Source organism: Oncorhynchus mykiss, chromosome 10 (genome assembly GCF_057628025.1).
Source record: "Oncorhynchus mykiss isolate SJ-2025 chromosome 10, ASM5762802v1, whole genome shotgun sequence".
NCBI lineage: Eukaryota > Metazoa > Chordata > Actinopteri > Salmoniformes > Salmonidae > Oncorhynchus > Oncorhynchus mykiss.
In genome coordinates, this window is record NC_143031.1 from 702,680 (window position 1) to 840,000 (window position 137,321).

Genomic DNA, 137,321 nt, shown 5'->3' on the forward strand with positions numbered 1-137,321 from the left:
CACCTACAGCACCCGATGTCACAGGGAGTCCAAAAAGATCATCATGGACAACAACCACCCAAGCCACTGCCTGTTCATCACGCTACCATCCAGAAGGCGAGGTCAGTATAGGTGCATCAAAGCTGGGACCGAGATGCTGAAAAACAGCTTCTATCTCAAGGCCATCAGACTGTTAAACAGCCATCACTAACACAGAGAGGCTGCTGCCTACATGCAGACTCAAATCATTGGCCACTTTAATAAATGGATCACTAGTGACTTTAATAATGCCATTTTAATAATGTGTACATATCTTACATTACTCATCTCTTATGTATACACTGTATTTTATACCATCTATTGCACCTCTGGCCACTCGGCCATCGCTCATCCATATATTTACATGTACATATTCTTATTCCATTCCTTTAGATGTGTGTGTATAAGGTAGTTGTTGTGAAATTGTTAGATTACTTGTTAGATATTACTGCACTGTCGGAACTAGAAGCACAAGCATTTCACTACACTGGCATTAACATCTGCTAACCATGTGTATGTGACCAATAACATTTGATTTGATTTGAGCTGTTGGCTAGAGCGCATGTGTCAATGCCAGTGTGGGCAGACTCGCTATATAACGCCCCATTTTGGTAAGACCATCTGTTGAGTTGAAAAAGCAATGGAAACCCATTTAACTAAATGTTTTATTCTGTATTTTCATGTGCACTTTGTCATCACTCACAGCCTTTTAAGTCAATTTGATGGAAACATCTCTGGTGGGAAAATGCGCATATTGTTTTCTGCAGATTTTAGGATATTTGCATGAAAATCTGCCTCCAACTGAATGGAACCCTAACTACTGTCACTGTCGGACTCCTTGTTCCTCGTGTCTCCATCCTTCTCCACTACTACTTTTCCTTTGCGTCAGACTGACGTCTGGATGCCTGTCTGATGCTCGTTGCTCCTACTTTTCTTGTTCCTCTTTGACTCCTAATTTAATGCCTTTTAACCGTTGCAAGAGCTGAGCGTCGCTCTCTAGCTAGCCTTTTTCGAGAGAGGCTTTGCTCATGCACACACACACCCTCAATGTCAAAGCTCGAGCCTTTTCGCACAAGCCCTTCTGCCACCAAGTATTACATGGGCTTTGGTGGTCAAGATGTGTTGGTATCTGTACTGATGGCGCAAAAGCTATGACAGGGAGACATAGTGGAGTGATAACGCGCATGCAAGCAGTTGCTCCCGACGCCACCTGGATACACTGCAGCATCCACTGAGAGGCTCTTGCTGCCAAGGGAATGCCTGACCGCTTGAAATACTTTTTGGACACTACAGTGAAAATGGTTAACTTTGTTAAAGCAAGGCCCCTGAACTCTCGTGTATTTTCTGCACTATTCAGTGATATGAGCAGCGACCATGTAACGCTTTTACAACATACAGAAAGAAGTGCCCTGGTTATCAAGGGACAAAGTATTGACACGTTGTTTTAAATTGAGAGACAAGCTTAAAGTTTTCTTTACTGACCATGACTTTCACTTGTCTGTCCGCTTGCATGATGATGAGTTTCTCACACGACTGATTATTTGTGCCCTGGTACCAATAGGAGGTCTTTGCAACTTCCCAAGAACCGGGTTGTGACAAAAACTCACACTCATTCTTATGTTTAATAAATGTATTGTATAGTGTGTGTGTGTGGCAGGCTTACAATGATGGCAAAAAACAACATCTGAGAGTGCGCTGACAAAGTGCTGTACAGAAACCCAGCCTAAAACCCCAAACAGCAAGCAATGCAGGTGTAGAAGAATAGTGTCTAGGAAAAACTTCCAAGAAGGCAGGAACCTACTGTAAGAAGAAACCTAGAGAGGAACCAGGCTCTTCTGGCTGTCCAGTCCTCTTCTGGCTGTGCCGGGTTTCAATTATAACAGTACATGGCCAAGATGTTCAAACGTTCATAGATGACCAGCAGAGTGAAATAATAATAATCACAGTGGTTGTGGGGAGTGCTAAGGTCAGTTAGCTTTTCATAGCCGAGCATTCAGAGTTTGAGACAGCAGGTGCGGTAGAGAGAGAGAGTCGAAAACAACAGGTCCGAGACAAAGTAGCACGTCCGGTGAACAGGTCAGGGTTCCATAGCCGCAGGCAGAACAGTTGAAACTGGAGTAGCAGCATGACCAGGTGGACTGGGGACAGCATGGAGTCAACAGGCCAGGTAGTCCTGGGAGGGAACATACTTAAATTCATACAGGACACCGGATAAGACAGGAGAATTACACCAGAAATAACAGACTGACCCTAGCCCCCCAACACAAACTAGACAAGGCTGAGTATAGCCCACGAAGATCTCCACCATGGCAAGAGGGGGGTGTGATCCCGGACAGGAAGATCACGTCAGTGACTCAACTCACTCAAGTGACGCACCCCTCCTAGGGACGGCATGGAAGAGCACTAGTAAGCCAGTGACTCAGACCCCGTAATAGGGTCAGAGGCAAAGAATCCCAGTGGAGAGAGTAGAACCGGCCAGGCAGAGACAGCAAGGGCGGTTCGTCGCTCCAGTGCCTTTCCGTTCACCTTTGTACCCCTGGACCAGACTACACTCAATCATAGGACCTACTGAAGAGATGAGTCTTCAATAAAGACTTAAAGGTAGAGACCGAGTCTGCGTCTCTCAAATGGGTAGGCAGACCATTCCATAAAAATGGAGCTCTATAGGAGAAAGCCCTGCCTCCAGCTGTTTGCTTAGAAATTCTAGGGACAATTAGGAGGCCTGTGTCTTGTGACCGTAGCGTACGTGTAGGTATGTACAGCAAAACAAAATCAGAGAGATAGGTAGGAGCAAGCCCATGTAATGCTTTGTAGGTTAGCAGTAAAACCTAGGAATTATCCCTAGCCTTAACAGTAAGCCAGTGTAGAGAGGCTAGCACTGGAGTAATATGATCACATTGTCTGGTTCTAGTCAGGATTCTAGCAGTCGTATTTAGCACTAACGGAAGTTTATTTAGTGCTTTATCCGGGTAGCCGGAAAGTAGAGCATTGCAGTAGTCTAACCTAAAAGTGACAAAAGCATGGATTAGCTTTTCTGAATCATTTTTGGACAAAAAGCTTCTGATTTTTGCAATGTTACGTAGGTAGAAAAAAGCTGTCCTTGAAAAAGTCTTGATATGTTCATCAAAAGAGAGATCAGGGTCCAGAGTAACGCTGAGGTCCTTAACAGTTTGATTTGAGACGACTGTACAACCATTAAGATTAATTGTCAGATTCAACAGAAGACCTCTTTGTTTCTTGGGACCTAGAACTAGCATCTGTTTTGTCCGAGTTTAAAAGTAAAACATTTGCTGCCATCCACTTCTATGGGGCGGCAGGGTAGCCTAGTGGTTAGAGCGTTGGACTAGTAACTGGAAGGGAAGCCTGAGACACAGGCTTCCAAGGAGGGCAATTTTGGGGCTTCACAATATTTAATCAAAATGTACAGTTGTATCGTCCGCATAGCAGTGAAAGTGGACATTGTGTGTGCGAATGACATCACCTAGAGATAGAATATATTGTGGTCAGCCACCAGGGGGAGTCTCATCGAGGCCTGGTAACAGATGGAGTATACATCACGAGGCGGTGGCTCCATCTGCTGGACGTGCCAGGTCTCGACGGGCTCTCCGGACAGGACTAATTGGGGTTTCCAATCTCTCCAAAATAATGTGGTGATCGATGGTGTCAAAAGCAGCACTAAAGTCTAGGAGCACGAGGACCGATGCAGAGCATCGGTCTGACGCATTTAAAAGGTAATTTACCACCTTCAATAGTGCAGTCTCAGACCTATGATGGGGTCTAAAACCAGACTGAAGTGTTTTGTTTACATTATTTGTCTTGAGGAAACAGCTTTTATTTTAATTGAGAGAGGAATGGTAGATTTGATATAGGCAGATAGTTTTTTACATTTTCTTGGTCAAGGTTGGGCTTTTTCAAGAGAGGCTTTATTTATTTATTACTTTATTCCACATCCGGTGGATAGAGAGCCATATATTATGTTCAACATAGGAAGGCCAACCACAGGAAGCAGCTTTTTCAGTAGATTAGTTGGAATAGGGTATGCAGCTTGAAGGTTTAGAGGCCATGACTATTTTCATGAATGTTTCAAGAAATACACTACTGGTCAAAAGTTTTAGAACGCCTACTAATTCAAGGGATTTTATTTATCCTGTTTGGGTTAGGGGGCAGCATTTTCACATTCGGATGAAAAGCGTGCCCAGAGTAAAGTGCCTGCTATTCAGGCCCAGATGTTAATATATGCATATTATTAGTAGTATTGGATAGAAAACACTCTGAAGTTTCTAAAACTGTTTGAATGATGTTTGTGAGTATAACAGAACTCATATGGCAGGCAAAAACCTGAGGAAAATCCAACCAGGAAGTGGGAAATCTGAGGTTTGTCGTTTTCAACTCATTGCCTATCAAATATACATTGTCTATGGGGTCAAATTGCACTTCCTAAGGCTTCCACTAGATGTCAACAGTCTTTAGAACCTTGTTTGAGGCTTCAACTGTGAAGTGGGGTCGAATGAGAGGGGATTGAGTAAGATCTCTCCCAGAGTGCCATGAGCTGACCACGCGCGTTCACGTGAGAGGTAGCTTGCGTTCCATTGCAATTCTAAAGACAAAGGAATTCTCCGGTTGGAACAATATTGAAGATTTATGATAAAAAAACATCCTAATGATTGATTCCATACATCGTTTGACATGTTTCTACGGAATGTAATGGAACTTTTTGACTTTTCGTCTGCACCTAGTGATCGCGCCTTATGAATTTTGATTACTGGGCTAAACGCACGAACAAAAAGGAGGTATTTAGACATAAATGATGGACTTTATCGAACAAATCAAACATTTATTGTGGAACTGGGATTCCTGGGAGTGCATTCTGATGAAGATCATCAAAGCGAAGTGAATATTTATAATGCTATTTCTTACTTCTGTTGACTACAACATGGCGGATATGTTTGGCTTGTTTTTGAGTCTGAGAGATGTACTCTGGTCATTGCATGGTGTGCTTTTTCCGTAAATTTTTTTAAAAATCTGACACAGCAGTTGCATTAAGGAGAAGTATATCTATAATTCTGTGCATAATACTTGTATCTCTTATCAAAGTTTATTATGAGTATTTCTGTAAATAGATGTGACTCTGAAAATTTGCCGGTTTTCGAGGCACAACATTAATGAACATAACGCGCCAATGTAAACTCAGATTTTTGGATATAAATATGAACTTTACGAAACAAAATATACATGTATTGTGTAACATGAAGTCCTATGAGTGTCATCTGATGAAGATCATCAGAGGTTAGTGATTCATTTTATCTCTATTTCTGCTTTTTGTGACTCCTGTCTTTGGCTGGAAAATGGCTGTATGTGTTTATGTGACTAGGCTCTGACCTAACATAATCATATGGTGTGCTTTCGCTGTTGAGCATTTTTTAAATCGCACACCATGGGTAGATTAACAAGAAGTCAAGCTTTAATTTGGTGTATTGCACGTGTGAATGTTTGAAAGTTAAATATTTCAAAAAAATAATTTTGAATTTCGCGCTCTGCCTTTTCTGTGGATGTTGTCGAGGGGTTCCTAACAAGTTATTTTTTATTATTATCTACATTGTAGAATAATATTGAAAACATCAAAACTATGTAAATAACAAATATGTAATGTGTAGTAACCAAAACATGTAACCAAAAAGCTGTCAATATTTTATATTGGAGATTGTTCAAAGTCGCCACCCTTTCGTAAAAGATCAAGTCCATATTTTGGAAGGAACAGCTCAAACAAGCAAAGAGAAATGACAGTCCATCCTTACTTTAGGACATTAAGATCAGTCAATCCGGATTTTTCAAGAACTTTGAAAGTTATGAGGACCGCCACAGGAAAGGAAGACGCAGAGTTACCTCTGCTGCAGAGGATAAGTTCATTAGAGTTACCATTCTCAGATAATGCAGCCCAAATAAATGTTTGAAAGAGTTCAAGTAACAGACACATTTTAACATCAACTGTTCAGAGGAGACTGTGTGAATCAGGCCTTTATGGTCGAATATCTGCAAAGAAACCACTACTAAAGGACACCAATTAGAATTAGACTTGCTTGGGCCAAGAAACACGAGCAATGGACATTAGACCGGTGGAAATCTGTCCTCTGGCCTTATGAGTAGAAATTTGAGACTTTTGGTTCCTACCGCTGTGTCTTTGTGAGCCGCAGAGTAGGTACAGTGCCTTGCGAAAGTATTCGGCCCCCTTGAACTTTGCGACCTTTTGCCACATTTCAGGCTTCAAACATAAAGATATAAAACTGTATTTTTTTGTGAAGAATCAACAACAAGTGGGACACAATCATGAAGTGGAACGACATTTATTGGATATTTCAAACTTTTTTAACAAATCAAAAACTGAAAAAGTGGGCGTGCAAAATTATTCAGCCCCCTTAAGTTAATACTTTGTAGCGCCACCTTTTGCTGCGATTACAGCTGTAAGTCGCTTGGGGTATGTCTCTATCAGTTTTGCACATCGAGAGACTGACATTTTTTCCCATTCCTCCTTGCAAAACAGCTCGAGCTCAGTGAGGTTGGATGGAGAGCATTTGTGAACAGCAGATTTCAGTTCTTTCCACAGATTCTCGATTGGATTCAGGTCTGGACTTTGACTTGGCCATTCTAACACCTGGATATGTTTATTTTTGAACCATTCCATTGTAGATTTTGCTTTATGTTTTGGATCATTGTCTTGTTGGAAGACAAATCTCCGTCCCAGTCTCAGGTCTTTTGCAGACTCCATCAGGTTTTCTTCCAGAATGGTCCTGTATTTGGCTCCATCCATCTTCCCATCAATTTTTAACCATCTTCCCTGTGCCTGCTGAAGAAAAGCAGGCCCAAACCATGATGCTGCCACCACCATGTTTGACAGTGGGGATGGTGTGTTCAGCTGTGTTGCTTTTACGCCAAACATAACGTTTTGCATTGTTGCCAAAAAGTTCAATTTTGGTTTCATCTGACCAGAGCACCTTCTTCCACATGTTTGGTGTGTCTCCCAGGTGGCTTGTGGCAAACTTTAACCGACACTTTTTATGGATATCTTTAAGAAATGGCTTTCTTCTTGCCACTCTTCCATAAAGGCCAGATTTGTGCAATATACGACTGATTGTTGTCCTATGGACAGAGTCTCCCACCTCAGCTGTAGATCTCTGCAGTTCATCCAGAGTGATCATGGGCCTCTTGGCTGCATCTCTGATCAGTCTTCTCCTTGTATGAGCTGAAAGTTTAGAGGGACGGCCAGGTCTTGGTAGATTTGCGGTGGTCTGATACTCCTTCCATTTCAATATTATCGCTTGCACAGTGCTCCTTGGGATGTTTAAAGCTTGGGAAATCTTTTTGTATCCAAATCCGGCTTTAAACTTCTTCACAACAGTATCTCGGACCTGCCTGGTGTGTTCCTTGTTCTTCATGATGCTCTCTGCGCTTTTAACGGACCTCTGAGACTATCACAGTGCAGGTGCATTTATACGGAGACTTGATTACACACAGGTGAATTGTATTTATCATCATTAGTCATTTAGGTCAACATTGGATCATTCAGAGATCCTCACTGAACTTCTGGAGAGAGTTTGCTGCACTGAAAGTAAAGGGGCTAAATAATTTTGCACGCCCACTTTTTCAGTTTTGATTTGTTAAAAAAGTTTGAAATATCCAATAAATGTCGTTCCACTTCATGATTGTGTCCCACTTGTTGTTGATTCTTCACAAAAAAATAAAGTTTTATATATTTATGTTTGAAGCCTGAAATGTGGCAAAAGGTCTCAAAGTTCAAGGGGGCCGAATACTTTCGCAAGGCATTGTAAATGGATGATCTCCCCATGTGTGGTTCCCACCGTGAAGAATGGAGGAGGTGGGGTGATAGTGCTTTGCTGGTGACACTGTCTGTGATTTATTTAGAATTCAAGGCACACTTAACAAGCATGGCTACCACAGCATTCTGCAGCGATATGCCGTCCCATCTGGTTTGGAATTAGTCGGACTATAATTTGTTTTTCAACAGGACAATGACCCAGGCTGTGTAAGGGCTATTTGACCAAGAAGGAGAGTGATGGAGTGCTGCATCAGATGACCTGGCCTCCACAATCCCCTGACCTCAACCAAATTGAGAAGGTTTGGAATGAGTTGGACTGCAGAGTAAAGGAAAAGCAGCCAACAAGTGCTCAGCATATGTGGAAACTCCTTCAAGACTGTTGGAAAAGTATTCCAGGTGACTTCCTCATGAAGCTGGTTGAGAGAATGCCAAGAGTGTGCAAAGCTGTCATCAAGGCAAAGGGTTGCTACTTTGAAGAATCTAAAATATATTTAGATTTGCTTCTGCCCCGGTAAACCCCTGCATTAACCCGGCTCTTTCTGTGTCCCTTGTAGCAGCTAGCTGACTAAGTTTTCAATGAATGCCTAGTCCACACGGAAAAGCAGGATATTCTCATTTTCAACAGCGGCCAGTACTGCCGAGCAACCTATGTGAAGCTAGTCACAATAGTGGAATTTGTGGTTAGCCTTCAAAATAAAAGTCCTGCATTGAAACTGATGCAAACAGATACAAATAGTTGAATTATGCCGTATCTGGATCAGATAATGCTTAACAAGTTTGGAATGTTATATAAATTCAACAAAAGACAATAATGAGTTCATTTGGTCCTGTACTGTACTTGTTTGGTCAGGCGAAGGGCAGATCAGTGAAGTTGATTTATTCCTAATTATAAGGAGAAATCTCTGTTTAGGATACTGACGTTACTGGTGTAACACAATACATACTGGTGCATTCCTTTAAAACATATGCATATTATTGTTGTATGACTATAATTCAAACAAATCACTAATATATTATAGAAGAGGCGTCACTACAGACCCTGGTTCGATTCCAGGTTGTATCACAACCGGCCGTGATTGGGAGTCCCATAGGGTGGCGTAAAATTGGCCCAGCGCCATCTGGGTTAGGGGTTGGCCGGGGTAGGCCGCCATTGTAAATAAAAATGCGTTCTTAACAGACTTGCCTAGATAAATAAAGATTAAATAATGACTGGTATATCAATCCAATCCAGTGACATCCTAACTAGCTGTAAAGTTCTCTCTCTCAGCAGGGTCAGTGGAGCATTTTCAAAACAATAATTTTATTGATAAACACAAAAGGACAAGACCATCAATAGTGTGTAGAGTTGCATTACATCTGGAGTATTGGAACAGTCAGACAGTAGTTGTAGACGGAACAGTCAGACAGTAGTTGTAGACGGAACAGTCAGTCAGTAGTTGTAGACGGAACAGTCAGACAGTAGTTGTAGACGGAACAGTCAGACAGTAGTTGTGGACGGAACAGTCAGACAGTAGCTGTAGACGGAACAGTCAGACAGTAGTTGTAGACGGAACAGTCAGACAGTAGTTGTAGACGGAACAGTCAGTCAGTAGTTGTAAACGGATGTAGACGGAACAGTCAGACAGTAGTTGTAGACGGAACAGTCAGACAGTAGTTGTAGACGGAACAGTCAGTCAGTAGTTGTAGACGGAACAGTCAGACAGTAGTTGTAGACGGAACAGTCAGACAGTAGTTGTAGACGGAGCAGTCAGACAGTAGTTGTGGACGGAACAGTCAGATAGTAGTTGTAGACGGAACAGTCAGACAGTAGTTGTGGACGGAACAGTCAGACAGTAGTTGTGGACGGAACAGTCCGACAGTAGCTGTAGACGGAACAGTCCGACAGTAGCTGCAGACGGAACAGTCCGAAGGCAGTTGTAGACGGAACAGTCCGACAGCAGCTGTAGACGGAACAGTCAGACAGTCGTTGTAGACGGAACAGTCCGACAGTAGCTGTAGACGGAAGTCCGAAAGTAGCTGTAGACGGAACAGTCAGACAGTAGTTGTAGACGGAACAGTCCGACTGTAGTTGTAGACGGAACAGTCCGACTGTAGTTGTAGACGGAACAGTCCGACTGTAGTTGTAGACGGAACAGTCCGACTGTAGTTGTAGACGGAACAGTCAGACAGTAGCTGTAGATGCAACAGTCCGACAGTAGCTGTAGACGGTACAGTCAGACAGTAGTTGTCGACGGAACAGTCCGACAGTAGTTGTAGACGGAACAGTCCGACAGTAGTTGTAGACGGAACAGTCCGACAGAAGCTGTAGACGGAACAGTCCGACAGAAGCTGTAGACGGAACAGTCCGACAGAAGCTGTAGACGGTACAGTCAGACAGTAGTTGTCGACGGAACAGTCCGACAGTAGTTGTCGATGGAACAGTCAGACAGTAGTTGTGGACGGAACAGTCAGACAGTAGTTGTAGACGGAACAGTCAGACAGTAGTTGTAGACGGAACAGTCCGACAGCAGCTGTAGACGGAACAGTCAGACAGTCGTTGTAGACGGAACAGTCCGACAGTAGCTGTAGACGGAAGTCCGAAAGTAGCTGTAGACGGAACAGTCAGACAGTAGTTGTAGACGGAACAGTCCGACTGTAGTTGTAGACGGAACAGTCCGACTGTAGTTGTAGACGGAACAGTCCGACTGTAGTTGTAGACGGAACAGTCCGACTGTAGTTGTAGACGGAACAGTCAGACAGTAGCTGTAGATGCAACAGTCCGACAGTAGCTGTAGACGGTACAGTCAGACAGTAGTTGTCGACGGAACAGTCCGACAGTAGTTGTAGACGGAACAGTCCGACAGTAGTTGTAGACGGAACAGTCCGACAGAAGCTGTAGACGGAACAGTCCGACAGAAGCTGTAGACGGAACAGTCCGACAGAAGCTGTAGACGGTACAGTCAGACAGTAGTTGTCGACGGAACAGTCCGACAGTAGTTGTCGATGGAACAGTCAGACAGTAGTTGTGGACGGAACAGTCAGACAGTAGCTGTAGACGGAGCAGTCAGACAGTAGTTGTAGACGGAACAGTCAGACAGTAGTTGTAGACGGAACAGTCAGTCAGTAGTTGTAAACGGATGTAGACGGAACAGTCAGACAGTAGTTGTAGACGGAACAGTCAGACAGTAGTTGTAGACGGAACAGTCAGTCAGTAGTTGTAGACGGAACAGTCAGACAGTAGTTGTAGACGGAACAGTCAGACAGTAGTTGTAGACGGAGCAGTCAGACAGTAGTTGTGGACGGAACAGTCAGATAGTAGTTGTAGACGGAACAGTCAGACAGTAGCTGTAGACGGAACAGTCAGACAGTAGTTGTAGACGGAACAGTCAGATAGTAGTTGTAGACGGAACAGTCAGACAGTAGTTGTGGACGGAACAGTCAGACAGTAGTTGTGGACGGAACAGTCCGACAGTAGCTGTAGACGGAACAGTCCGACAGTAGCTGCAGACGGAACAGTCCGAAGGCAGTTGTAGACGGAACAGTCCGACAGCAGCTGTAGACGGAACAGTCAGACAGTCGTTGTAGACGGAACAGTCCGACAGTAGCTGTAGACGGAAGTCCGAAAGTAGCTGTAGACGGAACAGTCAGACAGTAGTTGTAGACGGAACAGTCCGACTGTAGTTGTAGACGGAACAGTCCGACTGTAGTTGTAGACGGAACAGTCCGACTGTAGTTGTAGACGGAACAGTCCGACTGTAGTTGTAGACGGAACAGTCAGACAGTAGCTGTAGATGCAACAGTCCGACAGTAGCTGTAGACGGTACAGTCAGACAGTAGTTGTCGACGGAACAGTCCGACAGTAGTTGTAGACGGAACAGTCCGACAGTAGTTGTAGACGGAACAGTCCGACAGAAGCTGTAGACGGAACAGTCCGACAGAAGCTGTAGACGGAACAGTCCGACAGAAGCTGTAGACGGTACAGTCAGACAGTAGTTGTCGACGGAACAGTCCGACAGTAGTTGTCGACGGAACAGTCCGTCAGTAGTTGTAGACGGAACAGTCCGACTGTAGTTGTAAACGGAACAGTCCGACTGTAGTTGTAGACGGAACAGTCCGACAGAAGCTGTAGACGGAACAGTCCGACAGTAGTTGTCGACGGAACAGTCCGACAGTAGTTGTCGACGGAACAGTCCGACAGTAGTTGTCGACGGAACAGTCCGACAGAAGCGGTAGACGGAACAGTCCGACAGTAGTTGTCGACGGAACAGTCCGACAGTAGTTGTCGACGGAACAGTCCGACAGTAGTTGTCGACGGAACAGTCCGACAGTAGTTGTAGACGGAACAGTCCGACTGTAGTTGTAGACGGAACAGTCAGAGAGTAGTTGTAGACGGAACAGTCAGAGAGTAGCTGTAGAAGCAACAGTCCGACAGTAGCTGTAGACGGTACAGTCAGACAGTAGTTGTAGACGGAACAGTCAGACAGTAGTTGTAGACGGAACAGTGAGTCAGTAGTTGTAGACGGAACAGTCAGACAGTAGTTGTAGACGGAACAGTCAGACAGTAGTTGTAGACGGAACAGTCAGACAGTAGTTGTAGACGGAACAGTCAGACAGTAGTTGTAGACGGAACAGTCAGACAGTAGTTGTAGACGGGACAGTCCGACAGCAGCTGTAGACGGAACAGTCCGACAGTAGCTGTAGACGGAAGTCCGACAGTAGCTGTAGACGGAAGTCCGACAGTAGCTGTAGACGGAACAGTCCGACTGTAGCTGTAGACGGAACAGTCAGACAGTAGTTGTAGACGGAACAGTCAGACAGTAGTTGTAGACGGAACAGTCAGACAGTAGTTGTAGACGGAACAGTCAGACAGTAGCTGTAGACGGAACAGACAGACAGTAGCTGTAGACGGAACAGTGAAACAGTAGTTGTAGACGGAACAGTCCGACAGTAGCTGTAGACGGAACAGTCAGACAGTAGTTGTAGACGGAACAGTCAGACAGTAGCTGTAGACGGAACAGTCAGACAGTAGTTGTAGACGGAACAGTCAGACAGTAGTTGTAGACGGAACAGTCAGACAGTAGTTGTAGACGGAACAGTCAGACAGTAGTTGTAGACGGAACAGTCCGACTGTAGTTGTAGACGGAACAGTCCGACAGTAGCTGTAGACGGATCAGTCCGACAGTAGTTGTCGACGGAACAGTCCGACAGTAGTTGTAGATGGAACAGTCCGACAGTAGCTGTAGACGGAACAGTCAGACAGTAGCTGGAGACGGAACAGTCAGACAGTAGCTGTAGACGGAACAGTCAGACAGTAGCTGTAGACGGAACAGTCAGACAGTAGCGGTAGACGGAACAGTCAGACAGTAGCTGTAGACGGAACAGTCAGACAGTAGTTGTAGACGGAACAGTCAGACAGTAGTTGTAGACGGAACAGTCAGACAGTAGTTGTAGACGGAACAGTCAGACAGTAGTTGTAGACGGAACAGTCCGACTGTAGCTGTAGACGGAACAGTCCGACTGTAGTTGTAGACGGAACAGTCCGACTGTAGTTGTAGACGGAACAGTCAGACAGTAGTTGTAGATGGAACAGTCAGACAGTAGCTGTAGACGGAACAGACCGACAGTAGTTGTAGACGGAACAGTCCGACAGTAGTTGTAGACGGAACAGTCAGACAGTAGTTGTAGACGGAACAGTCAGACAGTAGTTGTCGACGGAACAGTCCGACAGTAGTTGTAGACGGAACAGTCAGACAGTAGTTGTAGACGGAACAGTCCGACTGTAGTTGTAGACGGAAGTCAGTCAGTAGTTGTAGACGGAACAGTCAGTCAGTAGTTGTAGACGGAACAGTCCGACTGTAGTTGTAGACGGAAGTCAGACAGTAGTTGTAGACGGAACAGTCAGACAGTAGTTGTAGACGGAACAGTCCGACAGAAGCTGTAGACGGTACAGCCAGACAGTAGTTGTCGACGGAACAGTCCAACAGTAGTTGTAGACGGAACAGTCAGAGAGTAGTTGTAGACGGAACAGTCAGAGAGTAGCTGTAGATGCAACAGTCCGACAGTAGCTGTAGACGGTACAGTCAGACAGTAGTTGTCAACGGAACAGTCCGACAGTAGTTGTAGACGGAACAGTCAGACAGTAGTTGTAGACGGAACAGTCAGACAGTAGTTGTAGACGGAACAGTCAGACAGTAGTTGTAGACGGAACAGTCAGTCAGTAGTTGTAGACGGAACAGTCAGACAGTAGTTGTAGACGGAACAGTCAGACAGTAGTTGTAGACGGAACAGTCAGACAGTAGCTGTAGACGGAACAGTCCGACAGCAGCTGTAGACGGAACAGTCCGACAGTAGCTGTAGACGGAAGTCCGACAGTAGCTGTAGACGGAACAGTCCGACTGTAGCTGTAGACGGAACAGTCAGACAGTAGTTGTAGACGGAACAGTCAGACAGTAGTTGTAGACGGAACAGTCAGTCAGTAGTTGTAGACGGAACAGTCAGTCAGTAGTTGTAGACGGAACAGTCAGTCAGTAGTTGTAGACGGAACAGTCAGACAGTAGTTGTAAACGGATGTAGACGGAACAGTCAGACAGTAGTTGTAGACGGAACAGTCAGTCAGTAGTTGTAGACGGAACAGTCAGACAGTAGTTGTAAACGGATGTAGACGGAACAGTCAGTCAGTAGTTGTAGACGGAACAGTCAGACAGTAGTTGTAGACGGAACAGTCAGACAGTAGTTGTAGACGGAACAGTCAGACAGTAGCTGTAGACGGAACAGTCAGACAGTAGTTGTAGACGGAACAGTCAGACAGTAGTTGTGGACGGAACAGTCAGACAGTAGTTGTGGACGGAACAGTCAGACAGTAGTTGTAGACGGAACAGTCCGACTGTAGTTGTAGACGGAACAGTCAGACAGTAGCTGCAGACGGAACAGTCCGAAGGCAGTTGTAGACGGAACAGTCCATCCTAGCAGGCCACTTACTGAGACAATAGACCAACTCAGCTTCTCCTCATTCTCCCTGAAGTAGGAACTCATTCACTCCCCCTACCAGATTGTCCAAAACATTGGAATGGTGTGTCTGTATGTTACAGTGTGAAGGCGCCTACTCCATAACAGTGGTAGAACACATAGACATGTCTTCTGAAGGGGTTCACTATGAGGTAGGAGAATGACTGATCCTCTTCTTCTCTGGCTGGGTAACACACACCGGATGCATCCTGAAGAGAACACAGGATAAGATACAGCTGAGAGTCTCTCTCTCTCAATTTCAATATAATTTCAATTTAAGGGGCTTTATTGGCATGGGAAACATATGTTTACATTGCCAAAGCAAGTGAAATGAACAAAAGGGAAATAAACAATAAAACAATAAAAACACACACTCATTACACAAAACATTTCAAATGTGTTATATGTCTATATTTATTATTTTACTAGGCAAGTCAGTTAAGAACAAATTCTTATTTTCAATGACGGCCTAGGAACAGTGGGTTAACTGCCTGTTCAGGGGCAGAACGACAGATTTGTACCTTGTCAGCTCGGGGATTTGATCTTCCAACCTTTCAGTTACTAGTCCAATGCTCTAACCACTAGGCTACCTGCCTCCCCAGTGTTGTAATGATGTGCAAATAGTTAAAGTACAAAAGGGAAAATAAATCAACATAAATATAGGTTGCATTTACAATGGTGTTTGATAACAATTATATTTCAATAGCAGTAATAATAATATAATGTTACCAAAGCAGAGACTTTGATGACAGTGGAAACCACACTGATCTCCTTGCTCTCTGGATTCTTCTGAACACTGGAACACAAAGCATCACAGACACCATCTACTAGTGCAGGGGTGTATGGTGTGGTGTGTGTGTGTGCATAGTGCAGTGTATATGTGTGTATGGTGTGTGTTTAGGGTGTGGGTGTATGGTGTGTTTGTGTGTTTATATGGTGTGTGTGTGAGTGTGTGTATGTGTGCTGTACGGTGTATGTTTATGGTATGGTGTGTGTGTGGGTGTATGGTATGGTGTGTGTGTGGTGTATGTTTATGGTGTGGTGTGTGTATGGTGTGGTGTATGGAATGGTGTATGGTATACGTTGTGGTGTGTATGGTGTGGTATATTGGTATACAGTGTGGTGTGTGTATGGTGTGGTGTATGGCATGGTGGATGGTATACGGTATGGTGTGTATTTATGCTGTGGTGTATGGTATACGGTATGGTGTGTGTGTGTAGTGTATGGTGTGTGCTTACGGTATGGTGTATGGTGCATGTGTACGGTGTATGTGTGGTGTATGGTGTGGTGTACGGTGTATGTTGTGGTATATTGGTATACAGTGTGGTGTGTTTATGCTGTGGTGTATGGTATACGGTATGGTGTGTATGGTGTGGTGTGTATGGGGAGTATGGTGTGGTATATGGTGTGGTGTACAGTGTGTGAGTATGGTGTGGTGTATGATGTGTGGGTGTATGGTGTGGTGTATGGTGTGGGTGTATGTGTGGTGTACGGCGTGGTGTACGGTGTGTGAGTATGGTATGGTGTATGTGTGGTGTATGGTGTGGTGTGGTGTACGGTGTGTGAGTATGGTGTGGTGTGGTGTACGGTGTGGGTGTATGGTGTATGTGTGGTGCACGGTGTGTGAGTACATTGTGTTGTACGTTGTGGGTGTATGGTGTGGGTGTATGGTATGGTGTACAGTGTGGTGTACGGTGTGTGTGGTATGGTGTACGGTGTATGGTGTGGTGTACAGTGTTTGAGTACGGTGTGATGTACGGTGTGGTGTATGGCATGGTGTACGGAGTGGTGTACGGTGAGGTGTATGGTGTGTGGCATGGTGTGGTGTACAGTGTGGTGTATGGTGTGGGTGTATGGTATGTGTGGTGCATGGTGAATGTGTGGTGTATGTTGGGGTGTATGTTGTAGTGTATGGTGTGAGTATGGTGTGGTGTACGGTGTCTGTATACCTGACCAGATCCCTATAAATGGTTCTGGTGGTGTCTATGTAGGGGTTGATGGTATCTTCATACTGACACAGCTCTCCTCCCAGAGTCATGTGTTTAAACACTAGGAACAGGAACTCTCTTCTCTCCATCACTCCATACTCCTCACTGCCATCCTCCTGCAGCATCTACACACACACACACACTATGATAGCATAATAGGAGCATAAAGACTATTAAGTTGCATAAATAGTGTTAATGTGTGTGTGTTTGTGAAGGTGTGTGTGTATTGTGTGCATATGTTACCTGTCTCAGTAGGTCGTAGTCAGGGTGTGTGTCATGGAAACATTTGGTGATGTGTCCAGAGGATGTGATGATTCCACTGGAGTAGAGAGGGTCAAACATCTCCATACTGACCTTACTGCACGGCACTACCTCTGCCTGTACACACACCACCTCACCCTCTGGAACACACACACACACTGTACTGATGGAAGATACCTGCCCTCTTACGGGCTCCTGACCAATTCTGCTATTTATTTTTTTTCTCTGCCATCATTACCTATGACTGAAAACAGCTTCTGGACATCAGAACAGCTATCACTAACCTCAATTTAGATGAAGATTTCTGCCTCAATAAGTTGGCAGCTCTGGCCATTCGGCTTACCCCGGACTCCAAAGAGGCAAGAAGGGCCGCGACAAGACAAGACTACGTCCATCTACCACACCACTGTTTTGTTGGAAAATGTGCAGTCACTGGAGAACAAACTGGGTGAGCTCCGTTCCAGACTATCTCATCAACGACACCTGAAAAACTGTAATATCCTCTGTTTCTTGGAGCCGTGGCTGAACGAGGATGTACAACTTGCTAGTTTTTCTATGCATCATCAAGATCAGACGGCAGACTCGGGTAAAGGCTAGAAAGGGAGGGGTGTGTCTTTGTTAACAATAGCTAATGTTAAGAAAGTCTCAAGATTTTGCTTGTCTGAGTTACAATACCTCATGATAAGCTGCAGACCATACTATTTACCTAGAGAGTTCAGATATATTTTTCATAGTGGTCTATTTACTACCAAGAACCGATGCTGGCACTAAGACAGGACTCAATGAGCTGTACAGGGCCAAAAGCAAACAAGGAAATGCACATTCAGATGCAGCATTTCTCATGGCCAGTGATTTTATTGCAGAACACTGAAATCTGTTTTACCTCATTTTTACCAGCATGTAACCTGTGCAACTGGAAGCGAAAAAACATGTGACGATTCTCTTCAGGGTTAGGAGAGTTTGTAAACGAATTAAGCGGAAGGCCGACAACAAGATCACACCAGAGAGAGCTCTTTCGAACAGGACAGTGCCCGAATGTTTGTTTCTAGACCCCCCCAGGCCGCAGGCGTGGTCAAGGACAGCAGGGTTCGGTACACAAATCGGGTTCTCGGTAGATCAGGGTCCAAAACCGCCAACTGGTAAGTCCAAACAGTCCAGGTCATACACGGTAAATCCATCAGATATATTATCACTTCCTCTTTCTCAATGGTTCACAGGTCCACAGCTCCTTGCTCTCTCTCTCTTCCTGGTGTGGCTTGACCCGTAATATGTGGGTCAGCCCCACCTTGCTAGCATTCCCTTTGCTTCTGGGTATTGTCGTTTTTGGCGGTCGACTATTTTGGGATCGGCTTACCCCGGACTCCAAAGAGGCAAGAAGGGCCGCGACAAGACAAGACTACGTCCATCTACCACACCACTGTTTTGTTGGAAAATGTGCAGTCACTGGAGAACAAACTGGGTGAGCTCCGTTCCAGACTATCTCATCAACGACACCTGAAAAACTGTAATATCCTCTGTTTCTTGGAGCCGTGGCTGAACGAGGATGTACAACTTGCTAGTTTTTCTATGCATCATCAAGTTCTTGTAGGGGTGGCCATTTTGTGCTTTGTAGTTCACCATCTGGCCATCCCTTAGTGAGAGGTCAGAGCCTGTGTATTAGTTCTGCCCTCAAATACAGTGCCTTGCGAAAGTATTCGCCCCCCTTGAACTTTGCGACCTTTTGCCACATTTCAGGCTTCAAACATAAAGATATAAAACTGTATTTTTTTGTGAAGAATCAACAACAAGTGGGACACAATCATGAAGTGGAACGACATTTACTGGATATTTCAAACTTTTTTAACAAATCAAAAACTGAAAAATTGTCCGTGCAAAATTATTCAGCCCCTTTACTTTCAGTGCAGCAAACTGTCTCCATAAGTTCAGTGAGGATCTCTGAATGATCCAATGTTGACCTAAATGACTAATGATGATAAATACAATCCACCTGTGTGTAATCAAGTCTCCGTATAAATGCACCTGCACTGTGATAGTCTCAGAGGTCCGTTAAAAGCGCAGAGAGCATCATGAAGAACAAGGAACACACCAGGCAGGTACGAGATACTGTTGTGAAGAAGTTTAAAGCCGGATTTGGATACAAAAAGATTTCCCAAGCTTTAAACATCCCAAGGAGCACTGTGCAAGCGATAATATTGAAATGGAAGGAGTATCAGACCACTGCAAATCTACCAAGACCTGGCCGTCCCTCTAAACTTTCAGCTCATACAAGGAGAAGACTGATCAGAGATGCAGCCAAGAGGCCCATGATCACTCTGGATGAACTGCAGAGATCTACAGCTGAGGTGGGAGACTCTGTCCATAGGACAACAATCAGTCGTATATTGCACAAATCTGGCCTTTATGGAAGAGTGGCAAGAAGAAAGCCATTTCTTAAAGATATCCATAAAAAGTGTTGTTTAAAGTTTGCCACAAGCCACTTGGGAGACACACCAAACATGTGGAAGAAGGTGCTCTGGTCAGATGAAACCAAAATTGAACTTTTTGGCAACAATGCAAAACGTTATGTTTGGCGTAAAAGCAACACAGCTGAACACACCATCCCCACTGTCAAACATGGTGGTGGCAGCATCATGGTTTGGGCCTGCTTTTCTTCAGCAGGGACAGGGAAGATGGTTAAAATTGATGGGAAGATGGATGGAGCCAAATACAGGACCATTCTGGAAGAAAACCTGATGGAGTCTGCAAAAGACCTGAGACTGGGACGGAGATTTGTCTTCCAACAAGACAATGATCCGAAACATAAAGCAAAATCTACAATGGAATGGTTCAAAAATAAACATATCCAGGTGTTAGAATGGCCAAGTCAAAGTCCAGACCTGAATCCAATCGAGAATCTGTGGAAAGAACTGAAAACTGCTGTTCACAAATGCTCTCCATCCAACCTCACTGAGCTCGAGCTGTTTTGCAAGGAGGAATGGGAAAAAATGTCAGTCTCTCGATGTGCAAAACTGATAGAGACAAAACCCAAGCGACTTACAGCTGTAATCGCAGCAAAATGTGGCGCTACAAAGTATTAACTAAAGGGGGCTGAATAATTTTGCACGCCCAATTTTTCAGTTTTTGATTTGTTAAAAAAGTTTGAAATATCCAATAAATGTTTTTCCACTTCATGATTGTGTCCCACTTGTTGTTGATTCTTCACAAAAAAATACAGTTTTATATCTTTATGTTTGAAGCCTGAAAGGTGGCAAAGGTCGCAAAGTTCAAGGGGGCCGAATACTTTCGCAAGGCACTGTATCTGCCATTTATCACTCGGCCCCCTTCTTTGCCATTAACTCTAGATCACCTTTACTACGCACACAGAAACGCATACAAGGCCCTCCCTCGCCTTCCCTTTGGCAAATCAGACCATAACGCTATCCTCCTGATTCCTGATTACAAGCAAAAACTCAAACAGGATGTACCGGAAGTGGTCCGATGAAGCGGTTGCTAAGCTACAGGACTGTTTTGCTAGCACAGACTGGAATATGTTCCAGAATTCATCCGATAATATTTACATCAGTCTCCTTCATTAATAAGTTAATCGACAACATTGTCTCCACAACAACCGTACGTACATACCCCAACCAGAAGCCATGGATTGCAGGCAGCATCCGCACTGACCAATCGATTAGAGCTGCCGCTTTCAAGGAGCGGGACATTCACCCGGACAATTATAAGAAATTACACTACGACCTCTGACGAGCCATCAAACAGGCAAAGCATCAGCAATAGTCTGGGTAGCCATTTTCCATAGATTAGGGCCTAATTAATTGATTTCAATTGACCTATTTCCTTATATGAACTATAACTCATGAAATTGTTGAAATTGTCATGTTGAGTTTATATTTTTGTTCAGTATAGATGCCTATAGGCTAAGTTAACTTATTTTCTTTGATCTGCATGTTTCTGTACTTGATTTAGTATTCTGTTTTTATTTGATTACAATTACAATGTCACTTTGATTCCTTTACTATGTCACTTTTGTTGCCATTTTACTGTGTGAGAAGCCTGTCAATAAAACATTTAATTTGACTATTTATTTTTTGTCACCTGTTGATCTAGGACTGGCCCTCACTATCTGATATTTTACACACACACACACACACACACACACACACACACACACACTAATTTCCAGTATGTATAAATACTTATAGGAAATCCCCAACTGTTTTTCAAATGAACATGGCATCCAATGTATCTTAAATAATACAAATAGATCCAAATAAGTGGTGACAGGGAGTATGCACGCCACTGGCTTGACGCTGAAAAAGCATCTTGCCTCCGATTGGCAGCTGTAGTGTAGCGGGTTGGGAGAGGGACGGTAGGCTGCGTGAGGAAAACGGCACGTGACTGGCAGGAGCAAGGCTGCTGCTTGACAAAGTGTCATATCACCCCATGAATGAGGCAATTGGCAAAAAAATCTATTGCACAGCGTGCAACCACTCTGGAGGGACGAAGGCCTTTGGATTGCTAACTGGGTAGAGGTGATAGAGGTGACATGACATACCCAGAGTAACCCAGGCTCCAGCCTCCATCTTCCTGAGGTTGGTCAGCACACAGGGGTCTCTGAAGAAACTCTGACACACACACACACACACACACAGAGACATTACTATTGGCCCTTTACAAAGTGCAGTGCCTGGAAACAAACGTGTGTGTGTGTGTTAACTCACCAGAGTAAAGTCGTGGCTGTTGTATGGGTAGAAGTTCTGGTCAAAGCTGAAGGCCTGGGCTGAGATGCGCCCTAGCATGGACCTGACACACACACACACACACAAATCCATTAGCTGGTTTCACTAGAGAACTGACACACTGATATACCTAGCTAGTTTGTCTTGTCTACATAGCTGGTCGGCTAACGTTAGTAACAGTAGCTAGCTAGGATGATGTTGATAACTATAGCTAAATAGCTATAAACATAGACAAATAAATGACACAAAACCATAAGATCTATAACGTAACCATTTCATGAGTAGTTGTAGTGTGCTTTTGTCCTGAAGGAAGGAAAATGTCTTGGTTGGGAGGAGGTTGAAGGAAAACTTAGTCTCAGATGCCATGTCGACCGTCGGGTTGTTGATGTCTATTGGTCACCATGGCGACGGAACCCCGCTCAACCAAAAGGCGCGTTCGTAAATTCTCTGGCGCTATGGAAAGCCAAAATGTTCAGATCGTCCTACAGTGAATTCGTCTTAACACTTGTAATTAACATTTTTCACAAGCTTTTTTCAGGAGTCAAAAGTAATTTTTACATGTGTTCATTACACCTGTCCAGTGTGCATTTACAGGTGATTAGAACGCTTGTTATGGTCATTTTTACATATATTCATTAAACCTGTCCAGTGTGTATTTACAGGTGATTAGAACGCTTGTTATGGGCCTTTTTACATATATTCATTAAACCTGTCCAGTGTGCATTTACAGGTGATTAGAACACTTGTTATGGCCATTTTTACAAGCGTTCATTACACCTGTCCAGTGTGCATTTACAGGTGATTAGAATGCCTGTTATGGCCATTTTTACATATATTCATTACACCTGTCCAGTGTGTATTTACAGGTGATTAGAACGCTTGTTATGGTCATTGTTACATGTGTTCATTACACCTGTCCAGTGTGCAATTACAGGTGACATTAACTCTCTAACCCAGTTACTGTGTGGGCTGAAGGGGGGGGGGGGGGGGGTACCAGGAGGTGCAACTACAGCCAGCCAGCTTCCTACCCCAGTGATATGGGGAGAGGGGAGAGATGGGGAGAGGGCCAGAGAGGGCTGAGGCTGACCCAGAAAGGGGGGCCTGACCCCCGGAAAAGGGTGCCCAACCCCGCCCATGGCCACAAGTCCAGCTAGTCGAAAACCTATCAACTAGACTCCGTAACATCATCCTTTTCAATAGAAAGTGCAAACATAACGGCATAACATTAAGTTCTTAACAGTCAAGTCATAACAATTGAAAAAGCATGACATTTTCTTTTTACTTCAGTTGTCATCCTCCTTTTAATTTTTATTTTAATTAACAGAGGACAAGTTAACAATCTCTTGCTTACAGAGTAAGCCTGTCCGGTGGCTTGCACAGTCGGCCCACCCGTGAGTAAGTATTGGCTCTGACAGGAGTAGGATTAGGGCCACGAGCTGCAGAGCTTGGTGGGGTAGAAGCCTCACCTTCAGTTGGCTCATGTCTCAATTCTGCACCCCTTACCCTTAGGCCTGGACTGTGATCCAGCTCATCTAGGTGAGTGTACGGCGTGTTCTGGTTTGTCTGCTCTGCTACGCGCAGATCCACCTGATTGCGACGATAGAGGGATCCACCAACATCCACCAGGTAAGAACGTGGTGCAACTCTCTGTAGGCATGTGCCCAGCCTCGAAAGTCCTGTGTGGTCTCCCGGCAGCGGTTTCATCCTTATCGTTTCACCCACCTCCAGCTCTGGTAGGTCTCGAGCAGTCCGGTAGAAGCACTTAGTGAGCTGCTTTCTGTGACGCAGTTTGTCCGTGATGCCAACCATGACGCAGGGCTCAAGTAGCTTGTTAGCTACGGGGATGGTAGTCTTCAGACGTCTGGACAGAAGGCGTTGTGCTGGGCTGCTGTCCATGTTTTAAGTGGGTGTAAGATCGCTTTCCATGGGTCGTTGCTGTCACGCAAGGCCCTGCTTAACAGGTTTTTTGCAATCTTGACAGCCTTGCCATTTGCTTTTGGGTGTCTTGGAGAGGAGGTCACGTGGTCAAACTCCCATTCTGAGACAAAACGCTTGAACTGTGCAGTGAATTGTGGGCCATTGTCCGTGATTACCTTGTCAGGCTGACCTTGCCTTGCAAACTGCACCTTGCAGCGCGTTCTGACCGTCTCTGCAGACAAGTCAGAGAGCAGTTCAATTTCCCAAAAGTCAGAGTAGTGATCAACGATGAGAAGATAGTCCTTTTGTCTGTGGCTGAATAAGTCCATGCTGACGATTTGCCAGGCCCTTGTGGGCAGTTCGTGTGACATCATGATTTCCTTTTGCTGTTCATGAGCGTACTCGTTGCATGTGGTACAGCTGCTGACAAAGTCTTTAATTTCTGCTTGCATGTTTGGCCAGTATAATGTTTCACGAGCCTGGCGGTAGCATGCGTCACCTCCAACGTGACTGGAGTGTATGCGGGTAAGCATCTCTGGACGTAGTGATTTGGGAATAATGACCTTCTGACCTCTGAACAAGACGCCATTTTGCACGCTGATGTCATCTCGAAAGGTCCAGTATTCTCTCACTGTGAAAGGTGTCTCCTCTTTCAGGTATGGCCAACCTGCGAGAGCCATGGACTTCAGTGACTGTAGGTGTTTGTCCTTGTCAGTGTGTTGCCTGATCTGGGCTAGGCGGTGATCTGTGACGTTTAAGTAGTCTGCCTGATTGATCTGTTGAACATCTTGTTGTTCCTGCTGTAGCGAACAGATGGCCTGCCACTGATAGACAGTGCCTCTGCCTGTACATTGTGCTGTTGCCCTGTTCAGTGTGTCGCTGATGTACATCTCTGGTCCTGGCTTGTAAATTACCTTCAGGCTGTAGTTTTGCAGAGTCAGGAGCATGCTTTGAAGCCTCTTGAGTGCGTTGAGGAGAGGTTTACTGAATATGGCAATGAATGGTTTATGGTCAGTTTCAGCGGTGACCAGCTCTCGACCATATAAGTAGTGATGGAATCGCTGGCAGGAGAAGACGATGCTGAGGCACTCTTTCTCAATTTGTACACAGTTTTGTTCGTTGGGGGTGAGCGCTCTCGAGGCAAACGCGACGGGCTGGCCTTCCTGCATAAGGCAGCATCCAAGTCCCCTTTGGCTGGAGTCGCTCTGGATTGTGACAGGCTTTGTGATGTCGTAGTAGCGCAACACTGGCATGGATGAAGCCAGAGATTTCATCTCTTGCACTGCGGCCTCGTGCTTGGGTAGCCAGTGCCATGGTGTGTCTTTGTCCAGCCATGGTGTGTCTTTGGGTCCGGCTTCAGGCCTTTTTCCGAGAGAATGTGGCCATGGAAATGGACGTCTTTCACCTTGAACTGCAACTTCTTCAGGCCAAGAAGAAGCTTAACTGATCGGCAGCGCTCCATCAGTACCAGGAGCTTCACATCATGGTCGCGTTCTGCTTCTTCGTCTGTGTCACCACAGCCTACGATAAGGACATCATCGGCGATGGGTTCAATGCCCTTGAGCCCAGCCAGTAACTCGTGCTGCTTGCGTTGGTCTACCTCAGGTGCCACTGAGACACCAAACGGGGGCTTGAGCCAGCGTTTCCGACCCCAGGGGGTCCAGAAGGTAGTCATGAAGCTGCTTTCTTCGTCCAGCTTGCATTGAAGGAATGCATCTCGGGCATCCACCAAGGTGAAAATCCTGGTCTTGGGAAGTTTATAGAGGACATCCTCTAGTGTCGGCATGTGGTGGGATCATTTCAGTGCTTGGTTCAGATGCTTTGGGTCGATGCAGACCCTCAGCTTCAGACCCTCAGCTTCTCTCTTTTTTTTCACTATGACCATATTGCTGATCCAGTTCGTTGGTTCAGTCACAGATGTCATGTGGCCATCGGCCTCATACTTGTCCAGCTGGGCCTTCACAGCCACTTTCATTGCGCAGGGCACATTGCGAGGAGTGATGCTCTCATCCACTTCAAAGTGTACCTCCCCAGGCACTTTGAAGCACATGTTGAATACATTGTCATATCTGCTGAGTAGTTGTTCTTTGGACAGGGGTCCATGCTGGACATGATCCACAATTTGCAGGTAATTTGATACAGTGAACTGCATCAGTCCCAGGCGTTCGCATGTAGAGCCTGAGAGGAGAGGATGTTGACTGGTTTTCACAATCTCAAACTCTAGCTTGTGTTTGCGTCCCCGAATAACACATTCGGTCTCAAAGGTGCTCATTAGCTCTCTTGAGTACAGCTTTAGTCTAGTATCACTGGGCAATAGATGTGTGTCAGGTGCCAGATTGAGTTTGTCTTTGTAGCTCATTACGTTGCATGTAGCACCGGAATCCAGTTGACATTGTTGTTGCTTGTTGTGTAATCGTAGTGTCACAAACCATTTCTTCCCTCTTGAGTGTACAGCCCCAATGGATTCATGCATGTAAATGTCACTTTCACTGTTCAGTTCTGAACATTGAGTGACATCATCAACACAGTGAATCTTGCCCTCACTCACCCTTCTGTTGCTTTTGAGACACACTTTTGCAAAGTGATTATTAGTTCCACAAGCTCTGCATGGTTTTATGTAGGCAGGGTAGTGCTCTTTGCCACGTGTGTGTATTCCCATAGTATTTACATGCTACGGGGCTCTCTGTGTTCACCGAACAGTATCAACGTCGGAGCGTGGGGTTTCGATTTCCAATGCTCTCATTCTCATGTCAGTGACTTCAGCAGTGCGGCACATTTCAATGGCAATTACTAATGTTAAGCCTCTCTCTCTCAGTAGACGCCGGCGCGTATCCTCATTTGCAATTCCCAGTACTATTTTGTCACGAATCAATTCATCTTTCAAACCCCCTGTATTCACAAGTGGCGGATTTTTCTCTCAAACGGGTTACAAAGTTGCGTACTGTAAATGACGTTTCTGGCGGGTTTGAAGTAATTCTCCAATGCATCCAATATAGCCTTTGCATCACACTGTTGTCGTGCTGTGAGAGTGAGATTGTGCCGGTAGATATGCCTGCATTCGTTGCCCATTAAACTCCTCAGAGTTGCCGCTTGTACCTCGTTGGGTTTCTCATGTAGACCGGTTGCCAGCGCACAGTCCTCGAATTCATCCCTGAAGTTGTCCCAATTAGTATTCCAGTCCCCTGTGAGAACCAAGGGATTTGGTGGCGGAATGTTCGCTGCCATGGCAATGGAATAGGAGATTTCTTTGTCTTCAGTCATCGAGGTAGGTAGTGATGCTAGCTAGCCAGCTAACAACGAGTTAATCAGTGTTGTGACTAGCAGTAGGAAACGGTGTGTGTTTTCATATGGAACGTAACTGCGCCTATATAAATATTAGATATTACTTGTTAGATATTACTGCACTGTCAGAGCTAAAAGCACAAGCATTTCGCTACACCCGCAAAAACATCTGCTCAACACTTGTAAGTGACCAATAAAATTTGATTTGATTTGAGACTCAAAATTGAGCTCAGGTGCATCCTGTTTGCATTGATCATCCTTGAGATGTTTCTACATCTTGATTGGCATCCACCTGTGTTAAATTCAATTGATTGGACATTATTTGGAAAGATACACACCTGTCTATATAATGCCCACAGTTAGCACATGTCAGAGCACAAACCAAGCCATGAGGTCGAAGGAATTGTCCGTAGAGCTCCAAGAAAGGATTGTGTCGATGCACAGATCTGGGAAAGGGTACCAAAAAATGTCTGCAGCATTGAAGGTCCCCAAGAACACAGTGGCCTCCATAATTCTTAAATGGAAGAAGTTTGGAACCATCAAGACTTTTCCTAGAGCTGGCCATCTGGCCAAACTGAGCAATCGGGGGAGGAGGGCCTTGATCAGGGAGGTGGCCAAGAACCCGATGGTCATTCTGACAGAGCTCCAGAGTTCATCTGTGGAGATGGGAGAACCTTCCAGAAGGACAACCGTCTCTGCAGCACTCCACCAATCAGGCCTTTATGGTAGAGTGGCCAGACGCTCTTCAGTAAAAGACACATGACAGCCCGCTTGGAGTATGCCAAAAAGCACCTAAAGACTGTCAGACCATGACCATAGGGATGGTCTGATGAAACCAAGATTGAACTCGTTGGCCTGAATGTCATGCTTCACGTCTGGAGGAAACCTGGCACCATCCCTATGGTGAAGCATGGTGGTGGCAGCATCATGCTGTGGGGATGTTTTTCAGCGGCAGGGACTGGGAGACTCATCAGGATTGAGAGAATGATTAACGGCGCAAAGCACAGAGAAACCTGCTCCAGAGTGCTCAGGACCTCAGACTGGGGCGGAGGTTCACCTTCCAACGGGATAACAACCCTAAGCACACAGCCAAGACAACGCTGGAGTGGTTTTGGGACAAGTCTCTGAATGTCCTTAAGTTGCCCAGCGAGAGCCTGGACTTGAACCCCATCAAACATCTCTGGAGAGACTTAGCTGTGCTAAGATAGCTGTGCAGCAACGCTCCCCATCCAAACTGACAAAGCTTGACAGGATCTGTAGAGAAGAATGGGAGAAACTCCCCATATACAGGTATGCCAAGCTTGTAGCGTCATACCCAAGAAGTAATCACTGCCAAAGGTGCTTCATCAAAGTACTGAGTGAAGGGTCTGAATATCTAAAAACCTGTTTTTGCTTTGTCATTATGGGGAATTGTGTGCAGATTGGAAAATAAACAATTTAATCAATTTTAGAATAAGGCTGTAACCTAACAAAATGTGTAAAAAGTCAAGGGGTCTGAATTCTTTCTGAAATCACTGTAATATATGGCACTTTATTATCTTCAGCAATTTATAGTCATTATTTTATACATTTTACATATGGGTGGTCCCGGGATTTGAACCCACTACCTTGGCGTTACAAGCTTAACCAACTGAGCTACAAAGGACCTTTAAAACCCAGGGGTGTGTTGAGCATGTGTGTGTGTCTGCTCAGTGTCAGAGTGTTGACAGTGCTGAGTGTCTCTCTGGGTGGTCTATTGTGTGTATGACTGGACTGATTCATGGATCTCCACACACACAGAGTCAATATGTTAACACTCCAGTAGAATATGTGTTGTTACCAGCCAAGAGAAAGCAGAGAGGGGTTGACATAACTGTGTATAAAATAACATTTAGCCTGGCATTCAATCCAATCGCGGTGTGACTGCTAGGAACCATTTAAAGTTTGGGACAGTCAGACAGACAACACTGCAGCATAGCGTACTTCATCAAGTGCAATTCAAAGGAGTGGGCAGTGAATTTGATATACTACTTTTCACAGAGTCTTTGTGTGAATATGTGTGTGTGGGGGGTGTGTTTGTGTGACACAGCAGTGTTTATATTTAGATTGCAGGGTTTGTTCTGTTCTGAGGAAGACTAAACAGAATTACAGCTGGCATGACATCAACCCCCCCTCTCCACTCTGCCCTCCCTCCACCCTATCCTCCCTCCATTCCTTCCTCATAACTATTATCAACCGTTACCAAAACCATGGCTAAAAATACATCACTCACCAACTAACTGGGTTAGCAGTAACTAGTTAGCTATGACGGGTTAGCAGTGGCTATCTAGCTATGATGAGTTACTAGCTAGCTACCATGGGATAGCAGTCACTAGCTAACACTTGCTAACTTCGATGGTGGGTTAGCGCTCAGTAGCTAGATTGGTTAGCAGTGACTAGCACTCATTAGCTTGCTACGATGGGTCAAATCCCACTAGCACTCACTAGCTAGCTTTGCTGGGTATGATGTGTTAGCGTTCACTAGCTAGCTACAATGGGTATGATGGGTTAGTGCTCACTATGATGGCTCTGTGTGAAACAAGTGATAGCAGCAGAGAATACCTTTAAGGGCACTGGAGTACAACCCTAGGCCACCGGATAAGGCTACAAATACTGCCTGTCTCTGTTGCTGTGTGTATATAAACAGACATGAGGAGAAACTGTCTTCCCATGACCCTCTCTGGCTTACCTTGACCCCCAACTAGCCTCATGTCTCTCTCTCTCACTCAGACACACACACTGACTGTTACTGTATGAAACAAAAATTAAGAGTAACTATTTGTGAGTCTGGAATGGGGTGCTGTGAGTGTGTCTGTGTCTATGTATATGTGTGTGTGTGTGTGTGTATGTCTGTTATAGGGGTGCGTGTGTGTGTGTGTGTGTGTGTGTGTGTGTGTGTGCAGCAGTTTTCCCACAGTGGAAAGGGATCATTGGAGCGGAGCAGGAAGCACAGTCTTCTGGGAAAACAGACCCTGAGGAATCTCATCTGCTGTTCATCACAAACACACACACACACGCACACACACACACACACACACACACACACACACACACACACACACACGCACACACACAGAGCAGATTTAATAGTTTGAGGCCTGGCCACTGGAGGAGTTAAAGTGTTGTGACAGACGGGTTAGAGTTAGCGATGTTCCCATGAGGCTTCAGGACGAATGACCAGCAACTACTGAATGTTGTATTAACAGTGATATTCATCACTGAACTTTACGTTGTATTAACAGAGTTATTAACTCGGGCTCCCGAGTGGCGCAGCGATCTAAGGCACTGCATCTCAGTGCTCAGTGCTCGTCACTACAGATCCTGGTTTGATGCCATGCTGGATCACAACCGGCCGTGATTGGGTTGTCCCATAGGGCGGCACACAATTGGCCCAGCATCGTCTGGATTAGGCTTTGGCCGTCATTGTATAGAAGAATTTGTTCTTAACTTAGGGCTAGTCTTTTTGACAACTTCCGGTGAAATTGGACTGCGCGCAATTCAAATAAATAATCATAAAAATGACGGATATTAAACATTTAGGCGCATACAAGTGTTTTATATAGATTAAACGCTTAAATTCTTGTTCATCAAACTGCATTATCTGATTTACAATAGGTTTTACAGCGAAAGTATGCCATGCGATTGCTTGAGGATAGCGCCCCACATCAACAAAGTTTTCCACCGGCACAGGCTTCATAAAATCATAAATAGCGATTAAATTTTCACTTAATTTTTGATAATCTTCCTCTGATTTCCGATCCAAAGGGTCCCAGCTACAACATGTATGGTCGTTTTGTTATATCCCAAAAAGTCTGTTTAGTTGGCGCCATCGATTTGAGAAATCCACTCGTTCAACATGCAGAGAAAGGAATCCAAAAAGCTACCGCTAAACTTTGTTAAAACAAGTGAAAATACGTTTATACTTAATCCTCAGGTACCCTAAAATGTAATTAAACTATTATATTTCATTTGGAATGAAGTATGTTCAATAGGAAAACAAAATTAGCAGGTGCGCGTCCTCTTTGTTGCGAGCGCACAGACTGATTTCCAACTGTGACTAACTATATTAAAACTCAAAATTCTTCCTCGTTTGGGAAGAAACAAGCCTGAAACCTTGAAAAAAGACTGTTGACATCTAGTGGAAGCCATAGGAATTGCAATCTGGGAGCTGGATTTGGATATGACCCTAAACCTTCCATTGTAAGAGCATGGGATCTTAAAAAAAAAATCTGGTTGGTTTTTCTTTAGATTTACTCCGACCATATCTATTGTGTTATAATCTCATACATTGTTTTAATATATCTACAAACGTCAAAGTGTTTTCTATCCAATGATACCAATTATTTGCATGTCCTGGCTTCTGGGCCTGAGTAACAGGCAGTTTACTTTGGGCACGTCAGTCAGGGAGAAATTCAGGAAAAAGGACCCTAGCCTGAAGAGGTTTTTAACAGACTTGCCTAGTTAAATAAAGGCTTAATATGTTGTAGTAACAGTTATTCATCAGTAAACTGGACTGAATGTTATATTAAGATTTATGAATTATTAAACTGAACTGAATGTTGTATTAACAATGGTATTAGTTACAGAACTGTACTGAATGTTGTATTAACAATGGTATTAGTTACAGAACTGTACTGAATGTTGTATTAAGATTTATTAATTACTAACCTGTACTGAATGTTGAATTAACGGAGTTGCTAATTACTAAACTGTACCGCATGTTGTATTAAAAGTTACAGAACTGTGTACTGTATGTTGTATTAACAGAGTTACTAATTACTAAACTGTACTGAATGTTGTATTAACAGAGTTACTAATTACTAAACTGTACTGTATGTTGTATTAACTGTTATTAATTACTAAACTGTACTGTATGTTGTATTAACAGAGTTACTAATTACTAAACTGTACTGTATGTTGTATTAACTGTTATTAATTACTAAACTGTACTGTATGTTGTATTAACAGAGTTACTAATTACTAAACTGTACTGGATGTTGTTTTAAGATTTATTAATTACACAACTGTACCGCATGTTGTATTAAAAGTGATTAATTACACAACTGTACTGAATGTTGTGTTAACAGTAGTATTCATCACTAAACTGTACTGTATGTTGTATAAACAGTGTTATTGTGACGTCCCTCCCACTCTGTTTTCTCAGATCTCCTGTTTGGTAGTCTGCTTGTTGCAGGAGGCCAGTGGGCAGAAATGGGAGAATTGTAAGCTGATGTGGAGCACCTGGGCAGGCTTCGCTGGCAGGCTATAAAGGGTTAACACAAATGCCAATACTTTTTTTTCACCATACAACACTGTCTCTCTTCCCTGACTGGCAGGCTGGCTTCCTCCACCTTTTGGTTCTTGGTCTGTTTCCACCAGACAACACTGTCTCTCTTCCCTGACTGGCAGGCTGGCTTCCTCCACCTTTTGGTTGTTGGTCTGTTTCCACCATACAACACTGTCTCTCTTCCCTGACTGGCAGGCTGGCTTCCTCCACCTTTTGGTTGTTGGTCTGTTTCCACCAGACAACACTGTCTCTCTTCCCTGACTGGCAGGCTGGCTTCCTCCACCTTTTGGTTATTGGTCTGTTTCCACCAGACAACACTGTCTCTCTTCCCTGACTGGCAGGCTGGCTTCCTCCACCTTTTGGTTGTTGGTCTGTTTCCACCATACAACACTGTCTCTCTTCCCTGACTGGCAGGCTGGCTTCCTCCACCTTTTGGTTGTTGGTCTGTTTCCACCATACAACACTGTCTCTCTTCCCTGACTGGCAGGCTGGCTTCCTCCACCTTTTGGTTGTTGGTCTGTTTCCACCATACAACACTGTCTCTCTTCCCTGACTGGCAGGCTGGCTTCCTCCACCTTTTGGTTATTGGTCTGTTTCCACCATACAACACTGTCTCTCTTCCCTGACTGGCAGGCTGGCTTCCTCCACCTTTTGGTTATTGGTCTGTTTCCACCAGACAACACTGTCTCTCTTCCCTGACTGGCAGGCTGGCTTCCTCCACCTTTTGGTTATTGGTCTGTTTCCACCATACAACACTGTCTCTCTTCCCTGACTGGCAGGCTGGCTTCCTCCACCTTTTGGTTGTTGGTCTGTTTCCACCATACAACACTGTCTCTCTTCCCTGACTGGCAGGCTGGCTTCCTCCACCTTTTGGTTATTGGTCTGTTTCCACCATACAACACTGTCTCTCTTCCCTGACTGGCAGGCTGGCTTCCTCCACCTTTTGGTTGTTGGTCTGTTTCCACCAGACAACACTGTCTCTCTTCCCTGACTGGCAGGCTGGCTTCCTCCACCTTTTGGTTATTGGTCTGTTTCCACCATACAACACTGTCTCTCTTCCCTGACTGGCAGGCTGGCTTCCTCCACCTTTTGGTTATTGGTCTGTTTCCACCATACAACACTGTCTCTCTTCCCTGACTGGCAGGCTGGCTTCCTCCACCTTTTGGTTATTGGTCTGTTTCCACCATACAACACTGTCTCTCTTCCCTGACTGGCAGGCTGGCTTCCTCCACCTTTTGGTTATTGGTCTGTTTCCACCATACAACACTGTCTCTCTTCCCTGACTGGCAGGCTGGCTTCCTCCACCTTTTGGTTGTTGGTCTGTTTCCACCAGACAACACTGTCTCTCTTCCCTGACTGGCAGGCTGGCTTCCTCCACCTTTTGGTTATTGGTCTGTTTCCACCATACAACACTGTCTCTCTTCCCTGACTGGCAGGCTGGCTTCCTCCACCTTTTGGTTGTTGGTCTGTTTCCACCAGACAACACTGTCTCTCTTCCCTGACTGGCAGGCTGGCTTCCTCCACCTTTTGGTTGTTGGTCTGTTTCCACCAGACAACACTGTCTCTCTTCCCTGACTGGCAGGCTGGCTTCCTCCACCTTTTGGTTGTTGGTCTGTTTCCACCAGACAACACTGTCTCTCTTCCCTGACTGGCAGGCTGGCTTCCTCCACCTTTTGGTTGTTGGTCTGTTTCCACCATACAACACTGTCTCTCTTCCCTGACTGGCAGGCTGGCTTCCTCCACCTTTTGGTTGTTGGTCTGTTTCCACCATACAACACTGTCTCTCTTCCCTGACTGGCAGGCTGGCTTCCTCCACCTTTTGGTTATTGGTCTGTTTCCACCAGACAACACTGTCTCTCTTCCCTGACTGGCAGGCTGGCTTCCTCCACCTTTTGGTTATTGGTCTGTTTCCACCATACAACACTGTCTCTCTTCCCTGACTGGCAGGCTGGCTTCCTCCACCTTTTGGTTGTTGGTCTGTTTCCACCAGACAACACTGTCTCTCTTCCCTGACTGGCAGGCTGGCTTCCTCCACCTTTTGGTTATTGGTCTGTTTCCACCAGACAACACTGTCTCTCTTCCCTGACTGGCAGGCTGGCTTCCTCCACCTTTTGGTTATTGGTCTGTTTCCACCAGACAACACTGTCTCTCTTCCCTGACTGGCAGGCTGGCTTCCTCCACCTTTTGGTTATTGGTCTGTTTCCACCATACAACACTGTCTCTCTTCCCTGACTGGCAGGCTGGCTTCCTCCACCTTTTGGTTGTTGGTCTGTTTCCACCAGACAACACTCTCTCTTCCCTGACTGGCAGGCTGGCTTCCTCCACCTTTTGGTTGTTGGTCTGTTTCCACCATACAACACTGTCTCTCTTCCCTGACTGGCAGGCTGGCTTCCTCCACCTTTTGGTTATTGGTCTGTTTCCACCAGACAACACTGTCTCTCTTCCCTGACTGGCAGGCTGGCTTCCTCCACCTTTTGGTTGTTGGTCTGTTTCCACCAGACAACACTGTCTCTCTTCCCTGACTGGCAGGCTGGCTTCCTCCACCTTTTGGTTGTTGGTCTGTTTCCACCATACAACACTGTCTCTCTTCCCTGACTGGCAGGCTGGCTTCCTCCACCTTTTGGTTATTGGTCTGTTTCCACCATACAACACTGTCTCTCTTCCCTGACTGGCAGGCTGGCTTCCTCCACCTTTTGGTTGTTGGTCTGTTTCCACCAGACAACACTGTCTCTCTTCCCTGACTGGCAGGCTGGCTTCCTCCACCTTTTGGTTATTGGTCTGTTTCCACCATACAACACTGTCTCTCTTCCCTGACTGGCAGGCTGGCTTCCTCCACCTTTTGGTTATTGGTCTGTTTCCACCATACAACACTGTCTCTCTTCCCTGACTGGCAGGCTGGCTTCCTCCACCTTTTGGTTATTGGTCTGTTTCCACCAGACAACACTGTCTCTCTTCCCTGACTGGCAGGCTGGCTTCCTCCACCTTTTGGTTATTGGTCTGTTTCCACCATACAACACTGTCTCTCTTCCCTGACTGGCAGGCTGGCTTCCTCCACCTTTTGGTTATTGGTCTGTTTCCACCATACAACACTGTCTCTCTTCCCTGACTGGCAGGCTGGCTTCCTCCACCTTTTGGTTATTGGTCTGTTTCCACCATACAACACTGTCTCTCTTCCCTGACTGGCAGGCTGGCTTCCTCCACCTTTTGGTTGTTGGTCTGTTTCCACCATACAACACTGTCTCTCTTCCCTGACTGGCAGGCTGGCTTCCTCCACCTTTTGGTTATTGGTCTGTTTCCACCATACAACACTGTCTCTCTTCCCTGACTGGCAGGCTGGCTTCCTCCACCTTTTGGTTATTGGTCTGTTTCCACCATACAACACTGTCTCTCTTCCCTGACTGGCAGGCTGGCTTCCTCCACCTTTTGGTTGTTGGTCTGTTTCCACCATACAACACTGTCTCTCTTCCCTGACTGGCAGGCTGGCTTCCTCCACCTTTTGGTTATTGGTCTGTTTCCACCATACAACACTGTCTCTCTTCCCTGACTGGCAGGCTGGCTTCCTCCACCTTTTGGTTATTGGTCTGTTTCCACCATACAACACTGTCTCTCTTCCCTGACTGGCAGGCTGGCTTCCTCCACCTTTTGGTTGTTGGTCTGTTTCCACCATACAACACTGTCTCTCTTCCCTGACTGGCAGGCTGGCTTCCTCCACCTTTTGGTTATTGGTCTGTTTCCACCATACAACACTGTCTCTCTTCCCTGACTGGCAGGCTGGCTTCCTCCACCTTTTGGTTGTTGGTCTGTTTCCACCAGACAACACTGTCTCTCTTCCCTGACTGGCAGGCTGGCTTCCTCCACCTTTTGGTTATTGGTCTGTTTCCACCAGACAACACTGTCTCTCTTCCCTGACTGGCAGGCTGGCTTCCTCCACCTTTTGGTTGTTGGTCTGTTTCCACCATACAACACTGTCTCTCTTCCCTGACTGGCAGGCTGGCTTCCTCCACCTTTTGGTTATTGGTCTGTTTCCACCATACAACACTGTCTCTCTTCCCTGACTGGCAGGCTGGCTTCCTCCACCTTTTGGTTATTGGTCTGTTTCCACCATACAACACTGTCTCTCTTCCCTGACTGGCAGGCTGGCTTCCTCCACCTTTTGGTTATTGGTCTGTTTCCACCAGACAACACTGTCTCTCTTCCCTGACTGGCAGGCTGGCTTCCTCCACCTTTTGGTTATTGGTCTGTTTCCACCATACAACACTGTCTCTCTTCCCTGACTGGCAGGCTGGCTTCCTCCACCTTTTGGTTGTTGGTCTGTTTCCACCAGACAACACTGTCTCTCTTCCCTGACTGGCAGGCTGGCTTCCTCCACCTTTTGGTTGTTGGTCTGTTTCCACCATACAACACTGTCTCTCTTCCCTGACTGGCAGGCTGGCTTCCTCCACCTTTTGGTTATTGGTCTGTTTCCACCATACAACACTGTCTCTCTTCCCTGACTGGCAGGCTGGCTTCCTCCACCTTTTGGTTATTGGTCTGTTTCCACCATACAACACTGTCTCTCTTCCCTGACTGGCAGGCTGGCTTCCTCCACCTTTTGGTTATTGGTCTGTTTCCACCATACAACACTGTCTCTCTTCCCTGACTGGCAGGCTGGCTTCCTCCACCTTTTGGTTATTGGTCTGTTTCCACCATACAACACTGTCTCTCTTCCCTGACTGGCAGGCTGGCTTCCTCCACCTTTTGGTTGTTGGTCTGTTTCCACCATACAACACTGTCTCTCTTCCCTGACTGGCAGGCTGGCTTCCTCCACCTTTTGGTTGTTGGTCTGTTTCCACCAGACAACACTGTCTCTCTTCCCTGACTGGCAGGCTGGCTTCCTCCACCTTTTGGTTGTTAGTCTGTTTCCACCAGACAAAACTGTCTCTCTTCCCTGACTGGCAGGCTGGCTTCCTCCACCTTTTGGTTATTGGTCTGTTTCCACCATACAACACTGTCTCTCTTCCCTGACTGGCAGGCTGGCTTCCTCCACCTTTTGGTTATTGGTCTGTTTCCACCATACAACACTGTCTCTCTTCCCTGACTGGCAGGCTGGCTTCCTCCACCTTTTGGTTATTGGTCTGTTTCCACCAGACAACACTGTCTCTCTTCCCTGACTGGCAGGCTGGCTTCCTCCACCTTTTGGTTATTGGTCTGTTTCCACCAGACAACACTGTCTCTCTTCCCTGACTGGCAGGCTGGCTTCCTCCACCTTTTGGTTATTGGTCTGTTTCCACCAGACAACACTGTCTCTCTTCCCTGACTGGCAGGCTGGCTTCCTCCACCTTTTGGTTATTGGTCTGTTTCCACCAGACAACACTGTCTCTCTTCCCTGACTGGCAGGCTGGCTTCCTCCACCTTTTGGTTATTGGTCTGTTTCCACCAGACAACACTGTCTCTCTTCCCTGACTGGCAGGCTGGCTTCCTCCACCTTTTGGTTGTTGGTCTGTTTCCACCAGACAACACTGTCTCTCTTCCCTGACTGGCAGGCTGGCTTCCTCCACCTTTTGGTTGTTAGTCTGTTTCCACCAGACAAAACTGTCTCTCTTCCCTGACTGGCAGGCTGGCTTCCTCCACCTTTTGGTTATTGGTCTGTTTCCACCATACAACACTGTCTCTCTTCCCTGACTGGCAGGCTGGCTTCCTCCACCTTTTGGTTATTGGTCTGTTTCCACCATACAACACTGTCTCTCTTCCCTGACTGGCAGGCTGGCTTCCTCCACCTTTTGGTTATTGGTCTGTTTCCACCAGACAACACTGTCTCTCTTCCCTGACTGGCAGGCTGGCTTCCTCCACCTTTTGGTTATTGGTCTGTTTCCACCAGACAACACTGTCTCTCTTCCCTGACTGGCAGGCTGGCTTCCTCCACCTTTTGGTTATTGGTCTGTTTCCACCATACAACACTGTCTCTCTTCCCTGACTGGCAGGCTGGCTTCCTCCACCTTTTGGTTATTGGTCTGTTTCCACCATACAACACTGTCTCTCTTCCCTGACTGGCAGGCTGGCTTCCTCCACCTTTTGGTTATTGGTCTGTTTCCACCAGACAACACTGTCTCTCTTCCCTGACTGGCAGGCTGGCTTCCTCCACCTTTTGGTTATTGGTCTGTTTCCACCAGACAACACTGTCTCTCTTCCCTGACTGGCAGGCTGGCTTCCTCCACCTTTTGGTTATTGGTCTGTTTCCACCAGACAACACTGTCTCTCTTCCCTGACTGGCAGGCTGGCTTCCTCCACCTTTTGGTTGTTGGTCTGTTTCCACCATACAACACTGTCTCTCTTCCCTGACTGGCAGGCTGGCTTCCTCCACCTTTTGGTTGTTGGTCTGTTTCCACCAGACAACACTGTCTCTCTTCCCTGACTGGCAGGCTGGCTTCCTCCACCTTTTGGTTGTTGGTCTGTTTCCACCATACAACACTGTCTCTCTTCCCTGACTGGCAGGCTGGCTTCCTCCACCTTTTGGTTGTTGGTCTGTTTCCACCAGACAACACTGTCTCTCTTCCCTGACTGGCAGGCTGGCTTCCTCCACCTTTTGGTTATTGGTCTGTTTCCACCATACAACACTGTCTCTCTTCCCTGACTGGCAGGCTGGCTTCCTCCACCTTTTGGTTATTGGTCTGTTTCCACCATACAACACTGTCTCTCTTCCCTGACTGGCAGGCTGGCTTCCTCCACCTTTTGGTTGTTGGTCTGTTTCCACCATACAACACTGTCTCTCTTCCCTGACTGGCAGGCTGGCTTCCTCCACCTTTTGGTTATTGGTCTGTTTCCACCATACAACACTCTCTCCACTCATCTACACACTGCATATACTAATGATCGAATAGACGTCCACAGCTTATGTTACATTTTTGTCTTTATTATTTAGTTTAATAAATGCATTCCATTCAAGTCATGTGTGGTCTTCCCCTTGTTGTTATGAACTATGAGCCAGGTCGTAACACAGTGGGGGCTCATCCTATTGGGGATTTTGGTTATATGGTAGTTTTGGTAGTATGTTATTTGTAAATTTGGCTGTTTTGTTAGGTTGACATTGGTTTAGACTCTCTGTTCTGTGGTCAGATTGGAGCACCATGTAGGGGTAGTAATTGGTGCCAAATTGGGTTCAGCTGTGTTGCTGCAGTTCTTAGAATGCAATGAGGTACTATATGTTTGGCAGTCTTCGTTAAATCCAAACTTTGGGAGTGTAACGCATAATTTTTTCCCAGGGTTTATCCTTGGAAGCTTTAGGGGGTTTTGTTTTGGTGGATTCTGGAAGGGAAGAACTTTTCTCCCCTATGTGTTGGTCTACAAAGCCATTTGTTTGTGCCTATTTCCTCATCATTGGAGTTTTAGGTGCTGGTTCATGTGTTACATTGATTTGGTAAAGGATAACCACTTGAGTTGGTAGGAACCACATATGTGACCGACCGACTTGATTCGGTCTTATGTAGCAACATTTTAAATTGTTTTTTAAATTTTTTACATTGAATAAGTAGAGACTAGAAAATGGTATATCATACACTAGAGTTGAGGAACAATGGGAAAGTAATTCTGCTTTGAAAGTTGATACACTTGTAACCTCACTTGAGAAAATGGCTCTAGAATGTTTTGGTAAACCTACTGGAGAGCTCTTCTTTGTCTACACCCATTCAACATAGTTCACACCCTCTTAAGCCTTAGGCCATATCTTTAAGGATTCACATGTGAGGCCATGTGCTAAACAACCAAAGATTTCAAGACTAAAGGCTGGTTTATACTACGGGTGTATTCGTAAATTCATTCTGGAGTGCCAGAGTGAGCTCTGGGTGTTCGTAAACTCAGAGCGTCCGTAAACTCAGAGCGTCCGTAAGATTGTCCGTTCTTAAATTCAGAGCGTTTTGCTCTTGGAGCATTCAGAGCATTCAGACCTAACAACAGCAGTCAAGCACCCAAGCTAACTGTCTAACATTGGCTAGCTACTTCCAGACACAAATGAGAGAACAGCTCACTTTGACCATTTTACCCTTTCTAGCAGAGCTGGTTAGGCTGTTTTTATGTTATCCAGAGCGTTGGTGACTCTAATTGTGCTGCTGCCAACATTTGAATTACGCTTTTTCCCCAATGTTTACTGACACCGGCCATATTCAATGGGTGTTGAGCATTTGTAAATTCATCAGTTATTCTACGCTCTGGCACACAGATGAGAGTGCTCTGAAATCGGAGTAGATAGCCAGAGCGAATTTACCAGCTACATCTATCGACAGTTGTTGCAGTGACATCATGAACATTCTATTGAAATGGTTACTTGCATAGTTAAGTCTTTTGTTAAGACATGTAGCTAGCTAGCTAAACAATGAACCATAATCTCAACTCATAACGTTACTACCCTGCATGATTCTGCAGGTAGCTAACCAACCAGGTTCAATGTTAGCCAGGCTATATCTAGCAATGCAAATGGCTCTGAGATATGAATGTTTTACTACACAGATCATGCCAGCTAACTTTAGCTAGCTAGTTAACAGTACGCTTTAACTTGAAATGAAAACAACTTAGACAAATTATAAACGTATAATATCTTAAAATGTAGCTAGCTAGACTATCTTACCAATATACAGTGGGGAGAACAAGTATTTGATACACTGCCGATTTTGCAGGTTTTCCTACTTAAAAAGCATTTAGAGGTCTGTAATTTTTTTATCATAGGTACACTTCAACTGTGAGAGACGGAGTCTAAAACAAAAATCCAGAAAATCACATTGTATGATTGTGATAAATTGCCACAGGATTCAGATCAGTCACTGGATTTCATGTTACCTTTCTGTTTCCGATGGAACCAGTGCATAACACCCCCTGCCAGTATCTGCACAAAGACTAGGGATTAGACTAGTTAGTTAGTTAGATAGTTGTATTAGTTAGAGGGAGGTTCCATTTAGTCTTGGTTGTCCTTCATGTTGTCATTGTACACTATGTACCAACACTAGTTGTGTAGGCATTTGTCTTTGGTTTCCGTCTATGTTGGTGATTTAGTTGAGTTTATCATGGAATGTAGACAAGTTTATTGAGTGTCCGTCTGAAGCACTTTTGGAGCAGTGCACTAGAAAGCAGATAGCACAGATTTCTGAGTACTACAACAATGGAAAGACATTATGAAGGTCAGTCTAAAAGCAGGCCTTTCTAATCGACCTGGCCAGGGTATCCTGGAAGGATATTGACCTCATCCTGTCAGTAGAGGATGCCTGGTTATTCTTTAAAAGTGCCTTCCTCACCACCTTAAAACCTCTTTGGGCTAGGGGGCAGTATTTTCACTTTCGGATGAAAAGCGTGCCCAGAGTGAACTGCCTGCTACTCAGTCCCAGAAGCTAATATATGCATATTATTGGTAGATTTGGATAGAAACCACTCTTACGTTTCTAAAACTGTTTGAATGATGTCTGTGAGTATAACAGAACTCATATGGCAGGCGAAAACCTGAGAAATAACCAACCAGGAAGTGGGAGATCTGAGGTTTGTAGTTTTTCAAGTGATTGCCTGTCAGTGTACAGTGTCAATTTGGTCACGGCCGTGAGCACAAGCTCAGTTCCCTTACATTTCTAAAGACAAAGGAATTGTCAGGTTGGAATATTATTGAAAATTTATGATAAAAACGTCCTAAAGATTGATTCTATACATTGTTTGACATGTTTCTACAAACTGTAATGAAACTTTTTGGACTTTTCGACTGGACTTAGTGCCCGCGCCATGTGCATTTGGATTAGTGTACTAAACGCACAAACAAAAAGGAGGTATTTGGACATAAATATGGACTTGATCGAACAAAACAAACATTTATTGTGGAACTGGGATTCCTGGGAGTGCATTCCGATGAAGATCATCAAAGGTAAGTGAATATTTTAATGCAATTTCTGACTTCTGTACTCCACAACATGGTGGGTATCTGTATGGCTTGTTTTGGTGGCTGAGCGCTGGACTCAGATTATTGCATGGTGTGCTGTCGCTGTAAAGCTTTTTTGAAATCTGACACAGCGGTTGCATTAAGGAGAAGTACATTTTAATTCTATGCATAACACTTGTATCTTTCATCAACTTTTATGATGAGTATTTCTTTAAATTGATGTGGCTCGCTGAAAAATCACCAGATGTTTTGAAAGCAAAACATTACTGAACATAACGCGTCAATGTAAACTAAGATTTTTGGATATAAATATGAACTTTATCGAACAAAACATATATGTACTGTGTAACATGAAGTCCTATGTGTGCCATTTTATCTCTATTTGTGCTTTTTGTGACTCCTCTTTGGCTGGAAAATTTATGTATTTTTTCTGTGACTAGGCGCTGACCTAACATAATCGCATGGTATGCTTTCACTGTAAAGCCTTTTTGAAATCGGACACTGCGGCTGGATTAACGTTTATCTTTAATCCTATGTATAATAATTTTATTTTTCATCAATGTTTATGATAAGTATTTCTGTAATTTGGTGTGGCCCTGAAATTTCACCGGATATTTGTTTGAGACAATGATTACTGTACATAACTCAACTGAGGTTTTTGGACATAAAGATAAACTTTATCGAACAAAACACACATTTATTGTGTAACATGAAGTCCTGTGAGTGCCATCTGATGAAGATCATCAAAGATTAGTGATTAATTTAATCGCTATTTCTGACTTTTGTGAGCCCTCTCCTTGGCTGGAAAATGTCTGTATGGTTTTCTGTGACTAGGCGCTGACCTAACATAATCGTTTGGTGTGCTTTCGCCGTAAAGCCTTTTTGAAATCGGACACTGTGGTTGGATTTACAAGAAGTGTATCTTTAAAATGGTGTATAATACTTCTGTGTTTGAGGAATTTCAATTATGGGATTTCTGTTGTTTTGAATTTGGCGCCCTGCAATTTCACTTGCTGTTGTCGCGGTGGGATGCTACCGTCCCACTGGTGCCAGACAGGTTGACAAACAGATTACCGACCATTTCGAATCCCACCGTACCTTCTCCGCTATGCAATCTGGTTTCAGAGCTGGTCATGGGTGCATCTCAGCCACGCTCAAGGTCCTAAACTATATAATAACCGCCATCGATAAGAGACATTACTGTGCAGCCGTATTCAGGCTTTCAACTCTGTCAATCCCAACATTCTTATTGGCAGACTCAACTCCCTTGGTTTCTCAAATGATTGCCTCGTCTGGTGTAGCTCCCTTCAGTAACCACGAGCACAACCGTTCCTTGATTTTAACTGGCGGCTTTATTCTGTAGTTTTAGACAGAATTATCACCTTCCGTGAGAACTATAAAGTAAATGAAAAATACAGTTAAGCACACTCTTACAACCTTATCTTACGAGTGACTTATTAGCTTGGTATAACTCTGAAGTGCTTACATACATAACAGTTTAACCGGCGTTATAACGGGTTCAGATTAAACACATGAATAAAGGAAAAAATACCTCATTGGCTGCTTATTACAGAAGGGAGGAAATCAAACTTCACACTTATTATTCCTGGCGTGAATTCACACTTCATCCTAACATACACTCTTCAACCTTTATGAACTACACCCGATGACATGAAAACTTGAAAACGCAGCGCAGGATTGCCTTCCCTCCAAAAGTGTGTTGCTACAATAAGGATCCCCGTTACAACAGTATTAGCTACGTAGTTCCGCTTGTATTATCATTTCCCCCGCACAGCGGACACGTAAACAATTCGAACGAAAGACAACGACATCACCTGTAAGTCTAACTGTCAGTTACACCTGGTTCACCAACTACTTCTCTGATAGAGAACAGTATGTCAAATCGGAGGGCCTGTTGTCCGGACCTCTGGCAGTCTTTATGGGGGTGCCACAGGGTTCAATCCTCGGTCCGACTCTCTTCTCTGTAAACATCAATGATGTTGGTCTTGCTGCTGATGATTCTTTTTACCACCTCTATGCAGACGACCCCATTCTGTATACCTCTGGCCCTTCTTTGGACACTGTGTTAACTAACCTCCAGATGAGCTTCAATGCATTCAACTCTCCTTCCGTGGCCTCCAACTGCTCTCAAATGCAAGTAAAACTAAATACATGCGATCGCTGCCCGCACCTGCCCGCCCGTCTAGCATCACTACTCTGGACGGTTCTGACTTAGAATATGTGGACAACTACAAATACCTAGGTGTCTGGTTAGACTGTAAACTCTCCTTCCAGACTCACATTAAGCATCTCCAATCCAAAATTAATCCTAGAATCGGCTTCCTATTTTGCAACAAAGACTCCTTCACTCACGCTGCCAAACATCAAACAAATTGGATGCAGTCTATCACAGTGCCATCCGTTTTGTCACCAAAGCCCCATATACTACCCACCACTGCGACCTGTACACTCTCGTTGGCTGGCCCTCGCTTCATACTCGTCGCCAAACCCTCTGGCTCCAGGTCATCTACAAGTCTCTGCTAGGTAAAGCCCCGCCTTATCTCAGCTCACTGGTCACCATAGCAGCACCCACCCATAGCACGCGCTCCAGCAGGTATATCTCACTGGTCACCCCCAAAGCCAATTCTTCCTTTGGCCGCCTCTACTTCCAGTTCTCTGCTGCCAATGACTGGAACGAACTGCAAAAATCACTAAAGCTGGAGACTCTTACCTCCCTCACTAGCTTTAAGCACCAGCTGTCAGAGCAGCTCACAGATCACTGCACCTGTACATAGCTCGTCTGTAAATAGCCCATCCAATCTACCTCTTCCCCATACTGTATTTATTTATCTTGCTCCTTTGCACCCCAGTATCTCTACTTGCACATGCATCTTCTGCACATTCTATCATTCCAGTGTTTAGTTGCTTTGTTGTAATTACTTCGCCACCATGGCCTACTCACTGTATATACATTTTTCTACTGTATTATTGATTGTATGTTTGTTTATTCCATGTGTAACTCTGTGTTGTTGTATGTGTCGCATTGCTTTGCTTTATCTTGGCCAGGTCGCAGTTGCAAATGACAACTTCTTCTCAACTAGCCTACCCGGTTAAATAAAGGTGAAATAAAAAATAAAAAGCTGAACTAGTTGAGGAAGGAACTGTTCGAGAGCCACAGTTTGGTACTCCATTGGCGTTACGAAGGTGTTGCTGAGCAACAAAGTGTTTTAATGCTACAACTAGAAAAAGAGCAGATTAAACAACAAACTGAGTTCCAGATGGAACAGAATAAGACCTAATCAGAGAGGGTAAGCTTAGACAAGAGAATAAACTACTCCTAATCAGAGAGTGTAAGCTTAGACAACATAATAAACTACTCCTAATCAGAGAGGGTAAGCTTAGACAACAGAATAAACTACTCCTAAACAGAGAGGGTAAGCTTAGACAACATAATAAACTACTACTAATCAGAGAGGGTAAGCTTAGAGACATTGGCTTGAGGGGGCTTAACACCATTTTCTCATCTGGACTGACCACCGCAATATGTAGTATATCCGGGTGGCGAGGAGACTGAACCCTCGCCAGGCAAGGTGTGCCATGATCTTTACCCGTTTTGTTTTCACTTTGTCCTACAGACCAGGTTCCCAGAATGCTAAGGCAGACGCACTGTCCCGGATGTATGACACAGAGAAGCGGTCCATGGATCACACTCCCATACTTCCGGCCTCTTGCCTGGTGGCACCGGTGGTGTGGGAGCTGGACGCGGACATCGAGCGGGCGTTACGCACAGAGCCCACTCCCCCCAGTGTCCAGCTGGGCACCTGTATGTTCCGCCTGCTGTCCACGACCGTTTGATCTATTGGGCCCACACGTCACCCTCCTCTGGTCATCCTGGTTTCGGGCGGACGGTGCGTTGCCTTAGTGGGAAGTACTGGTGGTCCACCTTGGCCAAGGACGTGAGGGTTTATGTTTCCTCCTGCTCGGTGTGCGCCCAGTGCAAGGCTCCCAATCACCTGCCCAGAGGGAAGTTACAACCCCTACCCGTTCCACAACGGCCGTGGTCGCACCTGTCGGTGGACTTCCTGACAGATCTTCCTCCCTCACAGGGGAACACCACGATCCTGGCCGTTGTGGATCGGTTTTCTAAGTCCTGCCATCTCCTCCCTTTGCCCGGTCTCCCTACGGCCCTACAGACTGCGGAGGCCCTGTTCACTCACGTCTTCCGGCACTACGGGGTGCCTGAGTATATAGTCTCTGATCGGGGTCCCCAGTTCACGTCCAGGGTCTGGAGAGCGTTCATGGAACGTCTGGGGGTCTCGGTCAACCTCACCTCAGGTTTTCACCCTGAGAGTAAAGGGCAGGTGGAGAGAGTAAACCAGGATGTGGGTAGGTTTCTGCGGTCATATTGCCAGGACCGGCCGGAGGAGTGGGTGGTGTTCATCCCCTGGGCAGAGATGGCCCAAAACTCACTCTGTCACTCCTCCACTAACCTCTCTCACTTCCAGTGCGTACTGGGGTATCAGCCGGTTCTGGCACCTTGGCATCAGAGCCAAATCGAAGCTCCTGCGGTGGACGAATGGTTTAAGTGCTTGGAGGAGACCTGGGACTCCGCCCATGTGCACCTGCAACGGGCCGTGAGGTTGCAGAAGGCAAGCGCCGACCGTCACAGCAGTGAGGCCCCGGTGTTCGCACCGGGGGACCGGGTCTGGCTCTCCACCCGAAACCTGCCCCTCCGCCTGCCCTGCCGGAAGCTGCCGGAAGCAAAGTCCTGAGGAGACTGAATGAGGTATGCTACAGGTTACAACTTCCCCCCCAATTACTGTATTAACCCCTCGTTTCATGTGTCTCTCCTCAGGCCAGTGGTGGCTGGTCCACTCCAGGAATCTGAGGTGTGGGAGGTTCCTCCGCCCCCCTCTGGACATCGAGGGGACCCCGGCGTATGCTATTAGAGCCATCCTGGACTCGAGGCGTTGGGCAAGTGGCCTTCAGTACCTCGTGGAGTGGGAGGGGTATGGTCCGGAAGAGAGATGCTGGGTGTCGGTGGAGGACATCCTGGACCCTTCGTTGCTGCGGGACTTCCACTGTCTCCACCCGGATCGCCCTGTGCATGCTGCTGGAGCCGCGCGTCAGGGGGGGGGATACTGTCACAACTTCCGCCGAAGTCAGTCCCTCTCCTTGTTCGGGTGGAGTTTGTCGGTCGACGTCACCGGCCTTCTAGCCATCGCCGATCCACTTTTCATTTTCCATTTGTTTTGTCTTTGTTTTTCACACCTGGTTTCAATCCCCCAATTACTTGTTCATTATCTAACTCTCTGTTCCCCCATGTTTTTTTGTGAGTGATTGTTTTGTACGTAGTGAGGTCCGTTTATGTGGGCTCTCTTTTGTATTGCATTTGATTTATGTTGAGTAAAGTATGTTTATTTACTCATATCTGCTGTCCTGCGTCTGACTCCTAACCAGCTACACACAGACTGCATTACAAAGACCTAATCAGAGAGGGTAAGCTTAGACAACATAATAAACTACTCCTAATCAGAGAGGGTAAGCTTAGACAACAGTATACGACCTAATCAGAGAGGGTAAGCTTAGACAACAGTATAAACTACTCCTAATCAGAGAGGGTAAGCTTAGACAACAGAATAAACTACTCCTAATCAGAGAGGGTAAGCTTAGACAACATAATAAACTACTCCTAATCAGAGAGGGTAAGCTTAGACAACAGAATAAACTACTCCTAATCAGAGAGGGTAAGCTTAGACAACAGAATAAACTACTACTAATCAGAGAGGGCAAGCTTAGACAACAGAATAAACTACTACTAATCAGAGAGGGCAAGCTTAGACAACAGAATAAACTACTCCTAATCAGAGAGGGTAAGCTTAGACAACATAATAAACTACTCCTAGTCAGAGAGGGTAAGCTTAGTCAATTGTATAAACTACTCCTAATCAGAGAGGGTAAGCTTAGTCAACAGTATACAACCTAATCAGAGAGGGTAAGCTTAAACAACTGTATAAACTACTCCTAATCAGAGAGGGTAAGCTTAGGCAACAGAATAAACTACTCCTAATCATAAGGCAATAAATAGGCCATAGTAGCGAAGTAATTACAATTTAGCATATTAACACTGGAGTGATAGATGAGCAGATGACGATGTGCAAGTAGTGACAATATGGGGATGATGTAGGTAGATTGGGTGGGCTATTTACAGATGGACCATGTACAGCCGACTACTTTGTCTAGCCCAGTTCATTTGTACGGGTCCAGGTTTTGCAGCCTTTTCAGAACATCTGTTATCTGGATTTGGGTGAAGGATAAGCTGGGGAGGCTCGGGAATGTAGCTGCGGGGGGTGCGGAGCTGTTGGCCGGGGTAGGGGTAGCCAGGAGGAAAGCATGGCCAGCCGTAGAGAAATGCTTATTGAAATTTTTGATTGTCATCGATTTATTGGTGGTGATAGTGTTTTCTAGCCTCAGTGCAGTGGGCAGCTGGGAGGAGGTGCTCTTGTTCTCCGTGGACTTTACAGTGACCCAGAACTTTTTGGAGTTAGAGCTACAGGATGCAAATTTCTGTTTGAAAAAGCTAGCCTTTGCTTTCCTGACTGACTGCGTGTATTGGGTCCTGACTTCCCTGAACAGTTGCATATCGCGGGGACTATTCGATGCTATTGCTGTCCACCACAGGATGTTTTTGTGCTGGTCAAGAGCAGTCAGGTCTGGAGTGAACCAAGGGCTACAGTGGGGCAAAAAAGTATTTAGTCAGCCACCAATTGTGCAAGTTCTCCCACTTAAAAAGATGAGAGAGGCCTGTAATTTTCATCATATGTACACTTCAACTATGACAGACAAAATGAGAAAAAAAATCCAGAAAATCACATTGTAGGATTGTTTATGAATTTATTTGCAAATTATGGTGGAAAATAAGTATTTGGTCAATAACAAAAGTTTATCTCAATACTTTGTAATATACCCTTTGTTGGCAATGAGAGAGGTCAAACGTTTTCTGTAAGTCTTCACAAGGTTTTCACACACTGTTTCTGGTATTTTGGCCCATTCCTCCATGCAGATCTCCTCTAGAGCAGTGATGTTTTGGGGCTGTTGCTGGGCAACACAGACTTTCAACTCCCTCCAAAGATTTTCTATGGGGTTGAGATCTGGGGACTGGCTAGGCCACTCCAGGACCTTGAAATGCTTCTTACGAAGCCACTCCTTCGTTGCCCGGGCGGTGTGTTTGGGATCGTTGTCATGCTGAAAGACCCAGCCATGTTTCATCTCCACTGCCCTTGCTGATGGAAGGAGGTTTTCACTCAAAATCTCACGATACATGGCTCCATTCATTCTTTCATTTACACAGATCAGTCATCCTGGTCCCTTTGCAGAAAAACAGCCCCAAAGCATGATGTTTCCACCCCCATGCTTCACAGTAGGTATGGTGTTCTTTGGATGCAACTCAGCATTCTTTATCCTCCAAACACGACTAGTTGAGTTTTTACCAAAAAGTTATATTTTGGTTTCATCTGACCATATGACATTCTCCCAATCTTCTTCTGGATCTTCCAAATGCTCTCTAGCAAACTTCAGACGGGCCTGGACATGTACTGGCTTAAGCAGGGGGACACGTCTGGCACTGCACGATTTGAGTCCCTGGCGGCGTAGTGTGTTACTGATGGTAGGCTTTGTTACTTTGGTCCCAGCTCTCTGCAGGTCATTCACTAGGTCCCCCCGTGTGGTTCTTGGATTTTTGCTCACCGTTCTTGTGATCATTTTGAACCCACGGGGTGAGATCTTGCGTGGAGCCCCAGATCGAGGGAGGTTATCAGTGGTCTTATATGTCTTCCATTTCCTAATTATTGCTCCCACAGTTGATTTCTTCAAACCAAGCTGCTTACCTATTGCAGATTCAGTCTTCCCAGCCTGGTGCAGGTCTACAATTTTGTTTCTGGTGTCCTTTGACAGCTCTTTGGTCTAGGCCATAGTGGAGTTTGGAGTGTGACTGTTTGAGGTTGTGGACAGGTGTCTTTTATACTGATAACAAGTTCAAACAGGTGCCATTAATACAGGTAACAAGTTACAGGTCTGTGAGAGCCAGAAATCTTGCTTGTTTGTAGGTGACCAAATGCCTATTTTCCACCATAATTTGCAAATAAATTCATTAAAAATTCTACAATGTGATTTTCTGGATTTTTTTTCTCATTTTGTCTGTCATAGTTGAAGTGTACCTATGATGAAAGTTTACAGGCCTCTCTCATCTTTTTAAGTGGGAGAACTTGCACAATTGGTGGCTGACTAAATAGTTTTTTGCCCCACTGTATATCTGTTCTTAGTTCTACATTTTTTGAAAGGGGCATGCTTATTTAAGTTGCTAAGGAAAGCACTTTTAAAGTGAAATTGTGAAATGGTGAAAATGACAGTGTTAAAAGCCTACAAATTGGTCCCAGGGGCTTATTGGCAGCGTTTTCGCAATTGGAAAAGTGACAAGAAAAACAATGTAGAATTTGCACGTTTAGCGTCTCAGTTTAATCATTGGTGTTCTGCCTCAGAGGTAGATACATTGGAGGAATTTTCTGATCTGGTGGTACTTGAGCAGTTTAAGAATTAAGTACGTGTTAACTTTCAGTGCATTCGGAAAGTATTCAGACCCCTTGGCTTTTTCTACATTTTGTTACGTTACAGCTTTATTCTAAAATTGATTAAAAAATTTTTTTTTCAATCTTAGCTTCATCAGACCAGATAATTTTGTATCTCACGGTCTGAGAGTCCATTAGCTGCCTTTTGGCTTACTCCAAGCGGGCTGTCATGTGCCTTTTACTGAGGAGTGGCTTCCATCTGGCCACTCTATCATAACGGCCTGATTGGTGGAGTGCTGCAGTGATGGTTGCCCTTCTGGAAAGTTCTCCCATCCCCACAGAGGATCTCTGGAGCTCTGTCAGTGTGACCATCGGGTTCATGGTCACCTCCCGGACCAAGGCCCTCCTCCCCCGATTGCTCAGTTTGGCTGGACAGCCAGCTCTAGGAAGAATCAAGGTGGTTCTAAACTTTTTCCATTAAAAAACAGAGGCCACTGTGTTCTTGGGGACCTTCAATAGTGCAGAAATGTTTTGGTACCTTTCCTGTGCCTCCACACAATCCTGTCTTGGAGCTCTACGGACAATTCCTTCAACCTCATGGCTAGGTTTACTTATATAGACTGGTGTGTGCCTTTCAAAATCATGTCCAATCAATTTCATTTACCACAGGTGGACTCCAATCAAGTTGTAGAAACATCTCAAGGATGATCAATGGAAACAGGATGCACCTGAGCTCAATTTCTAGTCTCATAGCAAAGGGTCTGAATATGTATGTAAATAAGGTACTTCTCTGTGTAGATTGTGGAACATTTTTTAATTTAATTGTTAGAATAACCTTTTACATCAACATTAGCCATTTATGTTATTAGTAACTACTGTTGTTGGTTTGGCGTCAAATAAGCCTCTCTTTATCTGTTATTTGCTGAATCTCAGTTTTCCATGTGGGTTTTATGCTAAAGTTCCCTCTTTGAAGTCGGTAGCTAACTGGAAAATGCATCTTCTTTAGGAGTGCTATTTTTACCCCGTCACTTCTGACCATTCATCCATACTCTGTGTGTCCCACGATTGCAGGTAATGTATGACAAATGTATAAAGTATATGTTTTATAAATTTATGAGCACCAGCTAGCAGCGTATTAGCCTGGTTTTGTTAGCTGTGGAAAATATGTGGTACATTCTAGGTGTATTATATTTCTTCGCCATAAGAGACGTTGAGTCATTATTCAGGTTCATTTGACATATTTTGTTAGTTTATTCTGATGTGAATATGAGACACATGGAAACAATGTATTCTTATTATTGTAAATTAGGAATTAGTAGAAAATGATAAATCTACTATACGATCACAATGACTTTGATAGACATTTCAATTGTTCTTTTGTTAGTATATTATACAGCAGATTTATGGAGAATTGCTATTTATATCCCGTCACTACTGACCATTCATCCATACTGTGTGTGTCCCACAATTGCAGCTTTGGAAATAAATGAACTATCCATCCTTACTCATTCCTGTGTTGACTCACTGACTTGACGGACCGGACCAGGAAGGTCACACGTGACAAATAAAGTTTGATTTGATTTGTTACCTGGATGATACTGCTGATGGTAATAGTCTGTCTGTCTGAAGCCGTCTAGATACCTGGATGATACTGGTGATGGTAGTAGGGCTCCCGAGTGGCGCATCGGTCTAAGGCACCGCCTGTCAGTACAAGAGGTGTCACTACAGTCCCTGGTTTCTAGGCTGAATCACATCCGGCCGTGATTGGGAGTCTCATAGGGCGGCACACAATTTGCCCAGCGTCGTCCGGGGTAGGCCGGTCATTGTAAATAAGAATTTGTTCTTAACTGACTTGACTGACTAAAAAATGTTTTTAAAATTATATCTGAAGCCCTCTAGATACCTGGATGATACTGGTAATGCTGTCTGTCTGTCTGTCTGTCTGTCTGTCTGTCTGTCTGTCTGTCTGTCTGTCTGTCTGTCTGTCTGTCTGTCTGTCTGTCACTAGGGAATAGAGTGCCATCTATGTCTAAAGTGAAACACATTGAACTGTAGGGAACCAACGGGCCTCTATAGACCCGACTGAAGTTAAACAAGGAGAGGAATCTAGAATGCTTAACAACTTAACAACTTGTCATCGGATGAAAGTATGAGAGAAACCAGAGAGAAGGGTGGAGGAGGAAGGGTGTGGGTAGAGAGAGGCGGGTAGAGAGAGAAGGGGGTGTAGAGAAAGAGAGAAGGGGCGTAGAGAGATGGGCGTAGAGAGAGGGGGGAGTCTAGAGAGAGAGGGGGGAGTCTAGAGAGAGGGGGGAATCTAGAGAAAGGGGGAATCTAGAGAGAGAGGGGGGAGTCTAGAGAGAGGGGGCATAGAGAGAGAGAGGGGAGTCTAGAGAGAGAGGGGAGTCTAGAGAGAGGGGTGGAGAATGAGGGGGGAGTCTATAGAGAGGGCGGTAGAGAGAGAGAGTGGGGGAATCTAGAGAGAGGGGGGGGGGTCTAGAGAGAGGGGGGAGTCTAGAGAGAGGGGTGTAGAGGGCGAGAGGGGAGGGTAGTCAGAGAGGTGAGTCTAGAGAGACAGAGGGGAATCTAGAGAGATAGGGGGGAGTCTAGAGGGGGGGGGAGTCTAGAGAGAGGGGGGTTAGAGAGAGGGGAGGGTAGACAGAGAGGGGAATCTAGAGAGATAGGGGGGAGTCTAGAGAGGGGGGGCGTCTAGAGAGAGGAGGGAGTCTAGAGAGTGGGGGGTAGAGAGAGGGGAGTGTAGACAGAGAGGTGAGTCTAGAGAGACAGAGGGGAATCTAGAGACATGTTTACGTGCTGCTGTGCAGTTTATTGCTAACGTTACTTTGCTACCTGCCAACTTTACACTTTTTACTTTTTAATTACTGTTTTATATTTTTATTTTCCCCCTCACTCAACTTTTTTCATTACATTTTTTTCACCCCGGAAGCTTTAACTGGACATGGTTCGTCAGGTCCTCCAACAGCCGAAGCTAAGTAGTAACATTCACATGATGCCTTCTAATTGCAGTTACTCATAATAAAATGTGTGGGAATTGAAAAAGTGTGTGCGAACAAGGAAGCCTTCAAACCTGACTCAGTTACACCAGCTCTGTCAGGAGGAATGGGCCAAAATTCTCCCAATTTATTGTGGGAAGCTTGTGGAAGGCTACATGAAACGTTTGACCCAAGTTAAACAATTTGAAGGCAATACTACCAAATACTAATTGAGTGTTTGTAAACCTCTGACCCACTGGGAATGTGATGAAAGAAATAAAAGCTGAAATAAATCACTCTCTACTATTATTCTGACATTTCACATTCTTAAAATAAAGTGGTGATCCTAACTGACCTAAGCCAGGGAATTTTTACTAGGATTAAATGTCAGGAATTGTGAAAAACTGGGTTTAAAGGTGTATGTAAACTTCCGACTTCAACTGTATATCAATGAATTGGCAAGGGCACTAGAACAGTCTGCAGTACCTGGTCTCACCCTGCTAGAATCTGAAGTCAAATGTCTACTGGAGGGCCTACAGCAGCACCTAGATCTTCTGCACAGATTCTGCCAGACCTGGGTCCTGACAGTAAATCTCAGTAAGACCAAAATAATGGTGTTCCAAAAAAGGTCCAGTCGCCAGGACCACAAATACAAATTCCATCTAGACATCTTTGCCCTAGAGCACACGAAAAACTATACTTACTTTTGCCTAAACATCAGCGCCACAGGTAACTTCAACAAAGCTGTGAATAATCTGAGAGAAGGCAAAAAGGGCCTTCTATACCATCAAAAGGAACATAAAATTAGACATGGTCCTTTATGGTTGTGAGGTCTGGGGTCCGCTCACCAACCAACCAACAATTCATAAAATGGGACAAACACCAAATTGAGACTGCATGCAGAATTCTGCAAAAATATCCTCTGTGTACAACGTAAAATACCAAATGATGCAGAGCAGAATTAGGCCGATACCCACTAATTATCAAAATCCAGAAAAGAGACGTTAAATTTAACAACCATCTAAAAGTAATCGATTCCCAAACCTTCCATAACAAAGCCATCACCTACAGAGAGAAGAAGAGTCCCCTAAGCAAGCTGGTCCTGGGGCTGTGTTCACAAACACAAACAGACCCCACAGAGCCCCAGGACAGCAGCACAATTAGACCCAACCAAATCATGAGAAAACAAAAAGATAATTAATTGACACATTGGAAAGAATTAACAAAAAAACAGCTTTGACTATGTACAGACTCAGTGAGCTTAGCCTTGCTATTGAGAAAGGCTGTCGAAAGCAGACCTGGCTCTCAAGAGAAGACAGGCTATGTGCACACTGAGTCTGTACATAGTCAAAGCTTTCCTTAAGTTTGGGTCAGTCACAGTGGTCAGGTATTCTGCCACTGTGTACTCTCTGTTTAGGGCCAAATAGCATTCTAGTTTGCTCTGTTTTTTTGTTAATTCTTTCCAAAATGAGGTGGAAACTGAGTTGCACTTCCTAACCTCCTGACAAATGTATGAACATATTAGAGACATATATTTTCCTCAGATTACACAGATCCACAAAGAATTTGAAATCAAATCCAATTTTGATTAACTCCCATATCTACTGGGTGAAATACCACAGTGTTCCATCACAGCAGCAAGATTTGTGACCTGTTGCCACAAGAAAAGTTCAACCAGTGAAGAATAAACAACATTGTAAATACAACAAATATTTCGGATTATTTATTTTCCCTTTTGTACTTTAAGTATTTGCACATCGTTGCAACACTGTATATAGACATAATATGACATTTGAAATTCTGTGAGTGTAATGTTTACTGTTAATTTTTTATTGTTTATTTCACTTTTGTTGATCTATTTCACTTGCTTTGGCAATGTTAACATATGTTAACCATGCCAATAAAGCCCCTTAAATTGAAAAATAAATTGAGATAGAGGGGGTAGGTAGAGAGAGAGAGGGGGGGGTGGAGAGAGAGGAGGTTAAAGAGAGAAGGGGGTGGATAGAGAGGGGGGGGTAGAGGGAGAGGGGGGGTAGATAGAGGGGGTGGAGAGAGAATGGGGTGGAGAGAGAATGGGGTGGAGAGAGAGAAGGGGTGGAGAGAGAGAAGGGGTGGAGAGAGGGGGGGTTAGAGAGAGAAGGGGGTGGAGAGAGAGGGGGATAGAGAGGGGGTGGAGAGAGAGAGAGAGAAGGGGGTGGAGAGAGAGAGGAGTTAGAGAGAGAAGGGGGTGGAGAGAGAGGGGGTGGAGAGAGGGGGTAGAGAGGGAGAAGGGGTGGAGAGAGAGAGAGAAGGGGGTTGAGAGAGAGGGGGTAGAGAGAGAGGGGGGTAGAGAGAGAAGGGGGTGGAGAGAGAGAGAAGGAAGCGGGTTGAGAGAGAGGGGGTAGAGAGATGGGGTAGAGAGAGAGAGATAAACACTGTACATAGCTGATAAGTTAACACTTAAAATGTATTTTTAAAAACCTTTTGCAGTGCAATGTTTTACTGCTGTTACATGTGTTTCTTCTCACTTGTGTTTATTGTTTATTTAATTTGTTTTGGCAATATAATCATATGTTTATATGCCAATAAAGCCAATTTGAATATAAATTAATTGAGAGAGAGGGGGAGAAAGAGGTGAGAGAGAGAGAAGGGAGGAGAGGCAGTTGGAGAGAGAGAGCGAGAGAGAAAGTAGAGAAAGAGAGAGTGAGAACGAATGACAGAGGCCACGCGTTGCTGTATTGGCTCCTCCGTGTGTGTGAGATGTCAGAACCCTAGAGCGGCAACCAGCAGCAAGAGCGGCCGTTGTGGATTGTGGTCTGTAGTTCTCTGTAGTGGTCTGTAGTGGTCTGTAGTAGTCTAGTGGTCTGTAGTAGTCTGTAGATGTCAGTAGTTATCTGTCCTGATCTGTAGTTATCTATAGTTTTCTGCATTAGTCTTTAGTGGTCTGAAGTGGTTGTTTAGCAGTTGTGGAGCGGTCAGAAGATGAACCAGCGCCGGTCTGTGTCGGAACAGAACCATGTGATCGAGCGGAGGGTCAGGAGTCGTGACAACCTGCTCATCAATGCAGACTTTGGAGATGACAACTGTTCCAGTTACCATGGATACTACCCAGGGTGAGTGACATGGCTCTGATTCAGCCTAAAATAATAAGTTATCCTTCTGACTTGCATTTTTAAGTTGTTTCAAATAGTGACTGATAACGTAGGCCTAAACTAATCTGATTTCCAGAGTAATACGTAATAGATTTACTAACCCTTTATGTGCAGAATACAAGGCAAGAAAAATAGACAAATGGAACAGACTTTCTGTAGGTCTGGATTACACTTTAGTGTAGTCTTTATGCTTTTAACCTGTCTGTGTAGAGAAAGGTGTATTATAGTGAGGTTTATTTTGATCTTGTACACATGAGCAATTAAGAGCTAAATTGCAGGTTATAGACAAAAACAGGTTGATTTAGATAGGGGACAAGGTGTTGTAGCCCACTCTGATTATGGTTTCATATCATGACATGGCACTTGATACGACAACAAACTGAGTTGGCAGAGATGATGGGACTAACCCCTAAGATGAAGATAATAAAGGTTAGGACAAGTTGTATTCACGTACAGAACATTTGGAAAACAAACAGATGAATGGGACTAGCGCCATTGTTTAGAATTCATGGGACTAGCACCATTGTTTAGAATTCATGGGACTAGCACCATTGTTTAGAATTCATGGGACTAGCACCATTGTTTAGAATTCATGGGACTAGCACCATTGTTTAGAATTCATGGGACTAGCACCATTGTTTAGGATTCATATGGGACTAGCACCATTGTTTAGAATTCATGGGACTAGCACCATTGTTTAGAATTCATGGGACATGCACCATTGTTTAGAATTCATGGGACTAGCACCATTGTTTAGAATTCATGGGACATGCACCATTGTTTAGAATTCATGGGACATGCACCATTGTTTAGAATTCATGGGACTAGCACCATTGTTTAGAATTCATGGGACATGCACCATTGTTTAGAATTCATGGAACTAGCGCCATTGTTTAGAATTCATGGGACTAGCACCATTGTTTAGAATTCATGGAACTAGCGCCATTGTTTAGTATTCATGGGACTAGCGCCATTGTTTAGAATTCATGGAACTAGCACCATTGTTTAGAATTCTAATGAATTCATGCAGAGTTATGGGATATTGGAATCCTCTTGTCCTAACCTGGTGTCACTAAAGTCAACTAAATATAGAACAAGAACCCACAAACACAAAAGGGTAAATGGCCACCTAAATATAATCCCCAATCAGAGACAATGATAAACATCTGCCTCTGATTGGGAACCATATCAGGCCACCATAGACATATGAATACCTACAAAACCTCTAGACATACAAAACCCTTAGACAATACAAAAACTAGCATACCCACCCAAGTCACACCCCGACTTAACCAAAATATATAGAAAACAGAGATACTAAAGGTCAGAGCGTGACACCTGGGTATCTTCCACCTAGGCTAAAGCTCCAGCCCCATCCTTCACCTTTATAGTAAACCAAGTGGCTGGGCTGATATTTGGCTGAGAAGTGAATGACTGATTGTGTCTTTAAGCAGCTGTCGAAGGTTATAGTAACAGCTGTTGAAGGTTATAGTCGGTTAATCAATCAATGAATCAAATGTATTTATGAAGCCCTTTTTACACCAGTCAATGTCACAAAGTGCTGTACAGAAACCCAGCCTAAAACCCCAAACAGCAAGCAATGCAGATGAAGAAGCACGGTGGCTAGGAAAAACTCCCTAAAAGGCAGGAACCTAGGAAGAAACCTAGAGAGGAACCAGGCTCTGAGGGGTGGCCAGTCCTCTTCTGGCTGTGCCGGGTGGAGATTATAACTGTACATGGCCAAGATGTTCAAATGTTCATAGATGACCAGCAGGGTCAAATAGTAATAATGATCACAGTGGTTGTAGAGGGTGCAACAGGTCAGCACCTCAGGAGTAAATGTTCTGTTCATAGGTCGTCATTGTAAATAAGAATTTGTTCTTAACTGACTTGCCTAGTTAAATAAAGTTTAGATAAAAAATAAATAAATGATAAATAAAATGTCAGTTGGCTTTTCATAGCCGAGCATTCAGAGTTCCAGACAGTAGGTGCGGTAGAGGGAGAGAATCAATAACAGCAGGTAGCACGTCTGGTGAACAGGTCAGGGTTCCATAGCCGCAGGCAAAACAGTTGAAACTGGAGCAGCAGCATGACCAGGTGTACTGGGGACAGAGAGGAGTCATCAGGCCAGGTAGTCCTGAGGCATGGTCCCAGGGCTCAGGTCCCCCTGGAGGGGAGAGAGAGAGAATTAGAGGGAACATTCTTAAATTCACGCAGGACACCGGATTAGACAGGAGCCCCCCAACACAAACTATTGCAGCATAAATGCTGGAAGCTGAGACAGGAGGGGTCGGGAGACACTGTGGCCATGTCCGACGGTACCCCCGGACAGGGCCAACCAGGCAGGATATAACCCCACCCACTTTGCCAAAGCACAACCCCACAACCACTAGAAGGATATCTTCAACCACCAACTTACTACCCGAAGACAAGGCAGTGTATAGGCCACGAAGATCTCTCTCACGGCACAAACCCGAGGGGGGCGCCAACCCGGACAGGAAGATCACGTCAGTGACTCAACCCACTCAAGTGACGCACCAGTAAGCCAGTGACTCAGCCCCTGTAACAGGGTCAGAGGCAGAGAATCCCAGTGGAGAGAGGGGAACCGGCCAGGCAGAGACAGCAAGGGTGGTTCGTTGCTTCAGTGCCTTTCCATTCACCTTCACACTCCTGGGCCAGACTACACTCAACCTACTGAAGAGATGAGTCTTCAATAAAGGCTGAGACCGAGTCTGCATCTCTCACATGGATAGGCAGACCACCTTAGAAATTCTAGGGACAATAAAGAGGCCTGCGTCTTGTGACCATAGCGTACGTGTAGGTATGGACGGCAGGACCAAATCGGAGAGATAGGTAGGAGCAAGCCCATGTAATACTTTGTAGATTAGCAGTAGAACATTGAAATCAGCCCTTGCCTTAACAGGAAGCCAGTGTAGGGAGGCTAGCACTGGAGTAATATGATCACATTTTTGGTTCTAGTCAAGATTCTAGCAGCTGTGTTTAACACTAACTGAAGTTTATTTAGTGCTTTATCTGGGTAGCCGGAAAGTAGAGCATTGCAGTAGTCTAACCTAGAAGTAACAAAAGCATGGATTAATTTTTCTGCATAATTTCTGGACAGAAAGTTCCACATTTTTTGCAATGTTACATAGATGGAAAAAATCTGTCCTTGAAACAGTCTTGATATGTTCGTCAAAAGAGAGTTCAGGGTTCAGAGTAATGCCGAGGTCCTTCACAGTTTTATTTAAGACGACTGTACAACCATCAAGATTAATTGACAGATCCAACAGAAGATCTCTGTTTCTTGGGACCCAGAACAAGCATCTCTGTTTTGTCCGAGTTTACAAGTAAAATATTTGTCGTATTTTTTCATATACATTGTTTGTCTTCAAGAAGGCAGTGAGTTGCTACGCAACAGCTTTTTCAAAATGTTTTGAGAGGAATGGAAGATTCGATATAGGCCGATAGTTTTTTATATTTTCTGGGTCAAGGTTTGGCTTTTTCAAGAGAGGCTTTATTACTGCCACTTTTAGTGAGGTTGGTACACATCCGGTGGATAGAGAGCCGTTTATTATGTTCAACATAGCAGGGCCAAGCACAGGAAGCAGCTCTTTCAGTAGTTTAGTTGGAATAGGGTCCAGTATGCAGCTTGAAGGTTCAGAGGCCATTACTATTTTCATGAATGTTTCAAGAGATATAGGATAAAAAAAACTTGAGTGTCTCCCTTGATCCTATGTCATGTCAATGTTGTGCAGACTCAGGACAACTGAGCTTTGGAGAAATACACAAATTTAAAGAGGAGTCCATAATTTGCTTTCTAATGATTATGATATTTTCGTCAAAGAAGTTAATGAATTTCACTGCTGAAGTGAAAGCCATCTATCTCTCTTACAGAATGCTGCTTTTTAGTTAGCTTTGCTACAGGATCAAAAATACATTTAGGATTGTTCTTATTCTCCTCAATTCATTTGGAAAAATAGGATGATCGAGCAGCAGTGAGGGCTCTTCGATATTGCACGGTGCTGTCTTTCCAAGAGAGTCAGACGATATCCAGTTTGGTGTAGTGCCAATTCTGTTCCAATTTTCTGTACGCTTGCTTCAGGGCTCGGGAATTTTCTATATACCAGGGAGCTAGTTTCTTATGACAAATGTTTTTAGGGGTGCGACTGCATCTAGGGTATTGCGCAAGGTTAAATGTAGTTCCTCAGTTAGGTGGCTAACCAATGTTTGTACTCTGACCTCCTTTGGTAGGTGGAGGGTGTCTGGAAGGGCATCAAGGAATCTTTGGGTTGTCTGAGAATTTATGGCACAGCTTTTGATGATCCTTGGTTGGGGTCTAAAAAGATGATTTGTTGCAATTGCAAACATAATAAAATGGTGGTCCGATAGTCCAGGATTATGAGGAAAAACATTAAGATCCACAACATTTATTCCAAGGGACCAAACTATGTCCAGAGTATGACCGTGGCAGTGAGTAGGTCCGGACATGTTGGACAAAACCCACTGAGTCGATGATTGCTCCGAAAGCCTTTTGGAGGGGGTCTGTGGACTTTTCCATGTGAATATTAAAGTCATCAAAAATTAGAATATTATCTGCCATGACTACAAGGTCCTATAGGAATTCAGGGAACTCAGTGAGGAACGATGTATATGGCCCAGGAGGCCTGTAAACAGTAGCTATAAAAAGTTACTGAGTAGGCTGCATAGATTTCATGACTAGAAGCTCAAAAGACAAAAACACAGTCTTTTTTTGTAAATTGAAATTGTAAATGTTAGCAACACCTCCACCTTTGCGGGATGAATGGGGGATATGGTCACTAGTGTAACCAGGAAGAGAGGCCTCATTTAACACAGTAAATTCATCAGGCTTAAGCCATGTGTCAGTCAGGCCAATCCCATCAAGATTATGATCAGTGATTAGTTCATTGACTATAACTGCCTTGGAAGTGAGGGATCTAACATTAAGTAGCCCTATTTTGAGATGTGCAATATCACAATCTCTTTCAATCATGACAGGAATATAGGTCTTTATTCCAGTGAGATTGCTAAGGTGAACACTGCCATGTTTAGTTTTCCCAACCTAGATCGAGGCACAGACACGGTCTCCATGGGGATAGCTGAGCTGACTACACTGACTGTGCTAGTGGCAGACTCCACTATGCTGGCAGGCTGGCTAACAGCTGCTTGGCCTGCATCCTATCTCATTGTGGAGCTAGAGGAGTTAGAGCCCTGTCTATGTTTATAGATAAAATGAGAGCACCTCTCGTAACAGTTATAGTAACAGCTGTTGAAGGTTACAATAATAGTTGTTGAAGGTTATAGTAACAGCTGTTGAAGGTTACAGTAATAGTTGTTGAAGGTTATAGTAACAACTGTTGAAGCTTACAGTAACAGCTGTTGAAGATTACAGTAACAGCTCAGTACTTTTCCTAATACCGGCAAAGACTCATTATAGATGTTTTTGTTTATCTTTTGGGGGTAGATCAGCTTTAATCTTGCAGGAAGTTTGTGGTTTCTATCAATTTAAATGTCTGCATCATTTCCAATCCCCCGTATAGTTTTTCCTGTAAATATACACCACATGAACAAAAGTATGAACAAAAGAACATCTCATTCCAAAATCACAGGCATTAATAGGGAGTTGGTCAAACCTCTACTGCTGTAACAGCCTCCACTCTTCTGGGAAAGCTTTCCACTCTACGCTGACCCTTTGCTATGAGCCTCGAAATTGAGCTCAGGTGCATCCTGTTTCCATTGAGCATCCTTGAGATGTTTATACAACTTGATTGGAGTCCACCAGAGGTAAATTCAATTGATTGGACATGATTTGGAAAGGCACACACTTATAAGGTCCCACAGTTGACAGTGCATGTCAGAGCAAAAACTAAGCATTGAGGTCGAAGGAATTGTCCGTAGAGCTCCAAGACAGGATTGTGCCGAGGCACAGATCTGGGGAAAAGTACCAAAGCATTTGAGTAACATTGAAGGTCCCCAAGATCACAGTGGCCTCCATTATTCTTAAATGGAAGAAGTTTGGAACCACCAAGACGTTTCCTACAGCTGGCTGCCTGACCAAACTGAGCAATCGGGGGAGAAGGGCCTTGGTCAGGGAGGTGACCAAGAACCCAATGGTCACTCTGACAGAGCTCTCGACTTCCCCTATGGTAATGGAATAACCTTCCAGAAGTAAAACCATCTCTGCAGTACTCCACCAATCAGGCCTTTATGGTAGAGTGGACAGACGGAAGCCAGTCCTCAATAAAAGGCACATGACAGCCCGCTTGGAGTTTGCCAAAAGTCACCTAAAAGACAACAACAAGATTGCTGATGAAACCAAGATTGAACTCTTTGGCCTGAATACCAAGTGTCACATCTGGAGGAAACCTGGCACCATCCCTACAGTGAAGCATGGTGGTGGCAGCATCATGCTGTGGGGAGTGGCTTCTCTGAATGTCCCTGAGTGGCCCAGCCAGAAGGCAGACTTGAACCTGATCGAACATCTCTGGAGAGACTTGAAAATAGCTATGTAGCGATGCTCCCCATCCAATCTGACAGAGCTAGACATGATCTGCAGAGAGAATGGGAGAAACAACCCAAATACAGGTGTGCCACGCTTGTATCATACCTAAGAAGACTCCAAGCTGTAATCGCTGCCAAAGGTGCTTCAACAAAGTACTGAGTAAAGGGTCTGAATTCTTATGTAAATGTGATATTAAAAAAATATATACATTTACAAAACCTGTTTATGCTTTGTCATTATGGGATATTGTGTGTAGATTGAGGGGAAAATAATAATTTAATAATTTAATCCATTTTAGAATAAGGCTGTAAGGTAACAAAATGTGGAATGTCAAGGGGTCTGAATACTGATAAATACTGATCGTCTTTTCTCATTATCTGCTAAGCCATTACAATTATAACTAGCTATATTGATTTCACCACTTACCATAATGAGATACAAGTTCTGATTCTACATAACATAATGAGATACATGTTTTTATTATACTTAACATAATATATGTTTGTAAACTTACCATTAAGAAGTACCATGATAATTGAGTGTCCATTTGTGTCTCGTTTCTGGAAACTATATGTTGCGTGTCGTTTTTTGGGAAGAAATGCATTCTGGGAAGAAATGCATTCTGGAAAATGTGAACTTTCATAAGCCTTAATAACAGACTTCTATGCCATCTGTAAATACAAATACAATTGTAAAATTATGAGCCTGGTTGGTTTAGTCACAGAAAAAGTAAGCATGATTGGCTGAGATAATGAGTGGGCTAGACATGCCGAGAGATGAGTTCGGCTTGGTCTGCCATGTAACATGCTTCTGTCTATAACATGAGCTGGTCAGTATGTGTAGGTACTCCTTTCTAACGTGGCTTTTTTGAAAGATATCATGTAGTAAAACTGCATGTGTTGCTCTCCACTTTCTGGAGGACCGAGTTTTGAAATCAGTGGAATTAGAGTATGATAGCTAAGGAGATGGAGAAACGTCTGGCGTTTGATTGCAAACATGCCGACGGAGTCGAAAAGGCAACACAGAAGGCTGTTGTATAAAACACCTGTCTCCGGATCACATCTTCAAACAAAGGGCAACCATGGCATCCGTGACAGAGAGGGAGAAGTGTTCATCCATGTACATTAGTAAGATAGTCTAGCTAGCTACCATTTTCAGATATTACACATTTCTAATTTTGTCAAAGTCATTTTCATTTCAAGTTAGTGTACTGGTTGCTAGCTAGCTGACGTTACACGTGTGAGATCTGTGTAGTTATATTTTTTGTATCTCAGAGCCATTAAAATTGATAGTTATAGCCTATTGTTGGCTAGCTAACATTGAACCTGGTTGGTTAGCTAACTGTTGCTTCATGCAGGCTAGTAACCATGAGTTGGGATTATGGTTCTTTGTTTAGCTAGCTAGATACATGTCAAAACAGAATATTCCACTATGCTTGCTTGCTAACCTGGTCTGCTAACTGCTAGCTTGTTTAGCCCCGGCCTACTAACTGTTAGCATGTTAGCATTGGCCTGCTAACTGTCTGAATCGCCGTGTCCCCAGTCAGCCCAACCACTCAGTGGACCCATATGTTCACTTGGCTACGCATGCCTCTCTCTAATATCAATATGCCTTGTCCATTACTGTCCTAGTTAGTGATTACTGTCTTATTTCACTGTAGAGCTCTGCTCAATATACCTTAACCAAGCATGTTGTTTCACCTCCTACATAGGCAATGACATTACCTGGTTTAAACGTCTCTACAGACTATATCTCTCTCATCATTACTCAATGCCTAGGTTTACCTCCAATGTACTCACATCCTACCTTATTTTTGTCTGTATACTATGCCTTGAATCTATGCTATCGTGCCCAGAAACCTGCTCCTTTTACTCTCTGTTCCGAACGTGCTAGACCGCCAGTTCGTATAGCCGTTAGCCGTACCCTTATCCTACTTCTCCTCTGTTCCTCTGGTGATGTAGAGGTTAATCCAGGTCCTGCAGTGCCTAGCTCCACTCCCACTCCCCAGGTGCTCTCATTTGTTGACTTCTGTAACCATAAAATCCTTGGTTTCATGCATGTTTACATTAGAAGCCTACTCCCTAAGTTTGTTTTACTCACTGCTTTAGCACTCTGCCAACCCAGATGTCTTAGCCGTGTCTGAAATCTCCATTGTTAACTATAACATTTTCCGCCAAGATAGAACTGCCAAAGGGGACGGAGTTGCAATCTACTGCAAAGATAGCCTGCAGAGTTCTGTATTACTATCCAAGTCTGTATCCAAACAATTCGAGCTTCTACTTCTAAAAATGCACCTTTCCAGAAACAAGTCTCTCACTATTGCCACTTGCTATAGACCTCCCTCTGCCCCCAGCTGTGCACTCGATACCATATGTGAATTGATTGCCCCCCATCTATCTTCTGAGCTCGTGCTACTAGGTGACCTAAACTGGGACATGCTTAACACCCCGGCCATCCTACAATCCAAGCTTGATGCCCTCAATCTCACACAAATTATCAATGAACCAACCAGGAACAACTCCAAATCCGTAAACACGGGCACCCTCATAGATGTCATCCTAACTAACTCGCCCTCCAAATACACCTCTGCTGTTTTCAATCAAGATCTCAGCAATCACTGCCTCATTGCCTGTGTCCGTAATGGGTCTGCGAACAAACAACCACCCCTCATCACTGTCAAACGCTCCCTAAAACACTTCTGCGAGCAGGCATTTGTAATCGATCTGGCCGGGATATCCTGGAATGACATTGATCTCATCCCGTCAGTAGATGATGCCTGGCTATTCTTTAAAAGTGCCTTCCTCACCATCTTAAATAAGCATGCCCCATTAAAAAAATGTAGAACCAGGAATAGATATAGTCCTTGGTTTACTTCAGACCTGTCTGCCCTTGACCAGTACAAAAACATCCTGTGGCGTACTGCATTAGCATCGAATATCCCCCGTAATATGCAACTTTTCAGGGAAGTTAGGAACAAATATACACAAGCAGTTAGGAAAGCTAAGGCTAGCTTTTTCAAACAGAAATTTGCATCCTGTAGTACTAACTCAAAAAAGTTCTGGGACACTGTAAAGTCCATGGAGAATTAGAGCACCTCCTACCAGCTGCACACTGCTCTGAGGCTAGGAAACAATGTCACCACCGATAAATCCACTATAGTTGAGAATTTCAATAAGCATTTCTCTACGGCTGGCCATGCTTTCCACCTGGCTACCCCTACCCAGGTCAACTGCCCGGCACCCTCCACTGCAAACTTGCCAAAGCCTCCCCCATTCCTCCTTCACCCAAAATCCAGATAGCAGATGTTCTGAAAGAGCTGCAAAAATCTGGACCCCTACAAATCAGCTGGGCTAGACAATCTGGACACTCTCTTTCTAAAATTATCTTCCAAAATTGTTGCAACCCCTATTACTATCCTGTTAAACCTCTCTTTCATATCGTCTGAGATTCCCAAAGATTGGAAAGCTGCTGTGGTCACCCTCCTCTTCAAAGGGGGTGACACTCTAGACCCAAACTGCTACAGACTTATATCTATCCTACCCTGTCTTTCTAAGGTCTTCGAAAGCCAAGTTAACAAACAGATTACGGACCATTTCGAATCCCACCATACCTTCTCCGCTATGCAATCTGGTTTCAGAGTTGGTCATGGGTGCATCTCAGCCACGCTCAAGGTTCTAAACGTCATCATAACCGCAATCGATAAGAGACATTACTGTGCAGCCGTATTCATCGACCTGGCCAAGGCTTTCGACTTAGTCAATCACCACATTCTTATTGGCAGACTCGACAGCCTTGGTTTCACAAATGATTGCTTCGCCTGGTTTACCAACTACTTCTCTGATCGAGTTCAGTGTGTCGAATCGGAGGGCCTATTGTCCAGACCTCTGGCAGTCTCTATGGGGGTGCCACAGGGTTCAATCCTCGGGCCAACTCTCTTCTCTGTAAACATCAATGATGTTGCTCTTGCTGCTGGTGATTCTCTGATACACCTCTACGCAGACTACACCATTCTGTATACCTCTGGCCCCTCTTTGGACACTGTGTTAACTAACCTCCAGACGAGCTTCAATGCCATACAACTCTCCTTCCGTGGCCTCCAATTGCTCTTAAATGCAAGTAAAACTAAATGCATGCTATTCAACCGATCACTGCCCGCACTTGCTCGCCCATCCAGCATCACTACTCTGGACGGCTCTGACTTAGAATACGTGGACAACTACAAATACCTAGGTGTCTGGTTAGACTGTAAACTCTCCTTCCAGACTCACATTAAGCATCTCCAATCCAAAATTAAATCTAGAATCGGCTTCCTATAACGCAACAAAGCATCCTTCACTCATGCTGCCAAACATACCCTCGTAAAACTGACCATTCTACCGATCCTCGACTTCGGTGATGTCATCTATAAAATAGCCTCCAACACTCTACTCAACAAACTGGATGCAGTCTATCACAGTGCCATCCGTTTTGTCACCAAAGCCCCAAACACTACTCACCATTGCGATCTGTACGCTCTCGTTGGTTGGCCTTCGCTTCATACTCATCGCCAAACCCACTGGCTACCTGTTATCTACAAGTCCCTGCTAGGTAAAGCCATGCCTTATTTCAGCTCACTGGTCACCGTAGCAGCACCCACTCGTAGCACGCGCTCCAGCAGGTATATCTCACTGGTCAACCCCAAAGCCAATTCCTCCTTTGGTCGTCTTTCCTTCCAGTTCTCTGCTGCCAATGACTGGAACGAACTGCAATAATCACTGAAGTTGGAGACTCATATCTCCCTCACTAGCTTTAAGCACCAGTTGTCAGAGCAGCTCACAGATCACTGCACCTGTACATAGCCCATCTGTAAACATCCCATCTATCTACCTACCTCATCCCCATACTGTATTTCTTTATTTATCTTGCTCCTTTGCTCCCCAGTATCTCTACTTACACATTCCTCTTCTGCACATCTACCATTCCAGTGTTTAATTGCTATATTGTAATTACTTCGCCACCATGGCCTATTTATTGTCTTAACTTCTTATTTTACCTCATTTGCACTCACTGTATATAGACTTTTTGTTTTCTTTTGTTCTACTGTATTATTGACTATGTTTTGTTTATTCCATGTGTAACTCTGTGTTGTTGTATGTGTCGAATTGCTATGCTTTATCTTGGCCAGGTCGCAGTCTCAAATGAGAACTTGTTTTCAACTTATAAAAAATACATTAAAAAGTAACCATTTCAGTGCAATGTTCATGATATCACTGCGACAAGTGTCGATAGGCATAGCTGGTGAATTCGCTCTGGCTATCTACTCCGATTTCAAAGCATTCTTGTCTAAGTGTGCATAATAACTGATGCATTTACGAACGCTCAACACCCGTTGAATATGGCCGGTGTCAGAAAACGTTGGCAAAAAAGTGTAAATCATTTGTTGCCAGCAGCACAGTTGCAGTCACCAATGCTCTCGATAACATAAAAACAGCCTAACCAGCTCTGCTAGGGTGAGTAAAACGGTGAGTGAGCAGTTCTCTCATTTGTGTCTGGAAGTAGTTAGCAATCTAGCCAACGTTAGCCAGTTAGCTTGACTACTGTTGTTAGGTCAGAACGCTCATCAACTCTACTCCTCGGCCAGAGCGTCCAGTGTGGCTTTGAATGCTCCAGAGTGAAACGCTCTGAATTTACAAATGGACAATCTGGCAATGCTCTGAGTTTACAAACATACTGAGCGCACTCTGAACACACTCTGCCACTCCAGATTAAATTTATGAATACACCCGTAGTATAAACCAGCCTTTAGTCTTGAAATCTTTGGTTATTTAGTACTTGGCCTCACATGTGAATCCTTAAAGAGATGGCTTTAGAGGTTGAGAACAATGCTGAATGGGTGTAGACAAAGAAGAGCTCTCCAGTAGGTGTACCTAAACATTCAAGGCTATTTTCTCAAAAGTGAAGTTACAAGTTTATCAACTTTCAAAGCAGAATTACTTTCCCATTGTTCCTCAACTGCTCTGAGTCTCTACTTTTTTCCAATGTAAAAAACAAAGTTTCAAATATTGTTACATAAACCCGAATTGAGCTGGTTGCACTTTTACGCTGTAGCTGCGACTAAGTAAAACTATTTGTCCTCCAATATTCCACCCGCTAAAACATCCCCTCATCCCAAGTTGGGTTGTCCTCCCAGTGACTGGCTGACCATCCCTGTACACATGGATCCTATGACCTTGAAGAGATAGAGGCCCATCCTTTAAAATGAGCATATGGATCCTAAGACATTTAAGAGATTGGGGCCCATCCTTTAAAAGAGCAGATGGGTCCTAGGGCCTTTAAGAGATGGGGGCCCATCCTTTAAAAGAGCAGATTGGTCCTAGGACCTTTAAGGGATGGGGGCCCATCCTTTAAAAGAGCAGATGGATCCTAGGGCCTTTAAGGGATGGGGGCCCATCCTTTAAAAGAGCAGATGGATCCTAGGGCCTTTAAGGGATGGGGGCCCATCCTTTAAAAGAACAAATGGGTCCTAGGGCCTTTAAAAAAAAAATGTTAAAAAATCTTGCATATCTTAATTTATTCCCACAATTGACGAATAATATGCGTAATAATATAAGCACTTCTATGAAGGATTGTTGTCGATAACAAGGACCGGCAGTAGGAATTGTGTGTGTGTTTGTCATATCAAATTTTATTTGTCACATGCGCCGAATACAACAGGTGTAGTAGACCTTACCGTGAATGCTTAATTACAAGCCCGTATTAACCAACAATGCAGTTCAAAAATATTTACTAAATAAATTAAAGTAAAAAAAAAAGAAAGAAGTAACACTAAAATAATAATAACGAGGCTATAAACAGGGGGTACCGGCACCGAGTCAATATGGAGACTATATACAGGGGGTACCGGTACAGAGTCAATGTGGAGACTATATACAGGGGGTACCGGCACCGAGTCAATATGGAGACTATATACAGGGGGTACCGGTACAGAGTCAATGTGGAGACTATATACAGAGGGTACCGGTACGGAGTCAATGTGGAGACTATATACAGGGGGTACTGGCACTGAGTCAATGTGGAGGCTATATACAGGGGGTACCGGCACCGAGTCAATGTGGAGACTATATACAGGGGGCCAGCACAGAGTCAATGTGGAGGCTATATACAGGGGCTACCGGCACCGAGTCAATGTGGAGACTATATACAGGGGGTACCGGCACCGAGTCAATGTGGAGGCTATATACAAGGAGTACCGGTACAGAGTCCATGTGGAGGCTATATACAGGGGGTACCTGCAGAGAGTCAATGTGGAGACTATATACAGGGGGTACCGGCACCGAATCAATGTGGAGGCTATATACAAGGGGTACCGGTACAGAGTCAATGTGGAGGCTATATACAGGGGGTACCGGCACTGAGTCAATGTGCAGGGGTACAGGTTAGTCGAGGTAATTTGTACATATAGGTAGGGGTTTCAGTTTGTATATGTGTGTGTGTTGACGTGTGTGTGTGTGTGTGTGTGTGTGTATGTGTGTATTTACATTTGTATATTTGTGTTTCAATTGTCAGTCGCAGCAGTGCAGAGCGACAGCTCCTGGCACGTCAGGCGGTTGCTAAGCGACGACAGGCCCTTCGAGGCCCTGCCTACATGTTCTCGGATCCGCCCATCAGCCTCACGGATGCAGAACAGCGTTTCCTGGAGGCGGCAGAGTATGGCAATATCCCAGAGGTCAGTTACCATGACAACATTACAGCCCTGTCAAATAAAATACACGTTTATTGGTCACGTGCACAAAATACAGGTGTAAAGGGTACAGTGAAATGCTTACTTGCTAAATCTACTCAACAATGCAGTTCAAGAATAAGGATCAACAATAAGGAACTGTTACCATGACAATGTTACACCCCTGTCAGTTAACTTATAAGAGTCTAAACCCTGTCTAAGCTGGGGAAGGGGTTCTACTAAGCTATATGGAATTGTTTTAAGAAGGTCATACCAAGGATACTTTTGATTAAGAAGACTCCTTAGAGTATCCCAAATCAGCCCATACAAACTTATTGAATAACAGATTCACCAAATGGAACAACAGCTACAGTCCCCCCTCAAAAAATCTAAAGGAAGTTTGTTATGAAGTGTCTGTACTATATCTGAGAGATAAGAAAGATCAGGAAACATTACATTTTTTCAACTGGCATGGGGGACATTCAGATGAGTCTTGTGAGTCCTGTGGGCATTCTCGAGCAAAACACCAAAATGTACAGTATAGTCTCACATTTCCACAGAGGGGTCATATACAGTTAATCGGAAGGTATTCAGTCCTCTTGACTTTTTCTACATTTTGCTGCGTTACAGACTTATTCTAAAATGTATTAAATTGTGTTTTTCCGTCATCAATCTACACACAATACCCCGTAAGCAAAAACGGGTTTTTAGAAAATGTAGCTAATTTATTCAAAATAAAAAATAAATATTCAAACCCTTCACTCAGGACTTTGTTGAAGCACCTTTAACAGTGATTAAAGCCTTGAGTCTTCTTGGGTGTGGCGCTACAAGCTTGGCACACCTGTATTTGGGGAGTTTCTCCCATTCTTCTCTGCAGATCCTCTCAGCTCTGTCAGGTCGGATGGGGAGCGTCCCTGCACAGCTATTTTCAAGTCTCTCCAGAGATGTTTGATCGGGTTCAAGTCCAATCTCTGGCTGGGCCACTAAAGGACATTCAGAGACGTGTCCCAAAGCCACTCCTGTGTAGGTTTGGCTGTGTGCTTAGGGTCGTTGTCCTGTTAGAAGGTAAACCTTCGCTGAAACATGCATGAGAGCATCAGCTGTTTCGGGAAAGACTGGGTGATCACACTCTCTGCAGTCGATGTGAGTAAGACCTTTAAACAGGTCAACATTCACAAGGCCACAGGGCCAGACGGATTACCAGGACGTGTTACTGCGAACACGCGTTGACAAAGTGGCAAGTGTCTTCACTGACATTTTCAACCTCTCTCTGTCTGAGTCTGTAATGCCAACATGTTTTAAAACCTCTTCGGGCTAGGGGGAACTATTTTCATGTCTGGATGAAAAGCGTGCCCAAAGTAAGCTGCCTGCTACTCAGGCCCAGAAGCTAGGATATGAACGTAATTGGTTGATTTGGATAGAAAACACTCTAAAGTTTGTAAAACTGTTAAAATGATGTCTGTGAGTTTAAAACTCTTTAGAGATACTGGTTCCCAGTTGGGAACCAACCCTCCCACGTTCAGCTGGAACGGTGGCACATGGAACGCAAAAATATTCTTAGAAATATTTAACCTCCACACATTAACAAGTCCAATAGCTCAAATGAAAGATAAACACCTTGTTCATCTAGCCAGCAAGTCAGATTTCTAAAATGTTTTACGGCGAAAACATAGCACATATAGATGTCAAACCACCAGACACAGCTCATTTGAATAGCCAAAACATGCAATCAACAAACGCAGGATTAAAAAATAAATCATTCACTAACCTTTTGAAAATCTTCATCAGATGACAGTAATAGGACATGTTACACAGTACATTTTTTTTTTTAAATAATATGCCATTTATATCCATAAATGTCCATTTACATTGAGTTCATGTTCAAGATAACGTAAATAGACATCATAAACTTTGACTAAATATACATGTTCTACATATAGTTAGAAAGATACACTGCTTCTTTATGCAATCGCTTTGTTACATTGATTTTTAACGTTACAGAAATCGCACACTATTCAATATTCTGAGACGGCGCTCAGATATAAGCTACATTTCTCCGTAATGTTGGAGTCAACAGAAACACAGATTTCAGCATAAATATTCCCTTACCTTCGATGGTCTTCATTCAGAATGTTCTGGAAGGCTTCATACTTACCCAATACATCGTTTGGTTTCAAGTCTTGTGTCTTTGTATTAGCTACTGCTAATAACATCAGCTGAAATGCACCCAAAATGTCCTCTGGTCCAGAAAGGTTGCGCATCAAAACTTCAAAATGACATATTATATGTCGACTAAACAGGTCAAACTAAGTACAGAAGCAAGCTTTATGATGTTTTAAACACACAAAACAAATTTCAATTCAACCGGTCATCGTTAGCTCTTCCCAGAAGTGCTGGAACAAAGGAATGACCGGGACCAATTCGCGCCCCAACGCACAACATATTTTCTCATGGCACACACTAATTTCACTCCCATAGGGCCAATTCTCGCGCGATTTGAACGATTAAAAGCTCTACTGAATGAGGACATCTAGTGGAAGACATAGAAAGTCTCCCCAGATTCATAACTGGTTGGGAAGGGTGGGGGCGATGACGTCAAAGTTGCTCCGACTTTCATGACCACAAAAACTAGTTTGGAAGAATGCCTGCCCTGTGAGTTCTGCTATACTTACAGACATAATTCCAACGGTTTTAGAAGCTTTAGAGTGTTTTCTATCCAATAATAATTATTATATGCATATATTAGCAATTTTTGACAATTTGTTTTTTCAGTTTACTAGGGGTACCCAATTCCTCCAAAGGGGGCATAAGTCAGCCATATCCTCAACAGGTTTTTTAACAGAACTTATTTGGCAGGCGAAACCCAGAGGACAAACTGTCCAGGAATTTTATTTTTTGAGGTGACTGTGTTTTCAATTGGTTTTCTATGTGAATCTAGATTTCTGAGGTATGTGGTTGCAGTTTCTATGGCTTCCACTAGATGTCAACAGTCTCTAGAAATTGGTTGACTTATTGACTTACAGAAAACGTTTGACCTCTGTCATTGCCAAAAAAGAGTATATAACAAAGTATTGAGATAAACTTTTGTTATTGACCAAATACTTTTTTCCACCATAATTCGCAAATAAATTCATTAAAAATCCTACAATGTGATTTTCTGGATTTTTTTTTCTAATTTTGTCTGTCATAGTTGAAGTGTACCTATGATGAACATTACAGGCCTCTCTCATCTTTTTAAGTGGGAGAACTTGCACAATTGGTGGCTGACTAAATAATTTTTTGCCCCACTGTAGTCTTGAGTTAATTCGGGAAACGGTAACTCATTAAACAAACTTTTTCCATGGTGCCCCAAGATACTAATTGGTTGATTGTTATATGATTAATTTAATCACATAATAATTCAACATAGTTAATTATTTGATAAATCGCATGTCATCACATTAATGATAGTCACGTCATGACAGGTCATAATAGTTTGAAGGCAGTTCGGAAGCTACAGACGATTTTGTGAGAAGACTGATTTTCGGGATGTCTCATGGTCTCACAAACACCGCTGTAGCTCTATCACGTTTCACTGCAGATGCGGAAGTGTTACATCGGCAGATGCAGTGGATTGAGACGCATTCCAATGCAAAACGAGCAATATTTCTCGTTTAAACTGACAGATTTGTATGGGGAATTTTTTATTTTGCCAAATAGATTTTCCATGGGTGCTTGGACATTGACCTTAACATGATATTACAGACCTTTACCATAAAACTCTTTATAATGCCAAATTATACAGGGGACTTTAGTTTAATGTCACCACAGTGCGTTGTGTATCTGTTTCAGACATTGGGACCAGGCTTAAATTCACCACAGGGCATTATATCGCTGTTTTTTAACCAGCATTTACTTCTCCCACGAGGTGCGACGCATGGTCCTACACATGCCCAGTCTCAACGTCAACGCAGTAGACTACATGGGCCAGAATGCATTGCAGCTGGCGGTGGCAAATGAGCATCTAGAGGTGACTGAGCTGCTGCTTGGGAGAGTGGAGCTATCCAGGGTGGGAGACGCTCTGCTACTGGCCATCAGTGAGTGATTGGTTGATTGATGATTGATAGAGAGAGAGAGAAAGAGAGAGAGAGATACACTTACTCCATTACTCTCTGTGTGTATCCTAGGTAAAGGTTATGTACGTATAACGGAGGTGTTGCTAGGCCACCGTTCGTTCAGTGACGCGCAACGCCTGACAGCAAGCCCTGCCCAGGTGGACATGTTGGATGACTTCTACGCTTATGATGAGGATGGGACACGGTGAGAGGGGTGTGTGTGTGTGTATGTGTGTGTGTGTGTAATGCTTGTCTGTCTGTTTTTGTGTGTGTGTCTATGTACGTGTATGTCTCTCTCTCTCTAGTTTCTCCTGTGACGTGACCCCAGGGATTCTAGGCCTAGCGTTGGGCCAGTAACCTAAAGGTTGCTAGCTCGATCCCCGAGCTGACAAGGTAAAAATCTATCAATCTGCCCCTGAACAAGTAGTTCACCCACCGTTCCTAGGCCATCATTGTAAATAAGAATTTGATCTTAACTAACTTGCCTAGTTAAATAAAAAATAAAATAATAAATTCTAGCAGCTAACACTGAGTGTACAAAACATTAAGAAAACTTATACTCCTAATATTGACCTATTACTCCTAATATTGAATATTGACATTAAGAAAACTTACTCCTAATAGTGGAGAGCAACACTTATGCAGTTTTACTACATGATACATTTAAAAGACTGCATTAAACAGGATTACCTAGACATAAACTAGACAATGTATTATATCTTACATTATTGGCCCAGAATATTTTTGTGTTATTACATACAGCCGGGGAGAACTATTGGATATCAGAGCGCTGGTAACTCACCAGCACTACCAGCACTACCAGCATCACGAGCAGGGATGACTTTTCTGAAGCAGATCCTTTGTTTGCAACCACCAGGGCAATTGAAAGGATTCCAGAAGCCGATCCAAAACAACGCCGGCGAAGGAGTGGGGTTCTAGTCTGATTTAGGAGGCGAAAACACCACCCACCACCTCCGAGTATATTACTCGCTAATGTTCAGTCTCTGGATAACAAAGTTGACGAGCTCAGAGCCCGAGTCTGGAAAGATCCAGAGAGACATCAGGGATTGTGACATACTCTGCTTCATGGAGACATGGCTCTCTCGGAATATACTGTTAGAATCGGTCAGCCAGCTGTATTCTCAGTTCTTTGCGCAGAAAGGAATAAATATCTCTGGTAAGAAGAAGGACAGGGGTGCATGTTTCATGATTAACGGCTCATGGTGTAATTGTGATAGGACTTGAGTTCCTGTATGTTTTCGTTCACCCGATCTAAAATACCTCACAATCAAATGTTGTATTATCTCCCAAGAGATTTCTCATCGGTTATAGCCATGGCCATGTATATCCCCCCTCAAGCTGATACCACGACGGCCCTCAAAGAACTCCACTGAACTTTATGCAAACAGGAAACCATATATCCTGAGGCTGCATTTATTGTAGCTGGGGATTTTATCAAAGCAAATTTGAGAAAAAAGATGCCAAAGTTCTATCAACACATAGACTCGCGCTGCCAAAACACTCGACAACTGTTACTCCAACTTCCGGGATGCCTGTAAGGCCCTCCACTGCCATCCTTCGGCAAATCTGACCACGACTCCATTTTGCTCCTTCCTTCCTATAGGCAGAAACTCAAACAGGAAGTACCCGTGCTAAGGACTATTCAATGCTGGTCTGACCAATCGAAATCCATGCTTCATGATTGTTAAGACAGGGATTTTGCTTAAGCCCCACCCTCTTCAGCATACAGTTGAAGTCGGAAGTTTACATACACTTAGGTTGGAGTCATTAAAACTAGTTTTTCAACCCCTCCACAAATTTCTTGTTAACAAACTATAGTTTTGGCAAGTCGGTTTGGACATCTACTTTGTGCATGACAAGTCATTTTTCCAACAATTGTTTACAAACAGATTATTTCACTTATAATTCTTTGTATCACAATTCCAGTGGGTCAGAAGTTTACATACACTAAATTGACTGTACCTTTCTTAAACAGCTTGGAATACTCCAGAAAATGATGTCCTGGCTTTAGAAGCTTCTGATAGGCTAATTGACATAATTTGAGTCAATTGGAGGTGTACCTGTGGATGTATTTCAAGGCCGACTTTCAAACACAGTGCCTCTTTGCTTGACCTCATGGGAAAATCAATAGAAATCAAGACCCCAGAAAAAAATTGTAGACCTCCACAAGTCTGATTAATCCTTGGGAGCAATTTCCAAACGCCTGAAGGTACCACGTTCATCTGTACAAACAATAGTACGCAAGTATAAACACCATGGGACAATTCAGCTATCAGCCGCTCAGGAAGGAGGTGCATTCTGTCTCCTAGAGATGATCGTACTTTGGTGTGAAAAGTGCAAATCAACCCCAGAACAACAGCAAAGGACCTTGTGAAGATGCTGGCGGAAACAGGTATAAAAGCATCTACAGTGAGGGAAAAAAGTATTTGATCCCCTGCTGATTTTGTACATTTGCCCACTGACAAAGAAATTATCAGTCTATAATTTTAATGGTAGGTTTATTTTAACAGTGAGGGACAGAATAACAACAAAAAAATCAAGAAAAACGCATGTGAAAAATTGTAATAAATTGATTTGCATTTTAATGAGGGTATATGAACCCCTCTCAATCAGAAAGATTTCTGGCTCCCAGGTGTCTTTTATACAGGTAACGAGCTGAGATTAGGAGCACACTCTTAAAGGGAGTGCTCCTAATCTCAGCTTGTTACCTGTATAAAAGACAACTGTCCACAGAAGCAATCAATCAATCAGATTCCAAACTGTCCACCATGACCAAGACCAAAGAGCTCTCCAAGGATGTCAGGGACAAGATTGTAGACCTACACAAGGCTGGAATGGGCTACAAGACCATCGCCAAGCAGCTTGGTGGGAAGGTGACAACAGTTGGTGCGATTATTCGCAAATGGAAGAAATACAAAAGATCTGTCAATCTCCCTCAGCCTGGGGTTCCATGCAAGATCTCACCTCGTGGAGTTGCAATGATCATGAGAACGGTGAGGAATCAGCCCAGAACTACACGGGAGGATCTTGTCAATGATCTCACGGCAGCTGGGACCATTAGTCACCAAGAAAACAATTGGTAACGCACTACGCCGTGAAGGACTGAAATCCTGCAGCGCCCGCAAGGTCCCCCTGCTCAAGAAAGCACATATACATGCCCGTCTGAAGTTTGCCAATGAACATCTGAATGATTCAGAGGACAACTGGGTGAAAGTGTGTGTCAGATGAGATCAAAATGGAGCTCTTTGGCATCAACTCAACTCGCCGTGTTTGGAGGAGGAGGAATGCTGCCTATGACCCCAAGAACACCATCCCCACCGTCAAACATGGAGGTGGAAACATTATGCTTTGGGGGTGTTTTTCAGCTAAGGAGACAGGACAACTTCACCGCATCAAAGGGACGATGGACAGGGCCATGTACCATCAAATCTTGGGTGAGAACCTTCTTCCCTCAGCCAGGGTATTGAAAATGGGTCGTGGATGGGTATTCCAGCATGACAATGACCCAAAACACACGGCCAAGGCAACAAAGGAGTGGCTCAAGAAGAAGCACATTAAGGTCCTGGAGTGGACTAGCCAGTCTCCAGACCTTGATCCCATTGAAAATCTGTGGAGGGAGCTGAAGGTTCGAGTTGCCAAAAGTCAGCCTCGAAACCTTAATGACTTGGAGAAGATCTGCAAAGAGAAGTCGTACAAAATCCCTCCTGAGATGTGTGCAAACCTGGTGGCCAACTACAAGAAACGTCTGAACTCTGTGATTGCCAACAAGGGTTGTGATTGCAAACAAGGGTTTTGCCACCAAGTACTAAGTCATGTTTCGCAGAGGGGTCAAATACTTATTTCCCTCATTAAAATGCAAATCAATTTTTTTTTTCTTTACTTATTATTATTTTTTTGAATTTTACCCCCTTTTTCTCCCCAATTTCATACTATCCAATTATTAGTAGTTCCTATCTTGTCTCATTGCTACAACTCCTGTACGGGCTCAGGAGAGACGAAGGTCGAGAGTGCATCCTCCGAAACACAACCCAACCAAGCCGCACTGCTTCTTAACACAGAGCGCATCCAACCCAGAAGCCAGCCGCACCAATGTGTCGGAGGAAACACTGTGCACCTGGCGACCTTGGTTAGCGTGCACTGCGCCCGGCCCACCACAGGAGTCACTGGTGCGCGATGAGACAAGGATATCCCTACCGGGCAAACCCTCCCTAACCTGGACGATGCTAGGCCAATTGTGCGTCGCCCCACGAACCTCCCAGTTGCGGCTGGCTGCAACAAAGCCTGGGCGCAAACCCAGAGTCTCTGGTGTCACAGCTAGCGCTGCGATGCAGTGCCCTAGACCACTGCGCCACCTGTTTATTACCAATTTATAACATGTTTGACATGCGTTTTTCAGGATATTTTGTTGTTGTTATTCTGTCTCTCAATGTTCAAATAAACCTACCATTAAAATTATAGACTGATAATTTCTTTGTTAGTGGGCAAACGTACAAAATCAGCAGGGGATCAAATACTTTTTTCCCCCTCACTGTATATCCACAGTAAAACAAGTCCTATATCGACATAACCTGAAAGTCTGCTCAGCAAGGAAGAAGTCACTGCTCCAAAACCGCCATAAAAATGCCATACTACGGTTTGCAACTCCACATGGGCACAAAGATTGTACTTTTTGGAGAAATGTCCTCTGGTCTGATGAAACAAAAATAGAACTGTTTGGCCATACTGACCATCGTTATGTTTGGAGGAAAAAGGGGGAGGCTTGCATGCTGTAGAACACCATCCCAACTGCGAAACACGGGGGTGGCAGCATCATGTTGTGGGGGTGCTTTCCTGCATGAGGGACTGGTGCACTTCACAAAGTAGATGGCATCATGAGGCAGGAAAATGATGTGGATATATTGAAGCAACATCTCAAGACATCAGTAATGGAGTTAAAGCTTGGTTGTTAATGGGTCTTCCAAATGGCCAATGACCCCAAGCATACTTCCAAAGTTGTGGTAAAATGGCATTAATAAGTACAACAAAGTCAAGGTATTGGAGTGGCCATCACAAAGCTCTGACCTCAACCCTATATACATTTTGTGGGCTGAACTTAAAAAGCATGTGCGAGCAAGGAGGCCTACAAACCTGACTCAGTTACACCAGCTCTGTCAGGAGGAAGGGTCCAAAATTCACCCAACTTATTGTGGGAAGCTTGTGGAAGGCTACCCAAAAAGTTTGACCCAGATTAAACAATTTAAAGGCAAAGTTACCAAATGCTAATTGAGTATATGTAAACTTCTGACCCACTGGGAATGTGATGAAAGAAGTTAAAACTGAAATAAATCACTCCCTCTACTATTATTCTGACATTTCACATTCTTAAAATAAAGTGGTGATCCTAACTGGGATTAAACGTCAGGAATTGTGAAAAACTGAGTTTTTAAATGTATTTGGCTAAGGTGTATGTAAACTTCTGACTTCAACTGTAGTCAAAGCTTTCCTTAAGTTTGGGTCACTAACAGTGGTCAGATATTCTGCCACTGTGTACTCTCTGTTTAGGGTCAGTCACAGTGGTCAGATATTCTGCCACTGTGTACTCTCTGTTTAGGGTCAGTCACAGTGGTCAGAAATTCTGCCACTGTGTACTCTCTGTTTAGGGTCACTAACAGTGGTCAGATATTCTGCCACTGTGTACTCTCTGTTTAGGGTCACTAACAGTGGTCAGATATTCTGCCACTGTGTACTCTCTGTTTAGGGTCACTAACAGTGGTCAGATATTCTGCCACTGTGTACTCTCTGTTTAGGGTCACTAACAGTGGTCAGATATTCTGCCACTGTGTACTCTCTGTTTAGGGTCACTAACAGTGGTCAGATATTCTGCCACTGTGTACTCTCTGTTTAGGGTCACTAACAGTGGTCAGATATTCTGCCAATGTGTACTCTCTGTTTAGGGTCAGTCACAGTGGTCAGATATTCTGCCACTGTGTACTCTCTGTTTAGGGTCAGTCACAGTGGTCAGATATTCTGCCACTGTGTACTCTCTGTTTAGGGTCAGTCACAGTGGTCAGATATTCTGCCACTGTGTACTCTCTGTTTAGGACCGAATAGCAATTTAGTTTGCTCAGTTTTTTTATTAATTCTTTCAAATGTGTCAAGTAATTATCTTTTGGTTTTCTAATGATTTTGTTGGTTCTAATTGTGTTGCTCTGTGGGGTCTGTTGTGTTAACAGAGCCACAGGACCAGCTTGCTTAGGGGACTCTTCTCCATGTTCATCTCTCTGTAGGTGATTGCTTTGTTATGGAAGGTTTGTGAATCGCTTTGTTTTTGGTGGTTGTAGAATATAATGTCTCTTTTCTGGATTTTGACAATTAATGGGTATTGGCCTAATTCCGCTCTACATGCATTATTTGGTGTTTTACATTGTACACTGAGGATATTTCAGCAGAATTCTGCATGCAGAGTCTCAATTTGGTGTTTGTCCCATTTTGTGAATTCTTGGTTGATGAGCGGACCCCAGACCTCACAACCGGAAAGAGCCATGGGTTTTTATAACTAACTCAAGTATTTTCTTGTCAGATCCTAATTGGTATGTTGAATTTTATGTTCCTTTTGATGGTATATTAGGCCCTTCTTGTCTTGTCTCTCACATCGTTCACAGCTTTGTGGATGTTACCTCTGACGCTGATGTTTATGCCAAGGTATGTATAGTTTGTGTGCTCTAGGGTAGAGATGTCTAGATTAAATTTGTATTTGTGGTTCTGGCAACTGGACCAGCATTTTTTTTGTCTTACTGAGATATACTGTCAGGGCCCAGGTCTGACAGAATATGTGTAGAAGATCTACGTGCTGCTGTAGGCCCTCCTTGGTTGGGGACAGAAGCACCACATCATCAGCAAACAGGAGTCATTTGACTTCAGATGCTAGTAGGGTGAGGCCGGATGCTGCAGACTGTTCTAGTGCCCTCGCCAATTCATTGATACTGTCTCTCTCTTTGTCTCTCTCTATAGTTTCTCCCATGATGTGACTCCAGTGATTCTTGCTGCTCATTGTCATGAATATGAGATTGTCCACAACCTATTGGGTAAAGGAGCTCGTATAGACCCGCCCCACGACTACTTTTGTTGCTGTGATTCGTGCAACTACCAGCAGCAATTTGACTCCTTCAGCCACTCACGGTCCAGGATTAACGCTTACCGTGGCCTGGCTAGCCCCGCCTACCTCTCGCTGTCCAATGAGGATCCAGTATTAGCCGCCCTGGAACTCAGTAACGAGTTAGCTGTCCTGGCCAACATCGAGAAGGAGTTTAAGGTGCACACAGAGGAGCACTCACAGGCTCTAACTAACACACACACACGGGTACTATACACACCTGTGCTCTATACACACAACCATGCATTTATGAAGGTAAAAATGTACATACCACACACAGGTGCACATGCACACACATACATATAATTATGCACAGACAAGTGACAGAACTTGCATAAACGACATTAATGTCTCCCTCTCTTTCTCTCCACCCTCTCTCCCCCCTCTCGCTCTCCCCCTTTCTGTCTCTCTCCCACTCTCCCTACCCCAACTCTCTCTCACTATCTCCCACTCTACTTCCGCACCTCCCTCCCTCCCTCACTCCCTGTAGAATGACTACCGGCGTCTGTCTGGGCAGTGTAAAGACTATGTGGTAGGTCTGTTGGATCTCTGTCGCAGCACTGAGGAGGTGGAGGCTATACTGAGTGGAGATACTGACTCAGAGGAGAAGTACCATCCACCTGGCCGACCCTCACTCATGCGACTCAAACTGGCCATCAAATATGAACTCAAGAAGGTCAGTACACACACACACACACTTGCATGTGCGTATGGATATCAGTCTAATTTAACTCCCTTCATCTCTCCAGTTTGTAGCCCATCCTAACTGTCAACAGCAGTTGTTGTCTATCTGGTATGAGAACCTACCAGGTCTGAGACAGCAGACTACAGCTGTTAAACTACTAGTGGTCCTGGGAGTGGCTGTTGGACTTCCTGGACTAGCTGTGGCTTACCTGGTGGCCCCCTGCAGTAGGGTAGGTACCCTACACACTCCACTACGCACACTACAGCCTAACCCCTCCACCCTACAGCTGTTAAACTACTTGTGGTCACCTGTCTCCCACAGGTAGGGAAGGTGATGAGAAGTCCCTTCATGAAGTTCGTGGCCCACGCTTCCTCTTTCTCCATCTTTCTGTGTCTGCTGGTCTTGAACGCTGCCGACCGCTTCGCTGGGACCACACTGCTACCCAACATGACCACACATCTCCCCACACGACTGCAACAGAACCAACAACAAGGTCTGTTTAACTTTAACCTTAATTCTCCCCACATGACCCCGACCCGATCACAACCAACAACAAGGTCTGGTAAGGATTACACTACAGCAATGTGTCCAATATGGCAGCCATAGTGTTTGTATTTCTATTTATTATGGATCCCCATTAGATGCTAACAAGGCTCAAATTAAGGCAGTTATACATTTTTTTTAAACATTACAATACATTCATTACAGAATCCACAACACATTGTTGGCCCTCAGGCCCATACTCCACACCCACATATCTACAACACAAAATCCATGTGTACGTGTGGGTAGCGCATATGTTATCATGTGTGTGTATGCATGTGTCTGAGCCTGTTTGTCTTGCTTCACAGTCCCCGCTTTCCATAAGGTGTATTTTTACCTGCTTTTAAAATCTGATCCTACTGCTGCATCAGTTACCTGATGTGGAATAGAGTTCCATGTAGTTATGTCTCTATGTAGTACTGTGGAATAGAGTTCCATGTAGTCATGGCTCTATGCAGTACTGTAGAATAGAGTTCCATGTAGTCATGTATCTATGTAGTACTGTGGAATAGAGTTCCATGTAGTCATGGCTCTATGTAGTACTGTGGAATACTGTGTATGGTGTTGAGTCATCCACATACATAGATACACTGGCATGTAGTTAGTAAAGATTTTTAAAAGTAAGGGGCCTAGGCAGCTGCCCTGGGGAATTACTGATTCTACCTGGATTATGTTGTAGAGGCTTCCATTAAAGAACACCCTCTGTGTTCTATTTGACAGTTAACTATTTCTCCACAACACATTTTTCCAGCAGCAGACTATGATCGACAATGTCAAAAGCCGCACTGAAATCTAACAGCCCCCACAATCTTATCATCAATTTCTCTCAGTCAATCATCATTAATTTGTGTAAGTGCAGTGCTTGTTGAATATCCTTCCCTATAAGTGTGCTGAAAGTCAATTGTCAATTTGTTTACTGTAAAATAGCATTGTATCTGGTCAAACACAATTTTCCCCAGATGTTTACTAAGGGTTGGTAACAAGTTGACTGGTCGGCTATTTGAGCCAGTAAAGGGGGCTTTCCTATTCTCAGGTAGCGGAATGACTTTAGCTTCCCTCCAGGCCAGAGGGCACACACTTTCTAGTAGGCTTAAATTCAAGATATGGCAAATAGAAGTGGCAATATCGTCCGCTATTATCCTCAGTAATTTTCCATCCAAGTTGTCAGACCCTGGTGGCTTGTCATTGTTGATAGACAACAATTATTTTTTTCACCTCTTCCACACTCACTTTATAGAATTCAAAATTACAATGCTTGTCTTTCATAATTTGGTTAGATATACTGATATAATGTGTGGTGTTAGCGTTTGTTTCTGGCATGTCATGCCTACGTTTTCTAATCTTGCCAACGAAAAAAACATTAATGTAGTTGGCAATATCAGTCGGTTTTGTAGTGAATGATCCATCTGTTTCAATGAATGATGGAGCTGCTTGCTTTTTGAAGGTGCGCCAATGTTTTTTACTATCATTCTTTACTATCATTCAGGTCCGAGATACTGTTGTGAAGAAGTTTAAAGCCGGATTTGGATACAAAAAGATTTCCCAAGCTTTAAACATCCCAAGGAGCACTGTGCAAGCGATAATATTGAAATGGAAGGAGTATCAGACCACTGCAAATCTACCAAGACCTGGCCGTCCCTCTAAACTTTCCGCTCATACAAGGAGAAGACTGATCAGAGATGCAGCCAAGAGGCCCATGATCACTCTGGATGAACTGCAGAGATCTACAGCTGAGGTGGGAGACTCTGTCCATAGGACAACAATCAGTCGTATATTGCACAAATCTGGCCTTTATGGAAGAGTGGCAAGAAGAAAGCCATTTCTTAAAGATATCCATAAAAAAGTGTCGTTTAAAGTTTGCCACAAGCCACCTGGGAGACACACCAAACATGTGGAAGAAGGTGCTCTGGTCAGATGAAACCAAAATGGAACTTTCTTGCAACAATGCAAAACGTTATGTTTGGCGTAAAAGCAACACAGCTGAACACACCATCCCCACTGTCAAACATGGTGGTGGCATCATCATGGTTTGGGCCTGCTTTTCTTCAGCAGGGACAGGGAAGATGGTTAAAATTGATGGGAAGATGGATGGAGCCAAATACAGGACCATTCTGGAAGAAGACCTGATGGAGTCTGCAAAAGACCTGAGACTGGGACGGAGATTTGTCTTCCAACAAGACAATGATCCAAAACATAATGCAAAATCTACAATGGAATGGTTCAAAAATAAACATATCCAGGTGTTAGAATGGCCAAGTCAAAGTTCAGACCTGAATCCAATCGAGAATCTGTGGAAAGAACTGAAAACTGCTGTTCACAAATGCTCTCCATCCAACCTCACTGAGCTCGAGCTGTTTTGCAAGGAGGAATGGGAAAAAATGTCAGTCTCTCGATGTGCAAAACTGATAGAGACATACCCCAAGCGACTTACAGCTGTAATCGCAGCAAAAGGTGGCGCTACAAAGTATTAACTTAAGGGGGCTGAATAATTTTGCACGCCCAATTTTTCAGTTTTTGATTTGTTAAAAAAGTTTGAAATATCCAATAAATGTCATTCCACTTCATGATTGTGTCCCACTTGTTGTTGATTCTTCACAAAAAAATACAGTTTTATATCTTTATGTTTGAAGCCTGAAATGTGGCAAAAGGTCGCAAAGTTCAAGGGGGCCGAATACTTTCGCAAGGCACTGTATCAAACATTATCAAGCATTTCACACACATTATCCAGATACTGACTGTTAGCACTTGGTGGTCTATAGCAGCTTCCCACCAGAATGGGCTTTAGGTGAGGCAGATGAACCTGTAGCCATATTACTTCATGTCACGTTCTGACCATAGTTCTTTTGTGTTTTCCTTGTTTTAGTGTTGGTCAGGACGTGAGCTGGGTGGGCATTCTATGTTGTGAATCTAGTTTGTCTATTTCTATGTTTGGCCTGATACGGTTCTCAATCAGAGGCAGGTGTTAGTCATTGTCTCTGATTGTGAACCATATTTAGGTAGCCTGTTTTGTGCTGGGATTTGTGGGTGGTTGTTCCCTGTCTTTGTGTTTTATGCACCTGATAGGGCTTTTTCGGATTTGCCACGTTTATTGTTTTGTAGTTTGTTCATGTTAAGTGTCTCTTATTAAAGAACCATGAACTTCAACCACGCTGCGTTTTAGTCCTCTCCTTCCCAGGAAGAAAGCCGTTACAGAACCACCCACCACAACAGGACCAAGCGGCGTGGTGAAAAGCAGCAACAGCAGGAGAGGCAGCAGCAGCAGCAGAATCTGGACTATACGACTTGGGAAGAGATAGACAGGTGGGCGGTCGACCCAGGGAGAGTGCCGGAGCCCGCCTGGGATTCGCTGGAGCAGTGCGAGGAGGGTTATAGGAGAATGGAGTTGGAGAAACGAGCACGGCGGCGCGGTAGGAAGCCCGAGAGTCAGCCCCTAAAATGTCTTGGGAGGAGGCACACAGGAAGTGTGGCGAAGCCAGGTAGGAGACCTGCGCCAACTTCATGTGCTTACCGGAGGGCGAGAGAGACCGGGCAGGCACCGTGTTATGCTGTGGAGCGCACGATGTCCCCAGTGCGGGTGCATAGCCCGGTGCGGTACATACCAGCTCCTCGTATCGGCCGGGCTAGAGTGGGCATCGAGCCAGGTGCCATGAAGCCGGCTCTACGCATCTGGTCTCCAGTGTGTCTCCTTGGGCCAGCGTACATCGCACCAGCTTTGCACATGGTGTCCCTGGTTCACCTGCACAGCCCAGTGCGGGCTATCCCACCTCGCTGCACTGGCAGGACGACCGGGAGCATTCAACCAGGTAAGGTTTGGCAGGCTCGGTGCTCAAGAGCTCCAGTACGCCTGCACGGTCCGGCCTATCCAGTGCCACCTACACGCACAAGCCCTCCGGTGGCAGCCCCCCGCACCAGCCTTCCTGTGCATGTCCAGAGCCCAGTATTCCCTGTTTCTCCTCCCCGCACTCGCCCTGAGGTGCGTGTCCTCGGCCCAGTACCACCAGTGCCGGCATCACGCACCAGGCCTACAGTGTGCCTCTCCAGAGCTGCTAGAGTCTCCCATCTGTCCAGAGCTGCTAGAGTCTCCCGTCTGTCCAGAGCTGCTAGAGTCTCCCGTCTGTCCAGAGCCGCTAGAGTCTCCCGTCTGTCCAGAGCCGCCAGAGCCGCCAGTCTGCAGGGAGCCGCCAGAGCCGCCAGTCTGCAGGGAGCCGCCAGAGCCGCCAGTCTGCAGGGAGCCGCCAGAGCCGCCAGAGCCACCAGTGCTGCCAAGATCCTCCAGAGCCGCCAGTCAGCCAGTATCTTCCAGAGCCGCCAGTCAGCCAGGATCTTCCAGAGCCGCGAGTCAGCCAGGATCTTCCAGAGCCGCCAGTCAGCCAGGATCTTCCAAAGCCGCCAGGATCCGCCAGACCCGCCATTCAGCCAGGATCCGCCAGAGCCGCCATTCAGCCAGGATCCGCCAGAGCCGCCATTCAGCCAGGATCCGCCAGAGCCGCAATTCAGCCAGGATCTTCCGGAGCCGCCAGTCAGCCAGGATCTTCCAGAGCCGCCAGTCAGCCAGGATCTTCCAGAGCCGCCAGTCAGCCAGGATCTTCCAGAGCCGCCAGTCAGCCAGGATCTTCCAGAGCCGCCAGTCAGCCAGGATCCGCCAGAGCCGCCAGTCAGCCAGGATCCGCCACAGCCGCCAGTCAGCCAGGATCCGCCAGAGCCGCCAGTCAGCCAGGATCCGCCAGAGCCGCCATTCAGCCAGGATCCGCCAGAGCCGCCATTCAGCAAGGATCTGCCAGAGTCGTCAGCCAGTCCGGAGCTGCCCCTCAGTCCGGAGCTGCCCTTCAGTCCCGAGCTACTCCTCAGTCCGGAGCTGCCCCTCAGTCCAGTGGGGCCATTTAGCAGGGTCGCCGTGTTTAGGAGACAATGAGGTTCTGAATATAAACAGCAACACCTCCACCATTGGCATTTCTGTCTTTTCTGTAGATGTTATAACCTTGTATTGCTACCAATGTATCATCAAAGGTATTGTCTAAGTGAGTATCAGAGAGAGTCAGAATATGAATGTCATCTGTTACTATTAAGTTATTAATTTCATGAACCTTGTTTCTTAAACTACATATGTTAGCTTAGGCTATTTTGAGCACTTTTCTGAAATGTTTGTTTTCATTGCTTTACTGGGAAGCTTAGCAGAAGTAGATATGTTCATGTTTTTTATGTTAGTGCAGGGTGAGCTGCACACAGTGGACTTCCTACTAGGGCACACCGCCTCAGTGCTAACAGCATAATTCTTGTTCATAGACACGTGATTGTGTCACGTCTACTCCCGCTTCCCCTCATCAGTTTCTACATAGGTAGTAACGTTAGCTGCCTAACGTTACTTCACGTTGCTCAGGCCTACAGTCTGTTTTAAATGTATTTGTAACAGAACACCAAACTTCATGTAGGCATAGGGTGCTAATTGAATTGAAGATTAGAAACGAGGGTACAGTTTTCACTAAGGTTCAGATTACACAACATTTACAGTGGGTTAAAAGAGACTGTTGTTAAACTGAGAACTGAGCTATGTGATGCTAACCACAATAACCACTAGTCAGCCATAATAGTTAATTTTGCGGTTTGCCTTCAAAATAAAAGTCCCTCAGTGAAACTGATGCTAATTGATTTCAATTGTGGAATCGTGCCATATTTCAGCCAAATAATCCTAACATTGGAATACTGTAATATAATGTTGTTGGTGTGTTTGACTATGTGAAATGTTTGCTTTGCGAAACATTATCAATACTCCTAATGCCCCTCTTCAGGTACCACTAACTATTGCCATCTTATTACAACTGCTCAGCTCACTTCAACATTTACCAACAATGAATAACAGTACCTAGCGTAAACCCCGGCAACACAGCTTGTGGCTGTAATTATTACTATTATTAGGGGTTCAGCAGCGAAGCTGGTGAAACCTATTGTATTTGTTTGGGTTCATTATTATTATTCTGTCGTAAATCAGAATACATAAATCAGACACAGATATTTTTGTATTGTAACAAAACTTGTTTCCAAACACTGCCAAGACTCGACATATGTAAGTACATTCAGATCGACCAATGGAAAATGTTTAATTAAAAAATTTGGGGCCGATCAGCCCAGCGGTTCTGAAAAATAGTCAAAGGCTAATGTCAAAGGCATATTGCATGATTTGTTTGATGTTGAGTTCTGATGTTTGGCCAAGTATGGTAAGGATTAGATCAAATCAAATGTTTTTATTAAGCCCTTTTTACATCAGCTGATATCTCAAAGTGCTGTACAGAAACCCAGCCTAAAACTCCAAACAGCAAGCAATGCAGGTGTAGAAGCTTGGTAGCTAGGAAAAACTCCCTAGAAAGGCAAGAACCTAGGAAGAAACCTAGAGAGGAACCAGTCTCTGAGGGGTGGCCAGTCCTCTTCTGGCTGTGCCGGGTGGAGATTATAACAGTACATGTCCATTAAGGCCAGATTCTTATTCAAGATGTTCAAACATTCATAGATGACAAGCAAATAATAATCACAGTGGTTGTAGAGGGTGCAACAGATCCGCACCTCAGGAGTAAATGTCAGTTTGCTTTTCAAAGCCGAGCATTCAGAGGTTGAGACAGCAGGTGCAGGTGCGTGAGTGAGAGAGAGAGAGAAAGTCAAAACCAGCAGGTCCGGGACAAGGTAACACATCCTGTGAACAGGTCAGGGTTGAAACTGAAGCAGCCGCACGACCAGATGGATTTGTGACAGCCAGGAGTCATCAGGCCAGGTCCTAGTGCTCAGTTCTTCCAGGAGAGAGAGAATTAGAGGAAGCATACTTAAATTCACACAGGACACCAGAAAAGACAGGAGATTTACACCAGATATAACAGACTGACCCCATTGTAGGGCGATGTGTCCAATTACACCTGATGGTGGAACAGTGGGCCCACAGCTTGAATCCCAGCATTGCTGCTTGCAACTTTAATTGTTCTTCATCTTCATCTCCTCCTCCTTCTCCTCTCCAGAGGAAGACCCCACCATGCTGTATCGTATGACCACCACCCCCTTCACCTGGATGGAGATTCTCATCATATCCTGGGTCATTGGTCAGTCTGACATCATATCCTGCTGCTATAACATAATTTCCTGGCTACTAACTCCCTCCCTCTATCCTTTTCTCCCTCTATACTTCACTCCCTCTATTCTTCGCTCCCTCTATCCTTCGCTCCCTCTATCCTTCGCTCCCTCTCTCTCCCTGCTATAAGTACAGTGCCTTCAGAAAGTAATCTCATTCATTGACTTTTTCCACATTTCGTCGTTACAGCCTAAATAAAAAAATATTAAATGTAGATTTTGTCACAATACGCCATCATGTCAAAGTGAAATTATGCTTTTACATTTTTTTTTACTAATTTGTAAAAAATGAAAAGCTGAAATGTCTTCAGTCAATAAGGATTCAACCCCTTTGTTACAGGTGGTAACTCAGTTGCCGGAGAGGAAGAAAACCTCTCAAGGATTTCAGTATGAGGCCAATGGCTGTAATAAAAGAGAACTGAGGCTGGATAAACAACAGTGTAGTTACTCCAAATATTTGTATAATATTCTTGTTCACACTGAATGAAAGATAAAATGTAAAGACACATTTTCCCCTTTTTGGCCCTCTTCGACCCCCCTCCAAACACATTTAAAAAGAAAGGGAAGTCATTGAGTTACATGTCAGAAAACAAAATGATACTTCAAAACAAGCGAAAACATAATAGCCTAACAATTTCAGGTGATTAGGTGATTTTATAGGCCTATATAGCAATAATCTTAATTGGTGGGGGTGAGGCCAAGAGTACTAATCTGAAGGAAGTGTTTCGAGCTGTTCAAAATAGGATATTATCGGGTCCCAGGTGGAATAAAATGAGTTGCTTGACGCTCAGATAGTATACTTAATATCTTCTCATTTTAGGAACAGCATCAGATCTTTGAGCCAAAGAGAGGTTAAGGGAGGATAGATAGATTTCCAATCCAATAAAATCCTTCTGCGGGCCAACAGGAAGGCAAAGCCACGTTTGAAGACCCAGCCTTTATTACACATTTCTGGTGATGGAGAGGTGTAGTACTGTTGTCCTAATCCCAAAATGTTGTTTCATTTTTCATTGTTTATTAAACAAGTCTCTCACCATTGCCGCTTGCTATAGACCACCTTCTGCCTCCAGCTGTGCCCTGGACTCCATATGTGAATTGATTGCCCCCCATCTATCTTCAGAGCTCGGGATGTTAGGTGACCTAAACTGGGACATGCTTAACACCCCGGCCATCCTACAATCTAAGCTTGATGCCCTCAACCTCACACAAATTATCAATGACCCTACCAGGAACAACCCCAAATCCGTAAACACAGGCACCCTCATAGATATCATCCTAACCAACCTGCCCTACAAATACACCTCTGCTGTCTTCAACCAGGATCTCAGAGATCACTGCCCCATTGCTTGCGTCCTTAATGGGTCTGTGGTCAAACGACCACCCCTCATCACTGTCAAACGCTTCCTAAAACACTTCAGCAAGCAGGCCTTTCTAATCGACCTGGCCCGGGTTATCCTGGAAGGATACTGACCTCATGCCGTCAGTAGAAGATGCCTGGTTATTCTTTAGAAGTGCTTTCTCACCATCTTAAATAAGCATGCCCCACACAAAAAATGTAGAACCAGGAACAGATATAGCCCGTGATTCACCCCAGACCTGACTGCCCTTGACCAGCACAAAAACATCCTGTGGCATTTTACATTCGTATAGCCCCCGCGATATGCAACTTTCAGGGAAGTTAGGAACCAATATACACAGGCAGTTTGAAAAAGCTAGCCTTGGCTTTCCTAACACAAATTTTGCATCCTGCAGCACAAACACCATAAAGTTCTGGGCCACTGTAAAGTCAATGGAGAATAAGACCACCTCCTCCCAGCTGCCCAGTGCACTGAGGCTAGGAAACACTGTCACCACCGATAAATCTGCGATAATTGAGAATTTCAAAAAGCATTTTTCTACGGCTGCCCATGCTTTCCGCGTGTATACCCCTTGTGAACAGCCATGCACCCCCCACAGAATGCCTCCCCCATTTCTCCTTCACCCAAATCCAGATTGCTGATGTTCTGAAAGAGCGGCAAAATCTGGACCCCTACAAATCAGCAGGGCTAGACAATCTGGACCCTCTCTTTCTAAAACTATCTATATTTGTGGCTATCCCTATTACTAGCCTGTTCAACCTCTCTTTCGTATCATCTGAGATCCCCAAAGATTAGAAAGCTGCTGCGGTCATCCCCCTCTTCAAAGTGGGAGACACTCTAGACCCAAACTGCTACAGACCAATATCTGAGGGGGAATAGGTGTTATCGTGCCCTCTTCACAAATGTCTTGGTGTGTTTGGACCATGATAGTTTGTTGGTGGTGTGGACACCAAGGAACTTCAAGCTCTTAAAACCTGCAACACTACAGCCCCGTCAATGAGAATGAGGGCGTTCTCAGTCCACCTTTTTCTGTAGTCCACAATCATATTTTTTGTCTTGCTCACGTTGAGGGAGAGGTTGTTATCCTGGCACCACACGGCCAGGTCTCTGACCTCCTCCCTATAGGCTGTCCCATCGTTGTAGGTGATCAGGACAATCACTGTTGTGTCGTCAGCAAACTTAATGATGGTTTTGGAATTGTGCTTGGCCATGCAATCATGGGTGAACAGGGAGTACAGGAGTGGACTGAGCACGCACTCTTGAAGGGCCCCCCCTTGTTGAGGATCAGTGTGGCAGATGTGTTGCTACCCTTACTACCTGGGGGTGGCCCGTTAGGAAGTCCAGGATCCAGTTGCAGAGGGAGGTGTTTTGTCCTAGGGTCCTTAGCTTAGCGATGAGCCTTGAAGGCACTATGGTGTTGAACGATGAGCTCTAGTCAATGAATAGCATTCTCACGTAGGTGTTCTTTTTGTCCAGGTGAGAAAGAGCAGTGAGGAGTGCAATACTAGATTGCATCATCTGTGGATCTGTTGGGGCGGTGTGCAAATTGGAGTGGGTCTAGGGTTTCTGGGATAATGGTGTTGATGTGAGCCATGAACAGCTTTTCAAAGCACTTCATGACCTCAGACGTGAGTGCTACGTGTCGGTAGTCATTTAGGCAGGTTACCTTTGCTTCCTTGGGCACAGGCACTATGGTGGTCTGCTTGAAACATGTTAGTATTACAGACTTGGTCAGGGAGAGGTTGAAAATGTCAGTGAAGATACTTGCCAGCGCATGCTCGGACTACAAGTCCTTGTAATCCGTCTGGTCCTACAGCCTTGTGAATGTTGACCTGTTTAAAGGCTACGGAGAGCGTGATCACACAGTCATCCGGAACATGCTCTCATGTATGTTTCAGTGTTGCTTGCCTCAAAGCAAGCATAGAAGTCATTTTGCTCATCTGGTAGGCCCGTGTCACTGGGCAGCGGGCAGCTGTGCTTCCCTTTGTAGTCCATAATAGTTTGCATGCCCTGCCACATCCGACAAGCGTCGGAGCTGGTTTAGTACTATTCAATCTTATTCCTGTATTGACGCTTTGCCTGTTTGATGGTTTGTCGGAGGGCATAGCGGGATTTCTTATAAGCGTCTGGGTTAGAGTCCCGCTCCTTGAAAGCGGCAGCTCTACCCTTTATCTCAGTGCGGATTTTGCCTGTAATCTATGGCTTCTGATTGGGGTATGTATGTACGGTCACTGTGGGGATGACGTCATCGATACACTTATTGATGAAGCCAGTGACTAATGTGTTGTATTCCTCAATGCCATCGGAAGAATCCCAGAACATATTCCAGTCTGTGCTAGCATAACAGTCCTGTAGCTTAGCATCTGCGTCATCTGATCACTTCCTTATTGGAGCGAGTCCCTGGTTTAGTTTTTTCTCGTAAGCAGAAATCAGGATTTGCCAAATGGTGGGCGAGGGAGAGCTTTGTACGTGTCTCTGTTTGTGGAGTAAAGGTGGTCTAGAGTTTTTTTCCCTCTGGTTGCACATTTAACATGCTGGTAGAAAAAAACCCACGTTGGATATTTAACATGTGTTATTAGTGCCAGCATCGTACATGGATACAGGTCATGTTCAGTTGATTCTCAATGTAGCTAGCTAGGTAGTTGTCCATATGTCAAGCTATATCTCAGCTAGCTAACCGCTAGAAATGGAGGAGAAGTGCTGAACTAAATCCACCGCCACATTCAAATAGCCCAGTCAGTGCTTGAGCACTCCTGTTTTTGCTGTGCATAGCTAGCCATGCTAGCAAGTCAGACGAATGTCCCTGTTGTCTGAAATCTTCTCAGCCAAGTATAGACGTAGTGAAGATATCCCTCGGTGCTCCTGGAGTTGAGCCATGTAGAAACACATCTCAAAATAAACGTAGCTAGCTAGATAGTAAACAGTCAAGTGTCTCCAGCCAGCTCCCGCTTGAGTGTGATGTATTAGTTGCCATTAGTCTCAGTCAAATATAACAAACAAATAAGTCTGTGCTCCTGGAATGAGAAGATAAAACAACAATGCTTTCATGTGAAAAGTAATATCCAAGTGGATGTCATGAAAATCAGTCCGTTGTCAGCTAGCAAATTAGCCAGCCAGCCAGCCATATATTTCTCCAGCCTGACTGCTAGCCTTCCTCGATCAACTTTACTCTATGGGCATAGAAGACGGGGAGGGTGTCGGAGCTGAAACTTGATCCCCTTCTTGTTGAGACCGGTTTTGATGTCCTTGAATTCAGCTAATTTCTTCACAAGGTTGCCACTCAGGTCCGGGTAGAATCATATATCTTGGCCACAGAATTTTGGTTCATGTTACCTTGCCCAGCACATTGCACATTCCTTGTCTTGGTAATAATGAAAGTGGGCTATGATTAACCTAGGTTGCTCACCTGAGTTGGGTATAGGGGAGAGGGATCTGTGCACTCGGTCGAGCTCCGGCGGCTTGTCAAAGACACCTTTACCCATCACTTCCACCAGCATGTTGGAGACAAATTTCACAGGGTTGACTCCAGTCTAAATTCTCTCCATGACGCCAACAATCAGATGTTTTCCCTTCTGGCATAATTCACCAGCAAATCTACCTTGGAAAGTGGAGCTGTGTTGGCTGTTTCCATATGAGATACAGCTCAGCAATCCGCTCGGTGTTGTCAATGGAGAAACCTGCTAGTGTAGTGAGGCATCGCCCAAATGTGTTGACTGTTTCGCAAAAGGCGTCAATGGAAGTTTGGAGAGGTGCAAGCCAAGTGCTGAGGAGACAAGCCATATCCTCTTTTAGGCTACTTATTTGTTTAGCTACCTCAGCTACAAGAGTGGTCATATGCAAGGCCTCCAACTCTGCAGCAGGGCTGGCAGCCATATACAGTAGTTGGTTTGGCCTTCGATGTGTTGGTTGTAGCAGTTCTATCTGGGCTGGTCTTGCTCAAACTACCATAAAAAGTGATCAAAAGAATATAACAAACTGATACATCAACATAAAAACTGACAGCGGAGTGTAAAAACTTTCAAATAAATGTTTAATTGGGTACCTTTCTCAAACACGTCTTCTTACATCGCCTGACCGGAAGTCTACCATTACTACACAATACTAACTGAAATGTCAAAGTGAAAAGAAGGAAACTCGTACAGAATAAAACTATTCCAAAATATGCATCCTGTTTGCAAAAAGGCACTAAAGTAAAACTGCAAAAAATGTGGTAAAGAAATTAACTTTATGTCTTGAATACAAAGTTTTATGTTTGGGGCAAATCCAACATCACTGAGTACCACTCTTCATATTTTCAAGCATGGTGGTGGCTGCATCATGTTAGGGGTATGCTTGTCATCGGCAAGGACCAGGGAGTTTTTTGGGATAAAAAAAAACAGAATAGAGCTAAGCACAGGCAAAATCCTACAGGTAAACTTGTTTCAGTCTGCTTTCCAACAGTCACTGGGAGAAAAATTCACCTTTCAGCAGGACAATAACCTAAAACACAAGGCCAAATATATATGAGTTGCTTACCAAGATGACATTGAATGCTCCTGAGTGACCTAGTTACAGTTTTGACTTAAATCGTCTTGAAAATCTATGGCAAGACTTGAAAATGGCTGTCTAGTAATGATCAACAAACAACTTGACAGAGCTTGAAGAATTTTACAAATAAATATCTGCAAATATTGTACAATCCAGGTGTGAAAAGCTCTTAAAGACTTACCCAGAAAGATGTACAGCTGTAATCGCTGACAAAGGTGATTCTAACATCTATTGACTCGGGGGTGTGAATACTTACGTAAATTACACGTTTCTTCATTTAATTTTCAATAAATTAGCAAACATTTCTAAAAACTTGTTTTCACTTTGTCATTATGGTGTACTGTAATCTATTTAATCTAAATTGAATTCAGGCTGTAACATACAGTGCCTTGCGAAAGTATTCGGCCCCCTTGAACTTTGCGACCTTTTGCCACATTTCAGGCTTCAAACATAAAGATATAAAACTGTATTTTTTTGTGAAGAATCAACAACAAGTGGGACACAATCATGAAGTGGAACGACATTTATTGGATATTTCAAACTTTTTTAACATATCAAAAACTGAAAAATTGGGCGTGCAAAATGATTCAGCCCCTTTACTTTCAGTGCAGCAAACTCTCTCCAGAAGTTCAGTGAGGATCTCTGAATGATCCAATGTTGACCTAAATGACTAATGATGATAAATACAATCCACCTGTGTGTAATCAAGTCTCCGTATAAATGCACCTGCACTGTGATAGTCTCAGAGGTCCGTTAAAAGCGCAGAGAGCATCATGAACAAGGAACACACCAGGCAGGTCCGAGATACTGTTGTGAAGAAGTTTAAAGCCGGATTTGGATACAAAAAGATTTCCCAAGCTTTAAAACATCCCAAGGAGCACTGTGCAAGCGATAATATTGAAATGGAAGGAGTATCAGACCACTGCAAATCTACCAAGACCTGGCCGTCCCTCTAAACTTTCAGCTCATACAAGGAGAAGACTGATCAGAGATGCAGCCAAGAGGCCCATGATCACTCTGGATGAACTGTAGAGATCTACAGCTGAGGTGGGAGACTCTGTCCATAGGACAACAATCAGTCGTATATTGCACAAATCTGGCCTTTATGGAAGAGTGGCAAGAAGAAAGCCATTTCTTAAAGATATCCATAAAAAGTGTCGTTTAAAGTTTGCCACAAGCCACCTGGGAGACACACCAAACATGTGGAAGAAGGTGCTCTGGTCAGATGAAACCAAAATTGAACTTTTTGGCAACAATGCAAAACGTTATGTTTGGCGTAAAAGCAACACAGCTCATCACCCTGAACACACTATCCCCACTGTCAAACATGGTGGTGGCAGCATCATGGTTTGGGCCTGCTTTTCTTCAGCAGGGACAGGGAGGATGGTTAAAATTGATGGGAAGATGGATGGAGCCAAATACAGGACCATTCTGGAAGAAAACCTGATGGAGTCTGCAAAAGACCTGAGACTGGGACGGAGATTTGTCTTCCAACAAGACAATGATCCAAAACATAAAGCAAAATCTACAATGGAATGGTTCAAAAATAAACATATCCAGGTGTTAGAATGGCCAAGTCAAAGTCCAGACCTGAATCCAATCGAGAATCTGTGGAAAGAACTGAAAACTGCTGTTCACAAATGCTCTCCATCCAACCTCACTGAGCTCGAGCTGTTTTGCTAGGAGGAATGGGAAAAAAATTCAGTCTCTCGATGTGCAAAACTGATAGAGACATACCCCAAGTGACTTACAGCTGTAATTGCAGCAAAAGGTGGCGCTACAAAGTATTAACTTAAGGGGGCTGAATAATTTTGCACGCCCAATTTTTCAGTTTTTGATTTGTTAAAAAAGTTTGAAATATCCAATAAATGTCGTTCCACTTCATGATTGTGTCCCACTTGTTGTTGATTCTTCACAAAAAAATACAGTTTTATATCTTTATGTTTGAAGCCTGAAATGTGGCAAAAGGTCGCAAAGTTCAAGGGGGCCGAATACTTTCGCAAGGCACTGTAACTAAATGTAAAGTAAGTCCAGCGGAATGATCTGACCTGGGGTGAAAGGAGCATCTATGAACTACTAACTCCCTCCCTCAGGTATGATTTGGGCAGAGGTAAAAGAGATCTGGTCCCAGGGAGCGGGAGAATACCTCTTAGAACCATGGAACTTCTTGGACTTCGGAATGTTGGCCATCTTCCTGGCGTCCTTCAGTTCCCGCTTCTCTGCCTATAACCACACCCACTCAGCCCAGCTATATGTCCACACACACTACACCCACCTCTCTACGCTGGACAACATCACCCTTCCACCACACGTACACTACTACACACTGGGTGAGTATACACACACCACACCACACACATACACAGAGCTTAGACTTGAGTCAATCATTCATTTAATCAATCAACCAACCAACCAATCAATCAATCCCCCCCAGCTCGTCTCTCCTGGTTGCCCTCTGACCCCCAGCTGATATCTGAGGGCCTGTATGCGGTTGCCGTGGTGCTCAGTTTCAGCCGCATCGCCTACATCCTGCCAGCCAATGAAAGCTTCGGACCGCTGCAGATATCACTGGGACGCACTGTTAAAGGTACACACACACACCTAACTAACTGCTATTTATGCAGGCAGGTCCCTGGTGACACAAGTCAATATTTGACGTCCATCCATGTCTAAGGATGTCGGGAGATGACGTGGAAAACGGCTGCTAGAGGCAACAGTGAGCGGTGTTACCTTCAAGGTTTTCGGTTTTGCTAGGGTGTTGTGGACAGGGATTGCAGATGGGTGTAAGCATCTGCCTCTTATTCCGAAGTTTGCAAGTTTGAGTCCAGTGATATAAAGTTGTTTTTGGTATTTTTGTTTTAAGCCTATCCCAAACCGACTCTTACCTTAACCAACCAATCGGAGTTAATGCCTAACCTTAAGACTTTTGAGTTAATGCCTGAACTGAACTCCAACCTTAAAAATGCAGATTTAATGCCTAAACTTAGCCTTAAACACTTCTAAGAGTTATTCTTGGAAAAAAAAAATGAAATTTGACATTGAGAAACATGGATGATCGTCTAATTCTGACGTGAGACTGTGAGACCTGGTAGGTTAATGGGTTGCATGTTTCATCACAATATTGTTTTGAAGACTGACTCCAGACAAAATGTTCTACTCAATGCCTTCTCAATTGGAGTTGATAAAAAGTTAGTCTAAAGTTAATTGTGGTGGCTTGGAAAAACAATGACATTTCTAAAGGAGGCAAATCATTAGTAGGAAAACCTTGTCATCATTGTGATGTCGTCAAAATGTCTTTAGACGTAGTTTAGCGTTAACTATTTAGCCAAGACTGAGGGGAGAGCACCGGATTTTAGCTAGCTAACTTAAGCATTGCTAAGTACTTTTGACAAACCTTGATAGCTAATAACAACATTGCCATCTGTCTAAAGTAAAATTGCCGACATCATAAACATGGCAAAGTTGTTTACTACTAATTATTTGCCTACTGTATTAACATTCACACCGGAGTATCTCATATATAACCCCAACACCACAATAACCTCTCTGTTACTCTACCTGATTATCTCATATATAACCCCAACACCACAATAACCTCTCTGTTACTCTACCTGATTATCTCATATATAACCCCAACACCACAATAACCTCTCTGTTACTCTACCTGATTATCTCATATATAACCCCAACACCACAATAACCTCTCTGTTACTCTACCTGATTATCTCATATATAACCCCAACACCACAATAACCTCTCTGTTACTCTACCTGATTATCTCATATATAACCCCAACACCACAATAACCTCTCTGTTACTCTACCTGATTATCTCATATATAACCCCAACACCACAATAACCTCTCTGTTACTCTACCTGATTATCTCATATATAACCCCAACACCACAATAACCTCTCTGTTACTCTACCTGATTATCTCATATATAACCCCAACACCACAATAACCTCTCTGTTACTCTACCTGATTATCTCATATATAACCCCAACACCACAATAACCTCTCTGTTACTCTACCTGATTATCTCATATATAACCCCAACACCACAATAACCTCTCTGTTACTCTACCTGATTATCTCATATATAACCCCAACACCACAATAACCTCTCTGTTACTCTACCTGATTATCTCATATATAACCCCAACACCACAATAACCTCTCTGTTACTCTACCTGATTATCTCATATATAACCCCAACACCACAATAACCTCTCTGTTACTCTACCTGATTATCTCATATATAACCCCAACACCACAATAACCTCTCTGTTACTCTACCTGATTATCTCATATATAACCCAAACACCACAATAACCTCTCAGATACTCTACCTGATTATCTCATATATAACCCCAACACCACAATAACCTATTTGATACCCTACCTGATTATCTCATATACAGTGGGGCAAAAAAGTATTTAGTCAGCCACCAATTGTGCAAGTTCTCCCACTTAAAAAGATGAGAGAGGCCTGTAATTTTATCATAGGTACACTTCAACTATGACAGACAAAATTAGATTTTTTTTCTCCAGAAAATCACATTGCAGGATTTTTAATGAATTTATTAGCAAATTATGGTGGAAAATAAGTATTTGGTCACCTACAAACAAGCAAGACTTATAGCTTTCACAGACCTGTAACTTCTTCTTTAAGAGGCTCCTCTGTCCTCCACTTGTTACCTGTATTAATGGCACCTGTTTGAACTTGTTATCAGTATAAAAGACACCTGTCCACAACCTCAAACAGTCACACTCCAAACTCCACTATGGCCAAGACCAAAGAGCTGTCAAAGGACACCAGAAACAAAATTGTAGACCTGCACCAGGCTGGGAAGACTGAATCTGCAATAGGTAAGCAGCTTGGTTTGAAGAAATCAACTGTGGGAGCAATTATTAGGAAATGGAAGACATACAAGACCACTGATAATCTCCCTCGATCTGGGGCTCCACGCAAGATCTCACTCCGTGGGGTCAAAATGATCACAAGAACGGTGAGAAAAAATCCCAAAACCACACGGGGGGACCTAGTGAATGACCTGCAGAGAGCTGGGACCAAAGTAACAAAGCCTACCATCAGTAACACACTACGCCACCAGGGACTCAAATCCTGCAGTGCCAGATGTGTCCCCCTGCTTAAGCCAGTACATGTCCAGGCCCATCTGAAGTTTGCTAGAGAGCATTTGGATGATCCAGAAGAAGATTGGGAGAATGTCATATGGTCAGATGATACCAAAATATAATTTTTTGCTAAAAACTCAACTCGTCGTGTTTGGAGGATAAAGAATGCTGAGTTGCATCCAAAGAATACCATACCTACTGTGAAGCATGGGGGTGGAAACATCATGCTTTGGGGCTGTTTTTCTACAAAGGGACCAGGACGACTGATCCGTGTAAAGGAAAGAATGAATGGGGCCATGTATCGTGAGATTTTGAGTGAAAACCTCCTTCCATCAACAAGGGCATTGAAGATGACACGTGGCTGGGTCTTTCAGCATGACAATGATCCCAAACACACCGCCCGGGCAACGAAGGAGTGGCTTCGTAAGAAGCATTTCAAGGTCCTGGAGTGGCCTAGCCAGTCTCCAGATCTCAACCCCATAGAAAATCTTTGGAGGGAGTTGAAAGTCCGTGTTTCCCAGATCTGCATGGAGGAATGGGACAAAATACCAGCAACAGTGTGTGAAAACCTTGTGAAGACTTACAGAAAACGTTTGACCTCTGTCATTGCCAAAAAAGGGTATATAACAAAGTATTGAGATAAACTTTTGTTATTGACCAAATACTTAATTGTCCACCATAATTTGCAAATAAATTCATTAAAAAAAATGTTTTTCTCATTTTGTACCTATGATGAAAATTACAGGCCTCTCATATTTTTAAGTGGGAGAACTTGCACAATTGGTGGCTGACTAAATACTTTTTTGCCCCACTGTATAACCCCAACACCACAATAACCTCTCTGATACCCTACCTGATTATCTCATATATAACCCCAACACCACAATAACCTCTCTGTTACTCCACCTGATAATCTCATAACCCAAACACAACAGTAACCACTCTGTTAATATACCTGATTATATCACTTTCTCACCACTCCCGTGTGTGTGTGTGTGTGTTGCAGACATCTTGAAGTTCATGGTGATCTTTATCCTGGTGTTCCTGGCGTTTATGATCGGAATGTTCAACCTCTACTCTTACTACCTGGGGGCCAAGCAGAACGATGCCTTTACCACGTAAAACATTCACACACACACAGTCCTACTACCTGGGGGCCAAGCAGAACGATGCCTTTATCACGTAAAACATTCACACACACACAGTCCTACTACCTGGGGGCCAAGCAGAACGACTCCTTTATCACGCATTACATTCACACACAGTAACAACTTCCGTGCAGCCTTTAGCTCAGCAGGCTAACTCAGATGGTTTCAACCCAGTCCGTTACATACGGCTTTATTTTCATTCTAATTATGTTTTATTTCCAGTGGTGCTTCAAATAACTCCCCCATCCTCCCTTCTATTTCCCCTCCCCTCCCCTCCCTCCAGTCTCGAGGAGAGCTTTAAGACTCTGTTTTGGGCGATCTTCGGCCTGTCGGAGGTGAAGTCGGTAGTCATTAACAACGATCACAAATTCATTGAGAACATCGGCTACGTGCTGTATGGTGTTTACAATGTTACCATGGTGATCGTTCTGCTCAACATGCTGATCGCAATGATAAACAGCTCTTTCCAGGAGATAGAGGTACACACCCCACTACTGATGCTACCAGACTCATAATATGATTGGTAAATACTGTAACATTTAAGAACTTGCCCCCTAATCCCCCTGTCCAAAACGTGTAAACATTGGACCATAAATTGTGCCTTCCTGTATTATACTGATGTTAAAATGTTTATTCTATCCTACTGAGCCATTTACTTTGTGTTCATATTCTTATCTTTTGTTATTTCTTATTGTTGAGAAGGAACACGGAAGTAAGCATTTCATTGAACAATGTATACCATGTGTATCCCGTACGATAAATAAAACTTGAAACACACCCATGCAAGCACACACATACGCAAACTCAAAAACACGCCTGACACACACAGGATCAAGGCCCTGGCATTGTAAGGTCTCATCAGTCAGACTCTCCTAAACCTGTTTAATAATCTCTCCTTCCTTCTTCTCTGTTCTTCTCTCTCTCTCTTCTGTTCTTCTCTCCCTCTCTCTGTCCTCTCTTCTTCTCTCTCTCTCCCCATTCTCTCCTCTCACTCTCTTTCATTCTCTTACCTTCCTTCTCGCTCTCTCTCTCCTTCCTTCTCTCTCTCTCTCTCTCTCTCTCTACCTGTTTACAGGATGATGCTGATGTGGAGTGGAAGTTTGCCCGTGCCAAGCTGTGGTTCTCCTACTTTGAGGAAGGCAGGACCCTGCCCGTCCCATTTAACCTGGTTCCTAGTCCTAAAGCAATGTTGGGGCTGGCCACTGCTGTTAGAGAGCTGCTGCTACACAGCCACACACAGCCACCTGACGGAGCGCAGCTCAACCAGGTACACACACAAACACACCTCTTTGTTCATCCACTGTATCAGCCTCTAGTTATGGTAGACGATGGTCCTGTATCAGCCTCTAGTTATGGTAGACTTAGGCTCTGTATCAGCCTGTAGTTATGAACCATGGTAGACGTAGGTCCTGTTTCAGCCTCTAGTTATGGACCATGGTAGACCTTGGATCTGTATCTGCCTCTAGTTATGAACCATGGTAGACATTGGTTCTGTATCTGCCTCTAGTTATGGTAGACCTTGGTCCTGTATCTGTCTGTAGTTATGAACCATGGTAGGTCTTGGTCCTTTATCTGCCTCTAGTTATGAACCATGGTAGACCTTGGTCCTGTATCTGCCTCTAGTTATGGTAGACGTAGTGTAAGATGACGCCGACAGAGACGGTTCGAATTCTTAGGAAACTGCAGTCTGCTGCCTCAGTTTGTATGATGGCAATTTGCATATACTCCAGAATGTTATGAAGAGTGATCAGATGAATTGCAATTAATTGCAAAGTCCCTTTTTGCCATGCAAATGAACTGAAACCCCCCAAAACATGTCCACTGCATTTCAGCCCTGCCACAAAAGGACCAGCTGACATCATGTCAGTGATTCTCTCATTAACACAGGTGTGAGTGTTGACGAGGACAAGGCTGGAGATCACTCTGTCGTGCTTATTGAGTTCGAATAACAGACTGGAAGCTTCAAAAGGAGGGTGGTGCTTGGAATAATTGTTCTTCCTCTGTCAACCATGGTTACCTGCAAGGAAACACATGCCGTCATCATTGCTTTGCACAAAAAGGGCTTCACGGGCAAGGATATTGCTGCCAGTAAGATTGCACCTAAATGAACCATTTATCGGATCATCAAGATCTTCAAGGAGAGCGGTTCAATTGTTGTGAAGAAGGCTTCAGGACGCCCAAGAAAGTCCAGCAAGTGCCAGGACCGTCTCCTAAAGTTGATTTAGCTGTGGGATCGGGGCACCACCAGTACAGAGCTTGCTCAGGAATGGCAGCAGTCAGGTGTGAGTGCATCTGCATGCACAGTGAGGCGAAGACTTTTGGAGGATGGCCTGGTCAAAAGGTACAGGGATTGGACTGCTGAGGACTGGGGTAAAGTAATTTTATCTGATGAATCCCCTTTCCGATTGTTTGGGGCATCCAGAAAAAAGCTTGTCCGGAGAAGACAAGGTGAGCACTGCCATCAGTCCTGTGTCATGCCAACAGTAAAGCATCCTGAGACCATTCTTGTGTGGGGTTGCTTCTCAGCCAAGGGAGTGGGCTCACTGACAATTTTGCCTAAGAACACAGCCATGAATAAAGAATGGTACCAATACATCCTCTGAGAGCAACTTCTCCCAACCATCCAGGAACAGTTTGGTGATGAACAATGCCTTTTCCAGCATGATGGAGCACCTTGCCATAAGGCAAAAGTGATAACTAAGTGGCTCGGGGAACAAAACATAGATATTTTGGGTCCATGGCCAGGAAACTCCCCAGACCTTAATCCCATTGAGAATTTGTGGTCAATCCTCAAAGTGCAGGTGGACAAACAAAAACCCACAAATTCTGACAAACTCCAAGCATTGATTATGCAAGAATGGGCTGCCATCAGTCAGGATGTGGCCCAGAAGTTAATTGACAGCATGCCAGGGCAGATTGCAGAGGTCTTGAAAAAGAAGGGTCAACACTGCAAATATTGACTCTTTGCATCAACTTCATTTAATTGTCAATAAAAGCCTTTGACACTTATGAAATGCTTATACTTCAGTATTCCATAGTAACATCTGACAAAAATATCTAAAGACACTGAAGCAGCAAACTTTGTGGAAAGTAATATTTGTGTCATTCTTAAAACGTTTGGCCACAGCTGTATACAGTACGAAATTCGAGCAAGGGATGCATTCCAGAGAGAACTAAGAGATTGTAGCATTCTCTGTTTCATGGAAACATGACTCTCTCGGGGTATGTTGTTGGAATCGTTTCAGCCACCGGGCTTCTCCATGCATCGCGCCGACAGAGATAAACACTTCTCTTGGAAGAGGAAGGGCGGGGGTGTATGCTTCATGATTAACGACTCATGGTGTAATCATAACATACAGGAACTCAAGTCTTTTTGCTCACCCGACCTAGAATTCCTTACAATCAAATGCAGGCCATTTTACCTACCAAGAGAATTCTCATCAGTTGTTGTCACAGCGGTGTACATTCCCCCTCAAGCAGACACCAAGACGGCCCTCAAGGAACTTCACTGGACTCGTAGCTGGGGATTTTAACAAGAAAATTTGAGAACAAGGCTACCTAAATTCTATCAGCTTCTTTATTGCACTACGCGCAGGGGTAATACACTCGACCACTGCTACTCTAACTTTTGCGATGCATACAAAGCCATCCCCCACCCTCCCTTCAGCATATCCGACCACGACGCCATCTTGCTCCTACCGTCTTATAGGCAGAAACTCAAACAGGATGTACCAGTGATGAGAACCCATTCAACGCTGGTCTGACCAATCGGAAGCCACGCTTCAAGATTGTTTTGATCACACGTACTGGAATATGTTGCGATCATCCTCAGAGAACAGCATCGTCCTATACGCTGACTTGTGAGTGATTTTAGAAAGAAGTACATTGGAGATGTTGTACTGTGACTATTAAAACCTACCCTAACCAGGAACTGTGAACGGGTGGCGGAATTTGTGCAAAACTGAAAGCATGAACCACCGCATTTAACAATGGAAAGATGTCCAGGAATATGGCTGAATATAAACAGTGTAGTTATTCCCTCCGCAAGGCAATCAAACAAGCGAAATGCCAGTACAGGGACAAGGTGGAGACGCAATTCAACGGCTCAGACACGAGACGTATGTGGCAGAGTCTACAGGAAATAATGGACTACAAAAAAAAGCCACGTCACAGGCACCAACATCACGCCTCCAGACACCTTCTTTGCCCGCTTTGAGGATACAGTGCCTCCGTCGCGCCCCACTAACAAGGACTGCGCCTCCCCCCTCCTTCCTTCTCCATGTGAGAGAATGTGAGAAAAACATTTAAATGTATTAACCCTCGCAAGGCTGCTGGCCCAGAGGAAGGAAATTGCCCTGCGTGCAACAGAAGAGAAGTCCAGGTCACAAAAAAAGTCCTCAGGTCATCTTGGAACAAAGCTGTCCTCTCCAACTCTTCCTCTGAAGAAGCTAGGCTAATTATTGAAACAATGATGGCTTAGCAAGGCTTCTAATTGGCTAAAACAAAATAGGTTACTTTAGTTGATTACAGCATAAAAGGTCAAAATATTTAAGTGAATGGTACAATAGAAAATTAAACATTGACCCTGAAATTTTGTTTCTTCTACGTTTGCACATGAAAGTAACAAGTGTTTGATGCAATAGAAAACACCATAGGCTCATCAACAAAGGCTGTAGTAAAGGGTAATGATTATAATACATGGTTTATGAGGGTATTAGACTGGGACAAAGCGCACCAATTCATCATCATCATCAGGGTTTCAAACGTGGGGCAAAACACATCATAGGAGTTGACCACTGGTCTAAAAACCAACCATTTATTTTCCTGGGGCAGAGCAACAATGCACCACACCCAAATGTGAAAAGATAACGTTCAACTGTGCAACTATAGAAAATAAGGTTGCATGATAATACATAAGGGTTCCTATTATTACATTTGTAAGTGCATTTATAAATGGTTAACTGGAGGCAAGCACTGACTGCCGATCACACTATTTTGACCAATGCGTTGTAACCTGCTTTTCACTGGTTTATAATGCATTTACAAATGATTAAATAACCATTAATAACGTAATTATAAAACTTACTGTAAAGTGTTAACGGTAATACGTATTTATATAGGTATGTAAACAGTATTAATATAGCAATTGTAATAGTATTGTAAGTATTTAATACTGTGTCTCTGTGTGTTCCAGCTGGGAGACAGTAAAGCTTCAGGATACAGCAACTCTCCGAGACCCACCAGATACCAGGTAACATACACCAGGATTATTTTATTATTTTAATGAGCATGGCCTTATTTATATTACAGCATATTGGATGACTGTCATTCATATTCCATGGACAAAGCTCAATGTAACAACGATAGGTTTAGGCTACTACATGATACTGTAATTTTCCCTAAACCTATCATGACGTTGATAGAACCTAACCTATGAATGAAAGTTTACAATGTAGGTTCACAGGTCAAGAGAATTCTTAACAATCAAGCTCACAGACAGTAACATATTCAATATCATCTTGTCTGCATCTAGCTGATAATATATATATTTTTTTATTTAACCTTTAATTAACTAGGCAAGTCAGTTAAGAACAAATTATTTTTTAGAATGACGGCCTAGGAACAGTGGGTTAACTGCCTTGTTCAGGGGCAGAACGACAGCTCGGGAATTCAATCTAGCCACCTTTCAGTTACTGGCCCAACTCTCTAACCACTAGGCTACCTGCCGCCCCATCTAAGATGCAAGCATTAGTACAACAGTTGCAAATGAGAGATTCTATTGGACCAATTCAGCTATGTTTATCCCCATTTCATTCCGTTTAAGAAATTTTTTTCAACAGAATATGCAGAATGAATACACCCCTAATCACACACAAACACAGTTCATTTCGTAGCAGCCACATACAAACAGCATTATCACTTTTCACGTTGTAATTCCTTCTCTGATCTACTTGGTCTCCTCCTCTCACCTTTTGCCTTCGCTTGTGGACTTCAGTGCACAACACATCAGCTGTATGTGACCAGGTGAAAAAACCATTCCAAGCCAAAGCTTCATATCATACCCTCTAAATGCTACACACAGCCTACATTGTTGTCACCATATTATCTAACGTCATAGTCAACATAGCTAACATAACTAATGCACTAGTAAACTTGCTACAATCATGCAGTACAGTCAGCAAGCATTTTAGCAGTTACACCGGAGTGCCCTGGTGGCAATAAATTAATACAACCAAAAGCTTACCGTGACTTAAGAGTTCCAGTGTTGGATAAGCCATAGCCAGTTAGCTAACGTAACATTCCTCTCTGTTTTGAGCTGGGTTTTTGATTAGGCTAAACAAGCTAGCTAGATAAAGTAGCTAACTAAGTAAAAGTGAGAGAAAAAAATACTACGAAATATAGCTAGCTCTCTCTCCCTTTCTCTTGCCTCTCAATCATTTTTTAAGAAATGTATATGTTCAAAACTGTTAAACTTCCTTTCTCTCGCTTTGAGTCAACTACTCACCACATTTTATGCACTGCAGTGCTAGCTAGCTGTAGCTTATACTTTCAGTACGAGATTCATTCTCTGATCCTTTGATCGGGTGGACAACATGTCAGTTCATGCTGCAAAAGCTCTGATAAGTTAGAGGACGTCTTCCGGAAGTTGTCATAATTATGGAAGGGGGGTGATAACAATGAGCCTCCTAGGTTTTGTATTGTGGTCAATGTACCCAGAGAAGGATGGAAGCTAAGCTGTCCTCTGGCTACACCATGGTGCTACCCTACAGAGTGCTGTTGAGGCTACTGTAGACCTTCTTTGCAAAACAGTGTGTTTTAATAAATTATTTGGTGACGTGAATATGCAGTATTTAGTATATTATATATATGTTTCACTATTTGCATTTTTATGAAAATCACTGAAAAGGATGGTCCTCCCCTTCCTCTGAGGAATCGCCACTCACTCACTCACAATACCAGGTTACAATAATGAATGTATATTTTGTAAGTTTATCTGTTCAGTTTGTGTGTGTGTATTTTGCAGAAGATCATGAAGCGCCTTATAAAACGTTACATCATCAAAGCCCAGACGGACAAAGAAAATGACGAGATCAACGAAGGTGACTGACACACACACTTCAGTCATAAGAAATGCCGAGTAGTTTTGAAACTTTACTCAACGCGAACTGTGTGGTCTGTGTGTGTGTGTATGTGTGTGTGTGTGTGTAGGTGAGCTGAAAGAGATTAAGCAGGATATCTCCAGTCTGCGTTATGAGCTGCTGGAGGACAAGAATCACAACATGGAGGAGCTGCAGGAGCTTCTGGGGAGGCTGAGAGAGACTTACAACACACACCACACAGAGGAACACACACAATAACACACACCACACAGAGGAACACACCACACAGAGGAACACACCACACTGAGGAACACACACAATAACACACACACCACACAGAGGAACACACACAATAACACACACCACACAGAGGAACACACCACACTGAGGAACACACACAATAACACACACACCACACAGAGGAACACACACAATAACACACACCACACAGAGGAACACACCACACACACCACACTGAGGAACACACACAATAACACACACACCACACAGAGGAACACACACAATAACAGAGGAACACACACAATAACACACACACACACACCACACAGAGGAACATACACAATAACACACACACCACACAGAGGAACACACCACACAGAGGAACACACACAATAACACACACACCACACAGAGGAACACACACACACAGAGGAACACACACAATAACACACACACCACACAGAGGAACACACACACAACACAGAGGAACACACACAATAACACACACACACCACACAGTAACACACACACCACACAGAGTAACACACACACCACACAGTGTAACACACACACCACACAGAGTAACACACACACCACACAGAGTAACACACACACCACACAGAGTAACACACACCACACAGAGTAACACACACACCACACAGAGTAACACACACACCACACAGAGTAACACACACACCACACAGAGTAACACACACACCATACAGAGTAACACACACAACACACAATAACACACAAGTTTTAAGAAACTGGTTTCAGCTGCTGCATTGATGTCCTTCTTGCCAAGTACCACCTGGACTCAGCAGAACATATACTCATTACTGTATCTTCTGTTCCCTGAGAGAGGGAAACCAGGTACAACACAGCTATGGGGAGTTCCTGCCCTCTACTGATCAGTACGCCACCCCCTGGGCCCAGTACACCTTGTCCAGCTGCGTCCTGAAATTGCTTATTAGGGAGCGACATATTGGGGTTAGTCATCCCTTTGTTAGCCAACGGGTCTAGGTAGCCAGCTAGCTTCTCATCCACCGGAGGCATGAAGAAAATCCCCCGCCCCCTCCATATCCGTGAAGTGGGAATTATCCATGCAACATCAGCTTGTCAGACTGTGGCTGGACACATGTTGTCTTAAGCTCATCGAAAGAGTCTTGAAAAAGAGGCTGATAGCACCAGTAGTAGGACTGTGGATAGCACCAGTAGCAGGACTGTGGATAGCACCAGTAGCAGGACTGTGGATAGCACCAGTAGCAAGCCTGTGGATAGCACCAGTAGCAGGACTGTGGATAGCACCAGTAGCAGGACTGTGGATAGCACCAGTAGCAAGCCTGTGGATAGCACCAGTAGCAGGACTGTGGATAGCACCAGTAGCGATGCAGGACTGCTGATAGCAGGACTGTGGATAGCACCAGTAGCAGGACTATGGATAGCACCAGTAGTATGACTATGGATAGCACCAGTAGCAGGACTGTGGATAGCACCAGTAGCAGGACTGTGGATAGCACCAGTAGCAGGACTGTGGATAGCACCAGTAGTATGACTATGGATAGCACCAGTAGCAGGACTGTGGATAGCACCAGTAGCAGGACTGTGGATAGCACCTATAGCAGGACTGTGGATAGCACCAGTAGCAGGACTGAGGATAGCACCAGTAGAAGAATTGTGGATAGCACCAGTAGCAGTGCAGGACTGTGGATAGCACCAGTAGCAGGACTGTGGATAGCACCAGTAGCGGTGCAGGACTGCGGATAGCACCAGTAGCAGGACTGTGGATAGCACCAGTAGCGGTGCAGGACTGTGGATAGCACCAGTAGCGGTGCAGGACTGTGGATAGCACCAGTAGCAGGACTGTGGATAGCACCAGTAGCAGGACTGTGGACAGCACCAGTAGCAGGACTGTGGATAGCACCAGTAGCAGGACTGTGGATAGCACCAGTAGCAGGACTGTGGATAGCACCAGTAGCAGGACTGTGGATAGCACCAGTAGCAGGACTGTGGATAGCACAAGTAGCGGTGCAGGACTGCGGATAGCACCAGTAGCAGGCAGGACTGTGGATAGCACCAGTAGCAGGACTGTGGATAGCACCAGTAGCAGGACTGTGGATAGCACCAGTAGCAGGACTGTGGATAGCACCAGTAGCAGGACTGTGGATAGCACCAGTAGCAGGACTGAGGATAGCACCAGTAGAAGAATTGTGGATAGCACCAGTAGCAGTGCAGGACTGTGGATAGCACCAGTAGCAGGACTGTGGATAGCACCAGTAGCGGTGCAGGACTGCGGATAGCACCAGTAGCAGGACTGTGGATAGCACCAGTAGCGGTGCAGGACTGCGGATAGCACCAGTAGCGGTGCAGGACTGCGGATAGCACCAGTAGCGGTGCAGGACTGTGGATAGCACCAGTAGCGGTGCAGGACTGTGGATAGCACCAGTAGCAGGACTCTGGATAGCACCAGTAGCAGGACTGTGGATAGCACCAGTAGCAGGACTGTGGATAGCACCAGTAGCAGGACTGTGGATAGCACAAGTAGCGGTGCAGGACTGCAGATAGCACCAGTAGCAGGACTGCGGATAGCACCAGTAGCAGGACTGCGAATAGCACCAGTAGCAGGACTGCGGATAGCACCAGTAGCAGGACTGTGAACAAGCACCAGTAGCGGTGCAGGACTGCTGATAGCACCAGTAGCAGGACTGTGGATAGCACCAGTAGCAGGACTGTGGATAGCACCAGTAGCAGGACTGAGGATAGCACCAGTAGCAGAATTGTGGATAGCACCAGTAGCAGTGCAGGACTGTGGATAGCACCAGTAGCAGGACTGTGGATAGTAGCGGTGCAGGACTGCGGATAGCACCAGTAGCGGTGCAGGACTGCGGATAGCACCAGTAGCAGGACTGTGGATAACACCAGTAGCAGGACTGAGGATAGCACCAGTAGCAGTGCAGGACTGTGGATAGCACCAGTAGCAGGACTGTGGATAGCACCAGTAGCGGAGCAGGACTGCGGATAGCACCAGTAGCAGGACTGTGGATAGCACCAGTAGCTGTGCAGGACTGCGGCTAGTACCAGTAGCGGTGCAGGACTGTGGATTGCACCAGTAGCGGTGCAGGACTGTGGATAGCACCAGTAGCGGTGCTGGACTGTGGATAGCACCAGTATTAGGACATGGGAAGCACCAGTAGCGGTGCAGGACTGCTGATAGCACCAGTAGCAGGCAGGACTGTGGATAGCACCAGTAGCAGGCAGGACTGTGGATAGCACCAGTAGCAGGCAGGACTGTGGATAGCACCAGTAGCAGGCAGGACTGTGGATAGCACCAGTAGCAGGCAGGACTGTGGATAGCACCAGTAGCAGGCAGGTCTGTGGATAGCACCAGTAGCAGGCAGGTCTGTGGATAGCACCAGTAGCAGGACTGTGGATAGCACCAGTAGCAGGACTGTGGATAGCACCAGTAGCAGGACTGTGGAGAGCACCAGTAGCGGTGCAGGACTGTGGATAGCACCAGTAGTGGTGCAGGACTGTGGATAGCACCAGTAGCAGGACTGAGGATAGCACCAGTAGCGGTGCAGGACTGCGGATAGAACCAGTAGCAGGACTGTGGATAGCACCAGTAGCGGTGCTGGACTGTGGATAGCACCAGTACCGGGACTGTGGATAGCACCAGTACCGGGACTGTGGATAGCACCAGTAGCAGGACTGTGGATAGCACCAGTAGCGGTGCAGGACTGTGGATAGCACCAGTAGCAGGCAGGACTGTGGATAGCACCAGTAGCAGGACTGTGGATAGCACCAGTAGCGGTGTAGGACTGTGCATAGCACCAGTAGCAGGACTGTGGTTAGCACCAGTAGCAGGACTGTGGATAGCACCAGTAGCAGGACTGAGGATAGCACCAGTAGCAGGACTGAGGATAGCACCAGTAGCAGGACTGTGGATAGCACCAGTAGCAGGACTGTGGATAGCACCAGTAGCGGTGCAGGACTGTGGATAGCACCAGTAGCAGGACTGTGGATAGCACCAGTAGCAGGACTGTGGATAGCACCAGTAGCAGGACTATGGATAGCACCAGTAGTATGACTATGGATAGCACCAGTAGCAGGACTGTGGATAGCACCAGTAGCAGGACTGTGGATAGCACCTATAGCAGGACTGTGGATAGCACCAGTAGCGGTGCAGGACTGTGGATAGCACCAGTAGCGGTGCAGGACTGTGGATAGCACCAGTAGCAGGACTGTGGATAGCACCAGTAGCAGGACTGTGGACAGCACCAGTAGCAGGACTGTGGATAGCACCAGTAGCAGGACTGTGGATAGCACCAGTAGCAGGACTGTGGATAGCACCAGTAGCAGGACTGTGGATAGCACCAGTAGCAGGACTGTGGATAGCACAAGTAGCGGTGCAGGACTGCGGATAGCACCAGTAGCAGGACTGCGGATAGCACCAGTAGCAGGACTGCGGATAGCACCAGTAGCAGGACTGCGGATAGCACCAGTAGCAGGACTGTGGATAGCACCAGTAGCAGGACTGTGGATAGCACCAGTAGCAGGACTGTGGATAGCACCAGTAGCAGGACTGAGGATAGCACCAGTAGAAGAATTGTGGATAGCACCAGTAGCAGTGCAGGACTGTGGATAGCACCAGTAGCAGGACTGTGGATAGCACCAGTAGCGGTGCAGGACTGCAGATAGCACCAGTAGCAGGACTGCGGATAGCACCAGTAGCAGGACTGTGAACAAGCACCAGTAGCGGTGCAGGACTGCTGATAGCACCAGTAGCAGGACTGTGGATAGCACCAGTAGCAGGACTGTGGATAGCACCAGTAGCAGGACTGAGGATAGCACCAGTAGCAGAATTGTGGATAGCACCAGTAGCAGTGCAGGACTGTGGATAGCACCAGTAGCAGGACTGTGGATAGTAGCGGTGCAGGACTGCGGATAGCACCAGTAGCGGTGCAGGACTGCGGATAGCACCAGTAGCGGTGCAGGACTGCGGATAGCACCAGTAGCGGTGCAGGACTGCGGATAGCACCAGTAGCAGGACTGTGGATAGCACCAGTAGCAGGACTGTGGATAGCACAAGTAGCGGTGCAGGACTGCGGATAGCACCAGTAGCAGGACTGTGGATAGCACCAGTAGCAGGACTGTGGATAGCACCAGTAGCAGGACTATGGATAGCACCAGTAGTATGACTATGGATAGCACCAGTAGCAGGACTGTGGATAGCACCAGTAGCAGGACTGTGGATAGCACCTATAGCAGGACTGTGGATAGCACCAGTAGCGGTGCAGGACTGTGGATAGCACCAGTAGCGGTGCAGGACTGTGGATAGCACCAGTAGCAGGACTGTGGATAGCACCAGTAGCAGGACTGTGGACAGCACCAGTAGCAGGACTGTGGATAGCACCAGTAGCAGGACTGTGGATAGCACCAGTAGCAGGACTGTGGATAGCACCAGTAGCAGGACTGTGGATAGCACAAGTAGCGGTGCAGGACTGCGGATAGCACCAGTAGCAGGACTGCGGATAGCACCAGTAGCAGGACTGCGGATAGCACCAGTAGCAGGACTGCGGATAGCACCAGTAGCAGGACTGTGGATAGCACCAGTAGCAGGACTGTGGATAGCACCAGTAGCAGGACTGTGGATAGCACCAGTAGCAGGACTGAGGATAGCACCAGTAGAAGAATTGTGGATAGCACCAGTAGCAGTGCAGGACTGTGGATAGCACCAGTAGCAGGACTGTGGATAGCACCAGTAGCGGTGCAGGACTGCGGATAGCACCAGTAGCAGGACTGCGGATAGCACCAGTAGCAGGACTGTGAACAAGCACCAGTAGCGGTGCAGGACTGCTGATAGCACCAGTAGCAGGACTGTGGATAGCACCAGTAGCAGGACTGTGGATAGCACCAGTAGCAGGACTGAGGATAGCACCAGTAGCAGAATTGTGGATAGCACCAGTAGCAGTGCAGGACTGTGGATAGCACCAGTAGCAGGACTGTGGATAGTAGCGGTGCAGGACTGCGGATAGCACCAGTAGCGGTGCAGGACTGCGGATAGCACCAGTAGCGGTGCAGGACTGCGGATAGCACCAGTAGCGGTGCAGGACTGCGGATAGCACCAGTAGCAGGACTGTGGATAACACCAGTAGCAGGACTGAGGATAGCACCAGTAGCAGTGCAGGACTGTGGATAGCACCAGTAGCAGGACTGTGGATAGCACCAGTAGCGGAGCAGGACTGCGGATAGCACCAGTAGCAGGACTGTGGATAGCACCAGTAGCTGTGCAGGACTGCGGCTAGTACCAGTAGCGGTGCAGGACTGTGGATTGCACCAGTAGCGGTGCAGGACTGTGGATAGCACCAGTAGAGGTGCTGGACTGTGGATAGCACCAGTATTAGGACATGGGAAGCACCAGTAGCGGTGCAGGACTGCTGATAGCACCAGTAGCAGGCAGGACTGTGGATAGCACCAGTAGCAGGCAGGACTGTGGATAGCACCAGTAGCAGGCAGGACTGTGGATAGCACCAGTAGCAGGCAGGACTGTGGATAGCACCAGTAGCAGGCAGGACTGTGGATAGCACCAGTAGCAGGCAGGTCTGTGGATAGCACCAGTAGCAGGCAGGTCTGTGGATAGCACCAGTAGCAGGACTGTGGATAGCACCAGTAGCAGGACTGTGGAGAGCACCAGTAGCGGGACTGTGGAGAGCACCAGTAGCGGTGCAGGACTGTGGATAGCACCAGTAGTGGTGCAGGACTGTGGATAGCACCAGTAGCAGGACTGAGGATAGCACCAGTAGCGGTGCAGGACTGCGGATAGAACCAGTAGCAGGACTGTGGATAGCACCAGTAGCGGTGCTGGACTGTGGATAGCACCAGTAGCAGGACTGTGGATAGCACCAGTACCGGGACTGTGGATAGCACCAGTAGCAGGACTGTGGATAGCACCAGTAGCGGTGCAGGACTGTGGATAGCACCAGTAGCAGGCAGGACTGTGGATAGCACCAGTAGCAGGACTGTGGATAGCACCAGTAGCGGTGTAGGACTGTGCATAGCACCAGTAGCAGGACTGTGGTTAGCACCAGTAGCAGGACTGTGGATAGCACCAGTAGCAGGACTGAGGATAGCACCAGTAGCAGGACTGAGGATAGCACCAGTAGCAGGACTGTGGATAGCACCAGTAGCAGGACTGTGGATAGCACCAGTAGCGGTGCAGGACTGTGGATAGCACCAGTAGCAGGACTGTGGATAGCACCAGTAGCAGGACTGTGGATAGCACCAGTAGCGGTGCAGGACTGTGGATAGCACCAGTAGCAGGACTGTGGATAGCAACAGTAGCAGGACTGTGGATAGCACCAGTATCAGTGCAGGACTGTGGATAGCACCAGTATCAGTGCAGGACTGAGGATAGCACCAGTAGCTGGACTGTGGATAGCACCAGTAGCTGGACTGTGGATAGCACCAGTAGCAGGACTGTGGATAGCACCAGTAGTAGGACTGTGGATAGCACCAGTAGCGGTGTAGGACTGTGGATAGCACCAGTAGCGGTGTAGGACTGTGGATAGCACCAGTAGCGGTGTAGGACTGTCGATAGCACCAGTAGCAGGACTGTGGATAGCACCAGTAGCGGTGCAGGACTGTTGATAGCACCAGTAGCAGGCAGGACTGTTGATAGCACCAGCAGCAGGCAGGACTGTGGATAGCACCAGTAGCAGGCAGGACTGTGGATCGCACCAGTAGCGGTGCATGACTATGGATAGCACCAGTTGCAGACAGGACTGTGGATAGCACAAGTAGCAGTACTGTGGATAGCACCAGTAGCGGTGCAGGACTTTGGATAGCACTAGTAGCAGTACTGTGGATAGCACCAGTAGCAGGCAGGACTGTGGATAGCACAAGTAGCTGGACTGAGGATAGCACCAGTAGCAGGACTGCGGATAGCACCAGTAGCGGTGCAGGACTGCGGATAGCACCAGTAGCGGTGCAGGACTGCGGATAGCACCAGTAGCGGTGCAGGACTGCGGATAGCACCAGTAGCGGTGCAGGAATATGGATAGCACCAGTAGCAGGACTGTGGATAGCACCAGTAGCGTTGCAGGACTGCGGATAGCACCAGTAGCGGTGCAGGACTGCGGATAGCACCAGTAGCGGTGCAGGACTATGGATAGCACCAGTAGCAGGACTGTTGATAGCACCAGTAGCAGGACTGTGGATAGCACCAGTAGCGGTGCAGGACTGTGGATAGCACCAGCAGCGGTACAAGACTATGGATAGTTCCAGTTGCAGACAGGACTGTGGATAGCACAAGTAGCAGTACTGTGGATAGCACCAGTAGCAGGACTGTGGATAGCACCAGTAGCTGGACTGTGGATAGCACCAGTAGCGGTGCAGGACTGTGGATAGCACCAGTAGCGGTGCATGACTATGGATAGCACCAGTTGCAGACAGGACTGTGGATAGCACAAGTAGCAGTACTGTGGATAGCACCAGTAGCGGTGCAGGACTGTGGATAGCACTAGTAGCAGTACTGTGGATAGCACCAGTAGCAGACAGGACTGTGGATAGCACCAGTAGCTGGACTGAGGATAGCACCAGTAGCAGGACTGGGGAATGCACCAGTATCAGTGCAGGACTGCTGATAGCACCAGTAGCGGTGCAGGACTGCGGATAACACCAGTAGCAGGACTGCGATAGCACCAGTAGCAGGACTGTGGATAGCACCAGTAGCGGTGTAGGACTGTCGATAGCACCAGTAGCAGGACTGTGGATAGCACCAGTAGCAAGACTGTGGATAACACCAGTAGTAGGACTGTGGATAGCACCAGTAGCGGTGCAAGACTGTGGATAGCACCAGTAGCAGGCAGGACTGTGGATAGCACCAGTAGCAGGCAGGACTGTGGATAGCACTAGTAGCAGTGTAGGACTGTTGATTGCACCAGTAGCAGTGTAGGACTGTTGATAGCACCAGTAGCAGTGTAGGACTGTTGATAGCACCAGTAGCAGGCAGGACTGTAGATAGCACCAGTTGCAGACAGGACTGTGGATAGCACAAGTAGCAATACTGTGGATAGCACCAGTAGCGGTGCAGGACTGTGGATAGCACTAGTAGCAGGACTGTGGATAGCATCAGTAGCAGGACTGTGGATAGCACCAGTAGCAGGACTGTGGATTGCACCAGTAGCAGGACTGTGGATTGCACCAGTAGCAGGACTGTGGATTGCACCAGTAGTAGGACTGTGGATAGCACCAGTAGCGGTGCAAGACTGTGGATAGCACCAGTAGCAGGCAGGACTGTGGATAGCACCAGTAGCAAGCAGGACTGTGGATAGCACCAGTTGCAGACAGGACTGTGGATAGCACAAGTAGCAATACTGTGATAGCACCAGTAGCGGTGCAGGACTGTGGATAGCACTAGTAGCAGTACTGTGGATAGCATCAGTAGCAGGACTGTGGATAGCACCAGTAGCAGGACTGTGGATAGCACCAGTAGCAGGACTGTGGATAGCACCAGTAGCAGGATTGTGGATAGCACCAGTAGCGGTACTGTGGATAGCACCAGTAGCAGGACTGTGGATAGCACCAGTAGCGGTGCAGGACTGTGGATAGCACCAGTAGCGGTGCAGGACTGTGGATAGCTCCAGTAGCAGTGCAGGACTATGGATAGCACCAGTTGCAGGACTGTGGATAGCACCTAGTAGCAGTGTAGGACTGTTGATTGCACCAGTAGGGGTGTAGGACTGTTGATAGCACCAGTAGCAAGCAGGACTGTGGATAGCACCAGTTGCAGACAGGACTGTGGATAGCACAAGTAGCAATACTGTGGATAGCACCAGTAGCGGTGCAGGACTGTGGATAGCACTAGTAGCAGTACTGTGGATAGCATCAGTAGCAGGACTGTCGATAGCACCAGTAGCAGGACTGTGGATAGCACCAGTAGCGGTACTGTGGATAGCACCAGTAGTGGTACTGTGGATAGCACCAGTAGCGGTACTGTGGATAGCACCAGCAGCAGGACTGTGGATAGCACCAGTAGCGGTGCAGGACTGTGGATAGCACCAGTAGCGGTGCAGGACTGTGGATAGCTCCAGTAGCAGTGCAGGACTATGGATAGCACCAGTTGTAGTACTGTGGATAGCACCAGTAGCAGGCAGGACTGTGGATAGCACCAGTAGCAGGCAGGACTGTGGATAGCACCAGTAGCAGGCAGGACTGTGGATAGCACCAGTAGCTGGACTGAGGATAGCACCAGTAGCTGGACTGAGGATAGCACCAGTAGCGGTGCAGGACTGTGGATAGCACTAGTAGCAGTACTGTGGATAGCACCAGTAGCAGGCAGGACTGTGGATAGCACCAGTAGCAGGCAGGACTGTGGATAGCACCAGTAGCTGGACTGAGGATAGCACCAGTAGCAAGCAGGACTGTGGATAGCACCAGTAGCAGGCAGGACTGTGGATAGCACCAGTAGCTGAACTGAGGATAGCACCAGTAGCAGGACTGTGGATAGCACCAGTAGCGGTGCAGGACTGTGGATAGCACCAGTAGCAGGCAGGAATGTGGATAGCACCAGTAGCAGGCAGGACTGTGGATAGCACCAGTAGCAGGCAGGACTGTGGATAGCACCAGTAGCTGGACTGAGGATAGCACCAGTAGCAGGACTGATGATAGCACCAGTAGCAGTACTGATGATAGCACCAGTAGCAGTACTGTGGATAGCAGCAGTAGCGGTGCAGGACTGTGGATAGCACCAGTAGCGGTTCAGGACTGTGGATAGCACCAGTAGCAGGACTGTGGATAGCACCAGTAGCAGGACTGTAGATTGCACCAGTTGCAGTACTGTAGATTGCACCAGTAGCAGGACTGTGGATAGCACCAGTAGCGGGACTGTGGATAGCATCAGTATCAGAACTATGGATTGCACCGGTTGCAGTACTGTAGATTGCACCAGTAGCAGGACTGTGGATAGCACCAGTAGCAGGACTGTGGATAGCACCAGTAGCGGTGTAGGACTGTGGATAGCACCAGTTGCAGTACTGTAGATTGCACCAGTAGCAGGACTGTGGATAGCACCAGTAGCAGGACTGTGGATAGCACCAGTAGCGGTGCAGGACTGTGGATAGCACCAGTAGCGGTGCAGGACTGTGGATAGCACCAGTAGCGGTGCAGGACTGTGGAAAGCATCCATAGCAGGACTGTGGATAGCATCAGTAGCAGGACTGTGGATAGCATCAGTAGCAGGACTGTGGATCGCACCAGTGCAGGACTGAGGATTGCACCAGTAGCGGTGCAGGACTGTGGATAACACCAGTAGCAGGTATTTTCACCAAACCTTGACGCCTTCCACCGCAGGGTGAGGACAGCCCCTCCGCTGACAGCCGCTCTGAGACATAAATAAATTAGCGGTTCACTAGAATCAAGGGATTCCGTAGGACGTGTGGCTGCCCGGAAAACAAACCCTCAATCTTCTCAATCCCCTAGAACAGACCATAGACACAACAGCATCATTCGAAAGTGAATCCAGATCAACCCCGTATACTGCAACTCAGACTCCGCCGAAGTACAGGCACCCAGGAGAGGAAAGACAAATTCAGTCCCACAAAGCCTTCTAAGGAAGCCTACACGCTCCTCCGGAGAGAGAGAGAGCTTGTTGGCATCTGGCACGAGATATTTTGCCCTCCAAAATAGTTATTTTTAAAGAAATGTGTGAATTGTTCTGTTCAGCTGGAGGTGAAGAACGTTCCTCTGGTTTTTCACCTGTGGAGGCAGGGCTTCTGGCAGGGTAGCCTAGTGGTTAGAGCATTGGACTAGCAACCGAAAGGTTGCAAGTTCAAATCCCCGAGCTGACAAGGTACAAAATCTGTCGTTCTGCCCCTGAACAGGCAGTTAACCCACTGTTCCTAGGCCGTCATTGAAAATAAGAATTTGTTCTTAACTGACTTGCCTAGTAAAATAAAGGTAAAAAAATAAAAATTGGCCTTGTCAGGCGTGATTCTAATGTTCTTCACCTGTGGAAGGCGAGTTTGGGTGAGTTTTTTTCTCCTCGCCTAAGTAGCCTCGTTTCATTGCCAAAAATAAAATTAACCATCTAGTGTTCAGCGAAATAACAACACAATGTCAAATACAGGTTGCCTAGTCAAATAATTAACATCCAATCACATTAACCGTTACTCTCTCGTGGGAATTCCACTAACGGTCCGTATGTAGCCAAACGGAGCTGCTGCTCATGTTGGCATCTGTACTGATGGTGCAAAAGCCATGACAGGGAGACATAGTGGAGTGGTAACGCGCGTGCAAGCAGTTTCTCCCGATGCCACTTGGGTACACTGCAGCATCCACCGAGAGACTCTTGCTGCCAAGGGAATGCCTGACAGCTTGAAAGACATTTTGGACACTACAGTGAAAATGGTTAACTTTGTTAAAGCAAGACCCCTGAACTCTCGTGTATTTTCTGCACTATGCAATGATATGGGCAGCGACCATGTAACGCTTTTACAACATACAGACTATATTCAATGTGCGAGATACAATTGAGGCTATGATTAAGAATTTGGAGCTCTTCTATTTCCATTATTGTATGATTTTCTTCTGTGCAAATGAACTGAAGCTTACGAACAATGTCAAATGTGATTTAGCGAAGCACCTGAGTGAGTTGGGTGCACAGTTACGCAGGTAGAGTACATCCCTAAAATGGAAGACACAAACTGGATTCGTTATCCCTTTCATGCCCTGGCTCCAGTCCACTTACCGATATCTGAACAAGAGAGCCTCATCGAAATTGCAACAAGCGGTTCTATGAAAACAGAATTTCATCAGAAGCCACTTCCAGATTTTTGGATTGGGCTGCACTCAGAGTATCCTGCCTTGGCAAATCGCACTGTTAAGACTCTGATGCCCTTTGCAACCACGTACCTATGTGAGGGTGGATTCTCAGCCCTCACTAGCATGAAAACTAAATACAGGCACAGACTGTGTGGAAAATACTTTAAGACATACTCTCTCCAATACAACTCAACATTGCAGAGTTATGTGCATCCTTTCAAGCACACCCTTCTCATTAACTTGTGGTGAGTTAGTTATTCACCATTTTTGTGAACAAATAAGGTTTTATTTGTAAGTTAGTTCAATAAAGAGCAAAATTATTGATTATTATTATATGATTATTTGTGCCCTGGTCCTATAAGAGCTCTTTGTCACTTCCCACGAGCCGGGTTGTGACAAAAACTCTCACTCATTCTTATGTTTAATAAATGTATAGTCTAGTGTGTGTGTGGCAGGCTTACAATGATGGCAAAAAACAACATTTGAGAGTGCGCTGACCTGGTGCTAGAGGGGGTACAGTTGGAGGTTGAATGTTTGAAGGGGTACAGCTGGAGGTTGAATGTTTGAAGGGGTCGGGACTAAAACAAGTTTGGGAACCACTGATCTAGATGATGTGTTTTTATTGCTTTCTTATTTTTAGTGTGGAGTCAATAAAATATTTTTATCTAAAAATATCATGTTTTGTTTATTTCTGTCCTGCATACTTCCCTCTACAGGAGGGTTTGATACTGGAAGTCCTGCCACTCTTTTAGATGCTAGTTCATAAATGACTTCTCCCACACAGTTACATTACATTAATTATATTGAATCACTGTAATATCAAGTCCAGTCACCACACTAGTACATTGATGTAGCCTATGAAACGGCCAACCGTTAAAAGATGAGGTTATTAAAACTTGTTAGGGATAGGGGGCAGCATTTCCACTTTTGGATAAATAGCGTGCACAATTTCAACTTCATGCTACTCATGCCAGGAATATATTATATGCATATGATTAGTATGTGTGGATAGAAAACACTCTGAAGTTTCTAAAACTGGTTCAATCATGTCTGTGACTATAACAGAACTTATGTAGCACGCAAAACCCAGAGGAAAAACTGTTCAGAATTTTTTTTTTTCTCTGACCGTTCCCTCAGTTGTCTTTGCCAAGGGAAATTTGATAGCGACCATTTTACAGTTCCTACGACTTCCACAGGAAGTCACCAGTCTTTGGAATTGGGTTGAAGTTAATCATTGGTGCAACGAAGAAGAGGCACATCCTGGAACAACGTTACACTGTTGATAGTTACGCAAGAGGGAAAATGGTGCATGGACGGAATTAATCGAAAAAAAGGACCAATTGTGATGTTTATGAGACAAACAAGTGCAAACAAGTCAAAGGTAATGCATGATTAATATTTTATTTCAGCGTTTTGTGTAGCGCCTGCTACGCTAGTTCTTTTGTTTACAACTGGTTCAGGTGGGTGCATGCTATCAGATAATAGCTTCTCATGCTTTCGCCGAAAAGCATTTTTTAAATCTGACATGTTGGCTGGATTCACAGCGAGTGTAGCTTTAATTGAGTATCCTGCATGTGTGATTTAATGAAAGTTTGAGTTTTAACGTGTTTTATTTGAATTTGGCGCTCTGCATTTCCCGAGGCTATTGGCCACTTGGGACGCTAGTGTCTCACTATCCCCAAGAGGTTTTAATTAAAAAAGGCATTAAGATGCCCAAAATAGTCAACTATATTCCACAAATGATGCAAAACAAGGTCAAGGAGCGTAATGTAAGAAATAGTGTGTTCATAAGGCTCTCTTCAATCCATTTCAATTAAGTCACTAACAGGGATTTGTTCAAAACATTTGAGAGAAATAAGCATTTTGTTCATATGGCACATTGCTGTGATTTTCTTTCAGCTCATGGAACATTGGATCAACACTTTACATGTTGCGTTTATATTTTTTGTTCAGTACAGTTTTTAGGCCAAACTGTTCTGGAGCTACATACTTTTTTTCATGAGAAGACTGATTTTCAGGATGTCTCATGGTCTGACAAACCGCTCTGGCTGTGTCACCTTTCACAGCGGATGGGCTGTCTCATGGTCTGGCAAACCGCTCTGGCTGTGTCACCTTTCACCTCGGATGGGCTGTCTCATGGTCTGACAAACCACTCTGGCTGTGTCACCTTTCACCGCAGATGGGCTGTCTCATGGTCTGGCAAACCGCTCTGGCTGTGTCACCTTTCACCGCGGATGGGCTGTCTCATGGTCTGACAAACCGCTCTGGCTGTGTCACCTTTCACCGCAGATGGGCTGTCTCATGGTCTGACAAACCGCTCTGGCTGTGTCACCTTTCACCGCGGATGGGCTGTCTCATGGTCTGACAAACCGCTCTGTCTGTGTCACCTTTCACCACAGATGGGCTGTCTCATGGTCTGGCAAACCGCTCTGGCTGTGTCACCTTTCACCGCAGATGGGCTGTCTCATGGTCTGGCAAACCGCTCTGGCTGTTTCACCTTTCACCGCAGATGGGCTGTCTCATGGTTTGACAAACCGCTCTGGCTGTGTCACCTTTCACCGCAGATGGGCTGTCTCATGGTCTGGCAAACCGCTCTGGCTGTGTCACCTTTCACCGCAGATGGGCTGTCTCATGGTCTGGCAAACCGCTCTGTCTGTGTCACCTTTCACCGCAGATGGGAGAGTGCGACATCGGGCGGATGCGGTGCAGCCCAGGTATAAAAAAAACACCTCTAGCTTAAACTGACGTATTTGGGAGTTTTTTATTATGTTACTTACATTGATGCACGGGTGTAGATGTTCTTTTTTGTGAGAGAAAGCTAAAAAAGCTGTAGATTTAAAGCTGGACTCCTGAAGCATCTGACTGGACGGCGTCAATGACCTGGAAGGGTACATCCGTTTCTGTGAGGATCTCGTTATTCCCAAAAAGAAAGTCAACATCGTCCCCAGTAATATAGTGTGGGTAACTCGGGTATTAGAAGAGCTCCTCAACCAGAGAAAAGGCATGTTTAAATCAGGTGGCAGTAAAGAGGAAAGACACATATTCAGAGGCATGTCATAAGCAAAATGAAGTAGTGCAAGGCAGCATACAAAGACAGAAAACCTTTTCAAGGACAAAGACAGTAGGAAAGCCTGGCAAGGACTACAAACCAGAGTCCATCGAAAATTACCTTGCAGGTTTGACGTGTGATTTTACATCGCAGCAGAAACTGGCCTTAGACATCGCAGCAGAAACTGGCCTTAGACAGTATAGACAGCTGTTGATATACAGATCTCTGTGAATGACGTCAAGCAATACTTTCAACGTGTCAACCCAGGAAAACCATATGGTCCAGATGGCGTCAGCAGCAAGGCACTTCATGCTCAGACCAGCATTACCGTTCCAGAAGCTGTTCCAGCGGTCAATGAACACTGGGATAATTACAAACTTATGTTAGAAGTCACTGATTGTCCCAATACCTAAAAACAACAGGCCGAAAGAAAAGGACAATTTACGTCCTGTAGCTCCGACATCTGTACCTATGAAATGTTTTGAAAAAATTATTTCAATAACAAATTCTCTCTAAATTCTCATTCCAATTAGAGTCAAAGCAATTGGCATACCGTGCCTCCAGAGGTGTTGATGAGTTACTGGTCATGCTGAACAATATCTACCAACATTTAGAAAAGGCAAATAGCCTCGTGAAAATTGTATTCATTGACTTCAGGAGTGAGTTTAAAACCATCCAACCCCACCTACTTGTGGATAAGCTTGTGAATTTGGGTGTGAACTCTCAACTGAGCAAGTGGATAAATCGTTTCCTTGTGAACAGTACTCAACAAGTGAATTCTAACTCTGCATCTAGAACGGTGAATACGGGAGCCCCTCAAGGTTGCGTACTTTCACAGACACTGTACACAAACGATTGTAAAGCCTCTAACTCAGAAGCTCCCACCAATTCTTCTCTTTGGATTGGTCTCAATCTTATTTGAATACTTCAAATCAAATTTTATTTGTCACATACACATGGTTAGCAGATGTTAATGGTCACATACACATGGTTAGCAGATGTTAATGGTCACATACACATGGTTAGCAGATGTTAATGGTCACATACACATGGTTAGCAGATGTTATTGGTCGCATACACATGGTTAGCAGATGTTAATGGTCACATACACATGGTTAGCAGATGTTAATGGTCACATACACATGGTTAGCAGATGTTAATGGTCACATACACATGGTTAGCAGATGTTAATGGTCACATACACATGGGTTAGCAGATGTTAATGGTCACATACACATGGGTTAGCAGATGTTAATGGTCACATACACATGGTTAGCAGATGTTAATGGTCACATACACATGGTTAGCAGATGTTAATGGTCACATACACATGGTTAGCAGATGTTAATGCGAGTGTAGCGAAATGCTTGTGGGGTGCTGACATCACCCACCTGTATTCAATGGAGAGTGAGATGTTATGCTAGCCTCATGATATGCATAGCCAGTCTTGAATATCAACAGGGACAACTCCGATAAAGTTGTGAGTCTGGTGTGGGCTTACCTTGGCGTGATGTTTTGATAACAGTGTAATTCTCTCTCGGGCAATATGAGTTTTGTCAATATATTCGCCTCAATTTACTCTAAAACAATTGAAATGTTAACTAGCAACAGAGAAGACCTCAGCAAGACTACAAATTCCTGCAGGGAGGTGCTGCACATCATCTCTAGCTGACAGTCAGCTACCGTTCACCAGCGCAATCAGAGAGATGTGCCCAATCCATGATGAATCCATGTGCTGTATTGAAATGAATTGACTAAAGTGTTGAACTTCTTCCATCCCCTTTCTCTCTCTTAGCTAGCCACTGACTACACTTTAGCTTGCTAGTTAGGAGAGCAAAATATATTTTTGTATGACTTCGTCTGGATATGTTTGTACAGTATGTCGACTTGTGTCTATTTCATACCTTATGACATTTTTCAAGGATGAGCATAAGAGCATTAAAAGGGGAGAAGACCACCAGAAGTCTGGCCATGTGGAGAAGACCACCAGAAGTCTGGCCATGTGGAGAAGTGAGCTATAGTGAGGGGCAATCGAGGGGGTTTGGTCTGTGCCAACATGAGGGATAACTTTTATCCTGTGTCGGTGAGCGTAGCTGTTAAGTTAAGTTTGAGCATCTCAGCAATACCATGTGTTCATTTCAGCTGTCAACATTCTACAAGGAAAGAGTCACTTAATCAATGATATAATGATGAACCAGATTACCTCAGATACCAGATTTAGATGACTGATAACTCAGTTCTAGATTGTTGTCAATAATGAGAATGAATCTAAAAGTATATTGACATTCAGAATTGCCTTTGTTTAGACATCCAGTCTGTATTGTAGTTTCATGAGCAGAGACAAATCTTCAAAAGCATAGTGTTTATTTATTCAGAGTGGTACATTAATTCATACAGTGAATTTATAGGATTAAGTGATACACTTTTAATTGATAAAATTACAAGTTATGGAAAAGTTGCACTTGTCCTGATGTGAAAATGTGCTTAAAAATTCTACAGCTGGGTTCCCGAGTGGCGCAGTGGTCTAAGGCACTGAATCTCAGAGGCGTCACTACAGACCCTGGTTTGATTCCAGGATGTATCCTAACCGGCCGTGATTGGGAGTCCCATAGGGCAGCTCACAATTGGCCCAGCGTCGTCCGGGTTAGGGTTTGACTGGGGTAGGCCGTCATCCTCCTTCCTGTTGGCAGGGGATTCTCTCTACCACATGTGAATGCCTCCATTAGCGGTGCCATGTAGCCTATTTTGGTGGTTCATAATATCCAACATATGGATGTGGAATGTGGAGGAAGCCAGCCGTGCCCAACCAGGTGCAGTCAGTGGAGGACCTGTACCCGGCGAAGACTACAACCCTCTGTCCTGAGATCCCACAGAGGAGGATCTCAGAGGGTAAGGAACCGTCTCTGGGGAAGGTTCAGTGGATTGGCATGTCTTTTTTTAATTTTACCTTTATTTAACTAGGCAAGTCAGTTAAGAACAAATTATTATTTTCAAGGACAGCTTAGGAACAGTGGGTTAACTACCAAGTTCAGGGGCAGAAGGACAGATTTTACCTTGTCAGCTCAGGGATTCGATCTTGTAACCTTTCGGTTACTAGTCCAACGCTCTAACTACTAGGCTACCTGCCACCCCGTCTCCTTGAACCTGAGTCAGAAAATCCCCTACCCTCCCAGTCATCCCTGTCTGTACCGGGCATTGTTAAAAAACAAGGGCACCTGGGGCATGCAGGAGTCAGGGCTTTGAGTCTGGGATCCTGGGTGCCTCACCGGATGGTCTGGTGGAGGACAATGGTGCAACAGACCGTTGAAGAGGCAGTGAAGTCGAAGGATTTCTATATCAAGGAGCGAGGGTCTTACCGCCTCCGTAAAGACCATCCTTACTGGTACCAGGTCCAAGGTCAGTCCCACATCACTGGAAGGGACACCTGTTTCTTCGTTGTGTGGACCACCAAAGCCTCCGTCACCTTCCAGCGTGACGACCTCTGACAGACTCATATTGCTCATCCTGTCAGTACCTGTTTTCAGAGAAGCCAATAGTCCAAAAATATTCCACATAGTTCATACACAAACACTAGGCTCCCAGAACATGTTACATTACATACAAATGTTGCTCAAAGCAGCCAACTAAAGTAATGTAGTTCATTTTATCATGGGCACAGTGGGAATTTATATCTGTGATGTTCAAATTATTTCTTACCCCGTGTCTTACTTGTTGAAGGCCCAAGTCATCCCTGTCTGTATTTGGCCTTGTTGACAAAACAAGTGAACAATGAATAAAGATCATACGCAAACAATAGGCTATACTATACTGAGCAAAAATATAAACGCAACATGCAAAAAGCTTATTTCTCACAACTCTGTTTACATCCCTGTTAGTGAGCATTTCTCCTTCACCAAGATAATCCATCCACCTGACAGGTGTGGCATATCAAGAAGCTGATTAAACAGCATGATCATTACACAGGTGCACCTTGTGCTGGGGACAATAAAAGGCCACTCTAAAATGTGGTTTTGTCACACAACACAATGCCACAGATGCTGACTGCAGGAATGTTGCCGGAGTATTGAATGTTAATTTCTCTACCTTAAGCCACCTTCAACATCGTTTTAGTGAATTTGGCAGTACGTCCAACAGAACTCACAAATGCAGACCATGTGCAACCACACCAGCCCAGGACCTCAACATCCGGCTTCTTCACCTGCGGGATCGTCTGAGACCAGTTACCCAGACAAGCTGATGAAACTGTGGGTTTGCACAACCAAATAATTTTTGCATTGTGTGTGACGAGCGGTTTGCTGATGTCAACACTGTGAACAGAGTGCCCCCATGGTGGTGGTGGGGTAATGGTATGGGCAGGCATAAGCTACGGACACCGAACACAATTGCATTTTATCGATGGAAATTTGAAAACATAGAGATACTGTGATGAGATCCTGAGGCCCATTGTCGTGCCATTGATCCACAGCCATCACCTCATGTTTCAGCATGATAATACACAGCTCCATGTTGCAAGGATCTGTACACAATTCCAAGAAGCTGAAAATGTCCCAGCTCTTCCATGGCCTGCATACTCACCAGACATGTCACCCATTGAGAATTTTTTGGGATGCTCTGGGTCTATGTGTACAACAGCGTTCCCACCAATATCCAGAAATGTCGCACCACTGTTGAAGAGGAGTGGGACAACATTCCACAGGCCACAATCAAAAGCCTGATCAACTCTATGTGAAGGAGATGTGTTACGCTGCATGAGGAAAGTGGTCACTCCAGATACTGACTGGTTTTCTGTTCCACCCCCTACCTTTTTTCTGAAAATATATGTGACCAACAGATGCAGATCTGTATTCCCAGTCATGTGAAAGTCATAGATTAGGGCCTAATTAATTAATTTCAATTGACTGATTTCGTAACTCAGTAAAATCGTGGAAATTGTTGCGTGTTCAATCACAAAGGCTGGCCTGAGTACATCTCCTCACAGTTTCATTCAGTAGCACAACTCACATTGCATTTTATCATGGGCACAGTGGGAATTTCTATCTGTGATGTTTAAATGAGGTCTTACCCCCAGTGAGGACATCGCTTCCAGCAGATCTCCTTGCAGGGGGATGATCACTGCTGCTTCTCGTGAATGTAACTCAATGTAACGTAACACAAAGGTACAGACACGTGCATATTGTAATGGTGGTATTGGATCTGTAGTGGTGTAATAATATACAGTATGATGTACTGTTTTATATGTAATGTAAGTGCTTTAATATGTTTGGACCCCAGGAAGAGTAGCTGCTGCCTTGGCATCCTAATAAATACATCATGCCTAAAACATGGGGGGAAACTGGACATCTATAAATTCAATGTTTTACACTATTGTATTTCATGAGTTACTGACCTGTCCATCCACAGGGTCTTTATGCGCTCGGATCCCACTGGCACAGGATGTTCATGCACAGGATGTCCATGCACATGATCCCACTGGCACAGGATGTCCATGCACAGGATCCCACTGACACAGGATCCCACTGACACAGGATCCCACTGACACAGGATGTCCTGAGGGGTTCACTCCTGTTGGACTGGAAAACAGACACATTTGGTCAGCGGTAAGTATTTTTCAATGCCGTATCAACATCATTATCAGGACAGAAAACACATTGTTTATCAAAACACAAACCCACCTTGGACTATGTTACAAGTGGTCCCTCAACACTCAATTTCCCATACCTCAGTGTCTGTTCTTGTTTCCCAATCAACAGTCTCCCTCTTCTGTCACAGTGGTCTAAGGCACTGACTGCATCGCAGTTGCTAGCCGTGCCACTAGAGATCCTGATTCGAGTCCAGGCTCTGTCGCAGCTGGCCACTCCTGTGAGACCCATGGGGCAGCGCACAATTGGCCCAGCATCATCCGGTGTTAGAGGGTTTGGCCGGCAGGGATGTCCTTGTCCCATCGCGCCCTAGCGGTCACCAGGTGTCCCATCGCGCCCTAGCGGTCACCAGGTGTCCCATCGCGCCCTGACACGGTCACCAGGTGTCCCATCGCGCCCTGACACGGTCACCAGGTGTCCCATTTCGCCCTAGCGGTCACCAGGTGTCCCATCGCGCCCTAGCGGTCACCAGGTGTACAGTGTTTCCTCTGACATATTGGTGTGGCTGGTTTCCGGGTTAAGCAGCATTGTGTCAAGGGTACTATTTGTCTGAAAAGGTGAAGTATTGCGATGAGCTATACGACTGTACTTCTGATTTTAATTCTCAAGAGGAAAATTAAAACCCTCAGCTGTGAGGTCACTGAGGAGGACCAACAGTGATAGGGACTGACATGCAGGGATGGAACCTAAGCTAGTATGGCTAACGTTAGGCATATCACAGCCTATCGGGATAGTCTGACTACACCAAAGTGAGATACTCTGCAACGTTATCTAGTTAACGTAAGCTAATGTAGCCAACTAAGGTGTCTAACTTGCTAGCACACCAGGCAATATTTAGCTGGCTATATCTCTGCCCTTGTGGGCTAACATTAGCTAGCATGTCATCATGTTAAACACTATGACTTCACCACAATAGCTTGTTAGCAGCTAGCAAACAGGGTTTACCTCATCACACAGCTCCAGTGACGCCTCTCGCTTACAGACGTCGGAAAACTATTAAATGCATGTGTGCTTATCGGAGTAGTGGATACAATCCGGTACATAGCACAGAAACATCCTTGCTTCTGATCGACAGAGAGAGCTAAGGTTGACGTTAGCTACAAAGGCCAGGGTCATTCAAAAAATTATAGTAATTAAAAAATGCTAAGGTAACTAATTAATTCTATAAATTATTTACACAACAAAGTAAAAAGTCTATAATATCTACTCGCTAGGTTACTTGCTACTTGTCAATGAGCGTTTGCATGGAGAAAGGTTTCCGGCCATGAGTGATTACATCACAGCTTGCGACAGGATGTGTGGTTCTATATGATGGCCACATAAGAGGCTAATTAGCATTTCATTTTTGGGGGGTAATTACAGGTGTATATATTGATAAAAGTGACCTTGTCCGAGAGAAATTTGCGGGGTTACCAAAACGTCAAGCCACGGTAAGCTTTCACAAAACTCAGCCTTTACATGAAGTAGTACTAAAATCCCCTACGGAAAAATGAATGGTGGAAAAACGATTGGAACCATTTCCGGGTTTTACCGCTTGGTTTTATGGGTATTATAACTCATACTGTGGTATTCAATTGCCCCACGTACAAAAACAGAATAACTAATGATATGCTTAACATGGCCAGATTTTGGGCGGAGTAAACCCTCTCGCTTCTCCCTCTCTGTATGTCATAAACCAGCACTGCAGAGTTCTCCCTGTCCTCTGCCGTGCCTTGATTGTATTACTGTTGATGATATCTAGAAATGTGCATGTACACTCTGGCCCATCTACTGTTGCTAGCCCCAAATCTAAAATCTGCTTCACTGATTTCTGCACTCGTAAAAGCCTGGTTTCTGCACGTTAACACTAGAAGATTATTACCTAAAATGGATCAATTTAAAGTGTGGGTTCACAGCTTCAATCCAGATGTGTTGGTCATTACTGAGACGTGGTTAAGGAAGATTGTTTTGAATACTGATGTTAACCTTTCTGTTTAAAACCTTTTTCGGCAAGACAGATCTTCCAAAGGTGGTGGAGTGGCAATCCTTACCAAGGATCACCTTTAGTGCTCGGTTGTCCCAAATGAGTCTGTCCCCAAACAATTTGATTTGCTGGTTTTAATCATTAAACTTTCAAATGTTTTGTTGACTGTTGCTGGGTGCTATCGTCCTCCATCAGCACCGGCCTGTACCCTACCTGCCCTAACCTCTCGCCTGGCCCCTTACACTAAACTGGGACATGCTTAAACTTCTTAGGGATAGGCTCCTTTTTAAAAATGTTCCCCTAAATGACCCAAATCTAACTGCCTGTAGCAAGGATATTTTCTTGGTACCATTTGAAAGGAAACACTTAAGTTTGTAGAAATGTGAATTGAATGTAGGAGAATATAACACAATAGATCTGGTAGAAGAAAATACAAAGAAAAAAAACCAACCAGTCTTTTTCTACCACCATCTTTGAAATGCAAGAGAACAGTCGTTGTTCTGGCCATCACTCTGGTTGTAATTATGATAGTGTCCACAAGATGGCAGCGGTGTATGTGCAAAGTTTCAGATGGATAACTTGAAAAGGGAGTGAAAAAGTCCCCAGGTAGATTTGGGCAAATCATGAAGGAGACATTCATATTCCATTTTCCTGCAAGAATATCACCAAATCTGTATACTTGGACTTTGATTTAGCTTTCAAGTATTAGTAGCCATATTATAAGTTCAATATTTGCAAAACAACCAGTTTTCATATCTTCATAAAACTCCAAAATGAAAAGGCATACTGTTAGAAGGTTAGAAGCTACATTTTTACAAAATATACATTGTTTCCGGATACTCCTGTTTTTACTCATTGGCTATCTGGCTAGCTTTGTTTAACTTTGATGCCTATTTGACAAAGATGGCCATCACTTGAATGACTGTCATCGGCGTGCCATGCGTCGCTCTCTGACCAAATATGGTGTCCTATAGGATATACTACACCCCTAATGAGTTTTCTTAGTGTCCAACAAGCTTTCTCTACCCTTAACCTTGTTCTGAACACCTCCAAAACAAAGGACATGTGGTTTAGTAGGAAGAATGCCCCTCTCCACACAGATGTGATTACCTCTGAGGGTTTAGAACTTGAGGTAGTCACCGAATACAAGTACTTGGGAGTACGGCTAGATGGTACGGTCCTTCTCTCAGCACATTTCAAAGCTGCAGGCTAAAGTTCACTCGACTTGGTTTCCTCTATCGTAATCGCTCCTCTTTCCCCCCAGCTGCCAAACTAACCCTGATTCAGATGACCATCCTACCCATGCTAGATTACGGGGACATAATTTATAGATTGGCAGGTAAGGGTGCTTTCGAGCGGCTAGATGTTCTTTACCATTCTGCCATCAGATTTGCCACCAATGCTCCTTATAGGACACATAACAGCACTTTAACCTCCTCTAAACTGGTAATCTCTGTATACCTGTCGCAAGACCCATTGGTTGATGCTTATTTATAAAACCCTTTAAGGCATTATCTGCTAACCATGTGTATGTAAAATTTGATATCTCCTGCAGCCCTCATTCTTCACATACAACACCTGTTCTGCCAGTCACATTCTGTTAAAGGTCCCCAAAGCAAACACATCCCTGGGTTGCTCCTCTTTTCAGTTCGCTGCAGGTAGCGACTGGAACGAGCTGCAACAAACACTCAAACTGGACAGTTTTCCCTCCATCTTTTCATTCATGGACACTCTTACTAACAGTTGTGACTGCTTTGTGTGATGTATTGCCGTCTCTACCTTCTTGATCTTTGCGCTGTCGTCTGTGCCCAATAATGTTTATACCATGTTTTTGTGTTGCTACCTTAGGTCTCTTTATGTAGTGATGTGTGTTTTGTCCTATATTTAATTGTATCATTTTTTAACCAGGCCCCCGTCCCTGCAGGAGACATTTTAGTAGGCCGACATTGTAAATAAGAAGTTGTTCTTAACTGACTTGCCTAGTTAAATAAATAAAATGCATTGTTGTCTATGGGATATACACCCAGTTAATCTGTATACAGAATTACTCTCCACAACAGCACCATAGTAGCTCATTTTGACTCATTTCAATTTATTCAGCAGTAATTTCCATGGAAACCATATATCCAGTTTCACTTGTTTACAGATGATGTCATGTAAATAGAATGTTCTTTATCAAGGGTTAGAAAACAAGAACATGTCCTGGAGAAGAAGGGGATTGGCAGAGAGCTTAGTCAGGAGTGATGTCATGAATAAAGCCTCTCCTACTCTGTAAATGAAGATTCCACCAATCCTACAGCATTATAGAAGGTACCAATAGATCAGCTCCACACCTGGAGATAAGCAGCATGGCCGGTTGGCGATCTTCCCCTCTGAAGACTTAATATAGGTGAGTGAACTCTGGCCAATCAATCAATGAACAAACTACAAGGGAGAACATACAACCAGCAGAACTGTCAATGTGTTCACAACACATGGTTCTTCAGAGGAGCTAGGGTGGTCTGCAGTGGGCATGTGAGTGAGTCTAGGGGGCATTCTACATCTTACTTTGGCTTTTAAACACAATCTCCAATACTCTTTGTACACACACACAGGGGCGGGTCTGTAACAGTTCCCTTTATAAACATGAGTGACATTATGGCTTCTGGTCTAAACTGTAACTACGTGGTCGCAATAAATAAAGAGAGAGAGATGGGGAGGGGTGTTATACTCTGGGAGGGGAGTGAGTCCTGCCTCACCCCTTTAAGGGGGAGTGTCCTTGTGGTGGGCCAGCTAATCACAGAAGCATGATGAAAAGGTTTCCACCAATCAGATCAGCTTGCCGACGGCTGCAGCCAACCACAGCATGGCCTGGTGAGAGAGTTGTCCAATCAGAGCAGCATGGTGACAGGCTTCTCCAGGAACTTCCTGAACTCTGCGAGCCACTGAGCTCCGATCGCTCCGTCCACCACGCGATGGTCACAACTCAACGTCACCGACATCATGCTGGCCACATCAAACCTACACACCCGACAGAGCACAGTATGATCACCATTAGTTTTAAAAGCCCTGTCCGTAACCAGTCAATATCATGATGACGTCACATTATGAAATCACATTAAATCATGTCAATGACGTCACCATCGCTTCAACCTGTCAATCTAACCAGGCCCACTGCATGAGGACTGGCCAACCCTCATAGACTGGTTCCTCTCTAGGTTTCTTCCTAGGTTCTGGCCTTTCTAGGGAGTTTTTCCTAGCCACCGTGCTTCTACACCTGCATTGCTTGCTGTTTGGGGATTTAGGCTGGGTTTCTGTACAGCACTTTGTGATATCAGCTGATGTACGAAGGGCTTCATAAATACATTTGATTTGATCTCTGGTGGTGCTGAAAATATCCACTCGTTAGTTTGAGAGCCCTTATATTTACCATTGTAGTATGATAGTAGTGTAGTCTAGCATAGTAAAGTACAGTGCTGTGAAAAACTATTTGCACCTTTGTGATTTTTTTTTTTTTTGCACATTTGTTACACTTAAAATTTTTCAGATCAAACAATTTGTAATATTACACAAAGATAACTGCATTTTGTGTTTACTTGGGTTAAGTGATCATTTTATTTATAAAAGGAAAAAAATCTATCCGAACCTTCATGGCCCTATGTAACAAA

General features: G+C 44.9%; 3 protein-coding genes across 4 annotated transcripts in view; 1 reads left to right on the forward strand and 2 right to left on the reverse strand.

Moving 5' to 3' along the window:
* Positions 1-14,802: 14,802 nt before the first annotated feature.
* On the reverse strand, positions 14,803-22,304 carry cfap300 (cilia and flagella associated protein 300). Of its 2 annotated transcripts, XM_021617326.3 has the most exons (7): positions 22,090-22,304; positions 21,801-21,882; positions 21,635-21,704; positions 17,065-17,222; positions 16,783-16,946; positions 15,563-15,629; positions 14,803-15,042 (listed from the first exon to the last, which is right to left on the reverse strand). In XM_021617326.3, exons 1-7 carry the CDS (start codon positions 22,182-22,184, stop codon positions 14,911-14,913), a joined length of 768 nt encoding a protein of 255 aa, XP_021473001.1. In that variant the 5' UTR covers positions 22,185-22,304; the 3' UTR covers positions 14,803-14,910. The 2 variants fall into 2 exon arrangements, with proteins under 2 accessions (XP_021473001.1, XP_090044868.1); XM_090188742.1 differs by lacking the exons at positions 14,803-15,042; positions 15,563-15,629 and having other exon boundaries at positions 15,944-16,946.
* A 33,640-nt stretch (positions 22,305-55,944) lies between these two features.
* trpc6a (transient receptor potential cation channel, subfamily C, member 6a) lies at positions 55,945-110,488 on the forward strand. The gene is made up of 17 exons (XM_021617324.3): positions 55,945-56,851; positions 70,956-71,115; positions 75,017-75,185; positions 75,276-75,408; positions 82,215-82,515; positions 82,847-83,032; positions 83,106-83,270; positions 83,363-83,534; positions 90,583-90,663; positions 98,670-98,906; positions 99,011-99,163; positions 102,723-102,834; positions 103,148-103,343; positions 103,940-104,131; positions 108,059-108,115; positions 109,889-109,964; positions 110,074-110,488. Exons 1-17 carry the CDS (start codon positions 56,721-56,723, stop codon positions 110,220-110,222), a joined length of 2,670 nt encoding a protein of 889 aa, XP_021472999.1. The 5' UTR covers positions 55,945-56,720; the 3' UTR covers positions 110,223-110,488.
* Positions 110,489-135,749: 25,261 nt separating this feature from the next.
* The window catches only part of LOC110533249 (dihydrolipoyllysine-residue acetyltransferase component of pyruvate dehydrogenase complex, mitochondrial), a 32,781-nt gene continuing 31,209 nt past the window's right edge, over positions 135,750-137,321 (reverse strand). The window contains exon 14 of the mRNA XM_036989511.2: positions 135,750-136,674. Within this exon, the coding sequence (XP_036845406.2) occupies positions 136,545-136,674 (130 nt within the window). The 3' untranslated portion in view covers positions 135,750-136,544. The remainder of the gene's footprint in view (positions 136,675-137,321) is intronic.

Coding starts and splice junctions, on each gene's coding strand:
- cfap300 (XM_090188742.1), bottom strand. CDS start 22,184: ATGGCATCTGAGACTAAGTTTTCCTTCAACCTCCTCCCAACCAAGACA. Junction 17,223..21,634: donor TGGAGCCTGGGTTACTCTGG/GTATGTCATGTC, acceptor TGTGTGTTCCAG/AGGGTGAGGTGGTGTGTGTA. Junction 16,947..17,064: donor ACTACGACCTACTGAGACAG/GTAACATATGCA, acceptor GTGTGTGTGTAG/ATGCTGCAGGAGGATGGCAG.
- trpc6a (XM_021617324.3), top strand. CDS start 56,721: ATGAACCAGCGCCGGTCTGTGTCGGAACAGAACCATGTGATCGAGCGG. Junction 103,344..103,939: donor GCTCTTTCCAGGAGATAGAG/GTACACACCCCA, acceptor ACCTGTTTACAG/GATGATGCTGATGTGGAGTG. Junction 104,132..108,058: donor ACGGAGCGCAGCTCAACCAG/GTACACACACAA, acceptor TGTGTGTTCCAG/CTGGGAGACAGTAAAGCTTC.